This window comes from Salminus brasiliensis, chromosome 11 (genome assembly GCF_030463535.1).
Source record: "Salminus brasiliensis chromosome 11, fSalBra1.hap2, whole genome shotgun sequence".
Taxonomy (NCBI): Eukaryota; Metazoa; Chordata; class Actinopteri; order Characiformes; family Bryconidae; genus Salminus; species Salminus brasiliensis.
The window spans coordinates 20,029,841-20,174,019 of NC_132888.1; the positions used below are offsets into that span (position 1 = coordinate 20,029,841).

At 41.7% G+C, this 144,179-nt stretch overlaps 5 protein-coding genes across 16 annotated transcripts; all 5 read right to left on the bottom strand.

Annotated features, from left to right (window-relative positions):
* Positions 1-10,012: 10,012 nt before the first annotated feature.
* On the bottom strand, positions 10,013-58,293 carry arhgef12a (Rho guanine nucleotide exchange factor (GEF) 12a). 3 transcript variants are annotated; one of them, XM_072692121.1, is made up of 41 exons: positions 56,923-58,293; positions 39,943-39,963; positions 39,343-39,434; positions 35,104-35,157; positions 33,603-33,701; positions 32,778-32,827; positions 32,536-32,593; positions 32,237-32,436; positions 32,029-32,106; positions 30,537-30,647; positions 29,915-29,995; positions 29,442-29,570; positions 29,259-29,357; positions 28,154-28,264; positions 27,791-27,889; positions 26,890-26,932; positions 26,356-26,461; positions 26,112-26,249; positions 25,017-25,049; positions 24,307-24,421; positions 24,084-24,186; positions 22,284-22,499; positions 21,245-21,380; positions 20,902-20,937; positions 20,558-20,700; positions 19,037-19,183; positions 18,859-18,944; positions 18,324-18,449; positions 17,383-17,497; positions 15,308-15,408; positions 14,797-14,874; positions 14,562-14,637; positions 14,236-14,403; positions 14,060-14,147; positions 13,164-13,241; positions 13,001-13,071; positions 12,717-12,902; positions 12,252-12,452; positions 11,349-11,569; positions 11,117-11,192; positions 10,013-10,907 (listed from the first exon to the last, which is right to left on the bottom strand). In XM_072692121.1, the coding sequence occupies exons 1-41, from the start codon at positions 56,952-56,954 to the stop codon at positions 10,897-10,899; spliced, it is 4,212 nt and encodes a 1,403-aa protein (XP_072548222.1). In that variant the 5' UTR covers positions 56,955-58,293; the 3' UTR covers positions 10,013-10,896. The 3 variants fall into 3 exon arrangements, with proteins under 3 accessions (XP_072548222.1, XP_072548223.1, XP_072548224.1); XM_072692122.1 differs by lacking the exon at positions 39,943-39,963 and having other exon boundaries at positions 56,923-58,292; XM_072692123.1 differs by lacking the exon at positions 35,104-35,157 and having other exon boundaries at positions 56,923-58,292.
* A 1,864-nt stretch (positions 58,294-60,157) lies between these two features.
* On the bottom strand, positions 60,158-64,543 carry tlcd5a (TLC domain containing 5a). 2 transcript variants are annotated; one of them, XM_072692125.1, is made up of 3 exons: positions 64,344-64,543; positions 62,244-62,453; positions 60,158-61,163 (listed from the first exon to the last, which is right to left on the bottom strand). In XM_072692125.1, the coding sequence occupies exons 2-3, from the start codon at positions 62,437-62,439 to the stop codon at positions 60,631-60,633; spliced, it is 729 nt and encodes a 242-aa protein (XP_072548226.1). In that variant the 5' UTR covers positions 62,440-62,453; positions 64,344-64,543; the 3' UTR covers positions 60,158-60,630. The 2 variants fall into 2 exon arrangements, with proteins under 2 accessions (XP_072548226.1, XP_072548227.1); XM_072692126.1 differs by lacking the exon at positions 64,344-64,543 and adding an exon at positions 62,540-64,276.
* A 1,083-nt stretch (positions 64,544-65,626) lies between these two features.
* oafa (OAF homolog a (Drosophila)) lies at positions 65,627-88,689 on the bottom strand. Its single transcript, XM_072692128.1, has 4 exons — positions 87,920-88,689; positions 69,547-69,681; positions 68,759-68,939; positions 65,627-67,389 (listed from the first exon to the last, which is right to left on the bottom strand). The coding sequence occupies exons 1-4, from the start codon at positions 88,124-88,126 to the stop codon at positions 67,115-67,117; spliced, it is 798 nt and encodes a 265-aa protein (XP_072548229.1). The 5' UTR covers positions 88,127-88,689; the 3' UTR covers positions 65,627-67,114.
* A 21,055-nt stretch (positions 88,690-109,744) lies between these two features.
* pde9ac (phosphodiesterase 9ac) lies at positions 109,745-123,095 on the bottom strand. 9 transcript variants are annotated; one of them, XR_011980582.1, is made up of 21 exons: positions 122,770-123,095; positions 122,160-122,314; positions 119,210-119,280; positions 118,651-118,728; positions 118,405-118,527; positions 118,269-118,323; positions 118,087-118,157; positions 117,861-117,948; positions 117,613-117,694; positions 117,439-117,513; positions 117,232-117,318; positions 114,860-114,964; positions 114,630-114,712; positions 113,778-113,934; positions 112,562-112,675; positions 112,264-112,368; positions 112,047-112,175; positions 111,685-111,780; positions 111,246-111,323; positions 110,786-110,817; positions 110,594-110,657 (listed from the first exon to the last, which is right to left on the bottom strand). XR_011980582.1 is itself a non-coding variant. In XM_072691179.1 (20 exons), exons 2-19 carry the CDS (start codon positions 122,226-122,228, stop codon positions 111,273-111,275), a joined length of 1,560 nt encoding a protein of 519 aa, XP_072547280.1. In that variant the 5' UTR covers positions 122,229-122,314; positions 122,770-123,095; the 3' UTR covers positions 109,745-110,657; positions 111,246-111,272. The 9 variants fall into 9 exon arrangements, 8 of the variants coding, with proteins under 8 accessions (XP_072547280.1, XP_072547277.1, XP_072547281.1 ...); XM_072691179.1 differs by lacking the exon at positions 110,786-110,817 and having other exon boundaries at positions 109,745-110,657; positions 118,484-118,527; XM_072691176.1 differs by lacking the exon at positions 110,786-110,817 and having other exon boundaries at positions 109,745-110,657.
* Positions 123,096-130,636: 7,541 nt separating this feature from the next.
* Positions 130,637-141,142, bottom strand: hepacama (hepatic and glial cell adhesion molecule a). Its single transcript, XM_072691181.1, has 7 exons — positions 140,878-141,142; positions 138,721-139,059; positions 136,589-136,870; positions 133,922-134,015; positions 132,892-132,956; positions 132,678-132,754; positions 130,637-132,578 (listed from the first exon to the last, which is right to left on the bottom strand). The coding sequence occupies exons 1-7, from the start codon at positions 140,960-140,962 to the stop codon at positions 132,255-132,257; spliced, it is 1,266 nt and encodes a 421-aa protein (XP_072547282.1). The 5' UTR covers positions 140,963-141,142; the 3' UTR covers positions 130,637-132,254.
* Positions 141,143-144,179: the final 3,037 nt, after the last annotated feature.

The window sequence follows — 144,179 nt, forward strand, 5'->3', positions numbered from 1 at the left end:
CGAGAGAGAGAGAGTGAGTGTGTGTGTGTGAGGGAGAGAGAGAGAGAGAGAGAGAGAGAGAGAGAGAGAGAGAGTGAGTGTGTGTGTGTGAGGGAGGGAGAGAGAGAGAGAGTGAGTGTGTGTGAGGGAGAGAGAGAGAGAGAGAGAGAGTGTGTGAGTGTGTGTGAGGGAGGGAGGGAGAGAGAGTGTGTGAGTGTGTGTGAGGGAGGGAGGGAGGGAGAGAGAGAGGGGGGGAGGGAGAGAGAGCTAACCCAGCACTTTGTGTATACGGCTGCACCACCACCACAGGTGTGTAACCGCCATAGTCTGAAGCGTTTTCTTTTTCTGAGTGTGTGTGTGAGTGTGTGTGTGTGTTAATCGTGGCAAACGTAGCTAATATGCTAATACGAGCCACGAGACACTGTGTGAGTCACACACACACACAAGGCGCCTTCAGCTTTTGCCCCCAGAGAGCCCTGAACAAATTTGCCAAGTTCACCCTGCCTGCACCTGAATTGAGAGATAAGGAGGGAATGATAATTTGGGTGGAGAAATCCCAAAGGTCATTATTAAGACAGCCCAGGTCTTCCTGTGGCCTCAACAAATATGAAGGACAGGAAGGGGTCTGAGTGTTCAGAATGCCCTTAGGTATCATCTCAGGGAAATAAAATGGTACCACACACAGACACACCAATTTTCTCCAGGCCATTTTGTCTTCTTAATATTTCATGGTTGCACTGAATAAATATATTGATGAGATGAGAAACATGACGGGAATGTGATAACGCCCACCTTGTCCCTCACCTGTATGAAGCCCTGCTTACCCTCTGCTTTTCCATTAGCTTCTGCGCCCCGTGACAGAATGCTGGCCATAACAGCTCAAATCTACTGAAACACTGCAGCTTCATACAGAGGCTGTACCTAATTGGAACGAGCGAGCGAGCTATATCTCAAGTACCACAACTCCGGTCAGTGAATCGTTAATGAAAGCGTCCAGCATTCATCTGGCTCTGCTCGTAACGACTCGTTTTTAAATTTTAATGCACAGGCTAAAGCCCATATAGCCGAACACGTCCCAGGCTATTGGATATAGTGTGTCAGCACCCCTGAGAAATAGCCCATGAATCAGCAAGACTGCAGCGCTGCTAGGTGAGGACAAAATATGTCCACAGGCAAGAAGGCACGGATTTGGATTCGGGCTCCTAAACGCACCACAAAGATCAGGACAGAGGCTACTGGCCTACACCCACAAAGAGTTAATCTGCAGGGTATTAAGTTGTCCTGAAGTCCACAAAAGTAGTCTTAAGGGAACGGGTCAGGGCTTCCAGAGGCCTCACAGGCTATCTTCACCATTCGTAATCCGAATCTTCCTGACATTTGGTTGCCGAGAGTCAAATTTCGCTACTGGATAATAAGGGGGATAGATGTCAAGCTCTGTGACCTTTCTCTCCAACACATACCAATCATACGTCTTGTCATTACAATGGATTGGAGAACGCAGCACCCTTTCGGAAACGTGGGTGGACAGAGAAAACAGCACCACGCGACCCATGAGTGATATTCCAGGATCTAATATGCCAGTTGAGCGCTTGTCCACATCCCTCATGGGCCTGTCCAATTAATCAATAGACATGAGGAAATAGCCAGACCATTCAATGACCTGTTAGATGGAGAAAATATGTATTTCACCTCCCGCTCACAGCCAGGGCTTTTGAAATCGCATGACGTACTCCTGAATAAGTATTCATAAATTGCAACTCCAGCATTACTGGGTTTAGCCTCGCGCTCGTCTCGTCGTGCATTTGGAGGTCTATGGAAATTGACTATAGCAGATGAGGAATAATGAATGTAACGTCCCGTCCATAACGAGGGCTAGTTTAATAAGCTTGCTTAGTCCAATAATGCTGTCCCACACTTCCTTTGAAGAAGTGCTTATTCACTTCTGATACGGCCCAGGGTGCAAACAAGACAGCCCGTGCTGAATATTAACTCGAGGATGTTAACGCCTTCCTTTATGTCAAGGCAACAGGGTTGTCCTATATTGTACTGATTCGCAGTAAGTAGCAGGTTATCTGCTGGAATTTGCATTGCGAGATCAGATTGATCACTTGACTGTCTTGTTATTGTTCTATACATGCCACAGATGCTGCAATGGACCGGTGACCTGTCCAGAGGGCATTCCTGACCAGGAAGAAGCAGGTAAGCTGAATGAATGAACCAATAAGGCTCACAAATGTGTTCTGCTGGAGGTCGGACAAGTTGAACGGTGCACAGACGGGTCAGCTCATGGACAGGGATAACGTGTGGCGGCAATGAGGCCTTTAAGGTGGTGCTTAACGTACGCAGAGTGATGAGGCCTGTGCGTCTGATGATGAATTCTCTCCTGCCTGGTTTATCATTGCGCGAGCGGAGATGTTCCCCTCCTTATCCAAAACACAGCTGTTGCATTGAGGGCTCGAGCAGCTCTGTGACATTTGCTTCATCAATAAAGTCAAACAGACTATTCACTGCCCTATTTCACTTTTACATTACTGAGATTTATGAACGTAGCCATGAGCTCGGTAGCTAGGGAGCTGATTTGTTTGCAGATTGGTTGTCCTTTTGAGAGGGCATGGAGGTAGGCATGTGTTTATGTGTGTGTATGTGTGTGTATGACAGGGCTAAAAACAGTTGCACTTCGTTATCACAGAACAGAAACTACAAACCAGCATGCAATAGGTGACATTAATAGAGAGCAGTGTGTGGCTGCACTGATGCAAGGCTATTGATTGAAAGTGCTCTTAAAGCAACAGCGCGTTCGAACTGCAGGGCCTTAGCAAGAAACTGAACCGCATTACAATATTCCACCGGCGGCCGAGCAGGCGTGACAGACACAAATGGGTCCGCCTTGAAAAATAGATCAGACAGAGGAGGAAGCCGTCATATCTGTGAAACAGATCTCTTCAACACCAAAATACCAGGCAGAGACGGCCTTGTCAGGAAATCACTTTTTAAATTGCACTCTGAGGGCCTGATCACAGAACAGCACTCGCCAAAGAGGCATTGTGGCTCAGCTAATATTGGAAGGAAGAGGAGAGGCTTGTCTGTCGCTGGCGCTTTCCATACCGAGCATGGATCATACAGGGGAAGAGGGAGAGAAAGAGGAGGGCAGAGTGCATCACAGCTGACTGAGCCAACACAGCCTCCACAGACTGTCATATTAACATGGAGCCAGGAACACACACCTGAGGGGCCATGTGTTGCATGAGCTTCTGTCAGTTCACAGCAGACACTCCAACACAGCCATGCTGCGGTCCCTGTGCATGCCTCAAACACTCAAACACACACACACACACCTACACCCTGACAACCCATGTAGACCAAGTGATTTACAACACTCAGTCACGCCTGGTTCAACAGCTCCAGTATTCCAGTGAACCTGAGCATGCCCGGATAAGGACAGGGCTGGTAAATATTCATTAGCTATGAATCAGAAAGCACTGGCCACTCTCTGGAGCCTCAATGCACTGCTGTGTTGCTGCGTTTCAGGATTTTTTTTTTTTTTTTCCCCCTCCTACCAGAGCTAGAAGTATAGATCGCTGTCCTCCTGTAGACAGACAGCTGCCTAATGGCTCTGGCACACTCCCAGACATCAGCCACAGAAAGCCTTGTGTTTTTGATGCCGCGAAAACCAAGGCCGTTTTCATTTCAACAGCCCAGCCAGTCATGCACGAGTTTCAAACAGTGTCACAATTAGACCATGTTGATGGTATAAATGACTCTCGCTTGTGAATGGACTTAAGTAAAAAACCCCACTGTAGAAGCGAACAGCGGCAGGCATGTTTTTATATGTGACCAATAGGCTACCAAAGAAGGTGTCTTCATAGGACAGTCCTACAGAGGAACCGCCCCACCTCGGTTGCGGCCTAGGCCTGTATATTTAAACAGATCTGTACCTTCCTGGTCAGGGCTGTGTTTAGTCCAGAGCCTAACCAGAATCACTGGACGCAAGGCCAGAATGTCCCCTGGACAGGACGCCAGTCCATTGTAAGGTAAGGTCTGTATATAGTACACTTTTTCTGTCCAGCAGGCTCTTCTATACTTGGTAGGTGCTGTTCTCCTTTTTGGGACCCTGTTGGGATGAATGAAATGACGCTCTAAAAAGAAAGAACTGTGAGAACAGCAAAGCAGTCCGGGTGCTGTCGCCTACAGTACCGAAATTCCATTTAAGGCCAACGAGGAATGGCTAACTCAATACAAATGACTGATGTGAAACTAGCAGGAAAGAAGCTCACCTTATTACATGAGCATAAGTATTACCTTCAGGAGTACTTTATTGAACTACATGTAACTGAACACTCTGAACAATTCCCCACCCACCTCCGCTCACTCCATTTCTGAAAGCCTCATTTGAGCACGTCCTGGTGTCCGTCCGTGGTAAGTGCAGCTTCCCCTCGTCCTCCCTTGGTTTGCTCAAGGTCTACCCGAGTGTCAATCAAAGGCCCTGACTTTATTAGGGGCTAACCAGAGTAAACAGGCACTTTTCCCTCTCTCGAGGATTGAATTCGCGCTGAGAGCGTTTGCAATCAGGCAACTGCATCTTGCGCTTTAGCCAGTTGAGCCATCAATTTGTCCCCTCTTAAAGAGACTGAGATGAAAGCTCCTTCAGGGTCAGCCATTACCTAATAAGACCTTTTTGGATAAGCGAGGCACAACGCTATCACTCATCCACGAGGAAGAGAAGCATTTCGGCTGTAAGCGATAAGAACCCCATGGCATTTAATAGGCAGGAGCACACAAACATTTCTGGCAGGTTTGTGATTTCCTTTCTTACAGCAAGTGTGGAACTGGGCCTATATGAGGAGACAAGAATCGATCTGTTCTTCTCCAGCAGAAAAGCTCTATTGTTAACGTTACTGTGCCTCGTATGAAAAGGAGAGGCATAAGTATCCCAAAGCTTGGCAAAGTAAGTCTTTTCTTGGGTAGCACAAGACTGCTGACCTGTACAGGGGAGGGGAGAGAGGGGGATTCACACTGGCAAACCCGGGCTTCTGTCAAATGCCTTATTGAGACAGGAAGGCTAGAAGGCCGACTGGGTTCAAGGGCTTGGCCCGTTGAGGTTACCGGAAAAAGCATTCTACAGCAGCAAAGTCATTCTAATTCCTGTCAGGTTCTTGTTGTTAGCCACCTCTTCCTCTGGCTTTGGAAAATACTGTCCTGGGAGAATTCGGTCCTCTTGTTGGCATTAGCATAGGGATGTATTGATTCGAGCTCCATGCCCCTGCTTCAGGTGGATTAAACCACCTGATCTTTGGGGTGGCCTGCAAACCATTCACAGCACCCTAATGAGGAAAACCTCGGCACACTGCCTTCCCACCGCTCACCAGGAGACTATCTGAATGCATATTGAGGAGCAGGAAACGATTTGATTACGATTGGGCATCCCTCAACCTCACCAGTGTTGGAGCATGATTTTTGGAATGGTGCTTCAGTGGGACTTTGGAATACTCCGTCCAAGGGTCCAAGGTGATCTGAGTCCAGGCAACAGGACACCACATTGATTTCTCCGACTGTTCAGAGATGCCTGCAACTAGGCAGTGTCCATGCAGGAGGTCTTCTTTTTGGCGCCATTCTCTCACAGCGGAGCAGGGGTCAGCCCTCACCACTGCTCACGAGAGCGAGGTGCCGGTTAACCGCAGAATAGCTAAAACCTCAAGCCCCTGCCTCGCTCTCTCCCAGCAGCTCAATAAGAACGCCAATGTCATTGGCACCCTGCAGGAGACAGAAGTGCAAAAACGTACGGGGCTGCATTCATGCAAGGCTGAGCCCAGCACAGCCATCCCTGCGGACAGGACGCCATGACATCAACACAATGAGAATGGGCAGAAGGAAACAGGGAGGCTGAGAAGAGCTTCATCCCTGCTCCATTCTGTGGTTAGAGCAGATCGATGCTACTGCTGTTAAACTCGCAACAGCCAAAGATCCTTATCAAAACACTGCATCTGCACATGGCAGCTTAGCAGACGTTTAGTGTATCGCTTATATACAAATGGCAGTTGCATGTTAGTTAACCATGCTTCTCATGGTTATGTCAAACCTCCATGCAGTTGCCTTTTTACAATCGTGGGAATATGGTATGATGAGCAGACTGTACAGCCCCGATAATTCTTCACAATTATTTTTCATATTTGTTGACAAGACAAGCATATTCACCATTAGTATTGGACATAGAATAGACATAGATAGAATTTGGCCTCCACCTTTAACCTATCCGTGCAGTGAACACACACACATACACACTAGTAATCAAACACAAACAGTGACAGTAACAGGTGCCCCGAGCGGTGGGCAGCCATGGCTGCGGTGTGCAGAAAGCAAGGAAGATGAAGGGCCTTGCTCAAGGGCCCAACAGTGGCAGCTTGCAGAGCCCAGGTATCAAACAATGCAAAACCGACCAGTTGTGGTCAAAATGTCATGATTACTGGACCAATAGAAATGCTCCAAAATGACCTGACAGTTATGAATGCTGCTTCCCTCTCCTGTAAAGATGACATTTTGGAGATGTGTACATGACAGCAGCGACATGCCAACATGCAAGGCTGCCAGAGATACTAGGACTTTATGTTCCTCCTGTAAACATAAATCTCAAATATGTCAAAATTCCATATAGAGAAGTATCTGAGGCTGTGTCCAGACTGCGGGCAAATCAGATCAGTTTCTCGATGACCGTCGATGTTCTCGATGTTCTTTGCAAGTGATCAGATCGGATTCGCATGTCGGGACATCACAAATCTAGGGTTGCTGTGGTAACAACGTAGGCGCTAATGAGCAGCTTTCCTACGCCGAAGCAGGAAAGATGGGGGTCGCTCTGGATTTGACGCAAACGACACATTGAAATCCGATTTCGGCGCTCAGACAGAGACGCATCTGTACAAGTCTGATTGTAATCGCATTCCAGACCACCTCCAAATGTGGTTTAGATGCGATTTGCAAAAATCGGATTTCATGTGGTTTCTGGCTGTCCAGACTATCAAAAATCAATCGGGATTTAATCTAGATTTGCCAAATATCGGATTTGGGCTGGCAGTCTGAACACAGTCTGAGTGATGGCCTTTAAATGATTCCTTATTAAGAGAAGGTTAAGTATCACACGACTGCAGCCAAGTGATGATCCAGGAGAAGATGAAGAGAGAGAGAGAGGAAAAAAAAGTTCCACTCAAGCAAGTGAACATCCACAGAGGTTAATTACTCAGAGGGACGTTAACAGGGACACGCTCTTACATGGCATGCTGTTTACGCTCTTACATGGCATCATTCTATTACAGCAGGGTAATAGAATCAATGATAAAGCAGGCAGCTATAGAAAACAGGAGAGACAAAAAGACAGCAATTAAAAACAATTAAAGGCAAAACTAACCCTGACAATATGAGCACATTATCCTAATAGTAAATGCACAATGGAATTAAAACATATGTAGCCACAGGCCATGGAAATTCAGGTGCTTTCAATTCTGTGGCAAGCAACTTCTTCCTCAATAACAGGAATGCCGTTTCGACTTGATCCGTGTTTGCACTCAATACAGCGCAAGGAATTCTGGAAGATCCAAGATACCAGTACTAAGCTGCTGCAACAGGTTCTCTCCCGCCTGTATGATTTACCCACAACTGAATGCATGACTTATCTGATGTTGTCGTGAATGGTGGTGCTTAGGGTGACTCCATATTGCATTATTGTTGCTCCTATTTGAAAGCTGCCAGAGATAAAGCCAAAGAGCTCCTTCATTTGCACCTTGGAGGACGCTGCTGTTCACGGGTGTGGGTATCATCGACCTTAAATGCAAATGGAGACGTGAGGTGGTGAGTGGATCTCGGTGAGTGATTGGAAGGGTGGAGTAATGAATGAATAACTTCCAGAGTGGGCTGCAGAGTGTGCTTTGTTCTCCCCCTCCCTTTCCTCCTCACACACACATGCACCAATACTCAATCGATACACCATACTCTATGATAAACATCTTAGCCTGCATGCATTCAATGCGATGTCTGGAGTCAAATGGGCAAAAGACATAAGTAGGAAGACGAAGAATCTGGAATTATGAGAGTGCGGCTTTTGTCCTGCCGCTGGTAATGGCCTGGAGTAGCACAGGAGAACAGTCGGTGGCTTGAAAGCATTCAGGAAACATTAGCTCGGCTTCAGGGGGAAAACTGAAGCTCAAATTAGGAGCAAACACGAAAGCCTCACTGGTAAACATGGCATTCGATGACTCAAGGTTTGCACAAAGCCCCCGCAGAAGCAGAACAGAAGACTGATGCTCACACACATGCACACACAGCAGAATAGAAGACTGATGAACACACACACAGTAGCAGCAGCAGTCGCACCTCCTTGCTTCCAAAGCAGCAGCTCATGAGCATTTCTCCCCCCAAAAAGTCTGTTTTTCAGGCAAGGATTAAGCGCAAGACAAGAGTTACTCAAGTGTAAACTTTAGGACATTCCAAGACTGAGCCTTAGTGCACAGAATCGATTTCCCAAGCAGATGAGAGTCTGCGCGAGAGAGGGAGTGCGAGCACACACAAGAAAGAGAGCATGAGCGTGTGAGCATACGCTGTATTTGACAAAAGTATTGAGACACATGCTCATTCTTTGTTTCTTCTGAAACCAATAGCACTGAAGGCAAAGTTTATCCTGCTTTTGTTGAAGTGACTATCTTTGGTTTTGCTGTGAAGATTTGATTGCATTCAGCGACAAGAGCGTTAGAGAGAGTCAGTACGTCGGATGATCATCACCCCACCTTATCTCCATCTCTTCTCAATTGGATGGATTAGATGGCGCACCATCATTCCAGAGAACACAGTTCCACTGCTCCACAGCTCAATGCTGGGTACCAGTAGATCTCCATGTTGATCTTCAGAGTGTCCTATTCTTTTGGCAATACTTCTCTGTGTACATGCATATCTGCACATCTGCGTCACCTACAGGTGCAACTTAAAGAAGCTGAAAGCATTTATTAGAAGGGGTGTCCACAAACATTTGGACATTTAGTGCACCTCAGAGAAAGAGACAGCTTTAGCAACAAGCACAGCAAAGCCTAGGTCTAGGTGACCTGCTGGGGGACAGAACGAGAAGTGGCACTGCAGTGCTCTTCCCACCTTCCAGCTTCAATTAGATAATTGACGGGCGCATGGGGGGAATGCAACAAGCCACTATCGCTACCTTTCCGCTTGTCCCCGCTTAATTGCAACATGTCTCGGAAAGAAGCAGCAAGAAGCACTTGAGTCATGGGAGCCACAGAGATGCAGAGATTACCTAGCTCCTTACTTTCTTATCTGAGAGAGCGAGAGAGAGTACAAGGAAGAGAGGAAGGAAGGCCTTCTCTAAAACTGCTTAAGACAACTCTGGCAGAAGCTTAAAGAGAATATTACTGATGAATTCCGTGACAAGGTTTTTGAGGAGGGAGCTCGCTTTTGAACACCAGAAGCACAGCGTAGCAGTAATGAACCACTGTAACTCCCAGGGAAAACAAAGCTTGTACCGTATTTCCCGAACATGCTTCTATGAATGCTTTTGATAAGGCGAGCTGGGAGGGTGGTGGGGTGGTGGAAACCAGCTAAACCAAAAACATCGATGTCATTGCAGCCTTCAGGGTATACTGGTAGTCTCTTGGCAGAAAGCAGGAGCTGGCTGCCCCCTACTGGCCTGCTGGAGAACACAAACTGACAAAGTGGATTATGCATTGTAGGATCCTTTCCATACTACACTTGTGCTTAAAACACACGCAAATGAAGGCACTAGCCAACTGCTTTGAGACGCTTCTTCAAAAACTTTCAAAAAAAAAAAAAATAAAAAAGTTCCTCATATGCTGAAGTAACAAACGGTGCCCTAAAATAGGACAGCAAGCTGCAAATTTCCCTATGGTCTGTGCTGGCTGGCATTTATAGGGCACAGGTTTGTGTTCTTTTGATGATGACGACAAGTATGGTGTCTTGCAAGACCGGACACAATAGCTTTGATCAGTAGGGAAAAAAAGGCATGATTACCACCGCTGATTACACGAGATGTGTGTCACTGCATCTTTATTTCCACGTTTTGCATCACTAGCCCATGGTTATGTATTCTGCTTGTCCAGCAGTTATCAGACTTGGCTGTGCATTGGGAGTGTTCGAGGTCCATGCTCTCTTCATCTTCCCAGCTGGAGCTCTGGCTCTACTCTTGAGGAGAGGAGTCCAGTGTAGTTCTGTGTGCAGAGGAGCCAGCTGGCAGGAAGAGGACGGGATTGCGGCTGTGGATTTGCTGATTTACGAAGCAGCAGCAGCACACAATGTAGGCAGTGGAACCAGGATGAAACCCAAAGTCCTTGGTCCTGGCGGAGTCCTGACATGCTCGAGCCGTTTAGTTTTACTGAGAGGTGCGACAGCCTAAGAGCTTGGCCCAAAACAAGCATGCAAGCAACTTTGGAGGGAAATAAAATAAATACATCCAAGACTTAAAAACCAAAAAGAATTATTACAGCATTACTTAAAAAAAAAAAAAACACTTTTCTGTCTTCTTTTCTTGTGTTATACATATATTTTATATATATAAATATATATATATATATATATATTTATATGTACTTGTATATTTTGCCATCACTCTCTCTTTGCTGGGCTGCTGGAAAGGGCAGGACTAGACAGTCTGTTCGGGCTGAACTAATGACATGCTGCAGGGACAAGAAAGGCTGAGAGAGGGCTTGTCTTGTCCATCTTTCCCGATAGTGTTGTGCAGAGGGGCGCAAATGCCTTCCTCTTTCACTTTATCACAGTCTCTCTTTTCATAATCTCGTTCTCTCTGTCTGGCAGAGGCGCCGAGAGGTTAGCAGGACAGGCTGGAGGCGGAGTGGAGCACAGCATAGGCTGGTGAAGTGCCCTCAGTTTGACTGGAGACAGGGAATGTCCACAGCGCTACTTCTTATCTGGTTGGAGTAAGAGAAGAATGCAGGGAACAGAGAAATCACAAGAAATCACATGAGAAATCACAAAAAGTGTTTGTGCTTATGTTTTTATAATGCTGTTATGCAGACTGTACAGTTCACGTGAGTATTAAAGCACATTAAACTATTACATTTGACTATTCTGGCATGTTCACATGTGCTTGCTCATGCTAAAAATGACATGACTTCACCTTTACTCTCCCCAGTGTCTCCGGACAACCCTGTTTGCCTTTGCCTTAACAGGCTGTAATACCGGCTCTCCACCTCCTGAAACAGAGTTAATAACCTTGTCAACACTCAATTTTCTTTCAGCTTATGCAGAGTTTCCTGTGTGTGTGTGTGTGTGTGTGTGTGTGTGTGTGTGTGTGTGTGTGTGTGTGTGTGTGTGTGTGTGTGTGTGTGTGTGTGTGTGTACAGACAGACCTTGAGGTGGTTGAGGTTGGCCTGCAGGGCACGCAGGTGTGTTAGGACCTGTCGACTGAGACGACATGTGCTCTCCACAGAGGCAGAGGAGAACCTGAGGCTGATTCCCGAGTCAGCAGCACAGCTTTGGGACAAACCTAGCTCCATTCCCCCAACATGTACATCATCATCAGTACTGCTCTCCCTGGATCCACCGTAGCCCTCCAGCACCAGATAACCAGCTGTTTCACAGACACACAGACATAAGCATGTGGACAGACACTGCACAACTGAAACAACTGGCAATTGCAGTTGTGGCTCATCAACCAACAATTTTTTAAAGGTTTTAAAATGTCTTTATTTTTGCACTGGAGCTATGAGCCTTACATAGCTAACATGGTACATGTTTTTACTTCATCAAATAACCGTATTGAGTTATAAGGTCATCTCACATGGACAGTATGCAACACTTTTATATTACTTCATAATTAAGATAAAAAATAAGTGCTAATATTAAAAATCCTTTTCTATTTTTTTTAACAATGGGTATTCTTAAAAAAATGTGTTCTTAAATATTGTCTTAACCTTAAAATCTCCCACACTGGTCTTAGAGTTCAGGATATAAACATCTAATATCTTTAAAACATCTAAAAGTTTAAATAGCTGAATTATTGTCTAATTTCACCGTTTCCTCTATTTTTAAATGCTTAGTTTGATTCTGTTTTTCTCCATTTTGCTCAGCTTTAGATGCAGCATAAAAGGCATCGTTGCCACTGGTGTACATAAGAAAACAATGAGGACTCTTATGAACTTCTAAGAGTTCGGGATATTTGGAATCTTTTTTTGAAAACTCTCCCGAGTCCAGCTCCGAACCGCCAAAGCAGGTTCTTTAGACTACTGGAAGTTTCAGTAGCAGGCGCTTACCACAGTCTTCGGAACCCTCATAGAAGCCTGTGTCGCCTAAAGCAGCATCCTGCGCCCTGCAGGCTGAACGGCCAGAGCTGTGCTCCACTGGCGTGCGCAGAGACGTTGTCCTGAGAAGACGTCCACCAGGTGGCCTCCCCAGCCTCTCTCCGTCGTCGTGTGCCATCAGCTGGGTCAACAGCACCTGCTTCAGTGCAGCCACTGACAGGGCAGATCAGAACACACAAACATGAAGGATTCTTACATCTTCAAAACAAGTCCCTACAAGGCACTTTGCTATTCTCATACTTCCCTGAAGCACTCCACATCTCTGGTGCTTTGTTCTAGATCCCTCTGGAGCTGTGCTTGCATTGTCTCAACAGCATTTTGTTGTGCACATGGTGTAGTATTTTGCATTATTTATAAAAATGTGTGTGTGGGCGGGCATGCACACAGATTTTATTTATTTATTTTAATGCTACTCACAGGTTTTCAGGGCCTCCTCAGCTCTACAGGAAGAGGATAGAGAGTATGCATCTCGTCCATCCAGCAGCTCAGGATCCAGATAAGAGCTTTCATCACGGCCCCCGTCCTGACCCTGCTCTTCTTCCTCGGGGTTGGAGGCGGGGCCGCAGCTGTGGAGGCTAGCAGACGTCCTGCCACGGCCTTTATCTGAAAACACAGAGCACAGGGCCAGAGGCTTAGAGATGGGCTGAGAGGAGCCAGGGTCAGTACCATCAGCATATATACAAAAAAAAGGTTGCCGTTACCGGAGCCGCCAGCAGAAACCCGCTCTGGCCCTTTACTGGGTTTCCCAGCTTCCATGCTTTCTCTTTCCCCACTTTAAACAAAAAAAAAGGTTAGTTGTCCGAGTTATTCAATATGACAGGTTTGCAGTGAGCAAGGTAGAAGGTAAGTGAGAGGTAAATATACCTGGACTGAGGCAGGGGGATGATGCCGCGGGGTTTGGCCTTCATAACTTCTGCTCGCTGAGTGATCTGCCTCTGCCACCTGAGGGAGAGAGAAGAAGGTATACTAACAAGAGCAGAGATAGTTATGCAGCTTGATTTTGTAGCATAATGGTGTAACAGCACTGTTTAAACCGGTGGTCAGCTGATAGGATGCCTGCAAGCTTCCTTCAGGTTTGTTCAACGGCAGCTGTGAAACCAGCCGTGACTTTCAATGTGGCTTAGGAGCTTCTCACCACCTTCCTCAATCTGAGGAATCTCTTTTCAGCTAAGAAACTGTGTGATGTTTCTGTCTAGTGCTGATTTGTTTGTTCAAGTGTATCTATTGAGGCAAACTGTCCTCAGGTTTAAAAAAAATGCTGTATATCAAAATTATTGTCCATGTTATAATTGCATTATACATTATGACAGGTAGAGACAGCATGAGTGCGATACAGCACAAAAGTGAAAGACAGTATGAAAAAGACAGAACAAGAGAGGCAAGAGAGACTAAACAAGAGGAACAAAACGAGTGAGAGAGACAAAGAATGAGAGTGCAGAAGAGAACAAGAGCGAGACACAGAACGAGGGACAGAACGAGAGCGACAAAGACTGAACACAAGAGACAAAACGAGAGCCCAAGAGAGAATTAGAGTGAGAACAAGAGAGTGACAGAAATAGAATACGAGTGCAAGAAAGAGCAAAAGAGAACGCAAGAACGAAAGCAAGATACAGAATGAGAGAGAATGCAAGAGCGAAAGAATGAGACAAAATGAGATAAAACGAGTGTAAGAGCCAGAACAAGAGAGCCAGCAGAGAGAAGCAAGCAAGCAATGAGGGGGACAAGCACTGAATTGAGGAACCAGCAGTGGCAGCACTTACGTTCTCTGTTCAGACACTGTCTGGGCCATCAGCTCATAGATCTGGGCTCCGTTGTCCGACATGGAGAGCACAAAGAAGGACCTGTTGTCTGTTTGTGGAAAGACAGCATGTTAACTGGTGTCTGCCATTTCTCACTTGATGTATTAAATGTGTGTGGGGTGGAGGTGTTTGCTCACCTGTAGCTACAGAGCGCACCAGCACGGTGCTGAGCTTAATAACAGGGCTGAAGATGTGCTGGGTGTCAACAGTGCCTGCCCGGTTCTTACTGTGGCATTTTAGAATCAGTCTCTCATCCTGCTTCTGCAACAGCACCAATATGTCCTCCAGGAGCAAAGTGTATAACTCTATACACACACACACACACACACACACACACACACACACACACACACACACACACACACACACACACACACACACACACACGTCCCAGATCATCGCAGAGCCCTTACTGTACATCAGAAAGAATAGTTTGTACACTAAGCATTCATTAGTGTCCTACCAACAGTCTTGTCTTTGTTCAACTTCCAGTTTAATGGACCTTCATGGATCAACTTCCTCTTGGTCAGATCCAGATTCTGAAAAGCAAAAGAGATCAGATTCAATTAGGGTACATTAGGTGATGTGAACAATTCTGAAAGGAAGCATGTACACGACATAACATAGTATGAAATTAAGCTGCAGCATATTATATACATTTCAGCTATCATCTTAGCTTGAGGAGTAACATTACTGACCTTAAACTCTGAGATGAGTGGATTCTCACTCTGCTTCAGGGAGGAGAGGTCCAGGCGACGCTGGTAGTCTTCCAGCCGCTGAATTATATATAACACACAAACAAAAGATTTTACCGGAGACAACAAGCACATTCATTGCAATGGAAATGTGTCACTACATCACCTAAAAAATAAACACCCCCTCTAAAGAATGCATTCCGCTACTTAAATTTACAGATGCGCAAATGCACACACGCACAGCTTGTCAAGGCCCTGTAGAGAAGTATTGTCAATAGAACAGATGTATACACACACAGACACATACAGACACATACAGACACATACAGACACATACAGACACACACCTGCACAAAGGAATGTTCTGGACTGGCTTAGCAGAGGAGAATGATGTCTGCTATGGCTAGAAACGGCATTAGAGTCACAATTGAGGGTTAACATGAGGTTACGAAGTGCCTTTAGGTTTTTGGTGGATAAGGGGAGACTGGCAGCTCAATCAGGCCAAAGTACTCACCTGCTTATTTTCAGACTCCTTCACTGCCTGGTTAACGTGGTTAAGAATCTTCCGACAGCAATCAGCCGCTCTCCTCACCTTGTCTTTCTCCTCAGCGTCATCTGCAGGCAATCGGGTGGGCAACCGGTCAGCACGTACACACACACACACACACACACACACACACACACACACACACACACACACACACACACACACACACACACACACACACACACTAAATATGGTATCCAAGAAAAAACAGGCCAGCCAAACTGCTCATATTTCCCTAGTGCATGAACAGACTGCTACAACAGAGTCCATTCCTGGGCTAAGACAAATAAGAGGGCATTAGTGCCTCTTAATTGCAGGTTATTTTTATACTCATTGTAGTTCTTTCAGAATGTCAAGTGGGCCAACATTTAAGTGACAGAATTTAAATGCTCTGTAACGCTCTTCCCAATTGTGTATTAGGCCCTTTCAAAAAAATTCTGAATTGCTAATCCCCGTTTAAGCAGAGTCCCACTGTATTTAGTTAGCAGTTGGCTAACAGCCAGTGCTGGTCCCATGAAAATGCCTTCAGTATTGAGAGCTGGGGTGGAAGTGGCTGAGCCTGTGTGGGCGCCCGTTCGGGCCGAAACGGGACGGGAGCGTCCTCTGGCAGCCCTTGCTGAGTCTGCCACAGCGGGGAACGTGGGCAAGAACAGCACAGCAGCAGGCCAGAGGAAGGACAGAGCCATCGGTGACGCTGATCTCACCACGTCACACCATCGGCAGACCACTCAGACGTGCACAGGACATTAGACTGATCCTGTAGTTGTAGATGCTCTACAGCAACAGCAAGCACTTGGTGGAATCACTAACAACGTGTGAGGGTGTACTACCACCATCAGTGCACATCTGAGTTAGAACAAGTGTGAGAGTAGGGGTGTTAGCAGGCTCACACTGAAAAATGAAATCAGCCCTGGACTTTTGTCTAGACCAGTCCACTACTATATGCCACATAGGTGGTGGTAGGTGTAGTGTTGTGAACAGGGACTGCCACGGATTTTGGGCCCCATGAAAAGATATTACACTGGGTCCCAGAAGTCTAACAATTACGTCAAAATACTTCATTAATATACAATAGCTTAGTCGTTAGACACATGTCAATAAATGTGCAGAAAATGTCGGTCACACAAATGACTGACTCACTGTGTAAATCGCACACAGGTTTGCACATCCGTATGTCTTGTTCTAGTATCTGGTAACACATTAACAGTATTTCAGTGAAGTAGCAGTCTTAAAGCTCTGAAAACACTTGGGTAAATATCTTGATGTGACAATGCAGTACTTACAGTGAGTAGATTTACTGTTGACATTTTGCATCAAGTAGACTTAACAGGTCACTTTCATAATGTTAAACCTAACCCAGCCTTACCCAAACCCAACATTAACCCTGGCCCTGATCCTAATCCTAAACTCAACCCAGAACCTAACCCTAATTATAATCCTGGCCATAATCCTGGCCCTAACACTCAACCCAAACCTTATCCTAACACTAACCACAACCCCGATCCCTTGCTCTCAACCTAATCCAGTGAAGCTCCAGTTCCAGACTGGCATCACCAGCTTGTTAAGGATGTTGAGATGGTCTGTATTAGACCTGTCAGGTGATCAGGGATTTCTCAGGCAAACATCTACAGATCTGAACTTGAAAACTCCTACTGAATTCAGCTGTGCATTTACTTTATTTGAAGTCTTCAGTAAATTTCTCTTGATGAATGTTCTGTTGCTGCTACCTCACAAATATGTTGTTGATGTTACTGAGAGTCTTAGAAATGTTTATTTCAGCTACCTAAAAATGGAATATTGCAAATAAAAATGTCACCTAGTATCTTATTTTTTTTATAATTTTTTTATGTATAAACACAAAAACACACACACACACACACACACACACACTCCCTAACATGTCTTGGTTGCCAAATAAGTGCTTTAAATAACTATGAAATGAACATCAATATAAGCGCGTAACCTTGTGTATGTCTATGCAATAGATAATCAGATGAGAATAGTAGTAAGAATGCATGTGTATGTGAGACAGCTACAAGTACCAGTGTACTTGGCGATGTTCTCCAGTAGTAGTGGGTACTTGGTGAGCCTCTGCATCTCGGCTGGAATGATGTCCTTCAGCTGCAGCCTCCGACACAACCGATTACTCTCCGCCTCCTGCGGACAGAACACACACAATGGCCCAAATGGGCCACTCAGGACAGTGCATGCTAATGGATGACAGAACCCCACGTTGAGCCACGTCACACCTCCTGCTCTGCAGAGCGCCTCTGGCATCTCATATCAAAACTTGAACATGCTTTTTGTCCTTCACTCAAGGAGGACTTCTGAAAATACGTCTCAGCGATGTCTTTGCATTTGGGTAGTTGGCAAACGATCAAAGCAGCACCAGAGGTTATATTCTCAAAGACTTTAGGAAAATAAGGGTCCCCTGTTTCGGTGGCTAAATGTCCTGGTTAGTAAGGCGCCTCTGAGTGCTTACATTGGTAAAATGCTTAGAACTATGAAACAGTCACTTGAGATGTCATTGTGTCCTGCACAGATTAACGCTGTGCTTTTCTCTATAAAAATAAATTGTGATTTTTGGAAAGCAACTCATTCTGGATGTAGAACACGACAGATGGTATAGTGCTCGGTCTACTGGCCAGCATCAGATTCATGGAGTCAAAACTAATAAACTGAAAGAGAAGAATGCATCTTCTGCACCCCGCAGAGAAGAATGGAATTTGTTCTATATCCACCAAATAAAGAACATTAGAAACAGCTGAAGAGAGTACAGAAGAAATGTTTCCTATACTCAGTCATGGTCAAAACAGTGTAGGTGGTTTCAGTTTGACATATAAAAGAGCTCCATGCTGTCCATATGTACCCTTAGCTTCAACATCGTAACGCGACCGGATTCTTCCACTCCACTGGCTTGTTTATTACAGCATACCAAGCTGGAACTGGAATCAGATTTAGGGTCGGACAGACTTCTCCTCACCTGCATGAAGGTGGTGAAACGCTGGTCCTTCTTTTGCCGGCTCTTAATTAGCTCCAGAGCGAAGGGCTGGTTGCTGCAGAAGGTGCCCACAGCTCGCTTCATCTTCTCCTCCTCTCCTCCGCTGAACTAGAATGGTATAATGTGGAATAAAAAAAGACTAAATAAGTTCCACACCATCCTGTGACTTATTAGGTGCGTTTTGAACGTCCAAGTTGCGAAACTGCAGAGATCTAATGAAATAATGTCAGATCTGTACAGTGGAATGTGTACAAGCTAGCAATCTTGATCCTAAATGTGTCCAACACATGCCTAAAACATAGATAAATAATAACTGCATGTATTCATGTCATTTCTCAATGAAATATATCCAAAAACTGTTTCTTAGAATAATTCATACACCCATCCAGTTGACAGAGCTCATGCAACCCAGTTCACCCTGCTCCCCTCTCCTCCAGAATATGGAGAGCTGGGACAGTTACCACTCACTCATGTACTGCATCAAAAACTGCCAAACACTCGTCAAAATGCCACTTACCCAAGACAGCAAATCATCTCCAATTTGGTCAACGACTGACGACTCGTTCTTCTTGCGTATCGCTGCCATCTGCTCTGATATTGTCACTGCAATTTAGTACAACAGATTCAATGGAATGATTAGTCTCAATGGGTATAGACTACAGCCATGTGGGTAGGAGTGCAACAAGCATGCATACCGTGGAGCTGGATGATCTCCTCCAGGTTGGTGAAGATGTTTTTGATGTCAGCAGGGGGCAGTATATTGTCTCGGGACAGTTTCTGGTAGAAGACGTTATCCAGGACTTTCAGCATGCGTACATGCGCACGCTCGGTGTAGAACAGCTCTGCAGAGATCGATTTATAATATAAGCAAACACATTTCTTCCCATTCTGAAAGTCTAGTACTTTTACAAAACTTATATGCCAAAGAAACTTAACTTTAATTTGGAGTGTTCTGCCAGTATACAGTAATGTACCAAATAATACCAAATAAGAAAAACACACCCAACATCTTGAACCCTAAGTGCAGATTTTTATTAATCTTAAAACATTAGAATAAAAATTGAATATTAATAATAATAAAATAAATAATTATATTATATAATAATAACTTTTTATTTAGCAAATGCAAATGCTAAAGTAATAAAACAATGCTTGCCCACCCTCTGCTACAGTACCAGGCTCTATTCTTTAGTATAGACTTTCCACTAGATTAGATTCTGGAACACTGCTATTGCACAGGCCAATGCCTGGGGGATCGTCATACCGATTTAGCCAATGCTTTGCACGGATCAGGTTGACCTAAGCTTTATATTGTTGCTGTTCAGCAAAAATCTTGTAACTAACTTTTTTTTTGCTGTTGACTTTTTGACCTCATTTACACCTGGTCACTTCAGGTATCAGTATCTGGATCCCATCACAATAAGATTTTCGCCACATGCATTTACACTTGGAAGTCAAATGTGTCTCTAGTTAGTCACGACTAAAATCTGGCTGCTGTGGGAGACCGAATATGCAAATTCCCTTGTTTCGCAGCAATTACTGTTGGTGTTGGAGTTGTACTGGGAGGGGTTTCGTTCTTCCAGTGCGTCTGCACTATTAACATGCGGATGAAATGCGTCTCAGATCACCTCTTGAAGTGATTTGAGGAATTTGAAATCTGGTTTAAATGAGTCTTGGGTGTGTTTACACCTGCATTTTTAAGTGTCTCTGCCTTATCAAGATATGCTAATACTCAAGATAAATGAAGTGACCAGAAGTAAACAAGGTACTTAAATGTGACCATTCTTTACATTGTGCCAAAATTTCAAGGAGAACAGACCAACAGAAATGGAATATTAAAAGTTAAGAAGGTTTTTGCATGACAGTTACAATATGCAGCTCCTTCATAGCACCCCAGCCCTTTTCTGTGGTGATTGTACAAGCGGTGTGTGCATTTAACAACCCGCGTCAGCAGCAATGGGTACGACTTAACGCAGCCGAATTCACTAACAATCAGAGAGACCAGTAGGAGAATTTAATATATGCATTAGCTTCATGCAAAATGCCAACTAATCACTTCCGATTCACTGAGAGGGTAAATTATTTAAAACAATGAAGTAAAACTAATTAGTCATGATGAAGCCTGAATAAAAAGTAACTTTCAGAACGTTTTCAGTGTCTTTTCAGTGTTTTCTGCACAAATTGTCATGTCTTAATTTTCTGTTGTGAGAAGCTACCGTTAATGACTTCCTGTCTCTTGATCTCGTGAGGAGTCAGTCCAGCCAGAACCTCACGCCCCACCAGCTGCTGCCAGTTCGGAGGATCCACATCAGAGTACACGCCACCACCGCCATCGTCCTCACTCAGCACCTCCTCCAGCCTGAGAGAGAAGAGCGAAGAAAGAAAGCAGAAGGAGATGGGACATTAGAGAAGATAAAAGAGGGACGCAGCATGAGAGAAGATGATGAATCACAGACCATGAACTAATGATTTGTTTATTGAGTATTGGACAGGCTCGGTGTTGGCGGGTGGAAGATGAAACACTGAAATAGAGAAGAAAAGAGCAGGCAACAGCCAGTACCTCCTGCTCAGCTTAGGCGTGCCCACATCCAGGAGTCTAGAAAAAAAACAGTACAGATCTATTCATTCCTCTCACACAGTCAGTTTCAAATTCCAAATTCTCCCTCTTACACGCACACACGCACACACACACACACACACACACGCACACACACACACACACACACACACACACACACACACACACACACACAGGTTTCTGCAGTTTAAACAAACAACGAAGAATCAATTTTAGTGCAGCACAGGCTGGTGCAAATTCATAGTGGCATTAAATTAACATCAGACATGAGTGAGCAAAGACTTGACTGCTGAGCTGGAGCAGAGCAAGGATCCTGGTGATGTACCTGTCTCCATCTCTCTCCTCTTCCAGTTGTTCCAGGGTGTAGGGTTGGTAATCACAGGGAGGGTAAGAGCCATCTAGTCCCTCTCCAGTCGGCACACCTTCACTGTGTCGTGGGACCACGGAGGATGGGCTTCCACCTGGAGAAAACACACACACACGCACGCGCACACACACACAAAACTGCTTAGGACACTCATTCAAAGAGTGACCAGCTGCTTACACACTTGGATGTAGAACAGTAGCTCCCAACCTTGGTCCTGGAGTATCTCTGCTCTGCTCAAACACATGCAATCCATCTAATCAGCTTATTAACAAAACCTTCCTGAGTTGAAGTGGACATGTTACAGAATAGAAAACACAATAGTTTGCAATAAACGAGCAGGTGTCCACATAGTGCACCACGCATTTTAAGCTCATGATGTTATAAAGCTGTGGTTCTCAATCTTCTTATTTTGAGAATGGCTTTTCCATAAAATCCCCCTGGCCAAAGAGGTCTCTTTCCAGGCCAGTTAAACAAGTGTCTGCATGAATGAAAGAAGCGTGAGAAGATACGGTCTTCAGTAAGTGCAGATTGCTGCAGTGTGAAATATTATCCATACGGCTTGTTTCACTACCTTACATGTGTAGAAATGCTACATGATTTTTAGCTCACTACGCTACTGCACGTCTGTAGCTGGCTTGTCAGAAAAAGTCTTGCAATATTTGGATGCCTGCAAATATTCCTATTTACCTAAACACTTAAAGAACTGGCCTGAATGAGCCACTGCAGTGGTAGTCTCAAAAATTTAAGCCCTAGCAGAGAGTGAAACAATTCCAAAACATGTCATCAAATTGTTAGATTCATGCTTTACCTATTTTAGCCTGCTAGCACCAGTCTGAAGACTGATACATGGACCTGATCTTAACAGATCTTATGAGAGTAAGTAAACAAAACGATGCCGAGCAGTGGGTCTGCTTGAACATCAGTGCCTACAATCTATAGGTAAAGGTGATGAACTGGGATGATTATGGTGATTTGCATTAAGAGGTACAGTACTTACCATAGTCTGGGTCTCTTAAAGCAGTGTCTGAGGATGGGCTGTAGAGGGTGCTGCACGGAGATGCAGCATTGAAAGCAGGGTTCTGGGTGAGGTCTGATCCCTCACTTGACTGGCTGCCCCGCAAGCGCACGCCATCTACTGGCTCGCACGTACCAATCACCGGCTGGGACAGCTGCTTCTGCGGCCTCTGCTTGTTACCATCTACAGAGCGACCAGCTTCTCACACACACACACACACACACACACACACACACACACACACACACACACACTAATTATTGTAAATAATTTTTACCTTTTGTAAAACATATTTTACTGCCCGTTTAATACAGTCCATATATAGAAACTAAGCTTTAAAGGCTGGGTAAGAGGGTACCTGATTTTATTTAAGTGAAAATGTTTTTTTTATGATTGTATGGGCGATTTTTTATGTCATTTTTTATTGTAAGGTAAACAGGCAAACTGTCCCGTGGTGTGACCGTAATAAGTGAACTGTCATTTGACATTTCTAAAATTAATTAGTAACACCTGGAACTGTTTATAAATACCATTGGCATCATATACATTTATTTAACCAATATATAAATTCACAAGACTTGTAATGAAAATGCCATCCTGTGACCTGACATGGACGATAAGGTTTCATCAGGTACTTTTGTCAAACAAGAATCAGGAAGTCCCTCAGCTATACGGCTGAGAGGCTGAATGTCACACAACAGGACTTTTAATTAATAAGAAATTTACATTTGTCAGTTTTGTCCTGCTGTGTGACAGTTGTGTTACTAGTCATATGCCTGTTTTTAAAACGTAGACTACATAATACATTTACCCCCTGTTTTTGTATATGAAATACCAGTGATACCAGATTTTAAGAATGACTTTTAATGCCCTGAAAAAGAAGACTGCATAGAATACTGTCGAAGTGACATTATTGGGGCAATTTCAGAATTGTATTGTTTTAAAGTCAATGTTACTTGTCCAAACACATGTCCACCACCTGTCCAAAGTGTCAGTTAAAAATGTTAAAAATGTCCTTAAAATGTTTAAAACGTTCAAACATTGTGTCCAAAATGACCTCTGGTTTAGTTTATCTTGTGTTTATGGCCACACTTATAATGCAGGGGGAAAAAAAAGGAATGCCTACAAAAATGTTACATTAATTAATATGTCGCTGACAAAGGTGATTTATGCAAAGTAACTGTATTGTTCTAAAGCCACAATCAATTTTTACTAATTATATTTCTACAGAAACTCATCTTGTCCTGTGGTGTGACGTCCTATAATGTGGTGTGACATCACTTCATTCAACTAATTAGCTAAGGTATTTAACTAAAAAAAACCTTATTTTTATCAGAATGTTTTTATTTTATGAGACAGTTTCACAAGTGTGAGCAATAGGAAAAAGCTACAAGTAAAGATGGAACTGAAAAACTATGTTGCATTTTATTTTTATATTTTAACATGATTTATGATACGATGATTTATGGTACAATTTATGGTGGAAAAAGAAAAATATCTGGCAAACACTAGCAGTCCTTATGAATATTAGTAGTGTGTTTAAACCCCCAGTACGCAAAAACAGCCTGTTTGAAATTTCCCATTTCTCTTATGTCACAGGAACCAATGCATTGTACATGTATTCATGTCCATCATACTGCAGTTTAGCCCCGCCCCATCACATTGTACTTTTTATTGTTTTGAGGGATTATTCAATGAGACACAATACAAGAGAGTCATTCCCAACAGTCCTCAGGTGCTTTACAGGTGCTGTAATGTCAGAATGACAGCTGTCATGCTTACCGGATGGTGCATCAACTCGGCTGGGCCAGCGTGGAGGTCCCAGGATGGCGAAACGGGGCTTCTTCACCTTCTCTTCTCCCTCCTTTTCTGGCTTGCTGATCTTCTGCACAGATTTCAGCAAGGGGAAAATAGTGACACCTCAGGTGATTGCTATGAAACCAAAGACTAACTCAAAAGACATCCTCAAGCACAGAGCAAGTAGAGAAGAGGAAAAAAGTTCTACCTTTATCTTGGGGAGGAAATTGATGCGAACACGTTTGGACTCCAGATTGCGCTGCTCCTTGCTCCTCACTCCCAGTTGCTTCATGTAGGTTAATATCACATACTGTACTGTGGTGCTGGAAAGATTCAAAGAAGCCCTTTTCAAAACACATTCTCATCTCTACGTCTTCTTACTACACAACCAGAATCAGAGGCCCAGCCTAGCAAAGCAAACCCAGCTGAATCTGTAGCATGCTGATGTAGAGTATCCTCATTTAGCTTGCGTACTCCACTAGCTTCAAGCCTGTTGAGTATTGCAGACTCCATGTGGCCACCTCCTTCTGTTCCACAGCCCTCCCATCTTACTGTGCCTTCTGCCATATGTCACAATCTCACTCTCTGCTCTTCTCTCTTGCCCTGCACGTGTCCTGTACATTCATAAATCATATGGACTATGGTGGAGCCAGATGGCATCTTAAATATGTTTGCCTAGATTGTTCTAAATGAGGAGGCAGACATGCATGAAGACAGGGGCTCTCAGAGAGCTGCTCAGCAAGTAGTGTTTTGCTTACTCTTTTTGCCTTTTTGACCCAAGCTAAAATGTAAACAAACACCTCTGATTTGCTTAGCTTTTACATTTACATTATTTGCTGCTTAGATACTTCTAAAGTATTATTCTAAAAGAATGAGTGGCACTTTGTGCAGGAGATGTTAGAGATATGTTATTCTCACCACTTTTCCTCCTCTGTGGCTAGCGAAGTCAACCTGTTGCAGAATAAAGACATTTAAATGAAGAGCAATCTTTAGGGCCAAGCAATATAGCAGATATATTAGTCATTGTCATATATTAGCCATTTTTATATCATTATGATATTTCAAGAAGATTTAATGATAAGTCATTTAAACAAGCCATTTCCTGCTACACGGCTACACAAGACAAAACCTTAGTCTAGGTCTTACACTAGGCCTCAACCGATATAACAGTTGGCTCTCATTTTGGCTGATATTAAACAAAGCCAGAACTTAAAACCACTAAAAAGCTAGGACCTTACCCCTGGTACTCCACATTTTTAATAATAGTCAATGTACGTAGAGTTTAAAAGGTGTGACAGCTGAGAATTAACAATCCTAGTAAAGCATAAAATCAACAAAACCACTAGAGAATAAAACTCAAATCTAAAATTAAAATGATATTAGCTAATATTACCAATCATTAAAATGATTTTTCAGCCTATAAACTGTTTCAAGCACAACTTTAGATGGCCACGGCACATCTGGAAGCTTCCTTTTAACAAAGCAAGCAGTGTTCTCCAGTTTACTTTAAATACATACAGTACTGTACAAAGGTTTTAGGCACCTGCAGAAATTCTCAGTGAAACATCATTATTACAGTAAATACAAAAAACATCAATGCAAAATAGGCCTCATGTCTCAGCATTCATTTAAACATTCTCAAAGCTCCCCTAATGGAAGTCTAGTATTATTTGGTGAGCTGGTGATAGAAAAAATAAAAAAATAAATAAAAAATCCTGGCACTGAATGGGTTGTTCATTAATCCAACTCAAAGGAGATGAAATACTTTCTTCAAAATGATAAATTTTTGGCACTTTTTACTGTATTAATGTTGACCTGCATCTGTTCTAATGCGATTTTTTTAGTAAGTAAAGTAAAAACACTTAATTCCAAAACCAAATGCTTTTAAATAACATGGGTAGGTGATTCTGAAGTACTGTACGTTATCTGTGATATCATCTTTATCGTGATACCACATTCTCATTTCACCCATCCAAAGCCTGTGTCTACTATAGTGGTAAAAGTGGCTCTTACAGGACATCATCTATCTTGGAGAGGATGTTCTCAGCGCAGGATCTTTCCCTCTCCAGGGCAGGGCTGTCTCTAACCTGCTCCATGTCCAGATGAGCCAGTTCCCCATCAGCTAGGGTCAGCCCCATACTGCGCTTCTGTCTGCATGACCACACACACACACACGCACGCACAATTTGAAGTGCTTTCATAGTTAAAGGAGTAATATAGGTAAGTGGTAAGTGAGTAGCAATGTCAGCACTCTCACCTGAAGTCCTCCAGAATCCTCTGGACCTCAGGAAGAAGCGTGTCCTGCATTGTCTGAACATACTGTCTGTGCAAGTCCTCAGGAATTAACTCTGGCCTCCGCCGCTCTACGGACAGCATGCAAGCACAGAGTCACACATGTAGAGTACTTGCAGCATTTGGTCTCTCTTTTGCCAGCACGTCCAACTCACGTGGCATACAGAGAGCAGTCTGAGCGAGTAAGCACTTCATAGGCTAACATGGTAATTATGTGGACAGAAAGCCCCCAACACAATTACGACTCCTCCACTGAGTACTGAGAAATGATTATTTGGGCTGCAGTTTTAAGAAATACACACACATTCAAACATTCAAATTCATAGCAGGAAAAGCTGCAGGGCAGGGAACAATCTCTCGCCGGGAAGAGATGCTTGAAGAGCACATTACAAATAAACAGCACACGACTCGAAAACAACTAATTACAACCTCAGTTTACATTGTTAATTATTTCCAGCACTTTTTTAAAATGAGATTTCAAGTCTGAATGCACACTTACCCAGTTCAGAGGAGATGGATTCAGGCACAGCTACTTTTAAGTTCTGTCGAATGAGAAGTAATTGCAAGATTAACAAGAGAAAAGGGTTCATATAAAATTATTCATAAGCATTGTGACTGTAATGTGATGAACTGCCTACAGAGGCAAGCATATTATGTTCATTCATTAGTCAAACATGGAAGAGCAATCACAAAATAAGTGTACATGGACGCAGATCTAGTTAAACAAATCACTGACTAGCAATAAACTTACAATGTGCTTTTAATTAGCTCTACATACAGGTTTAAGCAGAATGCTAGAGCAGTTGTAGACAAATGCCACCCCCCACAACATCCCCCCTCCCAAACCACTAGATAGATCCCTCTATCTATTAAATATTATTAGCACGCTCGGAGGAAAACATGAACTGATAATTCAAGTGTCTTCTAACAGTCGGCCTCAACAATGCTGAGTTATGGGGGAGAGGGAGGGCCATCCTACCCACCCTGAGAGATAGAGAGATAGATAGAGAGATAGAGAGATGGATGGATAGATGAATAACCTGCACCCCCCCGATGGGATCAATGAGCATAAAGGATTTTTGGACCCAACAGAACTCAGAACAACAGAACTCCTGGAAGTCCTGGAAGACTGCAAAGTCTGGTAGTTGCACAAACCTGCTTCAATTCATTAGTTAATTACCAGGCAAAGTTTGTGTGTTTGAGTAGGGTGATTATTAATTACTTAAGATTAGGAAACAAATAAGGTTTGTAAGTGAGCACACACGTACATGAGCACACACTCCACCTAGTCCGAAATCTATGTGATGCGGGGACTGATCTCTGCTTAGACAGGTAATGGCATACAGACTGTGAAGACGAGAACATCTATGAGCAGAGAGGTGAAAACAAGCTTTACTCACAGCCCCCCGGTCAATGAAAAAGGTAAGAAAGTCCAAAAAGATGCGGCGAGTTTCTTTGGAGTTGGTTTGCTTGTAGAGGTCAGCGTAAAGATAGCAAAGCTGGAAGAGAGAGTTTTAAATGAGGCACAAATAGAAACAAATACTTGTAAATGCTCCTTCGTTCCTCTACAGTATTAATAAGAAATGTAAGTGAAATGTTAATGTTATTCACAACACATTAAATATCTAGTAGAGCACGAAACCCAGCAATCTGCACGTTAACTTCTTTCCTGTGCGGCCTGTTAATTTTTTGCCACTTTCGTTAATTTTCGTTGCCACTGTTTGTCAAACTGTCCCTTTAAGGCAAGATGATGCAGTTCTTACCACGGGAGCAGGGTCGAACTGAGAGATCACATGGTGTAAGAAGGTTGCGAGGTGGGCGGGCCGTGACTTAAGCTGTTCTATACTCTGAAAGCAGCTACACTGGCCGTTCACCTGAAACCAGAGACAGAAATGCATGCAGTACCAATTTAGACATTTATGAGACACAGATGATGTTTAAAACAGATGTGTTTATAACCTCCTAGATTATTGTATTGAGAATGTAGTTATTTCTTTCTGCAGTAAAAATCAATAAAATGCAGATATTGTAGAACAATAGGCAAGCCTCACCAAAATCTTTCGACATCTAAGAAATGAGTCACCCCCCCCCAAAAAAAAACCACAATGACACTACAATTATACTACAATATTGTTTGATAAATGTGAAGATTTAAAGCACCTGCATTTACAAAATTCCCTCAAATGTATCACTATATTAACTTTTATTCAACATATGACAAACTGCAATACAGTAAATTCAGTATAACAGGACCAACCATGCAATGTAATTATAATTGCAGTTAGTCAGTGTCCTTTAAGTGTAAACAGTATCCATGATACACCATTCAGAAAAGCATATTGTGGGTAATATCGTCTTACTGGTTATATCTATAGTCATACTGTTACCGTCTTTCGTATCGTATCGTATTTTAATTCTACTTAAGCTTAGAAACTAAAATTCTACCAAGCAAAGCTACACAATTTTTGAATTTTAATTTACTTCATAGATAGAAGAAAAACGTTCAACCAGAGCTCTCTGGCTAGCCAAGCCTAACTAAATAGCTAGATGTTGTTATATATATATATATATATATATATATATATATATATATATATATATATATATATATTTTTTTTTTTTTGTCATTTGAGATTAAGAACAACAGCAGCATTTCATCAAACCTAAATCTGCTGCTCATGTTTTATTGTCAGTGCTTGTAATTTAATTAATGTATTATTCAAGCTAAGCTAATGAATACTTTTAGTTGAGTATTCATTAACATCAATTTTGTTAATTTTTCTTGTAATCAATTAATGACGTCTTTGTCCCTGTAACCTTTTTTGTTTGTTTTACCATGCAATCATTTAATAATTCAAAGCACTATACCTGTTCCTGATCTGAGTCAAAGTAGTCATCCTCAGCTCCAATGATTTGAGAGGTCAGGCGATAGGAAGGTGTCCCCACAGTGGAATGGAGGTGGGAGTCCTGTGAAGGGGACAGAGTTATGAGCATGCCAGACTATGAGCAACTCTGCGAGTGGGAGAATCAGAGTGAACTGTAGTGTCTGACCAGGTCAGAGGTGTCCTCTGTCTCAGGGGAAGGGCAGGAGTTGAGGCTGTCGCGGGGCGTGCTCTTTGGACTGCTCGAGTCTCTTCGACAAAGGCTCTCAGGAGAGGCCGGGTGGTAGCTTCTAAGGACCTGTGAACCAACAATAACAATGCATAGGCATACCAGCAGTATAATTACACTTCAAACAACTAAACAAAAGCAATGACTCATATTTCCAGTCTTGGGTACCCAATATTGTGCATGTTTTGCTGTTTTCTCTGTTCTAATTCAACTCTATAAGTAGCAAACAACCTGTTCTTACGTTGAGTCAGATGGTCAGAGTAGGAAAAGCCAACATCTGCATAACTTGGGAGTGGGAAATAATGATCGAAGAATGAACTTCTACAGTACATGGACTGTAGAAATAAATGGACGATGACCTTTTCCCAGTAACTAAGCATTATAAACATCGTCCAGCATAGCGTGGCACTTACAGAGTTCCAGAACCCATCAGAATTGGCCTGGTCAACATCCAACACACCACCATCCTCACTGTCCCCTGTATGTAGACCATCCTGGAAAGCACATTTACAGTGAGTTTGTAGACAATATCTTATGGAAATGGAAAATACAACACTAAGTATTTGTCCAGAATTAACGTAACATGATCTCTATATACTGATCTTATGGACAGGCAGTACAGATGACCCTGCAGATACAGTGTAGATCTGTCCTGGGATCTCACAGGAAAATACAACAAAAGTTCTGATTATCTACTTTGAAGTGAAATTTGAAGGCTGCTGAGGGCTCATACAACTGTAAAGTAATTTATGCATAAATACACTCACGGTCACGCTGCACTGCAGTTACTGGCACAAACTGAGGTGCAATACGTTTGAACACACGGTGTTACTTTTTATTTTTAATAAATTATTAAATAACAAATGAATAAATCATTTGAAACATCTCTCTTTGACTTATATTACACTTTGTATGAGGATCTGAAACCATTCAGTGTGGCAAATATGCAAAAATGAAGTAAAACAGGAAGCAGACAAAAGCTTTTTTAGAGCACTGTATGTAATCATCTGAGAATTGTGGAGAATTTTGTAGTACCTTTGTGGCCCTGCTGAGCTGGTCTTGCAAAAGTGGAATGTGTTTTTTGGCTTCCTGGATGTCCCTCAGTAGTTTGGGTGTTGGGTTCCTGCTGTATTCCTCTTTCATCTCCTATAGAAATGTCAGACGAAAAAAAAAAAAAAAGTATTAGGACAAATACCTTTAAATATTATTGTATTAAATGTACATTATGTACTTTTTACATGTATGTAAAAAAAATCTATATTCATAAAATATTTATGGGGCTTTTAAATAATATAAATAGTTTTCACAGCTATAATCATTCATCTGCAAAGTCTATATAATACTTATAATTATTAATATACATTATGTAGACCATCCTGAAAGCACATTTACAGTTACAGTAGACAAAATCTACAAAGTATGCAGAAAAACCTTGATATGTGAAATGGTATATTAAATGAAATGGCATATACAACACCAAGTATTTAAATAAGCACTGTTTGCTTATTTTGTAAACATGCATCTGCAGTATATTGTCCATCATCTCCTGAAATGATAGAAAATATACTAACGTTACAACAACATCCATACCGTATTCACACCGAATCTGATACTGGCGCTTAACCACAGTATTGTATCAGCAATAGAGAACACTGATAGCATGAAGCAGTTATTGACGTGAACAACATGTTGGCGTTTTGGGATTATTTCATGCTTAAAAAAACACCCACTGCAAAATCTGCAGCTCCAGTATTTCAAGGGGTGACTGACCTAAATGCCTGTTTAATGACTGCTGTACAAACCAGATTGAAGAGTGCATCTTGCCTGGTTGACAACAGGAGTTAAAAGCCACTCATCAAAGCTTAGTACTTTTATGCAGAGACAAGCATCTAAATGTTGTAGAAAAATGCTGTACAGACACTTTTTGTTTATAAATTGTAGCAATTTTGCATGAAATGGTGAAGAAAAAAAAAAAAATCAATCTGGTTCTGGACTCAAACTTCCAGTCATTTATAACCACATTTTATCCATACATAATTCCTATTTATTTACTGAATAACTACATGTGCCTTTACCTTTACACATACCACATTTAAATTAAGAAAATAAACGATGTAGTCATTCCGCCTTATTCTGCACTATGTAGAAGTGTCAAACAAATAAAATCAACATCATCGTGCATCATCAACTTTTGTGTAAGACTATATTAAAATCACCTAAGAAGCCCAATAAACACTTTGTGTGAATGTCAATAGCATAACCCTTCATTAACACGTTCTCTGTGGACTCACAGGGAGCTTAGCAAAAGACGGCCTGTCTCTGATCTACAGCACTGTAGCTACCAGTTAGCTCACAACAGGAAAAGCCTCATTCTTACATCTAGAGCTAATACTTTGAGCTGTGTGGTTACATACAACTCTTTGACTTCAGGCAGCACACGGAATACAAACACACCAATGCTTCGGAACTGTTTAAAGTTTCAACTTAACCTTGGTTAAGTTTCAGCGGCCACTGGCGGCACACTCACCTGTAACTCCAGACGCTCTTTGATCAGCATCCTCTGCAAGGTGTCTATTTTTAGGTTGTGGGCAATGTGGTTCTCCTCCTGAAAGACCCGGAATAGCATTCAGGGTTAGGCCAAAGACACAAAAGGTGTCCGGGAGGAGCAGATGATTGAGGTAAAGCAGTGATCATCAGAGGAGGAAAAGAAAGCGAAAGTAACATGGGGCTCCTACCCATGTTGCAAGCGGCGAGGAGGCACGTTTTGAAGCGTTGTACTCTCGGCTGCCCGTGCTGTGCCTTGGAGAGTGAGGGGATGTGACTGAGGATGCACCATGATCCTCTAGAGGCCCCAAGTTCAAATTAACCTCAGAGAGAGGGATCTGGGGTAGCCCAGGAGGCCGGCCCAATACCGTGAGGGCCACATAGGAGCCCGCTACAGGAATGAAAGAATGGGTCAGTGCATTTGGCTAGGTTGTTGGAAAGTAATGCAAGAAGATGCAGAGCCATGTCTACATTTCAGTCAAAAACTCACATTTGATTAACTTCACCACTTCAACATGATTTGAATGAGTCACCAGGGTTCCATTCACCTAAGCGAGACAAAACAAATCTATCAAAATACCTTCAAACGCAAAACACGATCATGTGAAGATTCAAAAGCTGCGTGTCGTTATGCACAGATGTGGCCAGCAGGTGGCAGCTGTAATGGACACAGTTCAGTGAAGTTACAGAACTGGAGAAACAGTGCTCACTCACATAAGGTTATAGGCTTACCTTAATGATCCTGTCTCCAGTCTGAACCCCAGCACGCATAGCAGCGCCATCTACAGAGAGAGGAGACGCACATAAAAGTGAGTGCCACATATTTCATGATTACATTAGTTTCGAGAAATGCCAGCAAGGCCCTGGACTTCAAAGAGATGGAAAGGGACAGCGTGTTCTATTCGATTCCCACAGAGGGGTTGAGAGCAGGAGCGGCTAAAAGCTCCACCCTGCAAAGACCGCTGATTATGGGATAACACTGAGAACAACATTACAGGGAGAAGCATTAGAGTGTGTTATTAAAGAGACACACGCATACACACAATAATTCCTGCCCTCTGCCGCTTCAGAAACACCACACTTTGTCAAACACAAATCATGCTGATGCCTGTAGATCAGCACCTGTAACATAACAGGAAATAAAACGTAGCGCAGCACCCTCCCGCACCCTCCCCACACCCTCCCCAAAGCAGCACCAGAATGCATGGAACAACAATCGATGCTGTGCTGTGTTACATAAAGGGAAAGTCTATGTATTGAATGGAGTTGGGAAAAACGTGTAAACACTGGGTGTCATGGATCACAGCGGCTGAAAATCTTCCTCTGAGCTCAAGCGCTTCTCTTTCGCTTCCCCTGCGCTGAGACTCCTCTAATTGGCAGTGCTCACAACACATCAGCCCCTGTGCCGACCTGCTGCCAAGCCACATCAGCGTCCTGCCCCAGTACTGCTTGCCTGCCCGCCTGCTGCAGTGCTTAGGGTACAGTGCAGTCCACAGCCGCAAGAGACGGAGGGGGGGTTGGGATAAGGAGGGATAAAACGAAAAAAAGACCACTCACCCTCTTTCACGAGCTGCACAAACACAGGGTTGTCCCCGCTCACGGTTAACCCAAAGCCGTTCTCATCTTTCTGAATGATCACGCATCTTTGGACCAGTCCTGAGAATGAGAAAGATTGAGAAAAAGAAAAGAGAGGAGTGGGAGAGAGAAAACCAGCCAGTGAGTTAGTCCGTAACAAACGAATGTGTTACAGTGGCTGAGGATTGAACCGGATACTGAGACAGGCTGATGGCAGACGACTGCATACGCTAACAGCAATGAAACACAGTCTTTCAAAAGCTATTTTCAAAGCTTTACTGCAGCAAACAGAACCCAGGCCAATAGCTAATTATGAAAGCAACAGTAACAGGAGGCGTTTCACAACTGAAATGAACTGAATCAATAACAGCACTGATTTAATGGGTGTACATAAATTTACAGACACAAACATAAAATTAGTGGCACGTACAGAAACGCAGTGACCGAAGCATAACATGAAAACATAGATTTTCTACATTTAAAACCAATTACCAACTTGAGCCTCATCAAGAACTGCATAACAGAAACTAGAGCCTGCCTGAACACAAACTTTTTTTTTTTTGGAGATATATTTAAAAAAAAAAAAAGGTCTCAGAATTATGCCCTACATGACAATTCTATTTAAACACCCCTCTGTCCTGCGCATTTTAGTGGGGGCACAGAGCACAGATGAAATACTAGTGTCTTATATATTCTGCGATTTCCAGGTTAATTATTGGTTTGAGACTCTAAGAAAAGAAAAAAAAAAAATGGTATTTTGATATTTTGGTATGGTTAGATGATATTCTGTACATATCAAGTAAATGCAACATCAGTGAGGAGTCATATTGTTCTCAGAGAAACATACATTCAATTCTAGCCACCCATGTGTCTGCGGAAAACATGCTAAGGTATATCAACTCAAGAGGTGAGGCAGAAAATCAGCAACAATGCATGCACCCTGCTTCATTAGGCTTGCTTAGAGAAAGGATACTGTTTTGAATTTACAATGATTCAAAGCACTGAAAGAAAAATCCACTGTTTCTGTGGGCTATTCATGAAGAGAAAAAGAAACAGAAGTAATCACTGCAATTTGGCAGTTTGACACTTTGGAAGGGAATCTGAGGATCTGACACCAAATCACTCTGTATCAGGACGCAGATGGGGATGTAACTAGGCTGCGTCCCAAGACGGATTTAGAAAATATTCTGTTAGGTCTCATAACTTAGCTTTTCAAGCTAGTGTTGAAATAATGAAAGCTGGAAAGAAGATGCAGCATTTGTCATGTGAGGAAAAAAAAAATCTCTTCTTTTTTTCCCTTAAAAAGCACAGTAGAACTTGGCCACCATGGGGAAGAGTGTTGAATAAAGGTTAATTGGTAGTACAGAGCAAAGTGAATGCATGGGCCTGGCGATTAGTGGAAAGCTTGAGAGAGGGAGAAAGAGGAGGGCGGGGGGGCAGAACACACAGGAACACCAGCCCAGCAGAAGCAGGAGGACCTTACCACAGGACTCGGGGGTTCCATCGGCCACTGCACATCCACTCTTCTGTAGCAGCACTTCGGAGCAACACAACACAACCCAGACACACAAACGGCACACAAGACAAAGACAAATGATGAGATGACAATGGGAAAAGAATATGAAAATGAGATTGGGAAAAATTAAGGATTATGTGAATGAAAAGGAGTATGGCCCCTTAAAACCTCTCAGTCCTTCAGTCACATTAGTTTAAAAGGTGAAAATTTACATCCCACCTGACAAAACAATGAAGAATCTAATTAATACACACGGTTTTGCACTTTCATACTTTAAAGGCAAAGGTCCAAAACCATTGTAAAAAATAGTAGAGTGAGTAACAAGCCAGACACTTTGTAGAGCTTTGCATCTAAACATACAGTTGCAACCAAAATCCCCTTTTCAAATTACATTCATTAGCAAAATGGACAAACTTTCAGCTGTTTCCAGTAAACCAATCAAACGAGCAATTTAAACAGCTCAACACAACTAATATAAGTGTTTTCACCAAGTTCTCTGGTCTCAGAATTATTCAACCCCTTCATGGCAAGCATCTTCAGTACTTAGTAGTACTATACCCTTCTGCAGATAGGAGCTGCCGCAAACTTGATGCCAGCCAGACACCAGTTTCTGGCAGCATTCCTGCCCATGTCTTAGCCTATTCCTCATGGTCTCCAGTTCTCCAGAATCTTCTTCTAAAACCAAGCCTTGGTGGACTTTAAGGTATGCTTTAAATCATGGTCCTGTTGGAAGGTCCAATGATGCCAAAGCTTCATGGAAGATCCATTGATGCCCAATCTATCTTGAATCCATTCAAGCTGCAGGTTTCCAGTGCCACTGGAGGCAAATCTGCCATAGAGCATCACCAAGCAATCACCATTCTTTACTAACGGCAGGGTGCTCTTTTTCAAGCTCGAAAATTCTTGACTTATGACTCTTCTACTGCATTTCAATGACAGTGTGATGGATGATTAAAAGGCAGCACATTTTAGTCACTAAAAAGATTTCTTAGATGGTCCTGACTCATATGCAGTTCCCAGTAGTTACGGATTTAAAAGGTTTGACAGCACAGACTTATTCATACATGAACCAACTGTTGTGTTATCAATAAAATGCTCAAGCTACACACACCTATAGATTGAACTGTGTGAATGTGGCACAGGGTTCTGTGTGATGACATTTTGTCAGTATGTTTAGACGGACTTTGCATTAGACGTTATCATTAGCATAATTAACATATTGGCAGTGAGAGTGAGTAAAAGAACAGTGGGCCACATATGAGTGGGCCCAAATCACAGACCAATGTGTGATAGAAAAGTTAAGCTGTTGGTCTAAATGCAGGAATTTCCTGTGTGTTTTTATGGCCATGTAAAGGACAGCAAGGTAATGCAGAATTAATTATACATTTCCTTTCCCTTTTTTCCACCAAGGTAGACACATGGCAGAAATTTCTCCACTTAAAGATGACACAAGTTGGAAATTACATCTCACATTAAACAGTTCTTAATTAGTGCCTTTATTAATTAGTCAACAGTCTCAAATCTGCCACCCACCCACTCTTGGACAGACGTTCTTATCTTGAATACTAATTCAGCCACACTCATCAGGAATTAATAAGAACAAAATGAGGGCACATTCGAAAGCAGACACACACACACCCAGAGGTTTAGGTTCATGCATCAGAAGAAGAGGAAAGTCCAGCCAGCAAGAAGATTAAAAAGTTACTTTGCACAAACAATCTATTCTGATCTGCACACCCTTTGGTGGCAACAGACTGGAGGATTCGTAGCCTCTTCTTAACCATAATAGCTAATCACTAGTGAAAGGCTATAGTTAACTTCCCCTTCAGATCATTTAAACCCTGTATGTAGGCCTATATTTCCTCACTATTATTATTCACATCACTTTCAAAGGCCCTAAAATAGAGCCCAGTGGCACACCACAAGCTACGGCACACTAAATGTCTATACTATAGTTTTACTAGCATGAACCTAGGGTTTAAGGGGTTAACGTTCACCTGAACAAACCATGGTACACACTTCTAGAGGACTGCACAAACTAAAACCTTATCATAAAACATATTAAAACGTCTGTGGCTTTTGACATAAGGATGAAAGTCAAAAAAAAAAAAAAAAAAAAAAAAACAGTCTCATTAGTGGCAAGTTCTTCTCACAATTACAAATTACGCAATTATAAATATTCTTTCCCCCCTCATTTTCAGCTAAGAAGCTTGCAAAAATGCACTGCAATGTGAAATCATGATGCTTGTAGAGGCCATTTAACACGGTGGCAGCACTGCGATGTTTTAAGTGCAGTATTACATAATAAATTAGACTTTCAGGATTTAATAGTTGAAGTAGGCTGTTTCAAGCAGTTATTGCTTTCATTACTGCTTCAGGAGTATTGCAAGATGAGACATTTTCCAAACACGAAATGGCTTTTGCTCAATCACAAGCAAATTGAAAGAGGAGTATAAATGATGCCCTCATGGATACGCCAGTTACTGACAACTCAGTCATGAAAAGACATGAAAAAACAGCTGGTCTTCCCCCTTTTCGCCCACATTTTCTCAAGAACTAGCTGTTTTTGACCGTTCTGCACATGGAAGCTTTTGTTTCATATTATTCAACCCCACACAATGTAAATAATATCTTCAACACTGATCTGTACATTCAAACCCACCATAACCACGCTATGAAAGGCCATGCACAAAACTTTCTTTTTTGCTTCCCAGAGGCCGATGAAGAAAAAAATGGGGGAAAAAAAAAAAAGTTTCCCCATCTGTGATAATGTCTGTTCACTGCCAAAACATGGTCAGGAACATATGCATAGTTTATGGTCAGCAAGTCTGAATCATAGGATTGTTCAAGCCAATTGGATAAGCACAAGCTCATGTGTGTGCCTTGCACAGAGGAAAAGTGCTGCCATTATAGGAGACGAGTGTCAATGCGTGAAGCACAGCGCGGCCCAGTTCCCTCAGAAACCACACATCCGGAAAAAGATAGACGGGCCAAAGAGAGAATCAAGGACAAAAAAAGAAAAAAAACGACAACATTCATTTGCACATACTTGTGTTTGAGCATCTGTTTGTATGTATACTAAATAACATTAGAATCTTAAAATACAAATAAACATAAATACAGAAACGATACTAACTATGGATGGAAAATACACTTTAAACAGTATTTTGTAGGTATATGATAAATTATTAAATAATAAGTATATTTAAAACTGATTTGATTTAAACTAGATATTGTAAAAGTAGAATTGTTCTTTAGATTTTGTAACTAAATAATAAAAGTGCCAGTGTGTACCTCTAAAATAGCGAAGTTTGACAAATTAGATTCTGGATTTAACATTCTCACTGGAATCTTTGTGGCATCCTGTGGTTTGCATGTTTCACACAGACAAATAAATATGGTTTAGGAGTATGGTGTGACCTACTGTAGACTATAAAAACTAAAATAAACTTATAAAATAAGCTTATAAAATAAACTGAGGAAGCAAATACACTGAGAGTTGGCATGTATTGACCAAGGTAAAATTGGTGAAACTGGTGATGTTGGGCTCGGAGTGGCTTAGCAGTCTAATGCCCTACCACTTTGGCCCCAGGCTGCGAGTTCACAACACCATCAGCGTCCGGAGCCTAAAAGAGCACAACTGGCCGTGGCCTGGCTCTCACCGGGTAGGTGGATAGCCTTGGCTGGGACCAAGCATCTGTTGGCTGGAACGCTGGAGCTGAGGACCTGGCAATGCCACGAACAATAATTGGAAAAGAGGTGGTAGCTGGATTTGCATGTATCAGAAAAGACCCTCCTAGTGTTGGGAGCATTGCTAGGTGGAGTTTAGATGGGGTGGGCTAATCGGGAAACGTTTGACAAAAACGTCAATAAATGAATATTAAAAAAAGCAATCTAGAAACTATAAAACAAACCGTATTTTTGAGCAATACTGTAGCACTTGTGAAAGGTTACACTGGTTAATATGGGAGCACATTGTTTGCAGCACAGCAAAGCACTACATGTGACGTCGTTACCACATCCTAGCATCTCCTCCTAACCAAGCCACATTACTTGGCTGATCCACTTGGTAAACAAAAAAGCATGTCCATCTGACTTTTCACCAAACTATTCCTTAAAAAAACCCCATGAAAATCCAATTGTCTCAAATGGATAAATGGACAAACGTTTCCTTACACACAAACAAAAAGCATCAACTGTATTTACCTGTAGTGTCAAACGTAGAGTCATGAACAGCAGGCTTGTCACTTTTGGGCCTCTTGTCAGGGGGATGGTCTTTGCTGAGGATGCTACTGGTTCTGCAAACACAGACAAGGAGAGGGGGCTTTTATTCAATTGGCAGACCAAAACACAAAAATACATAACCAACAAAGCCTAGGCCAAAGAGAGGAAAAGACGACACCCACCCAAAGCAGCCAAACTCTGAAAACTAAACCGAGCCTGCACAGTGAGCAGGGACAGGAGGTGTGTGTGGCAAACATAACACTACCACAATGTCCATCCCAGCCCAACTCTACACTGCTCTGCCTTGAGCCTCAGCCTGTTTCCAAAGGTCTGTCCTAACCTTTCCCGTGCTCAGCAGGTTGTGTAAGAGCCCTCTGTTCTCTGGGCAGTCAGAGATGGGCTACACTGCAAAAGAGGCCCTTTGTGGGTCTTGCTCACTGTGCCTGACTGAGGGCCACTGTATGACGTGTGCTCACCAGAAGCCTGCCATGTGCTCTACCTGGAATGCTGTTCTTCAGACAAGTCACTTATCTACTGAAAAAAAAACTGGCTTAAGGCTTTTGTTAACAACAACTGGCTTACCTGTTTGCTTTTTTGGAAAATCTGCAAAAAGAAAAAAAAGGGAAGTTACAACGGAGGTTCCATGAATACATAAACTGTAAATGTAAAGCCCAGCTTTAGGTCTAATCCCCCCAGCTGTCTGGCTAACTACTCCAATGTAGTCCCTAATGTGTGTAACACAGACTGTGTTATTCATATAAAGCTTGATAAGCCTTAGGCGGTCACAGCACACTGTGCAGATCCATAGCCGTAACTCTTGGAGAGAAGGTAGGGGGTCCTGTTTTTATGGGGGTATTAGTTCATACTGTTTTTTTCTTTACAATAATGCTTCAAGTTGCCAAGCAACAAGGCGACATGAGTGCTAATCAACGATTTCTGGGTTATTTTGCTGTTCAGATGTTCAGTTAATGCTGCATATCTGCATAACTACACAACTAGCTAACCTGCTGTTATGCCATGATCACTGTGATTCTTAAAATCACAGCAACTGTGCAAAAGCAAACTATCTCCTCCATCTGTCACATTCTAGATTTTATTGATTAGCATAAAAAAAAAAGCATACACTTCCCAGAGGGCCCAACACTGTTCTTCACGCCTTCTCTCAAACTACAAATATGGACACTGCTCTTACTATGAAGACTTGAGCTGGGACAATCCTAGAAACCCAGAAAAACAAAGATATAGTGACAGTTAAAAAGCCTAATGGCCTCTTAATTGACCAGGCCATGCAGTCATCTATTATCAAGTCATCCTCAAATCCTCACAACTTTTCTTCCCTTACACACGTAACTCATCATGACATGTCATTAAGCACAGTCTGCTCTGTGGACTCGGAATAAAAACTACACTTCAGCAAGACTAGAAAATATTTCCAAGGAACATCATTACTTCGAAACTGACAATTTAAATAATGAACTCATTAAAACCAAATTAAAGCAACTGTAAAAAACACGAACTACTAACTAAAAAAACAGAAAACAAAAAAAGCGCACTCCTTAAAAACAATAGTGCCGCTTTAGCCAGTGAGTGAGAGCCTGTCCCAGACAGCGTTCTAGCCGGCATCTGAGCTCTTGCTGGTGACACAGAATCCCTTTGAGAGCGGTCAGAAGGAACTGAATGGGCCGTTTATGAGCGTGCTTGTAATAAGTTCCATGGTGTGCTCCCCTTAAGCCTGCAGCTACAGAGCACAAATGGAAAAGTAAGCACAAGCAAGATGCGTAGCTAATAATCATACCTTCTAAGTCTGTTATTCTCTTCCTCGGAATCATATGTGGTGACGCAGCGCATTTAAGGGAATAGCTCTATTTCGGCACTTGGAATTTACTGAGGAACCCCAGGAAAAATTGTCAAGGAACAACCGTGCTTTTCTATTAAAAGTTAGTACTTTCTGATGCTGGACTGTTGTATCTCTTAAAATGCTCAGTTCCTTTGCACTCTTGTACGGTCAAAACGTAACCATTACTAAAGTACTAACGTCCAACCAATACTGGTCTTTTGCCAGAGGTGCTATGGGCAAGAGACACTGAAACAGCATACCGCAATGTTTCCCAGCTCAGTGCTTGAAGCCCACCCTTTTACTTGAAGTTGATTTAGTTTAAAGTTCTCCTTTGCTTTTAGTTGTAGCTACATGAGTGTGCAAAACATAGGACCTGCATAGGGAACTGCATTCAACCACTTCACAATTTTTCTTCTTTAGATTCATGTGAACCCCATCTCAAACATGAAGTTAAGGCAATAGCAGAGGCATGTTTTAACCAATGACTGTACAACAGTGAGTCAAATGAGCCAAAGCACTGTTGGTCTTTCCAAAACAGTGCTGATCCACCGTGGCATGGTCTCTACAGGACTTCTGCAGGTGCACGGTGGAATCTACCTGGCACCAAGAAGTTAGCAGCAGATCCTTTGAAAGTCTGCAAGTTGAGATACAGAGTCGCTGCAGATTAGATCTGCACAAATGCTCAACCCACTCATTTGACTACAATAATCTAGCCTGTGCCAAAGCTGTTCACAAGTCTTCACATCTGACCATTTCTCCTGCATCCAACATTGGGATTGGGATTACTGTCTAATAACAGTACAATAACACTGGGCAGTGGTGGCTCAGCGGTTAGAGCGCCGGGATATCGATAACAGGGTTGTGGGTTTGATTCCCGGGCTCGGCAAGCTGCCACTATTGGGCCCTTGAGCTTTACCCTCTCTGCTCCCCGGGCGCTGGAGTTGGCTGCCCACAGCTCTGGGTGTGTGTGTGTACTCACTGCCCCTAACACATGTGTGTGTGTGAGTGTGTGTTCACTACCAGATGGGTTAAATGCGGAGGACACATTTCGCTGTACACTGTACAGTGACAAATACGTGCACCTTTACCTTTTGACATTATATGGCCTCAGCATCGTCCTCGTAGTGTGCGTATGTGCAATAGTGACATCGCAGGATGTGCAAGGTCATTTAAGTATTCAATTAAATGCTAAATTAATTTTCCCTGCTTCACACAAAATGAGATTATATTTGCCCAAAGTCAATTATTTCTTTGAAATTTTGAATACACTGATCTATTGCAAAAAATTGTAATATCAGTTTATTCCAACATCATGCTGCCCTACTGTCACATTCAGACCTTGACATCGCCGTGGTTACAAGACACCACTCAGATCTGACAGTTGTCATATTTTAGTTTATCTGTGCATAACATGCACTATACAGACAAAAGTATTGAGACATACCTCAATCAATAAATTCAGGTGTTTTATTCGGTCCCATTGTCACAGATGTAGAATACCAATCCACCTAGTCATTCAGTCTGCCTTTCCAAACATTAGTGAATGAATGGGTCGTTCCAGCGTGGATTTAGAACTGGAAGTCAAAAAAAAGCTCCTACAGGTTTATTATACAGGTGTCCCAAAACTTTTGTCTATATAGCGTACATACCGGAGGTCTTCAAATGCGGAATTGAAGCCTGGTCCTGAGTTTTGTAATTACTGGTAGGTGCGATTTATTAGCATTATGTGAACAGAGTCCCCCATGGAAAGGGACTTGTAAGAAAATAAATAAATGATGACGATCTTTATTTATAAAGCCACACAAACATAAGCAGAAAAAAAGCAGAATATTGCACTGTGGCTACAGCACTGTAATAATACAGTTTTGTGGGGCCTCTAGTGATCCCACCTGTAACTGATCCATCCATTGACTTGGCAGTCAGCAAACACTGAAGCACTACCAGGACCCCTCAATCTCAGGACAGATTTTGTACAAAATGCACTGAAATCACAGTAAATGGTAACCCAGTCTGGTACAGAACAAGTTAGGCCTATAGTTCTTCCAGGCACTGCTGTGGAAAATGTACCAAACTGGACGAGTACACAGTACTAAACACCAGCTCCATTTTCCAGAGAATGTGTGTATGCGCTCTCAGTTTTCTGACGTAGGCTTGTGCAGACGGTAGGTTGGGGGGTGGTCTGCAGGGCAGAGGAAGTGTGGAAAAGGGAGTACCCTGGAGGGGTGGTTCCACCACTCAATTGAAGTTTTGTGCAACTGTGGAAAAAAGTGGCCAAGACCAAGTCAAAACAGCCTGGAAGACGGCTGCACTGAGCACTAAGCTCACGACACTGTATGAGAAACGTTCTACAGGCAAAGGAGGAGGGGAACGGACCTAAACGGTTCAATGCAGTTACTCTAGCTGAGCCATCTCACTTCTACGACCAACATACAAGGCCTCACCAATAATATGAACGGCACCCAATAGTATGGCCTAAAATGGCAAATGTTTGCATTATGTGCAGCTCTGTAGAACTTTCCCAACTTTAGTACAGATTCCTGAAAAATACGGTAGGATTTGGTGGTGGTGTATGAAGGGTACGGTACTGCCTTCAGGGGACTGATTACAAACTAATCAAGAAGAAAGACCTTAACAATAGGGATGTGTGTATAGGTAAAAAACCTGGCAATACAACATCTCATTACAGGGGTTGCAATTCCATGTGCTGTGATACATTACGATACTGTAAGTAAATCGAAATACTCAAATTTATTAAAATATTTTTGGGAACATTGTAATAGCATATGAAACACAATCATCACATCTGAGGAGTAAAAAGTACTTTTTATGCAGTCGGGGAGATCTGAAGACATCGCTTCTATCTAGTGGTTGGGGTTTAAACAACACAAAATGAACCACTGTCTGCCACCAATCTTTACATGTAAACTATTTATTAAAAATCAATAAAGTGTTTAAGAATCGATACAGTATATCAAAACATAGCATTGCGATACTCAAGTGTATCAATATCTTCTTACACCCCTAGACAACAACCTGCATGTAGTTTAAGCCGACATCTTGATTCTGAAACAAGTATATGGATTAGCTCACTGAGGCTGATATTAAATCTTAGATATTAAAATTTGGAACTTCATTAAAAAGAGCGAGAGAGAGCGAGAGAGAGCAAGCGAGAGAGAGAAGACACGAAAGACGAGAGAAACGTGAAAGAGACCTGACTCATGGTGGTGTATGCAAATAATGCTCCACTCTGGCCGGGCCAGCAGACCTCTGTTCCAAATCATGACCTCACCACTTTCCTCCAACCTCACTGCTTACCCTTACAGCTAACAAGGGTCTGTGCATCCATCACAGCAAGAGCTGGACACTAGAAGAGACACAAAAACGAAGATGCTCGCATGGACCCGTGTGTCCAACACAGCAGACATTTAAATGTGTAGCCCGGTGGCCTTACATGATCTGATGAACTGATCATTAACCGAGAGAGACCTCATCTGGCCTCAATGTGCGCACCATTCTAAACGGAAACGCTCGAAAACAGCTGTTCCTCTCAGCGTGGCTTCCACTGACGGGCAGGAGAAAACCAGCCACTTAGGCCAAATTGGTTTCCTTTCACCAACGTTTGCAAATCTGTCAGAGCACAGCTGCTGTGCCAATACACTTAGCTTAACCACTGCTCACAGTAATGAGAAACGACTGCATTAGGACAGGACCAAAGAAGTCCCCTAGATAAAAAGTGTTAAGGGTGGGTAAATTTGAATAACCGATTACTTACATTTGCCAATCCATAACCGACAGCTGTCGATCAGGACTAATGACAAGTAATGGTAGACTAGACTTCTTTAGAAATAAAAAGAAAATACAGAGGACCATGGACAGGCCTAACCAGTTCCCTTATTTGCTCAGCTGTTAGCAGCCTTATATAGACAAAAACAAAGCAAACGCTGGTGGTTTTATTTCTGTGTTGAGTTCTCCGTAGGCGGTGATGTGCATGTCCTCTAGTGTTGCAAAATCATGCAAAAATCATGGGGAAAGGCTGTCTCAGAAAACTACAGACTCCAAGCATCAACACCACCACATACTCCTGAATTGACTGCTGTGTTTTAGTGCAGCTTTAAATAGGCCTCGAACCGCTTTCACTAGTGTGCTGGGCGTATGTACGTTTTGTGGGGGTGGGGAGCATAAATATATCGGGCCAAGACTGTTACAGAAGAGAGTTTGAGGTCTGAACACAGCAAGTGTGTGAATAGTTAGTCAGCTGATACAATACCAAAGAATACATTCAATTCCAATGTAATTCTATTAAATATATATTCTGTACTTTGCACCATGGTGCATGTGGTGCGATGCTGCGCCGTGTGGCACGTCCAATATGCAATAGCCATAAAACCCAGTAACCGAGGTATGCTTTGCAGAACTGGATCTGTAAAATCATCTGTTAGTACTACTGTGGTGACTAGCATTTCAAAAGACTGAATATTGGCTCCTGTGATGGTGAGATTTTGATTAATCTCACCTCTTTCTGCAAATCTCAGTCTCAAATTTCACCCAGCTCTAGGTTCTATACGCTACCTGTCTGTTTTATTAGCAGGCTTTCTTCCCTGCATTCGGCCTCATCATCCTCACAGACTGCTACTGAAAACACTAACTCAAATTTCAAACCATTTATTAAAACCCACTTCTGCTATGCTTTAACTGATTGTCATTAAAAGATTAGCACTGTAAGCTGATTATGGCTTAGCCATAGTTTGACTCAGTTTTGGAAGGAAATGCACTGTTGAGACGGAGGCATGCACACCACTGCCTATAAAACCAGAACGCAATTACACATCACCTTATAATAATTACAATCTAGTGCTGAGTAGTATGAGGATTCATTCAGTAAACCGTTTCAATTTTACATACAGTCACAAACAGCTAATACGACAGTACGCTAGCACAGAAATGCTCCCGAAGGCCCCCAGGCTGTTTTAATGGCCGCATGATTTAAACTAAAGCCCCTCGCTTCTGGGCAGCCTAGGGAGCAGTTGGGGGTTAGGTGCCTTGCTCAAGGGCACTTCAGTCATGTCCTGTCGGTTCAGGGCTCGAGCTACTTTCTAACCGCTTCTTTAACCTTCAGGCCACCGCACCGTACCCACAGCAGCAGTGCCTTACATACAAAACATTATAAAAATGAAGAGGAGAGTGATTTGTATTCAACATAACACATACAAAATGTACTGCACTAAGACCAATTAAACACGACTTATGTGCACTTATGTGTGTTTACATTTTTCAAACACTTGAACCTAAATCTACTTCCAAGAAAAGCTTATATGAGAGAAAGTTATTAGAAAAACACACATGTGGTATTGTGTTAAATTATGGACTGTGATTTATGTTCTAAAGTAAAACATAAGACTGATGAGCACAGTTATATTATATTATCTTCAGTTATACTGAATATTATCTGTACTATAACTAGATTTTTGATTATTTATTCTACTTGCTTTATTTCTTCTTCCAACTTGGAGAAATGCACACTGGAAAAAGAAAGGGGAAAAAAAAGACCCTGGGGAAGAGTATAATGAGGCTGGATCATCTCTAGCTATGAGTAATGGTGTTCCCTCAACTGCAGCGAGAAGAGCCTTGAATAGCCTTTATGGTCCTAAAGGCACCAACTGGCACCACCAGGAGCCTACATTTGGTCCCAGCATCAGCTGTTAAAACACATTAAACAGTGATGACTGACTAACAACAACATCCACCAAGATCAGAGTGAGCGTGTAAGTGCGTGTGTGTGTGTGTGTGTGTGTAGGCAAGCCATGGTGGGAGCAGTGGTGGCGAGGGAGAGAGGAAAAGAGAAGGAGAAAGAAAAGGTCGTTGAATGGGGATGTGTCAGTTGGGGTTATGTCAGATATGGAAAGAGGAGTGAGGCCACTAGCCTGAGCAGACCCTCCCTCCCAATGACATCACAGAGTGGTTTAGGGGGAAAGAGAGCGCAGGGCCACAGCCAGAGCCTGAGGAGATTTTCCCTTTCTGCTCCAATAAGCCCAATCCCCACTCTTCACAAGGCTTGGGGATGTACATTTCTTTACGCTAGATTGTCCGCTTTAGTTTTTCAAAACCCAAACAAAGAAGAGGTGGCAAAGTTGAGAGGAAGTTGGGTTTAAAAATCCCTTCTTCGTCACTTTGCTACAGTCAAAGGGGCTTCCTGTGCCCTCTCCACATAATTTAACTTTTTTTTTACATGTTCGTTTGGAGAAAAAGAAAAATGCAAACTCTCATTAAAAGGACACCTCTCCAACTGTTAAGCGATTGTGTTGCAGCCAGTGGCAAGTGGAACAAACTTGTAGAGGGGAAATAATGTACAGAATGAAATCCCTGCAAATTCTGGAAGTAAACATCATCGTTACACCATCTGTACAAAATCTGAAGGCAAAAAGAGGATGGCTACAGCAAAATAATGACCCTAAACACACTTAACAATCCACAATAGACTGCCTTAACAGGTGCAAGCTGATGTTACTGCCATGGCCTTTACAGCTCCCTGACCTAAACATCATAGAACATCTGCAGATATATGTATTACAAGTATTTGGCAAGGAAGAATGCACAGACACCACATATAATATAATATAATAATTATATTAAATTATATAAAATAATTATATAAATTATATAAATTTATATAATTATATAAAATGCTTGTTTAGATTTCTCATGACCGCTCTCTGGTCTAACAAATGATGCTAGTGCTGTCTGACTGGATCCTGATTTCTCTAGAAATGGTAAACAATCAAAAAGTGGCCCTTTGTATGGGGGAGGAGTGATTTTTGGGGAGAAAATGGGTCCAACAGCGAGCTAGTTACTTTTTTCAGGTCCTCAGAACAGCCACTAGACTACTTTTTGAAGGATAAAAAAATAAAAAAAACAACAAAGAACACTGCGCCTTGCTAGTCGTGCTTTCATTCAGTAATCGTCTTAGGCCTCTGATTGTATTATCTGCTTAATTTAAGTGGCTTATAGGTGCCCCTTTAATTCAACACCATTTAACAGGAGACAGCAAAACAGTAGCTAGGAGCACCTACTCACTCATTAATGCAATTATCTAATCAGCCAATCATGCAGATGAGGGCCAGCAGTTTCAGGTGATGTTCACATCATCCACCAGAATGGGGAAAAAAATTGATCTCAGTTACTGAGTGTGGCCCAATTGTTGCTGCCAGACTGGCTGGGTTGAGTATTTCTACAACTGCTGGGAGTTTCAGCACAGCAATCCTGCAACCCCTAATATTACTTGGAAAAACATCAATACGACATCTGACAATGTGAATGACAAAGGTGCAGTGGTCACAGGGCACAACACCGGTCATGGCTGTGGTTGGTCTGAAGCCTACCCGGAATCATTGGGCACAAGGCAAGAATAGCCCCTGGTCAGGGCACCAATCATGGCAAGGTACCAAACACACGGGCATATTAGCACAGCCAAATTACCTACAAGGTGTGTTCTTGGAAGTGGGAGAACCTGCGCAGACACAGAAAGAACACACCAAGCTTCTCACAGACAGTGATGTAAGTGAGATTTGAACCCACAACCCCAGGCCCCGAAAAGACCAATGAGCACACAGAACATCCTAGCGAAGGAGCTTCTGCATGTACAAACTACTACTACTGATTCCCCTACTACTTTCAACATACACAGTCTCTGGCCTGTTTCTTACTCTTGCGTTTTGGTAGCAGAACCTTTAAGAAGAGGTTTATAGCTATTGTAGTGCACAGAGTAAAAAATAAAAAAAAATCAATAACATCAATCAATATTAAAACATGATCTCTGAAAGATGCTTACTTGTTTCAAGTCTTGCTTGCTCAGACATGACAGTTGGTTCTTCTCTGCCTGCCTTAAACTTAATGTTCATTAGGAATTCACAAACTAGCCTAGAGCTGCCTTTCCGCCACTTTCTGAACTGGTTGGACTGACGAATGGAAGCCACTTGATCAAAGCTCATGGTCAGTATTCAAAGTGAACAAATCAAAGGAGCGGAGAAATCAACCAACGTCCCAGACGACAAAAGTCAGTTTTTGAGCGAGCAATTGCGCCTGCATAGGAAGTGTTGAGCTCATGGGACCGTGGTTTGTGAAGGTGGTGCAGATGCAAATACTCCCTTGCAAGGGTGGTTTTCTGCTCTGCTCCAATCACGCACACACCCTCTGGTTTTTATTGGGGTTTTATGTTCAGGGGTTTTGAGACTAATTATACAGCATATAGAACACTGCTATTTACAATCATGGTGCATTCTTGACTCCCAAAAGACAGACAAGGTGTTTGTTTTTGCGGCGATGAGTACCTCATGTCCTCTCCACTTTTAAGTATATGAGTCAAACCAGGGAATGGCGCCAAAAAGTTGTCAGTTTTTTTTTTTACAATGTAGCCACAACCAGATCTTTTATCATTTGATCATAGTCATCACAACTCCAACTGGGTATTGCTGAAGATCGCTGATCATCGCTATTAAGCCGAAATCTGCGTCTGTGTATTGAATATCCTGCTATAAACTTGTGTCTATGGTGGAAACTGCTGAAAGAACATAAAGTCCTTCTCAAAATGACTCTAAATGCATTTCTTTTTTTCTTTCAGTTCACAGTTAACCGATTCTATTTTTATTATCTGAACTGTCACTGACTAAAAATCCATCACAGGGTCTGCATTTTTAAAGGGCCAAAACGGAAACATATTGTGGCCAGAGGCCCTAAGCAACAGGACACATCTACCCCTGGGGTGGAGTATATTAGTAAGAAAGGAATAGCATGGAGCAGTAAAGACTTATTAGAGAATTATAGACGCATCCCACTACAGGATAATCCAAGTCATAGCGCAAGATCACCCTGATATTCGAAAACATTTGCAATAGTCAGGAGGAGGAAATCCTTCCTCAAAATCAGCCCAATTATCCTGTAGTGTTGGTCAGGCATTAGCAGACTGTAAAAAAAGTAGTCACTGAATAACATCATTCCAAAAAGAGAAACAAGCGACATCTAATACAGACAGCGAAGAGATATGTATTTAGGGTTGGGCAACATAACAATATTTATAATTACACCACAAACATTTAGCATTATTATTTATTTAGTATTAATTATGTTAGTACGGTATGATTTCCTCCCGATTTCTCAAAACAAAAACATTGGTCCGAGTCAGGCATGTGCTTCTTTAGCCAGACCGTATTTCAATTTTTAAACTAAAACTGCAACGGTTACTCCACATTGCTGCTACATTATTCCGTTCTGTGGAAGGATTTTGTGTTTATAAATGGAAGTTAGTCATATTGTTATCACAACAATTTGTCTGTGCCAAAACAAATGAGGATCTGGATGGGCTTCAGTGGATTAAGAGACATTTTAAGGCATTTACAGAGATGATATTGGCAATGTCAATACATTAGTATAGCATTTCCTGAAATATCTCGTCAGTGGTTCTTTTTTTTTGACAAAGCAAACTACCATAATATATATTGTTGCATATAGCGTATCCTGAAAATTAAAGTCTTTTGAAGTATTTTGATATTACAGCTGTTTATTGCTCACCCCTACCTTGATCATTACTCTCCGTATTTATATTTATACTTATAAAGCCCAGAATTGGACTGGGATTAAAATAGACAAAAAACAGATCCCAATCCATTCATATCATAACCAGTGGTGAGGTAGTGCCTATTCATAGTAAGCACATACAATTTCTTTACAATAATAAATAATTACAGAGCTGTCTATCAATATACCAATAGTTGGGTCGGATCGAGGTCAGATCACATTCTCGTCACAACCCAACCGCTCCAGAGTTTGTTTGGATCTTGGTGCGGTTGTTTTTTAATAGCAAACAAAAATCAAAATAGAGTCACAGGTAGAAAGTGTGTGTGTGTGTGTGTGTGTGTGTGTGTGTGTGTGTGTGTGTGTGTGTGTTAATTAGAAACTTGACTAACAAATGAATAGATAATATGCTATCTTTGCTAATTTGCGAGCTTAAATACTGTCAGTGCTACTAAAAGAAGCATCGTTTCGGATCTGAAAGAGTCGACTGACCAATCTGGCTAACTGAATTGAATTGAAGCCTAGCTATTACTAGCTATGCAAATGAGTAGCAGCTGTCCACAGTATTTAGGATCTCAATCAAATCAAATTGAATTCCAATCATTCTGATGGGCAATTTTTTTTTCAGTCAGTAGTCAGTTTAAATATCAGTACCCAACTGCCATGCAAGTTAGTTGGTGATGCATGCAAAGAGCCACACAGGCTCATTTTCTAATCATGCCCAGTCAAAATGGTAGCTTTCCTGGCAGTTTTTTTTTTGTGGCATTGCGGAAATCTGCATGACTGGATTTTTCGCATACCGAAACGAGTTACTCAGGTCAAAGCTTGTTCTCGTACTGGTTCTCCAAAACCAAAATTCTGCTCACATTTATAAAAAAAATAAAAAAAAATAAAAAAGAAACAAGGAGCAAATGCACATGTTCTGCTCAGACTGAAAAACAGGCTTACCACACTGACCATTTTGAATGCACAGGCCAGGCAGGAGCAAAAGTAGTCGGAGGAGCCTCTGCACGCTGTTTCTGCAGGCCAGGGCAACACCTACAATTACAAAGGGTGCTTTGACAAGGCAGATGACTCACCTGCTGCTAGGCTTACACGTTCATATTTACAACTGTCAACTTCTGGTTACTAGGTGTGTGGAGAGGATTTCGGGAGCTCTTTTTCACCCAAACTGCAGGTGTGGTTTTTCAGAAGGGAGATGAGGTTGGGGGGGAATGAAATAGTATTCTTGTGACTCAGAGAAAGAAAGAGGCTAAGATAGACATAAAGAGAGAGACAAAGATTAGAGGGATGGTCTATGAATGCCAAAGCAGCAGCAGGGTGCGAGGCCGGCCCACCCCGGCACTTCATTTACACTCCAGTGAGAGCATCTGTCAGTCGTATGGCCACCGTGGTCCTCTTGTAGCAACGCAATAAAAGCAATAAAAGCCTCATTTACTTAAAATCAACATGCAAATGAGGGCTGCACAATATCTCATTTGTTAATTGTTGCTGCAATTTCAGCCTTTGTGATTCTGATATGGCAAAAGTCTCACAAATTAACTCTAAACCCAATTTAGTCATATCCCAATTCTACCCTGCTGCATCACACACAATAATAGCAAGTCTGGAGTGTGAAGACTAGCACAGGCTTCCTCTTCGTGTGACACACCAACACATCTTTAAAAAAAAAAAAAAAAAAGCTTCTAATGAAAAGCTACTGGACAGCTCAACATATTTGAGGGACAATGGAGGGGAAGGGCCAATTCCACTAATCCTAAAAATGCAACATTGGCTAGCATCATGCTAGGTGACTAGGAGGGAGAAAGAAGACCACCCTAGCCACACAGAGAGATCTAGGCCAATTATGCACTCTAGGACCCCCGGCAGTGGCATCGTTGGTGATCGATCTCATGGCCTACTGATGATAGGGCCAACACTTAGATGAATGCACCACTTGGGGGGTATATTAAGACTTTTTTTTTGTATCTACAGATACAATAAATGATTACAGTCAGTAGGATATTAGAACAAGGGTTTTTATTTAAGAGGAAATAGATGAGACACACCTGTACATTGCCGTATCCTCTTAAAATGCGATGTATATTATATAAGACGCTCATTACTCTAAACCTTAGACTGAGGTCCTTGATTAGTTCTCCATCATATACCATCATTTTCCAGAAGCTCAAAAACATCAAAACAGTGCCTTCATCACAATTCACAGCCCGATTAGTATTACAGTGAATCCTCAGCACGACTTGCTTTTACCCATATTAACAGCATCCTTCTTCCTTCACCTGCTTTTTCACCTCCACATAACATTCAATGCTTGCTTCTGGCAAGCTTAGAAGCTTAGCAGTCTGCGATAAAGTCTCTTTTATAATCAGAGTGCTCTGATTAACATGCTGGCAGTGGACCTGCCAGGCAGTCTCAGTCCAGCTCTAAATATATAGACCTAGCTATTATACATAGACTATATAGCAAATTGGTATATGTCCCATGCGCCACTGTACAGTGCCTCACTTCACAGGTCTTTAAATCAGCCAACAGTTCTTTGTTGTCTGTGGATCTCATGTCTTATGTTGTATAAGAGCATCTGCTAAATGCCTTAAATGTAAATGTAAATGTCAGCACTGCACAAAAGAGGAGATGAGGAGAGGAGAGGGAAAGCCCACACCACAACACAAACACACATGGTTAGTTATCAATGACAATCTGCCCTTCCCCTTTGCTCTACATAAGGTTGCATACTCAAGCCCTCAAGTCCTTCTGTCCTTCCACCATTATTCATACAATGTCCATTTGATCTTTCCAGACCATTCGCGAGATCCACAAAACATCTCACTAACATGTCAAGTTCCAACCAACTTCAAACAGCCCTCAGGAAGGCCACCCTCAGGTTTTCCACTGTCAAACATAACAGACCTATATGGCTCTTCCCATTCCAAAAACATGTCAGAAACATTGGGCAGGCAGCCATTAAACAGCTATTCTCAAAAATGCAACAGAAAGACATTCCAGACACTGACTGGTCTGGGTGCAACGCTGGTCACTCTTCAGAACCCCCCCCCCTTCCTGGCAGTCACTGAAGCCCTTTACACCATGACCTCTGTCCTCAACTTGCTTGATCTTTTGGCCGCCTTCAAGACTGTGAATCACCAGATGGTGGTTGCTTCACTGTCTCACATGAGTATAAAGACCTGAGCTCCATCTTGGTTTGCTTCAAATCCTGAGGGATGGTCCAAATAACTGAGTAAGGGTCAACCCGCTCATCCCAGAACCTGACAAGTTTTCCCTCAGGGATCAAGGGCTTGTCTCGTTAGGCAAAAAGTCTCCAGCAAATTTTAGATTCAACCTTAGAGCCCTGGATCCTACTCTACATTTTGTGTCACTGAGGCAGTCAACATCTTGTATTGGCATGCATTTAATTTCCAGATAGTATGTTGAAATACTCTATATTTACACTTTACACTAAAATATGTCAGCAGAATGACTAGATAAGGTCTGGCTTTACTAGAGATAGACCAAACTGTGTTTTTTTTTAGGGTCGATATTTTTACTGAGCGCTGATCACCTCTCAACGCGATCAGCCAATCACCAATACCAATCAAGGGCAGGGATGGATGCTATATTAAGCTTTCCAGGCAAACTTGGTAATGCACCATGATGCAGGGATTCTGTAATGGTCCTGCGTCGTCTTTCAAGATGAAGTGTACTTTACTTTTTGGAACCAACCACATTTAAAACACTGTGGAACTCACAGATTGGAAACACTGAAAAGGGCTGCTTGTCCAGCAGTGAAAACGTGCCTTTAGCTTTTCAACTGTTGCTGCTGTACTTTTGGTTGTGGTTAAATGTGGTCTGCACTGTTTGTTGTTTTGTGTGGTTAGTGTTTTTTTAAGCTGTGTTCTGATACTCATTGTGTTGAAGGTCTATGAATATTTTGGCCAAAAATCTGCAGATATAGACACATAGCCAATCGACTTTTCCATCATTAATCAACACATACAGATTTTTCATTTTACTGTAACCGACAAGGTATGACTCTGTCAATGAATGATGGGGTTTCCACAACACAGTATAAATTGCAAAAGGCTATTTTAACCACAGGGAGTGAATTAAACCAAAATCAAAATATATGAATGCAGGTTAGATAAAGGCACCATAGAAATGAAACCTGCTTTGTGAGACAGGCTCCAGATCTTGGTCCATAGCTTTTGTCCATATAGGCCTTCACAGACTCACTTAATACTTTCTTTGCAGCCCTGAAACCGAATTATAGTCATTTCCATATGCAACTGTTTTAAAGCTAAATTGCAGCTATAAACAGCAAACAGGAGTTTACCAACCCACTGTGACCGAATAAAGATCCCCGTCACAGCAGTATCCGTCCTGATTGCGACCACAAAAACCTCCTTCATAACTGGACTTCTTTCATATGATGCGCCTCCCCACTTGGCTGACCAATGTCCAAAATTATCTGCTATGATCTGCAATTGCAATTCCTATGTTCTCAGCAGCGAGCAAGGTATGATTCAGGCACGCTGCTTGTATCTGTAAGCCTTCCTACTTTTCTATTTTTCCCCCCATGTGAAAAGATCTTGTGTATGCATGACTCACGAGCCAGCGGCACAATACTGCATGCTGCTTAATTTGTCAAACTGTCGTTAGCTGCCAAATGACTTGTAGTCTGAATGTAGCTGCATTTCCGCTTCTTGTTTTGTTGTGCTGAATATTCCTTAATGCTGGACTTACAGGGCATTGCAGATCATTGAACCTTTAATCAGCTTAAGCAAAGTCTATGATTATAACTCATTCTGAGAAGTGTAATGAGTACATAGTGACCAAGACATCAATTTGAAGATCTGGCCTTTATATAGCATTCAGTTGTTCATGTAGTTCTCTCCAGGCTACTTGTTGCGCTTTAGACTACTTTTATAACTAAGCAGATGTTTTCAGCTAAATTCAGCCATATGCACACTGAAACAAACACATGATCATAACAATAACAAGCTGGCAAGAGTCCTGTCGAGCATTTACGCTGTTAAATTCGGGTCCAGTCTGCTCTTGTATTTCAGATATGATGCAAAGGCATGCAAATGCACTGCATTAGTCTAATGAAAGACAACACAACTAAATCTCAATTACAGCTATTCTCAATGTGGCCTATTTAAAAGTTAACCAACTTGCACTTTACCAACTGACTTATGTGCTGCAGAGGCCATCGATTTTAAGAGCTTATAAAAACGGTCAGGAACTGTCCCTGCAAAAACAAAAACAAGCCATGTATAATATTTCATCCGTCCGTTTATTTCCTTATTTGCTTCTTTCCAGTCAGGGTTGCGGTGGGTCTGCAGCCTACACGGAATCATTGGGCGTAGGGCAAGAACACCCCCTGAACAGAGCACCACCAGTCCACCACAGGTTACCATAGGCACTCACACCTAGGGCCAATTTAACATAGCCAGTCATAGTTTCTTTTTTTTGGTGGTGGGAGTAAGTAAACCAAGTATAAAGCTATTAGATCACCCCAAAATTTCCAACAGTGTTAATGAGGCTTGCCGAAACTCCTCCACTTGGCTCAAGCAAGTCGTTTGCACTTTCTTGCCTTTCAATCATGCTGATCATGGACGTTTTAAAAGGAGCCTGTTGTGAAGGACAGCCTTTATTCCACAGACCTTCTGTCACCACATTTATAATTTGCACTTTCAAAAATAAACCTGTCAACTATGCCGATTTGACACGGTGATCACTGCTGAAACTAAAGAAAACAGTCCAAACACCAGTATGGGCAGGTTATTTTTACACGTTTTCCACAGGAAGAAATGCATGCCACTCTGAATATTACCCAAATACACTTAACGTGGTTTGCATGGCTCTGTCGATCACATTTTGACAGCAGAAGAGTGAGCCCCGACTGCACAGCTCTGTGATGAACCGCGGTGCACCAACGTCCAACCTAGTGTCCTGCCTAGTGTCCATAAATCAAAACCAACTGAGGACGAGCTGCCCAGACCCTGCAGCAGCAGCAGCAGCAGTAACAGCAGCAGCAGCAGCTGCAGGAAAACAACAGCCACGAGCACGCAAACGTGCAGAGTGAAGTGCAGGGATTTCTCAATGGAGTAGTCCTACTTCAAATGTACTCACTTATTAAGTTGTAAATGGTGAATCAGACTTACCTCTCCGGCACTGGTGGCTGTGTGTCGCTCATTGGGCTTCTGTTTTCAGCTTTTATGCGATTTACATCCAACTGGCATTTTTGTAAATACTACATACAGGGGCTGAGCATCAGGCTTCCAGCATCAGCGCGAACTACTCGCCTCCAACAAGGCAGCCGAGACTGTTTACACCTTCCTAACTAACAGATCAACAACAAGCAAAACCTGAGAAGCCTAACGACAAAAGAAATGAGCAATCTGAAGACCCGGCTAGCTAGCTATCTAACACGATTCAAACATTTTCCACAAGCCCTGGGTGAACAGTTAGCTAGCTGACTAGAGAAACCTCACTAACCCCAGACCGGACCGAAAAGCAGCAACGTAGATAGCTAGCGAGATCTCCCCAACAGCCGAGGCTAACTGCAAAATACCCCTAATTCATATGAAACTTTGGAAAATGGGGGGAATTCTCCATAACGGTGAAAAAAAAAAACACTCTTGGCGAGATAATTACGAGTACTGTTAATCGACGAATCGGAGAAAGTGGTCAACTATTCGACTGTTTAACCGATGTTGAACTACTGAGATGAGCCGTCAGCCGAATTTTCCACTAATATGCAGTTCGCCTTACAGTTATCTATCTAGTTCACACACACGATGAACTGCCGACGGGGAAAAACTTAGCTAGCTAATCCAGTGAGCTTAAAATCCTTTCTCGAAATTAAATTGCTCCCTCAAGCGAGCAGTGTCCCACCAGTCAAAGTAGCCGTACTGTTCACTGTAAGTTAGCTACGAGGCCTAACCGACAACCGGGCGACGCTGGCTAACGACGCTGAGGCTAAAGCTAGCTAGCTAACTCTGGCTAGCATCCTCACTCGCTAAACACACTCACTGTCGGGAGCTGTTGTCCTAGCTAACAGAATAAAGCGAGTGTAAAAAAAAAAAAAAGAAAAAAAAAAGAAGCTACTTCCAGAGTGTAACAGTCCACGAGAGAAACGTTAAAGAGGGTATCCATGCATTCACACGCGTTAGCCCGTTAGTCGTTAGTCAGACAGCAGTTTTTTTCCTCCAGTTTTAGAGCTAGAGAAGTCCCGGCTGATGCCACCGCAGATTTTCCGTCAAGCGGAGCCAAAACTCGGTTCAGGGGAAACAGAGCGAAAGAGCCGCAACACAAGCGAAAAAGTAGATCGCTAGCGTTTATGCTCTGAGACGGGTCCGTAGAAAAGGCGCATCCAGGCGCTCTTGGGTTTTCCAGTTAGCTAGGCTGTTTGTTGTGGGGTCCATAAAGTCCAGAGCGCTGTGAGCTCTCCGCCCGTGTCCCTCCAGTCCGCTCTGAGGTGAGTCTATAGCGGAATGCGCTTCAGCTTAGCCACAGGCATTCACCCAGCAGACCTACTGCTGGAGCATCAGCTCACCACGCCGAGCCAGATCCGACTAAAGTCACATTACGATGAAAATGAGAGAGCAGAAATGCAACACACAGCAGATCCAGACTAACCGTGAGGATTAAATCTGAGATCTTAGGTTTAATAACAGTTAATAGCTCAAATCAGTCCGCTGTTTGCCTACGTGTATTAAGCTACCAGTGTATCCAATCAATACGATCCCTGTCCCTGAACACTATTCACTATAATATTTTTTCCACGTTGTTGTTTATGTGTTTGGAGAGATATACATTAATAAACTGCTCTCAAACTTGGAGTGAAAGAAAATGTCCCTATGCTAAATGTGCGGTTAGTGAATATCTGTGCGAGGTTGCCATCTAATGGACGTCCCACAATACTACACCTTGTCAGTAGTCAGTAGTAGTGAGTGTTGTAGGGCGAAGTGAGAGAAGCCCAGGCAGAGGTAGTTTCACAGCAGTCCTACAGGGAAATCAGCACTCAGTTCTGTTGACCTGCTGTGCAACTACACCCAGGATCTCGGAGCTGAAGCCTCTATTCCTTTTCATTTCTTTCTGGGATCTCTGTGGGCCACAATAAAACGCTAAAACTTGAAAAGAATGAGACACCCGAGCAGCAGGAAAGCGGTACGGGGTCTGAATGAACATGAACTGACAGAAACCAAGCTCATAAAACTAGATTTCTTTTTTTTTTTTTTAATAAAGAAAACCTGGAATGGTTGCACATCTTAAATGTGTCCCACTTCCCAGCAGTTGCAAGCCTGTAGGGTTTTGCTAAGTGGCTGCTCTGGTGCTGTTATGGCAGTCACTTTAGTATGTAAGGTGGGTGCTATAGTTTTTTACATCCTAAGGTGTTCTTGGTTGTTGCTGGGATACCCATTATATTCACCACGGATAGAGTTTGGCATTCACCTTTAACCCATCCGTGCAGTGAACACACAGACATACACACTAGTGATCAGACATCCACAGTGACAGTGAACACACATGCCCGGAGCGGTGGGCAGCCATGGCTGCGACGCCTGGGGAGCAGAGAGGGTGAAGGGCCATACTCAAGGGCCCAACAGTGGTAGCTTGCCGAGCCCGGGTATGGAACCCACAACTGTGCCATGTGATGGGTTGGATGTTACTAGAGTATTTACCTTATGGTGGTATAAGAATGATGATCTTTGAACGCCATTCATGCCTATGGAAAACAGCACAATCAGACAGAAGAATCTAGAGTTGGAACAGTGTTGATATCTCGAAAACTGCAAGACATAAAAGCTGTCATGATAATTTTTTACTTTGAGTAGCCTATAGTGAGTGAGAGAGTGAATGAAATGAGATACTGTCTAATTCAGAACAGCAAGCTAAATATCTGTATATCATTCAGCCTTTCATGACCCAAGCGAAGAACCTTACTGACTGGATTATCTTTCACAATGTAATACTGGTGAAGGCATTTTGCTTTTTCATTTTTAATAATAAAAAACCCTTCTAAACACTTTTATTAGCAATATATTTATATTATATATATACTTATTATTATATTATTGAAATGATATGTAGATTTCCTTTTTTATAATCATAAAAACCCTTCTAAACACTTTTATTGGCTTTATTAGTAATATATTTGTATAATATATAATATTATTGAAATAATAATATAGCCCAATAAAGATTATTGGGCTGATATCAGCAGACAATACTGGATCTGATATCAGAGTGGGGGGAAGAAAAAAGCTTGAATCCAAACCTGTAACAAATTCAGTCAGAAACAGTGCACACGCACTCACACTGTGGGATGTGATGTTATTAGGTGTGGGTTTCTTGCTGTGGGGTAGTCAAGTAATTGGATACCTTAAGCATTAAAACAGTTCATTTTAAAGGCCAGTTTTATTTTTTAAACTATAGATTGTATAAAAAATTGTTGAATGTCAAAATGGTTGCAGCTCTAGTCAAGCCCCCACCACACCCCAAATGAACACATAATGGCTTGGTCACTTATGCATTTATTAGCATTTTTAAAAATTAGTTAAGTTATCTGTTTTAAAAAAATGCAACACATTGTGTGATGACCTCAGAGTATTGCACAAGTTAAAAAAAAGATCTATCAAAAACATTTCAGTGTGGCTTAATAACAAAATTAAGCAACACAAGAACTATGTATTTACCACAGATAAAAGCCAGTGTGTGGCACAGATGTATACATAGTCATAAAAATCACTGTTAATCAGGTTAGATGGAATCATGTCTGAGAACAAGTAAACATTTAACAGAGATGTACTCGCTGGTAGTCCAGTTTGAGAGACTAGAGACCGTCCCTTAAGACACAGAGGACCCTCTTAGTCCCTCTTAATCTCTTGGCCATTGACATCGGCCTGCACCCGCCGGCTCTTCCAGCGCTGGTACTTCACGCTGCTCTTATGGTAGGCGAAACGGCCGATGTCGGCCACAAATAACCACGACAGGACGTACATGGCCACCCCACCGCACTTGATGACAAACTTTGGCCTGGGTGAGATCAGCTCGCAGTACAGCATGGCTCCGCCCACAAACACCCGCATGAACACGAACAAGAGCACGAAGAGGACGTCCACCAGGTCACCCAGAAAGGTGTCGTAGCGGCCCGAGTGCTTCAGGAACCAGCGCGTCTGCAGCAGGGGGTTGGTGATCTCACTGCCAAAGATGACGGCGCACGCCTCGATGCCGGACTCACCCAGCCACAGGGTAAGCAGCATACCCAGGATGCTCATGGTATGGTGGGCAAGCATCACCAGACCTTCCGTCTGGAAGTATACGCACCAGCCCATGTCGAAGATGAAGTAGCCCAGACTGAGCACCATAGCTGACATTTGAAGGGTGGTGTTTTTCGTACCTAAAAACGAGGCGGAGAAAGATACTTCAGAATGATGAATGATTCAATTATAATAATAGATTATTAGAAATACACTGTGACTTATGAGTGCCCTACTTTAATAAAATTAAACCAATATCAGTTATCAACTTTAACAAAAAGGCCTAACTATCATATATAGATATAAAAAAGGGGACATTCAGAGTGGTCTGACAGAAAGCAGATGTTAGAAGCATTTAAAGCCTTTAAAATCTACAGACGATTTTTGCACTAAATGGTTAGAAACACTGGGAGACATTGTTTTTTTAATTCTCTGGGCATTACCCAGAGAAAACCTACATTCCTAGATTGATCACTTTTCCACAATACAATTCTAGAAAATGCTGCAAGTTCAATGGTGATTTTGGATTTGAAATAAAGTAGCTATATTTATATAGTAGACATAGCGACCCCTGGATCTTGTCACCACTACACACATTTTTAAAAACTTAAGAAAATCCCCTAATATTATGCATAGCATGTTAAATATTCTAAAATACCTTACTGCACAGAACAGGAAGCCATAAATATTTACAAAGGCTTATTCTCACATGCATCAGTTACCCTAAAGTCTGTGTCTATCTAATTTAATATAATTTTATCAATGAGAGTGTTGGGACAACTGAGGTTTGCTGGAATAAGCTTTTAGTAAATGTTTGAGTAGGTTTACGTCAGCTGTCAAAAAAGTTGTTTAAGTAGGTGTTACCAATGTTGCCAAAAAAAGCATAGACATGGGTGTGTCTAGCAGGCTCAGTTTCTTATTGTAAGAGAGACCAGCAGGAGAATTTACAATATGCACTATGACACATCAAAACAATATATTTTTTTATTATTTTGACTTTAACTGAATCAGACATTCCTAAATTTGTCCAGTCTGTTTACCATCTTCAGACTTAACTGGTAGACCTGGGCCACATAGACAGCTCTATCACCTACCGCACAGTTAGGGTTAGATATGAGTAAGTGGAGCGATACAATTGTTGAAACAGGGTTGGGCCGCCTCTGGCTAAAGTATAAAACATTGAGATATGATTGTTTACACAACTAAATTTTTTTTTTTACCTGGGTAGGTGAAAGGCCAAGGTCCATCTATGTAGCCTATGTAGGCGGTTATGCAAATGGCCAAGATACCGTGGAACAGTGTGACCAGCCGACAGTTCCATTCATAACCACAAGAGCCATTTGTGTAGCAGAGCAGAGCATAAAGAGCAATCCATCCGGCTAAGCAAGCACCCAATCCAAGAACCAACGGTGACATCCTTGAGCTGTGGGCTGAAAGTGTGAAAACCACATGTTTAATGGTCCAAACATCCAAATATAATACATGTGCTAAATGAAAGATTTCTGAGAATACTCACTTTAAACCCTCAAAGCTTTTGGTAATCACACAAATCCTGCTGCTTTAAGAAAAGAACGCTCTCCCCTTTGCTTCTCTAGCACTGCTGAAACCACTCCCATGTGTGCAGGAACACAACAGTGTTGCACATCACACATTGAGAAACTATTAAAACCTGGCTCTCTTCAGCCAGTGTCAAAACTAGACCAAAGGGATCTGTGGATCTGTGGCAGGGTCATCATAGACAGTAGTGATCTTACATGCCAAGTGCAATGTCCTGCTTTCCTGTAAACCATTTTAGTAATACATTATATGCAGAGCCCCTAAAGTATTAAGATTTTAAAAAATCTAGACGTCCCTTTATTTGAATAAATTGTTCTTTCAATTTAATAAACCATTCCCTCCAATTTAACAATCCATTCTCTCGATTTACTTAATTTTCCCTCATTTTAATAATCTGTTCTCTTAATTTAATAAATTGTTTCCACAATGTAATAAATCGTTCCATCAATTAACAATCTGTTCACTCAATGTAACAATTCGTTCTTCCAATTTAATAAATCGTTCTTTTAATACATCGTTCCCTCGACTTAACAATTTGTTCTCTCAATTGAATTAATTGTTTCCTCAATTTAATAAATAGTTTCCTCAATTTAATAAATCGTTCCATCAGTTTAATTAATCGTTCCATCAATTTAATTAATCGTTCCATCAAATAAACAATCTGTTCCCTCAACTTAACAATCTGTTCTCTCAATTTAATAAATAGTTTCCTCAATTTAATAAATCATTCCATCAATTTAATAAATCGTTCCATCAATTTAATAAATCGTTCCATCAATTTAATTAATCGTTCCATCAAATAAACAATCTGTTCCCTCGACTTAACAATCTGTTCTCTCAATTTAATAAATTGTTCTCTAAATTTAACAATCCTTTCTCCCTAATTAAAAATCCGTTCCCAAAATCTTAACAATCCATTCCCTCAATAATTTGTTCCCTTAATTTAAGAGTCCATTCTCCCGATCACAATCTGTTTTCTTAATTTAATAATCCATCCGCTCATTTAATCACCCCCTCGGTTTAACAATCCGTTCCCTCTGTTTAATCATTTGTTTCCTCAGTTTAATAAATGGCTCATTTAAGCATGCTATTATTTGACCCTGGTACTGTAGGAGCTCTGTAGTTACAGGTTAGTACAGTGACAGTACTCTAGTTGTGGCTGCACAGCAGGAGGCATCTCGTGTGATATTCTGTGTGAGGGGACATGTCTCCTGAAGATTCTCAGCCGGATTTCACAATAAGTGATCACTCCATCAAATATGTGCAGATGCATTTCTGCACAAGCGCAAGTGCAACACATTCAACAGGCTGTTCAGAACAACAAGGGAGGAGCAGGTCAAGTACCAGAGTACAAGAGCACACTGTCTCCAGTCTGCCTACACTATGTCTCACACACACACACACACACACACACACACAGTATACTCTAGCTTCATGCAGGCCTGTATAGTTATGTACTCACTTTTAGCTGCTGTGTACAGAATGAACATGTCAAATACCCAAAGACACTGAGCTAACTGCTATAGCTAGCTAAACACCACATGTATACATGCTTAGCTGCTCCTTCCACATTCTCCACTATCTGTCAGTTAGCTAGCTTTACCGGTTTAGCTGATCTCTATGGCTCATTATGGTCTATATTATGATATATTACAGTCTATAATAACTAAAGAAATGACTGCTACGACTAGAAACCCAACGTCAAAAAACGACCCTCAAACAACCAGCAGCTAAATAAGCGCACTGTAAGAAAGGAAACCCACCCTTGACAGCATGAGCAGGGGCTTCAGTGAGCTGGCGGTGGTCGTGCAACTCTCAGCGTTCTCCCCCACAGCCTGCAGCCCGGCCACAGCTCCGCCATCACTGGAGACAGCGCGGAACTCCACAGGCGAACAAAAGCCACATTGGCCTTCTCCTCCTACATCTGCGGCTCAACCAGGAGCACAACGAAACACACACAGAGGAGAGCCGGGATGATGGACTCATCCTGAGGTCACTGCGACCTCTAGTGGTCTGGACCGGCGAGAGACAGGATGGAGCTCCAACCACAGCACTCTCTGTGAACATCAGGGCTGAGGACCCTTAGCCATGAATAATAATAATAATAATAATAATAATAATAATAATAATAATAATCAGGATTATTGGATTTTATGCACTAAAGAGATATAAAATTATATAAACAGCGAGAAAAGCAATGTTAGACTGGGAGTCCAAGGCCAGGTGGGTCTTGTGTAAGTTTCCAGCATGACCCCGTCTGGTCAACTAGAATGACCAGTGACCAGCATGGCCACGCAGGTAAAGTGGCATGAAGAAGCTCAAGGTCGACCTGCTTGACCAGAATAGTCAACCATAATGACCAGCATGATGGACCAGTATGATCAACCAGTCCATCAAGCTATGCAGGACAAGAGCTAAACTGGTTAAGCTTATCAGAATAGGGTGTGTTTTCAGCCTGGATGACCAGCTTTTCAACCACCCGGACCCTCAAATACTAGCTTAGGCTATATGAAGCCAGCTATTGGACAGCTAAACGGTTTTCGGGGGTTTGTTTGAGGATGGTGTTATTGTATGTAAAGATGAAATTTTTTTATATACAGATATAAAAACCTTGTTTTTGTGAATTTTTAAATATAAAAATGACTTACAAAATAAAAGCGGTTTGTGAAGGGATGGTAGAAGCAGGGCTTTTCACTTATGAAAAATGTACTTAGAGCGATGTATAAAAACAGCTGTAGATCATCACTGTCCAATGAAAAACATCCATCTTCAAAATTAGGACTTAACAGGAGAGGGCAAAAATGGTCTTATCTCAATGTAAGATAAGAGTTTATTCCAGGTCATGTCGAGCATTTCTATTGGTCTGTTCATCCGAATTCCTCACACTGTGCACAGAGCAGCTACGGGGTTCAAACCATAGAGAACTAAAAATGGACATACATTTCATTTTCATTGGACAGCAGCGATATAATCTAGCCCCAGGATTTTATTGTTTATGATTCATTTGAAGCATGATGTTAGGCTTTCATGTGGAATATAAATTTTATTTCAAATTATTACTTCACATTCATATTCGTATCCAACATTTTCATAGAAAAATATTTTTGACACTTTATTCCCATGTTTACTCAGAAATAAAAATATCAGTAAACACTGGAGCATTAAGGCACTTCAGACGGTTTAAGGTCAGTATTCCTCGACTGGGCAGGCTGCTTTCATCGCTGCCTTGTTTTGTGTGACGAATTAAATAGATTTAAGTGATTCCGACATTTTAGTACCGTAGACCACTATTCTAACACTACACCCAGGGCACAAGGTCAAGAAATGATAAATTCCTGGGAAATTAATGCAAAACCCGTCCTGGTATGAGCATAAGAGATCTTTTAAGGACGTTGGAAACTGTTGATCACACAATTTAAGGCTCAGTAAGTAAAGATCCCCTTTCTGATGTTGGTTTTGAGTATTGGGACAGAGACTAGATAACCAGGAGATGGCAGTGTTGTGCACCAAATCACACCGCAGACAGTCTGTTATAACTGGTACACTGTACTATCGCCACTCCTTTTGCATTCCACCTTAAATGGGCCAGAGTTACATTATATGTGGTCTCTAGCATCATTTAAGGTGGAACAGAAAGTTAGAATCAGAAGCCAACATCAGCTTCATCTGCAGGCATAACTTTGGTTTGCTTGAAAACATGCTTAGTACTAAGTCCCTGCTGGAAAAGAAACTACTTCCATCTGTGATCTCATGTGAAAAGGGAAAAATCAGGACAAAATACTGACAAAACGTCCTTAAAAACTGATCAAAAGGTCAGACAGACAACACACCTTCTGTGACTGTGGTGACAAATTCCCCTCCCTCATTCAGCGTGATGGACAGACACATACAGTCAGTTTAATCGCATGCAAACAGTAAAATCATGATGCAGCTGTTTCAGCTGGCACCAAAACATCAGCAACAAAAATCATATGTCTGACCTCCACAGCATCCACGAAATGTTAAGAGTCCGCTCTCTAGAGGCATCCGATTTCAATTTCACATGGCAATGAAATATTCAAACAAAAAGGAAGGAAGAAACAGGCTTCTTTCCAAACATGTGCATTAGTTTCTTCAATAATTTCCCCACAGCACAACAATAAATAATACCAGGTTCAGAAAAGGAAACTAGCTCGGCTACCTGACTAGCTTGTTGCATCATTACTGACCGATTCACAGTTAGCTCTTTCCAGTCTGTTCGGATCTACTGAAGGTTTTGTGTTGGTTGGTGCTGTACATGCTCATCCCCGTTCTACTGCGGAGAAAGGCCACCAGCACGAATGGCACCGTTTGCACAGGAGACAAAGCCACTCCTCATCTTATCTGGAGCACGAGGGCTCAGCCTGGAGAAGCCACACATAATCTTGGTGGCTCCATCTTAATCAGCTTAGGGCCTGATCATAAATTAAAATAAGATCATCTTGTGGAAAAGAAATGCTTGAAAAAAGGGGGAAAAAAAGGCATAGTTCCAGCTGTAGAAGTAGCACCCGTCGTGCTAGGTCTCCTCTTCCCACAGGCAGAGGTGTTTGTGAGGGGTGTAGTAGGTGAAGTTGTAGCCCTTGCTGCAGCTTTTGATGCCGCACTTGTAGGGGGTGCCGCGGCCCGTGGCGTCCCGGCTGCGGCAGTATTTGAGCAGGCAGGGGTACCACTCCAGTCGCAGGCTGTAGCTGCAGGAGCATGGCTGCCACAGGTCCTTCACCAAACGACAGCTCTGCAGGTCGGGAGCCTCTGCGCCCTGAGGCAGGATCTCAAACATGGAGCCCTCCGCACCTGCACACAGAGACAGCACACGTAAAAACACAGACAACCCAGACAGATATTCTCAATTTTAAGCACAACTAAGCTGATAAAAAATGTATTGCACACAATTTTACACAAAGGAAATTTTATAAACTACAGCTGACGGGCCTCAGCAATTGCACACCAGCTGCTCTCCTTAATATAGCTAGCTAAATGAATAGATGGACAGATAGATCCTTCTAGAATTGGGATACTTTTCACATCTCCCAGATTTAATGAATCAGGGTTGAATAATAATACTAATTAATTTTTAAGCATTAATCCCTCAACACGTTATACATTTTATATATAAATATTTATTTATATATATATTATTTATTTACTTATTTAATTATTGACTGTTTACACCACCAACTTAAGTTAATATGAAATAATTAAGCCTAATTATGTTTTGTGCTCTTTATGAAGTCAATTGTATAGAATATCTAAGTTCTGTTGAATGTGTAATATTATATATAATGAATTAATTACAATGTCTGTGTTGTTTTGAATCTGATGGCCAGAATTCAAGAAACCTACTAGTTCTGTTTCCATTTATACAACTGTTGTGTGCTATTTGCTATTGAGGCTAATTGGTAGGGTATCAAGTAGAGATGTCCAGGTAGGGGCATATTTTAATAGATCAGACTTCAGTTATTTTAAACATGATCCAATTCCAATTTTTTTCTTACTTCATTCTAGCAGAGCGCCCTCTGGTGTCCTTTGGGCTCCATTAAAGCACATTATTATGTCTGCAGTGTGGAACTATTTTACAGTGGAACATGAAACGCTAGTGAAGTATCTGTGGTACTAGTGTTTTGATTGCATTTAAAATGTTTTTCCTCCAGACTTTTGTCTATTTACTGAGATTTTAGCTAATTATCATTATTCTAAACCAATCCATTCACTGTACGTGGCAATCGATAAAGAGATTATTGTATTCTATTATATCCATGAGGAAAAAAAAAAACATCACACATGAAGTGCTTTTACTGCAGTGTTTTAGCAACTGGGAGCTGAATAATCAGGGAGGTCAAACAGACTAAACTATAAAGCTATATCAGGTTTAGGGGATTGCGTACTACCACTACCACTTCACTGGAGAGCAAATCTTTTTTGAAAGTTTCTCATTTAATATGAACCCCATGCACTGCGTATAAAATAACTCTATAAAACCAGTCAGCCATATTCATGAACACTTGTGAGCTTGTGCATTTGCTATATGTAGTAATGACTGTAATACAGACTCCAGGGAACGGAAATGACTGGGCCTGAACTATACTTAAGACATAAATGGCAGTAGGTTGGTGCTGTATTAGAGTGTGCTGGTTTAGGCAGGGTGTAATTAGAGGGTGCTTGCCTGTGTCCAGCCAGTGGCGCACATCGGCCTCGCGTGTGTACACGGCCTCGCGGGCCACGCTGCACATGTTGTGAAGGTGGGCACTCAGCTGCCACGCCCGCGTCAGGTTCACCGCCACGTTCATGCTCAGCGTCTCAGTCGCCCGCTTCTCCTCCGCCGCCCGGATGGTGTGTGGATTTTTCTGCATTCAGATCCAATGAAATGCTGTTCATTTAGTCACTGCAATCAAACTATCAAATTCACACTAGATTATTTGCTGTTCATCAGAAGAGCCATTTTTGGTGTCTAAAGCTTTGCTTCTGTAGCTGGGTACTGCAGATACGAGACTCATGTAGCCAACAGGTAATGGAACCGTACAACAATTAATTATCATCATGTCAAGCTGCATTGCTAAAAAAAAAAAAAAATTTATTAAAAAAAAAAATAATAATAATAAAAAAATAAAAAAATAAAAAAATAAATAAAAAAATAAAAAAAATCACACAAATGCCTAAAAGTGCATCAAGTTAGAAAGTAACCTCAAAGAGACACTGTTATCTATGAACATGGACAAAAGTACAGACACATTTTCTCTCAGGCTGCCATATTTTAGATGTGCATCCATTTGTATAAATAGCAACACGTCATGAAGTGCCGGAAACCACAAAAATTTGGGCTTTCAGTTAGCATGAGATTAGCAATGGCTTCCATTCATTCCATTCATTAAGCGGCCACCCATCAACAAATCTGTGCTTTTGGCCTCTCTGATCTTCTCTGTTCACTGGAGGGCCCTTGAAAAGGGGACTGACCTGCCGAAGTCTGGCCATAGATTCGCTGGGGATGATCTCATTGTGGTTGAGGCGAGTGATGAAGCACAGGGCCTGGTACTGACTCTGTCCTCTCTCCAACTCGCCCAGGATCAAGGCCCGGAAAATCTTCACATCCTACAAAACGACAGAGGAAGACAGTTTTCCATCATATTTCCCACCAGTACTGTCAAACTATCTGGCAACCAGAGCGGTAGAAGAACAGTAAGGACATCAACTCATCCAAAAAAGTGAAGATTTAGTAGTGAAGACTAGGCCCGTTCATTTAAATATATTTATTAATTTAGATATATTGTCCCAGAAATATTTAGTCATTTTAAGAGCATTTTATGCTGCTGATGAATATAAGATAAAACTGTAATTACACCCCTTTAAAGAGCAATATACTTTCAGTTGTTAAGAGTATCCAGACATTGGAATTGGAACATAAAAGGGTTAAATAACCTCCATAAATAAAAAATATAAAATAACCAAGTAAACACATCAGGCAATATTGAGGCCAGCAAAAATGACTCATGAGGTCATGTCCATATATTGTGCGATATGTCGATGATTTAAGTATTGTGACAGGCTTAGTAAAGACCTCACCAAAAGGATGAATATGGGATTTCTGCCTCTGTGAGCTTCATGAGGAGCCATCTGGGATTTTTGTTAGAGCTGTGTACTGGCAAGAACCTGGTGATACGGTACGCATCACGATACAGGGGTTATGATTTAATATATTGCCATGCTGCAAGCATGATTTTATGATTAATTTTTGATCACAGACTGTCCATTTTACTGTTGTAGAATAAAAAAAAAAAATACACAAAATCAACCACTGTCTGTCTCCAATATTTGCATGTAAGCCATTACCCCAACTAATTCATTTCAAGCATTTAGGCACAAGCCTCAAAGACAATTTTTTAAATTAATTAAAATCATCAATTCAAACCTTTGGTGGACTGGTCCTGTACTAAAGAACTTCGGTATGCTGTTCTGTATACAACATGCATGGCCTCATGGCTAGTAGTTCTTGGCAAAGTGTGAGGCCACTGGTGGCCTCGTTTTGGACTCCTCCGGCAATTAAAATTCCAGCTCTGCCTTTAACTAAAAAGGCTGCAGTCAGATCGTGAATTAAAGATTTTGTAGCACTCCGAGTCAGAACAATGGAGAGACACTGTATATTTGACATTACTGGGTTGCCACCAGCAACGGGACCGGAACCCTGGCAGTGCTCCCACTTCTAAAAAGAGTTGCATGCGAGGGCACGATGAGAAGCCCCGGAGACGAGATTGAGACCACAGACCTGTACCCGTTCATCAGTCACTCGCAGTTGGGCTCCGCATGTTGTTAGGAAACACATACTCTCTTTCTCAGACACACACACACACACACACACACACACACACACACACACACACACACACACACACACACACACACACACACACACACACACACACACACACACACACTCTCCAGGGTTTCAAACACAAGCCCTGCAGAAGGAGCTCAGCTTCAAGGGCCGCTGCTCTTCCTGGACGATCAAAACAAACAGAGACAAACGGTCTTTGTTTGCTCTGGAACGCTCTCATCTCCAACTTTCCATCTGGTTTCAAGAACTGGTCAGTGTCAGAGCAAGAACAGCATGGCAGACGTCTCACTTTAGCTCCAGCACATGGGTCACCAAGCTCACTTGGCTCACTGCAGCTCACTCAGCAGCAGCTCTCCTGTTCCATTCAAATGATGTGGATGAAAAACAGGCCAAATGTGTGACAATTGTGAAATTACAAAAAAAAAAAAATGTGCATCAAAAATGGGGACATATTCTAACTAAATAAAAAATACATTTGTACACTTGGATAAGGTGGATAACATTTGCATATTGAGGGAGGAAAAATGTGAAAAATGGTGATGGAATAAAATTTAAATAAGATTATTTGCAAATAAGTCATGTAGTAGAGGGTGTTTGGCATTATGGCCAATCAGAATGATTTACATGCAATGGAAACATGGCTACCGACTCAACTGAGCATTTACAGCTTTTTCCTGTAAGAGATTAGTAAAAAGAATGTCTATAATAATAATAATAATAATAATAATAATAATAAGAGTGCATCCAACAGAGCACACAAATAGTACATAAATACCAATAAACATGGTATTCAGACAGACAGAGAAAGCAGGAAGTCACACTGCAAACCGTCTTTTAACAAGTTCTTTAAATGTTTATGATGTTTACAATACAAAAATTCACAAATCCCAGGCAAACTAACCACGGTGTGTAGAGAGGACATTAAGGCAGATGTTTAATATTCTGATCAGGGCTGCAGGATAGACAATATGTGAATGCCTTACTTCATCCAAACATCTGGGACTGATCAGGATGCTCATAGCATGAAATAAAGCATTCAGTGATTGTCCAAATGGCTCATTTGTATATTGCAGATTGCAGCAATATTAGTATTGCTCAGGCCAAAGTCATGGCTAGGATTACAGAATGATGTATTGAGCAGCAATGATGAATGATAATGAGGATGTCTCAGTCATTACTAAACAAACAGCAACCAGGAGACTTTCCTCAATTTGCTTAAACACCTCCACACATCAGATTACCATCATTCTCTTGTACACCAAGGCACATTCATGGCCTGAGGTATGTATATTTACACTATAATGGATGCCTCTTATTTGTGTTGGGATCCCAAAAATAGGGGAAAAAATCCAGTGCACTCCGAATACGAGGCACTGAATACCCACACTGCACTATGGTGTATGGGTTTGTCATGACATTTATTTTATGCAACACGTTAATGTGCACGCCATCGCAAATTGATGTGCCAACCCACGTAACAAACCTGTTTACTTCACCATGATTTGTGTTCTCTGTTCTGTGGCGTAAAGTGCCCCTGATTTACCCCTAAAGGAAAGAGTGATTAGGACATCATTTCAAACACAGCGCAAATCTACTCTGCACTGGACGTCACTGAACACCAGCGTGCTGTGCTCTGTTCATGTACTCTAGTCCGTATTCAGTGCAGTTCTACACCAGACAGTAGATTCTGTTGTACATTACATGAAGATATCCAGCAACTATTAATTAACTATTTTAAATAACGTCAAGCTGAACAATGTCAGATAATATTCAGCTAATAATGATAATATTATTTAATTATTAATTAATATGTCAGCTACAATATTTGCCTGAGTGGTTTGATTTTTCATGTCTAATCACTGTCCACTTGTGGGCTTAGAAAAGTGGCAAAAGTATGGTGCAATGTCTTGTGCAGCTCCACCAAAGTTAAATGGTGCAGTAGCAGCATTCGGACCTGGAGTGGCAATGACAAAATGCCAAACTCCCAAGTCAATGTACCACCACAACGGTTCTGAAGCTGCTCATTTCAGGTAAAACTGCTACTTAATGGTGCTTTGAAAATAAAGGACAAGTCATAATGGCAACTATTTTGGCTGTACAGACAGCTAAAAGTTATACTAGCTGTTTAAACAAGCATCAACACAAGACATCTGTCAAAAACCACATCCCTGCCTTTAATCCGCACTGCACGCCTCTCACTGATCATGTTTGGAGGGGGGTGCAGCCTTGTAAAGGCTTGGGGGAGGCTGACCTGTAGGATTCCCGGGCCAGGCGATGGCGAACAGTCAGCGGAACACAACAGGGGAGTGAAGCCAGCTGTTATTTCAGAAAGACCTCCCAGTCAGCAGGGGCAATGGCGGCAGGGGAGGGGGAGGACGAGCGCTGCAGGACCAAATAATTACAGGGAAGCATTGGCTGTGCAGTAGTGGAACCTCCTCGCTGACAGCTAGGGAGAAACCCAGGAGCAGGCCGAGGGCATGCAACGGGTAATACGCCCCCATGCTCAGTGACATTACATGGGCCTGCCTTTCTACCCGCTAACATACTGCAGTTTCACCAGCGCCGACACGGATTAAGCTCTTATCACAGGATTCATCTTTGATTCCCATTATGCAAAATGCCTTATCTTCATTGCTTGGCAATTTCCTCCCTCCTTATCTACAGTGTGTATCCTCTTTTCGGTGTGTGGGGATGTGTGGGCATGCGGTCACAGCTCATGCAGCCTCCTGGGCTCCTCCTTCAATCCTCTAGTTGACCCTTCTCCATGTAGGAACACGTCTGAGCCAGGACAGTGAATAAACACCGCAGCCTGGTAGGTCACACACGGACCATAGTAAATACTGCCTCTGCACCCTCAGATCCTCCTGCGCAAAGCAGCTCTAGCAAAAACAGAAGGGCTGGCCATGAGACTAAACACAAATTGTGATGCACAGGCTGATTATTTTGACAGGATTTGCTGGATGGGTGTCATCTCTGAAAACAAAGCAAACATCAAGGGTCTGCTCCTCTGCCTGGTGCCTGTGGAGTGTTTGTTTGGAATCTGCCAGTGTCTGTCAACACAGTGCCAGCTCCCACTAGAACTTGGCACATCTCAACCACCCAGCTTCAAATGCTCCTTACCACACACACACACACACACACACACACACACACACACACACACACACACACACACACACACACACACACACACACACCAGAAATAACACTGTCATCTATTATCAAGTACAAAGAGGCACAGAGCAGCGGTGCAAAGCCTAACTATAAGGAGTCGCGATCTTATTGGTGAAATTTCAAAATCTTGACCAACAGGATTATAAAAAGCATTTAAATCACATTTGCAATTTAGCAAGTAGATCATTTGATACTTCCAAGTGCTTTAATATGACTCTGCTGCCAAGGACACGTTGTTAAGCATGTGTCTGGAAAGGCAGAGACAGTGTGGCTGTACTGTTAGAGCGAGTTGATATGAACTATTCTATGATGTTGGCACATCATGCACTGTAGAGAAAAGATCACGTTAGTATTCAGCACTGTACTAGTTAGTCCCGTTAGCTCCTCTTCAGAGGAAGCCTTGGTTTATCCATTTGACAGGTCAACATACCAAACACCTACGGTTAGTTACAACAACATTTTAGCCTTTGAAACAGACCATTTGGAATTGGAAACTCCTGTGTTCAATACAGAATGTAACCCCCCACCCCAATGCATTAGGTTGAATGAAATTTGCAAACATTTTGTCCAACCATGCAACAGCTGTGATGAATAGGTATAGAATTTGTGGGTGAGCATGATATGCAAAATTACACCTGTACGTTTAATAGTGTGAATAAAGTTGTCCACAGGTCAGAATTAGAATCAATCAATTAATCAATCTCATCCTATTTAGCGGATGTTTATGCTCTAGCTGACTAGAGGCTAAATGCAATGGCTACTTCAGGATAATACGGGGGCCGAGGTAAGCTTGTCGGTGGAGTGAACCAGAGCTTGGAATAGAGAGTCACACATCACAGGGAAGCAATGAAGCTAAACAAACAGCTGATACACAAGACCGGGGAGCACAACCAAACAGCTACATGTGAGACAGCACAAGGTTCGCATTGCGGCTTGTGTATGCCAAAAGAACAGTATTAGCAGCCAAAAAAGTGGCTAAAAGCCAAACCTAGGGTGACCAGAGAAGGACGAGAGGTCAATTGGCTACAACCTCTGTAGCTAACTAAGGACAAATGTGCTGCAAGGACGTAGAGGAAACGGCTCTCTATTCCTAGGCAGAATAACAGGGTTGTAAATAGGCTTGTACATATCTTGGCATTTTTTTAACCAAATCAAAAGTCATTACATCAAAAAAAACTTTTTGCTAAATAAATTCTGAAAACCCTCCTGGAGAATCTGTGTGTACGGCTGGGACAAAGTTTTCAACTTTCATCAGTATAATCAGTAAATCAAGCCAGAATACTGTATCAGTCAAGATCAGGCCAATCAGTATAGCGACGGTGAGCAGGATGGAGGCAGTGGAACTCCAGCATCGCAGAGAACCACCAGACAACAAAGCGAGCAGAGGTACGCCTGGTGCTTTTGTGCCACGCTGTGCTGTCTCGCTGCACAACGCACGCTGCCTCCGCAGTAGTGATGTGGGCTGATAAGGCTGCAAATGGAGTGAGAAGTGGAGCAATGTGTGTGGATCATTTCCTGTCGGCTGTGAGCACTTCCCCTGCGTCTGGGGGACTGGCGGCTGGCCCGAGCAAAGTCTGGCCTCTGCTCTAAAGGTCCGGCGCACAGAATTCTGGCCCCTAGACCCTATCCCACTCGCTCCACACACCACAGCAAAGCCCCGAGAAGCATTCACCCTGCACAGCCTCGGCACATTTCTCAGACTCTAATGAGCCAACACATACTGAGCAGTTTCACAGTTCTCACAGTCCAGCCAAGTCTAGTGCTGAAAAGTAGCTTTTACAATGGCTGCACTTAACAGGGCCGGGCGATTAATGGTGCGTTAGCCGTAGCTTTGGAATCTGTGGTTAGCTAATAGTGGATAACTACCATTACCAAGGGATTCTATAACAGTCCATATAGTAAGATATTACAATATCTCACATATTTCATGGTCAAGCTAGTTCACCAAGCTAGTGTTCCAAACATATCGTCTCTGTCAAGAAAGACATTGTATCTGTATCCTCCGGCCTTATAATTTATCCCAAGTAATATTTGCTGGAGCATTTCTATTGGTCCACATTATTTGACACAATGTAAAGGACAACTTTCACATTCAAACCAAGACAAAATGTTAAAAACAGCAAAAAGTAATATACATTATGTGTGTTGTGCCACAGCAACAATACAGTGTTCTGCAAAGTTTAGGGCATCCATAGGCATCCCTAATTGCAATAAAGTCTTTACATTGGTGATTACCTGGTGACTACTGCCACGATGACCTCAGCAATTTTGTGGATTATGAACTTGAGGTGTGTTCATTTCATTTAATTCACCTTCAGAAGCTCCAGGAACTTCTGTCTTGTGCTTGTGCAAGTATTTACCACCTATGTATGTAAACTGATTATCAGCAGGTTATTAACTGTGCTTTAGCATATGGCTTAGCCATTAAAAGTTTCCATTTAAGACCTTGCGAGACACACAGGCATGCAATGTCATTGTCTGAGTTTCTTTCATTTTTCCTCCCAGAAATTCCCCCCCACAAGCAGTCGCCATTAGAACCCAAGTGGAATCAAAAAATGTGCTTTCTACTGCTCATATTAAATAGCAAAATACTACAGAGCCCTGCCACCCAATGGGCTGTAAAGTTACATTGGTGACCCCCCACCCCCCACCCTTCCGTCTCTCCGGATGTGGAAAACAACAAATTGCTTTAGAACCTCACAGTCAGCCTTAAACACACACCAAAACCTCTGCCACTGGGATGGAATCCCAGACAAATGACCATCTAAGACAGGAGTGTGAAATCCGGCCCTGTAGGGCTACAGTTGAGTGATTTGTCTTGCTCAAACACACCTGATTCAACTGCGCAGTAAGTTCCAGTAAGTTACTAGGTGTGTTTGAGCAGGGATATCAACGAACCAGCTGTCAAACAACAACAAACTCCAGAAAAGCATCCATTCCAAAAGACCTTCAGGCACCTTGCTAGTTGATAATCATGGTTATCAACACTGTAACTGTAATCTTTTAATTGCCATCTCAAATGGATATCTAAATATGTAAACAAATAGTCATAATTGGAGCTCATTACTCATTAGCTTGGAATTTCAAGATTAAACCTTCAAGGTTTATAGTCATGCATATTTAGAATACAGGACAATTAATAATACCATTAACTCATACCAGCAGGCTCTCACTAATAAATATATGTTTGTAAATACAAATGATAAAGTAAAGGCATAGGATTTGAAGGGTCGAGGCTGAGCAGCTCGGCAGTCAGCTAACAAGCTACTTCTTAAGTAAATCCAGTTACAACAGTAAACTCTGCTGTAGATTGACATACAGCCAAGTTCATGAAATCATTTTTAAAAGCAGCACTGGCGACAGACTTCCCCAAGGGGGTGCATTTCCAGGCTGTCAGCTGTGCTTCTCCAGGGTGCCGCTTTCCACAGCTGGGTGACCAATAAAGTCACCATTGCACTAGAGTAGGTCATGGTAAAATCAGCTGTTCTGTAACAGTTTTGGAATTTAGAAATTGGCCTGTTTTCCAGCCCACAGATTTATTTTTCAATGAAGAGCCAACAGTGTTTGAGGTCATGGAGGTAGGTCACCTCCAGGTCCTGAACTTATTTTTATTGGTTGACCAATAAAGAGAGTCCGTGAACAAAGAGAACATGGCATGTTTACCAGTCGTTTGTTGCATACAGCTAGCCTGAGAAGTGATATAGCGTCCTACCACAACATGTACAGCCCTGTTAAGATGTGCCTATTTTGCTTAGCGCAAGACAAATATCAGATACTAGTGTCTCTGCCTTCCTTGTGGTGGAGTTCGCATAACCATAACCATGCCTCTACCCCCCCCCCCCCCCTCCCAACCTTCCACCCTAAGTCTCGCTCACCACTTCTGTGGGCAACAGCAGCTGAAGTGTGCTGGGTGTGCTTTTCGGAGTGTGAACACCTCGCTCCGTTGACACAGAGCCCTCCTTATCGTGGACAATGCAGCTTTCTGCCAAAGGTCTCCAGAGAGCCCGCTGCACTTCCTGTTTTCCAGGCTCCCCATAGAGCAGGTCTGTTTGATGGGGCCTGCTCAGTTCTTCATTCAGGAGTGAACCACAGGCCCGTAATGAAATGAAGCTTGTCGGGTTCGAGCACTGAGCTCCACTGCTGAGTCAGAATACAGGTATGCTTGATCAGGCTGTTGACTTTCGCCTTACCGTTTAATTTACCCAGCGGAGCTCTGATCATGGAGGAATTCCTGCTCTGCGAGAGCACAAAGATGATCTGACCATTGCAAAGCACTTTACCATACATGCTGAGAGTGGCCTGAAACCTAAGTGCGGCGTGTAGCCAAGCGCTAATGCAAACAAACTGCAAGCCGAGCAAACACGCCGCAGAGCGGAGCAGTGTGGGGACAGAAGTGTTTATGGTTAAGGCGGCTTCACGCTCACAACGAAATTAGGAAAACAGCATTGTCCAGCGTTTCCTCTCTCAACAGTGGAGGGGGACTATGGCACGTACTTTGGCGCTAAAGGTATTTGCACTGGCAGCCTGAGCAGCTCAGTGAAAAGGCACAGGTGCATAGCAGTCTTCTAACCTCTCGCTGTAAAGACCAGTAAACCAAGACAAAAGGGTGAGGGGTGGAGAAGGGGGAGCTGGCGACAAACGCACCAGTTCAGGCTAATTACACCAGGAATGTAAAAAGCCTTCACACCTGGACCACTCAGCCTGGAGCTTCAGTGTTTAAGCATAAACTTCCACAATGATGCTCTGGAAAAGTATCCCACCATTGGTGATTAAAACACTGAAGTGTGTGAGTGTGTGCGGTACTGCGGTAGCTATTTACTTCTAGTGTTTGTTGGCTACAGTGCCCAACAAAAGAAGCAAGGGGGGTTGAGGAGACAGCAGAGGTTCCTACTGGACAAACCTCAACCAAGAAATTTGCCTTTGTAGCCCTGGGACAATAAATTATAATCAAATAAAGAGATAATTTGTATGGTATGTCAATTTATTGTTAAAAGTAGAGAGAAAACAGTTTAGCTTATCCACAAAAAGGGTGTCCAATGCCAGAAGCAACTGTGAGACATGCCATCTGTGCAGAAAAGTTTACCACCAAAAATTGTAATACTACCAATTTGCAAGCACATCTCAGGATACATCATCCAGCTCATCAGATTACTTACCATAACTATCGTACTTGTTCATTTTTGTCCCATGGGGGTCTCGAGCTGAATTTTGGCAGATTTTGCACAACTACACTGACAGAAATATATGTTTTTTGCTTCTAAGTAAAACATGAACTTCAGCAAGTGGAAATTTACTGCTCAGTTTGGCCAGCTCAGCGCACAAGCACACTTTTATTGGTGATGCCATTTCAAAAAAAGTACCAGCATAAAAGAGGCTGCAATCACTCTTTATTGATCTAAGTAAAATGTCACGTAACCGACATGGCTCCTCTCTCAGCAGGTACTACATATCTGAATTTGCATCATGATCTCGTTATCGTAATAATCCGCAAAGCCTACCACTTTGTGGAATACAGCTAGAGAACAAGCTAGCTTCATTAAGAGGTGGGATTTTCAATTTCAGTCCTTACCCATGTGCTTTACTGAAATACGCCAGACACCGACACCAGGACGGTGATTGCGACCGCTTCTCTAAATACAACGGAAAACACAAGAGCAAATATTGAGAAAGGTACTTGGCTGACCAAAGGTCATGTTTAATGACTGGTCTCACAGAGGCCATCCATCCTCCGGCCTGCGCTTTGAACCGTGTGATCTTTTGCCTCTACTTGTGTGGCTGAAAAGAACGTCAGTGCTAGATGCTGGAACCATGTTTGCACACTACCAGCTGGCTGTTTGTGCTCCCAACTCAACGGAACATTGACCGTTCTGCTTTGCTACGACCTCTCCTCCTCCAAACAGCCCGAAAAACGAGTGCGGCAGCCAGCAGCACTGCGCAACGTGGCACAGCTAATTAACTCTCCCTACCCCCATCTCAAGGCCAGCAAAACACTGCGTCTGCTTCAGTTCAGCACACACATTCACACCATTTACTGATGTTCGTGAAGCATGTTTCATAATACCCAATCACTCACACACACACACACACACAGACAAACAATATCTCAACACTGCTTATCAAGCCAAAATCTACTACACAAGAAAGAGATTTTGGAGCGTGGGAGAAGCACAGATAGGAGGTCCTCAAACTCCAGGGACAACACACTGTTTTTGCTAACTATGTGGGAAACATGTTTCAGTTCTACAAAGACATTGCTTCTTAGGAAATCAGCCTCACTCCAAATTCTGGGTCACCAACCAGGAAGTTCACATGAAAATTCCAGTGTTGAGCAAGGAATCAGATTGATCAGAGGTTTGTGTGGCGTGTGAGGACAGTTTACCCTGAAGGTGAAACGAAACTGTTTGGAAAAAACAGAGGATAACAACGATGCAGATCAGTGTACGCTGCTGGCCAGAAGTTAGTTATAGTAGGAGATTGAGAACTAGATGTAGGATATGATGTTGTTCGAGAGAGAAACCAAAAGGATTCAAGTGTACATATGCAAATCTGCGACTTTGAAGACTTAGTTAAGTTATCCTCAGTCAAAACTCACAATACATCAATCAGCAACCATGAACAATACTCTGGTAGGGCCATGACTCTTAAACTATCAGCACTGATTATTAGTCAGTTTGCCAACTAATATATTCAATATCCTTATCATTACCCAAGGAACACTGCATATTTCATTACAAAGAGCATGGAGAATTAGATCTAGAGCAAATGTTGTATATAAAAAAAAAAGTAATAAAAAAAATCCCCTTCAGCCCACCCCTGGTAAAAGAGCAGAGCCTGATGGACATTCTCAATTATATGCCATTACATTCTATGTCACACTGTTATTGTTCAGTTGACTCAAGTCACTCAAGTCAATTCATTCAATTCACTGTGAAATGACTCCATCTTATTTATAGTTATTAATAATCAATAGTGCCAGCCCTATATTCTAGCACGGTCACTGCTGGAATGTGTTATGGAGCAGCTGATTGGGAGTCCGTCCACTGAAACACGTCCGCCTTTCCCGTCTGTGGGAACTGGGATTCTTTTTATTATCTGCGGGCTTCAAAAGGCCAACATCTGCTTGACACTGGCCTGAACAAAGACATCAGCTTGTGGCCAAGAGGCCGCTGGAGAGTCCTGTGGGACTGCCTGCAGCCTACACAATGGAAAAGAAAGGAACTTTGCACAAAACTGATAATCAAAGGGTCCAGAGGTAGACACATTGACCCAGTTTACACCTGGTCTCTTCATGTGACTAGTACCTGGACTGTATCCTGATAGGATTTCAGGCACAGGCATTTACACTTGGTAGTGAAATGCATCTCTGAAATCCGACAAAATATGCAAATTCGATCATTGCATTGCAATTATGTCTGGTGCTTTAATGTGGCTAAAATGCGTCTCAGACCATCTCCTGAAGTTTAATTGTGTTTTTTGTGTGGTTTGGCCTTATCCAGATATAATCCTGATTTTTATATATATTATATATATTATATTAAAGGTTCTTTACACTCACACATCTCACTTACAAGTGGTTCTTCTAAGGCGGAGGCTCATAGAACCATTCAACGTTCTAGAAATACTCAAAACACCAACGATAAAAGTCTCATAAAAGTGTATTGTGACAGTTTCTCACAATAACTCTTTGTACATCCTCTTAGCCAGCCAAGTTCACCACCGACTGTAGTACCTATTACAAGATATCGCTTACAAGTTTCTTTTCATGTCACTTTCGCTTCAGAATGCCTTTGAAAACAACACAGGGAAGGGCCAAATCAGCCTCATCAAGCCTTTTTAAACAGCCCTCTGAGTCACTGCTGTGGCACTGACTGGGGGGGGAAGGAGCAACTGCCAGTGCCTGCAGCTAAAGCCACACCGTTCCCATGTGACGCTGCACAAACAAGTCGGATTGCCCAAGTGCAGGTGCACGCACCTGGATGGCACCTAGGAGCAAAGCTAGCTGTCCGAGAAAAGATGACACTGGCAAAGAAAAGCCATGACAAGTTCCTGCAAGTGACATAGCAGGCAGACTGGGAGTACTCCAATCCAGACAGGGAACATCAACCACTCATGCGCTAAACATGTTTGTGTAGGGGTTTACTCTGATGAATGTGACGGTTGCGCCATGGCCCGCGTTTCCTGTTCCCAAACAAGAGCGGGACTATGGAACGGAGCCCATGAAGAGATGCTTACACATGAGCCTTCACGAATAAAATCCCCCCCCTCTCGCTACACGGTCAATGGTGAAACAATAGTGAAGCACAGTTGTACCATGTGCCAAACAGCTACAACTGGGCGCATCTGCAGTCGCAGGAAGTAGACAATTATGGCCGTAGTTTGCACAGTATCACACTGATTCAGTCAATTAACTTCATACAGGTCCATAGGTGCGCTGAAAGGGTACTTTAGAGCCACGGTTTCTCATCCTTTCCACCTTGATCTTTGTCCACCTGTGTGTAACTTAAACCACGATGATCCACAAGAAAATAAATAAATGAATAAATAAAACTTTGAGAACTCTAGTAACTTATTTCATAGGTTAAACCAGACATCAGGCTTTAAACAACAGGGTTTTGGATTAGCGTAATCACCTCTGCCCTGGGCAAATCCATAGTTAATGTCCTGACTGTGTTTTTCATAAAGGAACAAGCCATCTCTAGTTATCTAGCGGCCTCTCATGCGTTTCCACAAGCGGGCTGTCTCAAACTGCAGATATTTGAATAGCCGTCTCCCGCAACAGGCCTTTATTTATACATCTCCATGACTTGCGTAGTTAACAGTTTGAAAATCCTTGTTTTTCTACCATTTTTAACTCATGTTTCAATGACAAAATAACATTATTGGCCCACTAGATGGTGCTTTGCGGGCCTACTGTCGTGTTTTAGAGTGATGCCATAGCAAAATTATTGTAGGTTCCCTTTAGAACCCTTCAACAGATGGTTCTTCAGAGGAAAGAAAAAAGGGGTTTCAAAAAGGGGTTTTTAAACCTAATCTCTCCCCCACATCCCTAGCATACCGCAGACAAATATTTTCCTGACAGTTCCCTGTACCTAGTAAAGGAACATTAAAAACTCAAAGCTCGCTTGTAATAGACGTCAATGGGCAGGTGCTAAAGTAGCTCCTATGGCTTGGCTGTACTTTCCTAAATTATTCTGAGAGGTAATGGACTGTATGCTATACAGCACATTTACACATACACAGTTATATCACAATATTATGACCACCTCCGGGACATCAAAAATGTATTTTCACAGGGTTTGCTGCATGTAAAAATAAGCGAGCACACCAGTCGGTTGTAGCAGAGTGCAAAACGATCCTCATGGGTAAAGGACATGATCTGACTGATGTCCAAAAGGGCAAGATAATAGGGTACCGGGCAAAGCGTGGTAGTATCTTGAAAACCGCTAACTTTGTGAGATGTTCTAGAGCCACCGTAGTGAAGATCTACCGAAAATGGACTTCTCACACATGCAGTACCTCCCAACAGCATAACAGTGGTGCTACATGGGTCATTATTGCTAGAGGGAAAATGTGGTGCGGAGCAATCTGCGTGCCACTGTGGAGCAGTTAACCTCTATAATGAGCACCTTCATAGTGTCATTTGAGCCTAGAGTGGTTATTCCCACTATAAGGTAAATGGTCATTCATTTCTGTATTTATACTGTATTTATTGCCTTCTCAACCAACAGCTGTTTAGCGCTGTCCATTATGACTGAATTTATAAGGAGTGTCTTAGCCTGGACTGCTTTCAGAATGAGGCACAATACAGGTCCCACCAATGAGAACAGAGCACATGTACAGACAGTATATCTGTTCTAAAGGCAGGTTACGTTAGGTTAAGGATAGAGAGGTTGGATATTGACTATTTTGATTCACATACCCACATACCCTCCTAAAGTGTCACCACTGACACTTTGAGTGTGAAGAACCTTGGGGGAGGCATGATTTTTTTTTCTTCCATTTTTTAACCATCCATTCAAAAGATCCTTCTGTGGCACTTCTCCAAAAAAACCTTTTGCCTTGTGTTATTTGTAAGAGTGTAATAACTGGATAAAACTCCCCTGCAAGTGCACACTGGCACTCGGAATTGCAGTCAAGATGATGCAAGAGGGCTCACACGTCTTGTAGAAAGCATGTGCAGCCCCTCGGTCTTCCAAACTAGCAGCATCGACATGTCAACAAGAAAAGGCTTACAAGTTTTGGGAATTGGGGAACTGGAAACAGCTAAAGTGGAAGAAAGAACAAAAAAAGTTAGAGGGAAAAAAAAGCACAAAGTAGCTTCAAAATAAATAAAACAATAATCCAATGTTCAATTCATAGCTCCAAATGGCCAAGTTTCCAGCACCATGGCCAAGGTTACTGGGAGATACTGTATGCGGTTTCAGTGAGAAAAGAAGGGATGGGACGCTGCCAAACGGGTCAAGGATATCCCAATGGGGAGATGCACAAAAGGCCAACCACTATGTTCTTCTCCTTAGACAGCAGTGGGTGTGAGGCAAAATAAATCAATTCACATTCATCACCACTTACTGTGTGGGCTATTTTTTTCCCCTTCATAACTGCCTTCTCTTTGAAGGCAGCCTAGATATTAAAACAGCCGAAGGGTAGAGAAAGAGAGAAGGCGAGGGAAAGAAACGCTATACAGCTAGAGATAGAGATAAAAGGCTTGATTTTAGACAATGCTAGCGTGAGCTTTCACACTCCCGCCTTTACAGCACGGCACATCCTTGTAATTGCGTGTGATCATTGCCCCCTTTCCCATACACTTCTCCTTTGTTTTGATGGTTCCCAATTACCTCACACATCCAGGAGCAGTGTTAGTGCAGGCCTACAGCAGGCAGCTGCTTGGCATGACCCCCCACATATCAACAATTAAAAGCATAACAGGCTGTTATGTGAGCAGTGAGAAAATAACTACCTGCCAACACCGCAGGATATTAACAAAGCATCAGATAGCGATTATATACTGATAAATACTGAGAATTATGACAGGCCACAGATAGAGGCTCAAAAGAAAGCACTCACTGAATATATCTGAGACTGATTAAGATACTCCACCACACATTTATTATATAAAAAAAAAGACAGCTGTACAGGCTGTGAACCTTTGTTCGAAGAAAACATGTTCAGTTCAATGACCATTTGGAGCCAGTTTTACAGACCCAGATTAAGAGTAAGCCTGAAGTAAAACAATGTTGGTGATTCATTATTTTTTTAGCCAGGTCAGGTCAGGTCAGGCCAGGATGCTGACCATTGGTGTTCAGAGAATAATAAAGTGCTTATCATATCTCCATAGTACTGTTTAATATTGAGAACTGCGATACTGCATTGGGTAATTGGGTTATCTAAATCAAATTCTAGTATTGTGAAAACCCTGGTGTCAACACTGCATATGGGAAAACTACAGACAGGTTTCCCAGACAGGGGGTTCAGAGTAGTAGTCTAGACTACAAAGAAAAATAAAGTCCAGGACTAGACTCAATCCCTGTTCCAGAAAACTACCCCCATAAACGTGCAGCCTAACATCTGTGAACTCTTCCAGGCCCACCGGTTTTTAAACCCATCTAACTGGAACAGAAGTTGAAGGCCCCATTTAACATAGATAGGACTGGTTTCTTGAATTTGCTCCAATCCCACTTGGTCCTCAGCCAAAACCAGACCCCCCAAACCCCCCCCAAAGCCATAACTGAATTCTCGCACTCTGTCTCAGGATGAACATTTCCTAATCTTGTAAAGATGATTCATGAAGTAGGATCATGCCAACTGAAGCCCATAATGCTCTTCCTCTGGTTAATGACTACCCAACTGGACAAAGTCCTCAAGAGATTCCAATCCTGCCAACTAAAAGCTCTGCTCAATAATGCTGCTGTGTGCCACCGATCATCCCATTATACCTCAACTGCATCAAATCACAGGATCGGACTGATTTCATAAGTAGTGATAGGATTACTTCAGCTCACACAGCTGAAACACTGGGAATGAAGGGGCTCGTTCTCTCACAGAAGGGTTGGATCACAATTCTGCCACTTTTGACTGACAGTGAGTGACGGATTAAACGCATAACATGCGATCAAATCCAGGGAGGTTTCCACGTTCCAAGTTCACACAAAAATCACCAGCTAAAGTGGTGACCTGGGCCATATAAGTACACACTGTATACACACTGTCTGCATGAAAGCCTGTCTCCTGGCACCAAAGTAAAAGCGTTTGCAGAGCAGCAAACAATAAATCCAGGAAGGCAGCTGGAAGTCATAGTTAATTCAACTTTCCATAAATCCTCGAGATACTGCGCGACGCAGATGAGAAACACATGTGCGAAGAATGGAGACAGGCCTCAGAGTGGAACTGATAAAAAAAAAAAAAAAAAAAGAAGAAGAGGAAAGCAAGAGTCAAATCCCTGCCATGTGCAATCAAAGCTCCGGCCTAGACAGCGTCAGTGTAACCATCTGAAAGTGCTGATGGAGTGAGTTAGGTTTCTAGGAACGCAAGAAATCACATACTGTGAATCACATACAATTAAGAATCGTCCCTCGGTTTTGAGGTCTAGGCTTTGAAGTGGTAGGAGAGGACGACAGGACGGCATGCTTGATTTTGTATCTTCAACAGCTTCAAAAGAGCTGTTAAACCAAGTAGTCGGTTCTTGACAGCACTTAAACTTTTTTTTTTCTCCAACCGTGGCAGTTAATTTCATCATGTCACTATATCGATGATACCATTTAACTGGCTTCAAATCTGTGTAGACCCTTTACAAAACAGTTATTCAGTAAAAGGCCTCTTTTCTTTAGATGGTTCCCCTACACTACTGTAGATGCTTATTTAACAAACCTTGAAAATTGTTCTATATATCCACATATACACATATATACATATAACAGTGCAAGAACCTTATAGAATTAGATATAGATCATTTAAAACATTTGATATCAGTTGATTCCAGCTCTGATGATTTCAAATTGGAGACCAACAGATGGGTCAATCCATACTGATGACCACAGTGTGATCACTGACCACTGACCAAAAGTTTTTAAGGGCCTAAAACCTTCATGCTAATCGATTACAACGGCAATATTATTTTATGGTTTCATAATATTTATCATTAACTTACAGTTTAAGCTAAACAGTGGTTTACTCGCAGACATGGCTGTTAATTCTGTCATTTTCAACTCAAGCAACAGGTACTGGTTTGGTTGAGATACACTGTTCCACGGTCTTTCATATATAAATACACAGGGCCGGCCTGTGCTGAGGCATATAGTTAAACTGGGGGCTAGTCACACTGGGTTCCCCAAGGTACAAATCTTCACGATCAACATCGTGCAACTGCAAATATATTATATTATAATATATACAATATATACAGAGTAGAAACCAGCTGAATAACTGGATTTAAGTAATTCTACAAATAGCGAGAATATCCAGTCAACTACAATAGTGCCCTCTCCAAGACACAGTTGTGGGTAGTAAATGATTACATAGACAAAGCATACACTGAATGGACCACGATGGCCTGTTAAAACCTTCCAACTATGACCGAATATGAAGTAATCCATGGGACGTGCTCAAATCACAGCCTGGCTCTGCACTCTGCCACTGAAACCTAATACCATTTCCACACAGCCATGTGTGTGTGGGAGAAAAAAAGGACTGTATTTACACTAGAGGTTGTGGCTCGAGCAGCCTAACTGCAGTCAAACTGACCACATATGATTTACCCACGTGTAGACCCGAATCCAGAATGAACTGTCCGGTGACTCTGGTCACCTTGTGTCCCTTTCTCGTCCTTACCTGCTTGAAATCAGCCACAAAGGTTATGAGAGTGCCATCAGCCTGCTTAAACTCCAGTGTGACAGAGTCCTGCTCACTGTCCGCCTCCAGCACCTCTTCTGTAATGTGTCCATCAGCCAAGCGGACCCGCACCTTCAGTTCTGAGCAGTGTGTGAGGGTGAGGAGGCAACAGAGCAGCAGTAGAGGAGGTCCAGGTGACACCAACATACCAGACCACAAGCTTCAATAGCAGAAGGTCGCACAGAAAACACACATAATCCTCCTGAGGGTGGTGGTGGTGGTGGTGGTGGTGCTAGTTTGGCTCGGTTCGGTTCATTCCACTCAGGTTCCTGACTCAAACACACTGCTGGAGGCTCTCACAACTTCTTCGTCCATGTTCTCGAGGCTGAGGGCGAAAGGTGTGAACTCGCAGTCATGCTGTAAACAACAACAGCAGCAGCAGCAGCAGCAGCAGCAGCGAGGAGAAGAGCTGGAGCTGCTGGGAGTTGAGTGCAGGGGTCACTCGCAGCGGTGTGAGAGGAGTCCTCGCTGAGATTGGAGTAGTGCTGAGCGGCTGCGGCTGCGGCTGCGGCTGCTGCTGCTGGAGGCTCGTAGTAAGACACAACGCTCACTTCCATTCAGCATGCTGAGGTTCTCACACACACACACCCACCCACCCCCGCACGCACACGCACACGCACACACACACACACAACACCTCGGCTTTACTTTCTGTTTTTCTCTCCCTCCTTCACTTCTTTAGTCTCCCTGAGCGCTCACCGAGATCCGTCACTTCCTTCATGATCCAAAGTGCAGCTCGGCGCTCACTCCGGCCTCCAAAGTTTTAGTGGCATGGCAGCGCTGGAGGCTCTTAAAGGCACAGCGACCTCCAAACACACAGGCTGACAACTCCAGCAGTGCCGCCAGAGTTTCTACAGCCCCTCATTCAGTTAATCAGTCAGTCCACAGTCCACAAATAATACCATTCAGGTAAAATATGCAAATGGTGTTTATGATATTTTGAATGAAATATTTTGTTACTTACATTTATAATAATTCATTACTATTGTACTAAACTATTTATAATAAAAGATAATAATTAGAAATGATTACAAATCACAATACTATTAGAATATGAGTGATGCTAAAATATTAATAAAGAAATGACACATTGTAGTAGTAGTAGTAAGTAAGTAAGAAATAAATAAATAAATAAATAAATAAAATATATCATCAATAGCTTGGGCACCTCAAATTTAAATTACACATTTATCTGATTTTTAAGTAAAGAAAACTCGGAATAAACGAAAATGCACTCAAATATATATATATATATATATATATATATATATATATATATATATATATATATATATATATATATATACACACACACACACATACACACACACACACACATATATATATATATATAAAATTAAACATTTTTCATATAATCTTTATTTTTTCAGCACATAAACATCTAAAACATCAATGTTGTTGGTTTTATTTGGACAATATCTGTATCTGAAGCTGTGCCCTATTCCCTATCCCCTACATGTAAAAGTGTAGATCACTATACCGAACGCTATTTTAGGGAACAGAATTTGACATGGTAGTGATTCTTCCTCTTTAAACCAAACAACGCAATGAATCATGGATATTCCACGCCTGCTAGGTAGATCCATCATGATCCATCGTTTCTACACTTCTTATTGTGGTGCATTGTGGGACTGTTACAGAGCACTGAATATTCTACACTACGTTCTTGTACACCACTACAAAATGACAGAACCCCAAAGTGGTGCACCAGTTTCAGACACAGCTCTTGATTATCAAATTGGGCCTGAGGCACGTCACCAACTGTAATTAGGAACTGTCAGCTGAATCATGATAAGTACTCTGGCTTAGCCAACTTTTACAGACATTCACTAAACATGAACTCCTCTAAACAACCGTCTAAAGATCTGAAAACAAAAGCAATCAAAAAAGAGCTATAAGAAGACAGCCAAGTGTTTTCAGCTTGCGGTTTCTATAGGGAAGACTGTTATTAGGAAATGCAGGTTCAGAGAAACTGTAGTGGTCAAGAATACATCTGGAAGACCAAGAGAACTCGGAGAGAACTGCTTGTGTAAGACAGACAAATCAAACCACCATATGACTGCTAAGAAGCTGCGTTAAAGTTTAGTTGAGTGAACAGTGCACTGTACTTGCACTGTACTTGCACAAACAATAAGAAGGAAACCTTACATGCAATCTAAAAGTTATCATGCCAAGGGTGCCCATACTTTTGCATAAGACTGTGATAAATGTTTTGTACATGCCAGATTGTATGTGGTTCTAAAATGCAACTGTGCATTAATGGTGCAGAAGTGTGTACAGGGTTCGGCAACTTATTTTCACAAATTTTAAAAATAATTTTTTAAATCATATTTCTAAATATGTGTAATCTGTTATTTAATATACTTAACAATACATTATATAAAATCAAATTGTTTATATATAATAATACTTATATTATATTTTAAATTGCATTTTCATGACAATAATTTTTAAAGGTAATTGTATTATATATATATATATATATATATATATTTACTTATTATTTATTATATACATTATTTATTTTTTATTTAACAATTTATTATGAAATGATATCTTTCAAAAAACACATATTTAAGGGGAAATAATTTAATTATATAATAGTATGAATGAACAAATAAACAACAAATCATAAACAAACAAACTTTTTCTTTTACATATTCATTTTCAGAGACCTTCTGTTTCAAATCTTTAGGACTCTTTTTTAAAGAGTATTTCCAATATTTCCAACATGTTTAGTTATAAAGTAATAAAATCAGAAAGACGTAGTTTTAACCTGTCTCCCCCCAGGAGGATGTCTGACAGTACAGAGGCGGGAGGAAGTGCCACACACTGAGAGAGCAACATCTGGAGATGTTTAGGGTGATCAAAGTGGCCCATTAAATTGTGCATTACATTGCTATGGGAAGATGCATAGCAGCTCCTGTTCCCAGGTGAGGAGCTTCTCACTGGGTGGCCCAGATAGCAAAGCCCACCGCAGAGAGAGGCCTCAGCACTGGAACTGAGTGGAGGAGGAGGAGGTGGAGGAGGAGGAGAAGGAGTCAAGAGCAAACACACTGAACTTCAGCAAACAGTGTCAGAAGGCCTGGCACTGGTCAATACGGTGATAAATTGGAGGGGAGAAACGCTGTTGCTGTTGTGGTGTGTGAACCCAAAGTACTTCCAGCTGTGGTGCCAGGCCCTCCGTTTTGTTGTTATATATATATATCATTTGCATGTGATTTTTACAACTATACGTGCAGCTGTGATTGTCAGGTGACTGTAGTTGTTTTCTACAATGCTACACATAAATTTCCTGAGAGTTCCTGAACGTCCATAATATGGAAAGGTACAGTCATTAAGAAAGGTACTGCCCATTGCCCATTGGCATAGTGTTTGTTGTTAAGGTTCTCTAATCACACAAATTTCTTTTGAGACTGAAACACTATGATCATTTTTTTAAATGCAGATATATGTTTATGTAGCCATAAATATTGTTTGCTTGTAAACATTTAGTCTCATCTATCTTTTTAACCTCATATGACAACACCCAACATCCCCTAAAACCCATATGAATGTCTGTATACGTGTTTGTAATGCTAAATAACCATCCATATACTGCAGAAAAGTCAATAAATATTACTCATATTAAGTTTTATTAATATTACTCATGACACAGTGTTTTCTGAGTTAACTCAGCTCAGTCAGAAGTTGTAAGGTTGTAAGATATATCAGTTAGGTCAAAATCACATTTTTCTATTTGCTGCTGTATTACATTTATACTGATGCGATATGAATTGGGTATCAAAGCTCCTACTCTCAGTACTCTCAGTGTAAAGTCCCTTTGGTCTTCCTGCCGTCGGATTAGTCACAGTTCATGATTAACTAGACGTTTAAGAAATCCAGGAATAAGACAACACACTCACACACGCATTTACGTCCAAACATGTAGAGAACACTGTCTGCCATTGGACCAGTGTTGCCTGGAGCAGTCTCTTTTCTGCAACAGCACAATGCCTAAACCACTAAAACGCTTCCCCGGTCATAAAAGGGCTGAGTTATTGGTCTGCGGTGGGACAAAGAGTGGCTGTCCGACACCTGCTGTGCACTGGGTGGAAAATCAGCCCTCTGCTGGAGTGGCTTAGCACAACCGCCTCAACGCATTTTCTATTTCCCAATCTGCTCTGTTATTTTTATTACATCTCAGCTCATATTTCTTAATACAGTTCAGACAGTGTTATGTGTACTCCACTCTGTTCTGCTTGGAGTAGTTCACTAAACCCACTTTCACCAAGTGTTATCGTCTTCCTTGGCATCAATAGTGCTAACACTAAACGTTATTTGTAAGACCAGATTATCATATGTGATTGACGTTATTATGAACAAGCATTGATTAAACATTGACCACGAGGCTAAAGTACGCTCAGTTATTTTTGCTCAGCTGTGTTGTTGCATCATTTGCTGAAAGAGTCAACACTGTCCAATGACCTGAAAACTCTTTTCATTAAACTGGGACCATGAAGAGGCCCTTGAAGTGGGGTATTTACTGTGGGGTATTTTTAATTGTGTATGTTGTTGCCTCAGATTCAAACCTGAAATGCAGCTTTGCGATTTGTAAGGTACAGTTGCAGTTCACGTTATTCAACCCCCCATTGCAATTAGGTTTATTAGCAAGTTTAGGATGCAAACATTTGCAAAACAGATGGCAAATCAAGGGCTTCATTAGTTGCATCAGGGTGTGCTTGAGATAAAACACATGAAGTACCCTGTCTGGCTAGGGTACAAGGACAAGCATACAGAAAAAGCAAAGGCACTGAATGTTCCTAGAGATCCAGCTGGAAGCACCGTTCACAAATTCAAAGACAAAGGCACACTGGCTACACTACCTGGATGTGGTAGAACGAGGAAGCTATCACCGGCTGCCAGGCACTGAGGCTTCAGTTTGCACAGTAAGGCATATACTGAGCAGCATCTGTCAAGGGGTGGGACATATTTGGCAGCATGTGAACTGTCAGTTCTGGAAGGTGATATGTTGAACGATGGTTAGGCAAAAGAATCTGAACCAGTTTGACAAGAACTAAATTGGGATGGCTAGAGCAGGCTGGTTTTCTGGGATTTTCCCGGTATGCAGGATCATTAGCACCTAAGGCTCATTGATGCGATCTATAGAGTCCCCACTTCACGACTTACAGGACACTCAGGGTCCTGCTTCTAACATCCTGCTGTCAGATACCACAGGACACCTTAAGAGGTCTCGTGGAGAATGGTCAGAACTGTTGTGACGGCACCTATTAATAGGGGGACCTATTCATTATTAGTCAGGTGGTATTAATGTTATGGCTGATCGGTGTACATGACACAGGGCATGGTAAAATTTTAACTTTCTTGAACATCGTAAACACTTAACAAGCTATTTTCCTTAGCAGCTAACTGTTTGATTCCTTATGCTTCCCTGAAACACTGGAAGGCTTTGAATATCAAAGAATTGGCTGACTTTCTCCACTTTAGCCTTATAGTCAACGCTTAATTCCAAATCCTGTGCATTGGATTACGGAGCATTATGGAGGTGTTTAACAACTGTCAGGAACAATTTTCACAAATGCATAATATTCCTTAATGGTATTATAGACATTTTAGCTTTTAGTTGAAGTTAATTTTTAAAAATCCCCATTTTTAGTAAAAAATGGCTGGTAGTCTCAAAAACACTAAGACAGAACATTGAGATCATCCTGGCTGTGAAGAATGCTGTTGTGTATTATGAGATTTTTTTTTACTGGTAGTGGATGCGTGTAAATGTGTAATGGTAAGTAAATGGTGTGTTTTTTTCCCTCAATGCACAGTGTAAAGACGTAAATACATTGAGCAGGACGTGCACTGACGGGCCCTGTAACTGTTTCTACTCCATTATTATCAGCAGCAGCCTCACCACCCTGTGTGTTTTCTTCTCCATTCAGAGATTAACATCAGTTTGTATGTAATAAGGGCTTGTAGAGACTCAGCTCCTACAAAAAAGGAGACAAACACTCAAACCTCTTCATAAAGACTCTGCGTGTTTTTTCTCCCCAGCCGCCTTGGAATTGGCACAATCATTTTAAGAACTCTGTAAGTGCTAGTGCAGGTTCTTTCGCTTGTGGATGATTCTCATAGAGAAATGTATGCTATGCTATGTAGCTCCAGTGCAAATCAAAAGAAGCAAACTTTGAACACCAAACATTGTACATTAATGTGTAGGTAGCCCTTGTGCCACCAAAGCTCTTACCCTCAAGACATGAATTCCACAAGACCTCTGAAGGCATCCTGTGGTATCTGGCACCAAGAATAAGTAGTCCTGTAAGTTGTGAGGTGGGGCCTCCATGGATTCCAGCAATAAGCCTCGGGTGCACATGACCCTGTTGCTGGTTCATTGGTTTGCCCTTCCTTGGGCCATTTTTGGTCAGTACTGACCACTGCATTCCAGGAACACCCTACAAGACCTACCATTGTGGAGATGGTTTGACCCAGTCATCTAGCCATCACAGTCTGGCCCTTGTCAAAGTTGCTCAGATTCTTACGCGCACTCAGTTTTTCAACTGCAAGAATGGGCAATTCTAGCCATCAGCAGCCAGGCCCTGAGGGAGCACAATTAGCCTTTCTCTATCCAGGGTGGGTTGCTGGCCGATGTTGTCTAGCAGAACCAGGTACACGGCGCTCTCCTCCACTCTCAACTTGGTTACATTGCATTGGTGGCAGTTCAGAAAAAGAGGCGCTGCCTGGCTGTGCCGGTGATGGAGGGGGCGTGTGGAGGAGGCGGCCTTCACTCTTCCAGTGTCAGGAACATTGCATGTGATAGTGGGAGAATATGTATGGGTTGTGTAATTGCCGATCCAAATTGGGGAGAAATAGGTAAAAAAATCTGAAATATAATATATAATAAAAATATAATAAAAAAAAAATACAGTAATCCTTTTTTCCATCTTTTGTTTTTTAAGGGAGTCTTTGCAGTTAATCTGGCACTACACTTTAATGGGCCTAATGCAACATTCCTGTGTTTAAGGAATGTGTAAGAATGCCCCCTTACACAGAGGATTTATAGCGCAATGAGCTTTTGTCCCAGTTGAGTGAGACTTGAGATTGACCTATGGTCTGAATGCTAAGACTTTAAAGGCGCTTACATTTCCCAAACATTTCACAGACTAAAATCCGTGCATCATGGTGGGTCCAAACATATAGGACGCACTGATTTATAACTTAAAGGGAAAACTTAGTGAGTCAGGATTTCTCTTGGAGCAGACAGGAGCCAATGGTCATGATGTTGACATTTTACCTCTTCTCCATGCATGTATTTGCCAAAATCTTTGCAAAGCTATCGTAGAGCAATGTCTCAAACATCAGAAAGTGTTTGTAGAATCACTCCATGAAACGGTTTCCTGAGAGGCAGTATTTAGAAGGCATTATCCACTTCAGATGATTGGCTCCTATCATCCCCACTGTAAGCAAATCTGACCACTCTGAATGACTTTGTTTACATTGTAAGTGTTTGTGTTTTGATAAATCTGTGGAATTCCTCTATAGGAATAACTCTGAGGACTGAATAATAGGCTTTAGGTTATAATAAGGCTGATATTTTAAGCGGTTGATTTTGAAAAAGCCAATGTGGCCCAAAAACATCAGCATCATTTCTCTGGAAGACTACCCCTAATATATTTTTATTGTTAGATCAGCACTGTTTACACTAGTGGTAGGAACTCCAGCCACATTTGGACCTCAAACTATGGTGATCAGTGGGCCGTCGCCCGGAATAGGACATGCGTGGGGTTGACAAATCAGGTTCTCAGTGTCTCATGCAATTTTCCATTGACTCAGTTGCGCAGAATCACTGAGTCAGGAAGAGAACTGGCTGAAATTGGACAGTCATTCCTCCATGCGGTGCTGAGTGATTTAGATTAGACTTTATGAGTCTTCTTCCTCCAAACTGTGCACTCTGTGGGTGAGAGCTTTAATCACTCTTCCAGAGAGGAAAAAGAGAGATGTGAGAGCAGGAGTGTAGTGTTTATATAAAAAAGTCTTCTTGCATCTGGACTTATGCTATTTCCAAGTAGAGGAAATATCTGGGGCTGGAGCTCCAGTGCTGTGAGGCTGCTCCGGCGCGGAGGAGGAATATCCTCTTACATATGTGTTTCTGTCTGTGTGCTTCAGCCCTAGGAGCACAGGCACAAATGGAGGACAGGAGTTTGGAGCAGACTAAACAGAAGAGCATTAGAAGGGCCATCTACGGGTCAGGCTCCTGGGCCTGTATTTATCCGGCATCTCAGGTCTCATCAGTTCATGTAACTCTACAATGTGATATAAAAGGCCTTAATCTGAACCCAGATCAAGATTCCTACCCTGAGATAGTTGATAAAAATGAGTTATGGTTACCTTCAATGAGTGAGCGCAAAACAAGACTCAGGGAGTTACACAAAGTCTGCTGTCGCCTCAGTCAGTCAGCACCATTAGAAGCACATCTGCGTCGCACATGTACAATGCATCACATTCCCCATTGTATCTAACCGTAACAACTGCATTAGACCTCGCATGCCTTCGAAACGGAGCAGTGGAACACTACACCTACCCCGCTCGTGGTGGATTCTGATTCTGATGGGGGGGGGGCAAAAGGCTTCAAGAGAGGAATCGTGAATGCCTCGAGTCTCCTGCAACAAAACGAATGGGGTTGAAAGCATCCGTCGATTAGCTTTCTAGCCCTCTCCCTGCTTCTTGTTTGCCCACCGACTCCAGCAAGCAGCTTCCAGATAGGACTGTTCCAACAAAGCCACAGTTCCACCTCAAAGTGTGTGTTTGAAGGGAGAAAGCAGCTTGAAAGGTTGGCGTGCTAATTGGACTCATCTGCTGCTCAGAGATGCCTACGCTGTCTCCAGACGGACTCCCGAATTCTTCCCTCCATGGAAATTCCCATTGTGGAGGGAAGAATAGAAGGCATTTTAGATTACAAAAATAAACAAACATGTTTGGGCCTATCCTGACAAGGCGCTACCCCCCCCTCCCCCCCCACACACACACTCCTACACATGCATGCAAACATACACAAGCAGCTCTCATGTCAACCCTTACATGAAAGATGAAAGAAAGCTCAAGTAGACACACAGCTAGCAGACGTATCATTTATCTCCCTATCATGCAGGGTCAGAGTGTTCGGAACGTAATGGCTGGAGCCCCCCACTCGTCTACTCTGTCTTTACAGTGCCACGCGAGAGACTGCGTATCTCTGTAATTACAGAACCGGAGTCAGGCTTTCGTAGGACTTGCGCTGCACACATCTGGAGGGGCCTTGATCCATCTGTCTCAAAACGATTACATCTACTGACAGGAGACTTGAGAGTGAGAGCTCCCCTGGGGGAGCCGAGTGTGTGCTCATCGTCGGCACAGTTGCATATAAAGCTCTTGCCGCAGCCATAAATTTGCCATTTTCTATCCATGCAGCTTTGGAAAATGTAGGCCTTACTGTCATACAGCTGTGCAATTAGTATGTTCAAATAGTATGTTCCTGCAAACAAGCCAACCAAATCTTAAAGTGTTAGTCAACACCGTGACTTATAACACTAGCTGATTTCAGTGTTATAGCTATTTTATGAATGCAACTATATAAAAATGTCTGCATAATTAAATTTGTACGATGATAAAGTTGTTCAGAATGGTTTACAATGACGATAGGCACCAAGATTGATACTTATAACAGCTATGAGAAACATGTTGCCTTACTTAACCATCAGTGACCATCATCTTTACAATGCATGATTTAATAAAATCTAGGGGATAGACTAGGGCCCTGCCCAGGGGGTATTCCTGACTTGCGCCCAAAGATTCTGTGTAGGCTCTGGACCCACGACAACCCTGAAGATGTGGATAAGAAGATGAATTATTTGAAATCATGTTTTTAGGCCAAAATAGAAATCAGGTGATGTACTCATATCTTATTTTCAAGTAAGATCCCTCTATGACAGTACTTTTCGCACCATTGAACTCTTTGGACGCCTGTTTCCAGTCATCCCCACTGTCAATATTTCTAATTCTGATTCTGACTGAAAAGTTCCTCTAGAAAACTTTTTACTTCAAACCATGAATGTTGAATTTGAATACATGCCTAATTAAGTTTGAAGAACCATTAATTGACACAATTGATAACGAATAGGCAAATGAAGCAGTGGGTTCCTGTGGTCTTCTTACAAGTGAGCATGTTCTTAGGCACGATGAGAAGCAGATGTTTAATGTTTTAATCAAGATTAAAGGAAGTCATTCACATCACTGCACTGGCCACAGCTGAGAACAGGCACCTCTTCAGGAGCTTTTAAAGAACTATAAATATCCAGATCTTGAATGAACCCTGTCTCAATTTCTGCACCTGCTGTCCTGCAGTCCTCATCTGAATGTATCCACAAGGACCACTAGGCCATAGGGTGACCTGTTTAATATTTTGGGGTCTGAAGTGATGCCTACTGGTCAATCTGTGGCGAGGACCACAGTGATACAGACTGACCGGCACCTCTTTGTGACCTATAATTCCTGATAGAATTCCTGAGAAAAAGATACGTAGGGTTTTAAAATGAATTTTTTTCTTAATTTCACTTACAATCTCCAGCAGATATGAAATATGAAATATGAAATATTGTAAATACTCCTTACCAAATATTGAAATATGACATGTACTTGTTTATTAACAGCACCATTGCACTGTGCAATAGTCTCCTAATTTCAGAGTAATATTGTAATGACTTGTAATGACTGTAATGACAGCAGTCTACTGTAGATATCTTACATCTGACAAAGGTTACAAGGCCTAAAGGTTATGGAAGTGGGCTTGGGACTGAAAGGTTGCTGGTTAGATCCTCTGGGCCAGCAGGAAGTGAAGAAATAGCAATTTCTCCTCCCTCAACATTTTTGGCTGAGGAGCCCTAGAACAAGGCACCTGACCCCAAACTGCTCCCTGGGTGCTGAGGTGGCTGCCTACTGCTCTGGGTATGTGTGCTCACTGCCACTATTACCACTTACTGCTACATTTACATTACATTAACATTTAAGGCATTTAGCAGATGCTCTTATCCAGAGTGACTTACAAAGGTGCTTTGCTATTTACTCAAGGATAACCTCAGCTAATTTAAAAAGGCTAAAAAATCAAAGATATCTTTACAGATGGGTTAAATGCAGAGGCTAAATTCCATTGCACTGGTTTACATTGGCTATAAAAAGATGGTCTTAATCCCTTCTAATCACTTCTTTTCACTTAATCAACAACACACGTCATTTAATCAGAGACACCTATTCAACGACACCAAGCACACCTGAGACAGTATGGCCATTACATGCTGATCTTTTAAGCTACCAGTAGATTGGTGTCAGTTTTAACATAATACCAGTCACTAATATCTTGATTAAAATAAAAAAAAACATTACATTGACATTGGGATGAAACATTTCAACAATAAATCTCATGTGAAATTATCTGGAAATAAAAAGAACAATTCTGATAGCAGGAAGCTAATTTCATGAAGCCATCTTGCTGGCTGCCCACATTCTCACCACAAATGACGGGTTCTCCAGGGGTTATTTGGGACCAGACCAAGATCACCTCTCCTCACGCTTCTTGGTGCAGTCGTTTGGTCCACATCCGAGTGTGATTGCTGTATTCACCTCTGCCCAAACTAATTGCAACAAGGGTGAAAATGAACCAGTGTCTGATTTAACTGGACTAAAAATGTGCAGGTGTGAAAAAGCCCTTAGAGTCCTACAGAGAGAACGTGACGAGGAGGACGCCGGCTACAATCATGATGTTGTGTTTCGTTTCGGTTTTAGTATTCTACTTGATGCAATAAATGGAAGAAAAAGACCACAGAAGAATAAATATGCTGGACCTGTGCAGTGACTGCAGTGTAGGGGTGTATGTCCAAGCAAACGCTGTGATTTGCTGAGTTCATCAGTAATTAAAGTCAAACCTAATGACACTGAAGTGGATTAGGTGCAACATTTCCTTAATTGCTGCTGGTCTTCTCTGTTCCTCCTGTTCCTCTCCCTATTCCTTTGTCTCCTCTGCGTTTTTTCAGGGTATCAATGGAGGAATAGGAAAAGAGTGGCAGGTCAGAAACTGTAGCAGAACAGCAGTTTCTGGACACAGCCCACAAAGTTCAGATCACTTTCTCAGTATGCTTGGCAAATAACAGTTCATTTTACAGTACATTTATATTTATGGCATTTAGCTGATGCTCTTATCCAGAGTGACTTACATGGTTACTTATATTACAGAGGTGGGCCAATGCAGTGTTAGGAGTCTTGCCCAAGGTCTCCAACATGGTACAATAACTCACTGGCAGCTAGTGATTTTACCTGTTGCGCCACACCAACCACATTTGGACTTAATTGACAAGACGCTTGACCCAAAGCTCCCAGAATGCATCATTTCACTGTATTTAGTGAATACAGTAGATTACAGCTGGACATCTGCTGAAAATGTGCACACACTGTTGTACACTACAGTATGGGAACTGAAAAGGTTCCTGGGACTACAGGAAAGGAACTGAAACTCACCCTAAAACGTTCCTGAAAACATTCCTGTGGTGGAAAAGCACCTCACATTAGCTGAACGAAGTGAACGACACATTAAAGAGAGAGAGGCCCTGTAGACACACACCACAGTGGCCATCTGCTACTGATGTACGGATGAAGCGCTGCATTTAATTAAGCTGCGTGGAAAATGTTACAAGAGAGTGCTTTCACCCACTCTATGCGGCAGTAATCCTGGCAAATCCACCCCTGGAGACATAAACAGCACCATACGGTTTGACAATTTTCGCAAACAAAACCCGACGTGCTCTTTCCATGCTCGTATTATTTCAGTGTGCACGTAATTACACCTTTTTGCGAGCCTCTTTGTTTGTATTTTATATGACTTCTTCCACTGTTTTTTATGGGTGCAGCAAAGAACAAATTTAGGGTGGAAAAAGCGGCAGAACAAAAGCCCTGTAATACTTATCCGTACAGTGTCCGGTCAGACGTGCGTGTTTTTGTGTGTGTGGTGAGCACAGATAACTACAGATAACCTGCAGGCTGTGGGAGATGACCTGAGCCAGAGAGTCTGGCTTTTTCCCATTAGATTACATTAGCAATATCCTCTGAGGGAGAAACTCAGCCTCACTTGGCCTGTAGCCTCACTGTCCCGGCAATGTTCTGCTGCTGATTTGCCGCCAAATCTCAGTGGAGATGTTTGGAGAAGATTAACGTGAAGTAAACACATCTGTCTGGCCCTCTTTATTGTTTTTTCTTTTATTTTTTGTGGGGAGGGATTTTTTTAGAGTAGAGTTGAAGAACCACCAATTAAAGTGACTGTGGTGCTGGAGTTGTAAAACAGCAGCAACAAAACCTAGCAAATGAGAAATCCTGTCTTGTGGTATGCAGTGAAATTCTCCTTTTCATCTCCTTTCTCACATATTTCACAGACATGAAATCTCATCTGTGCTAATATAAAGCAAGAATAACTCAAAGAGGCCCTAGAATCTCAAACTTTCTTTTTCTTGGCATAGTTGAGTTCAGTACATGGAACTGACATACCACTGACCTTCTTCAAAATAAAATCTGGCATGACCACAACAGGGCTGGAAAACAGGCCAATTCCACACTTCCCCACACTGTCTTTAATCTTATTTATGTTGAAATTATTTACCTTCTTATATACGGTGAAATGGTAAAATGCGATGGTGACTTTGCGAGAATATGGTGTTGATACTAGAGAGCAGTACATCACCTCCAGACTGCTAATTATGAACCAGTACTTGTGACTGCAGGGAGCAAACAGAGATCTGTGCTAGGCTTAAAACTAAGCTGAAGTTTCTTTAATGTCTGCTCTTTCAAACACAAACTGGACTACTTCAGCTAACTACCAAACTGGAGATAAACACATCAGAAGAGAAAGTGCTGGCTTATTTTCTTTTCCGGTAAGACTAGAGAAAGCCAAATCTGGGAAGCAAGGGGTTGATAGGATAAAAGTTAACCCAGCTATAATCTCTTAAGCTTGCTAACACACAATGGGTGGACAGCAACACTGTCTGGTAAGAAGTATTTACAGTGTTTTTGTTACAGTGTTAAAACTATGCTACAGTATTTGTCTCCTGTGGACTATTGCAGTGATGTGCCACCAAAAGCAGAGCTTTGAATTTTTTCCGATGAGCACATTGTAAAAGGAGAATATGCATGTTTTCATTATAAGGCAAAGTAAATAGGCTTGTAACATCACTTCTGAGCTCAACGCTAGAAGGGTGAGGAGCGTAACAAGTCTCCTCCAAAACATGCAAAGTCAGCCACTGCCTCTTTTCAAACTGTTGGGCAGTCAACACGCTCTGCACCAGCTAATGGATGCCTGTTCTGGCCAATATCGCTTAAGAGTGATAAGGGAAGAGAGCGAGAGCGCCATCCAACCACCCAGAGAGAGCATAGCCCATTGTGCTCACTCTGACTCTGGCTGCTGATGGTGAAGTGGCATGGTTTGGACCCCATTTGGCACCTTTAACAGACTGATTTTAAGTGCATTTGAATGGATGTAGTGTTTAATATCAACAACAATTTTACATCCTTCCCTAACTAAAATGCCTTCATATAAGTACAAACAATGGACAGTCGAAGAAGGGCAGAAACCTATAAGAGTCAAACTGAAATTGGAAAGACAAGCCAATTCTCTGGGGATATTTATGGCCGAAATGTAAACTTTCCACTCCTAAATCAGGACAGGGACAAGCTTGCTCTGCATGTGGGATGTTATTAAATGTGGACTGAGGATATTTTGAAAGTGCACAGGATAGGATCCAGCCTGTGGACGGGACAGCACAGTTGGACGTGTGTCTTCTTAGGGCTGTCTTCCTGTCTGGGAAGTGCAAGATCCTCCTGTCATATAAAAAAAAGTCCTTTTTCGAAGGGATTGCGGTTTGTCTGCAGCTGAAGAATGCCCCCCAAGCAGACACTTCATACCTCACAGGGAGACGCCTTTGACTTACACTGGCTGTATAAGCTTATAAATCCCCTTCCAGTCTGAATGAAGCAGACGACCTTGTCTGCAACGTAGATGCACAAGGCCTACAAATTCCTGCTGGAAATAAGCTTTTGTCTGGGATCTTTACAAGAAGATTACCTCTTTCAATGCAAACACAACACGAAGAACATTACTCCCTCAAAAAAGACTGTGTTCAGGCACTTCCAGTCAGATATATAGCAGAGCAGTCTCTTGGTCTCCTGGTTCTGGAGAACCACTGAACTGCACATTTTAGTGTTTTCCCAGTTCAAAACCATAGGTGTAGTTTCCATTCCTTTTTAGAAGGCTTGAAAACGTTATTGGTATTTGATATTTAATAATATGTGATCCTCATTCTAGACACATTTCCCTTTATTTGTCAGGCTCTGCTAGTTAATTTATGGTTCCAAACTTTTGAATGATACTGTAAGTTAATTCTAGGTGTGAGTATGGAGAGAAACTGGTCCAGTAGCTTTTCCACAAGGATGCAGTTTGGCATGGAGGGCTGAAAAACAAGCCCAGTTTCCTCAGTGTGGTTAACCACAGAACCATTCAGGTGAGATGACGTAATGGTGAATCCACTCACCGACTGTTTCTGCACTGTTTCTTCCATCATTTTTATACCACATCGTCCTTCATTACTTCATTACATGACATAAGTCAAGTTCACTTACACAGTCACCAAATAATTAAATGCTGTGTAACCCATCATGCAATGGATGACAAACCCTCAATGACAACCCCAGAACAGGTAGCACAAGCTTAGATGCTAACGACTCAAATCTAAAGGGGGGTGAAGAAGAGCAGCTGGTGCTGGAGTGACAGAAAGTCAAAATCCAGTTCTGTGGTGTTTGGGTCTGTAGCAAGTAAAGGTGAGTAAGGTGAGTAAAAACACCCTAAATGTGTTAGAACGACAAATAAATCATAATATATGAACATAATATTAATATTAATAACATATTTATAATATAATAAATTAACTGTTTTTGGCCTTTGAAATAGGCCATTTTATATAAATGAGTACTTTGTTTAGACCCACATTACATAAATCATTTAACATAAATTACATTAATCAATTTTGTCCTGCGTTGGTAAATGTTAGCATATCAAATTTAATTGAAAGACTGTTAAGTGGGGTGAAACTGCTACTCTACGCTCAACCCTCCTCCTTCATCCGTTCTTGGGACCGGCAAAGTGCCGTTAAAAGAGACTCTTTGGCAGAGTGACTTAGATTTCTTTTATTCTTTCTTTTTTTCTTTTATTTTTAGTGTTGAGGTGAGTAAGGGACTGAGGCTGTGTAAGTTAGTTAAATGCAGTGATTTAATTTTAGTGTTGAGGTGAGTGAGAGACTGAGGCTGTGTAAGTTAGTTAAATGCAGTGATTTATTTTTAGTGTTGAGGTGAGTGAGAGACTGAGACTGTGTAAGTTAGTTAAATGCAGTGATTTAATTTTAGTGTTGAGGTGAGTAAGGGACTGAGACTGTGTAAGTTATTTTCATAATTCATAACTTTGGGCATGCGCAGTTCATTTACAGTGTGGATGTGGAGCGCTGAGGGTCTGACTGTGAGACTGAGCACTGTGAGTGTTGTGGGACGGGTCTCATGGCAGCACCTGCTGCTGAGGACAGTAACTAAAGAACATGTGTGTTCACCTCAGAGTCTCCAAAAGTCTCCAAAAGTCTCCAATAACACCAGAAAAATCACTAGATTTGTCACTAATCGCTTAAAAAAATGATATTGGATCTAGCAGAAATTAGCATTATTGTAGAGAAGGATTTCTTCCTGATGAAAAGAAAAACGAGTGGAGTCCGTTGTGACAATGGAACTTTTTGCATTTTTCAGATATAGATAGATATAGATATTTTTCTATTTTTACACCACTAACAGAAAATAGTCTTAAAATCTTCTTTTCAACTTTAAAAGGGACTGTCTCAACATCCACTGATTTACAGAAGCTGATATTAAGTATGGAAGAGTTCTGAAGAAGTGGAGTTCCCGTCAAAACCCGACAGTGAAGTTGAGCAACTTGTACTATGTGTCACATGGAGTAAGAGCACTTGAGAAGTGAGAGAGGAAGTATTTTAGAGATTATTTGTCCTAAGAAAAGGAAATGAGAGAAGAGTCATTGACCTGGACTTATGAGTCATCCAGCTGTGGGGAGCACAGCAGCTCAGCTCTTTTCTAAAGCTGAGGTCCAGTCCAGCCCACACACCATCCCACCGACCCCCAGCTCTCGTCTGCACTAATAAAACATTCTCAGTGGAGAAGCAGACTGGAGAAGTTCTCAGCGTTTAAACAATGACAGTATCAGAACAGGAAATAGGGAAGGGATTGGAAGAGCTTTGAAGTTTACGAGTGCTGGAGTGTGGAGGGTAGTTCTAACTGTTCTGCCAATAGCATTAATCACAGCACAAACAATATTTTTTAATCAGTAAAGTACTGTTTATATGTTCCCCTGCAAAATTTGAGATCCCTTCAAAGAGGCTGCGTCAATGGAAAAGCTGCAATTAGATGGAGGGAATCTGTAACTAATGAGAATAAAGGAAAGAGAAACATGGCCACCTCTTTTGGGCTCAACCAATCCTAGTCCTAATTTTACTCTACAGTTTGCACAACAGCAGCCGCAGTGACACAAAGCAGATCTAATCTGTTATGATTAACATTCCAGTAAACTTATCTCCACCACACTTTCCCTGGCAAACATGGTTTAAAGTAGAGCGTTGGCCAGATAAGATAAGTCTTCAGCAGAAGTTTTACAGGGTCAGATTACCAAGGGGCCCAGCTCCCTCTCTCCCACACCCACACACACACATGTTTAGACCTTCTGAAAGACATGTTCAGGCTAATTGGCCTTTTTGTTCACCTGATGAGCAACTGCTACACGACCAGAACGTCTTCGATGTCTGATGACCATGAGTGTCACAATTACTCTTGAACAGTTACACATGTACAGATATAAGCAATCATTTTCTTTTTTTTAAGAGCTGGTGATGATGATGGATGCAAAAAGTTGTTTTTGTTGTTCTTATTTATTACATCTCTGGTTTTATGCAGAAAAAAAAAACACTAGAAAAACTCTTCTTGTGTGTTGCCTAAATGATTTCCAATTCCCGACAGTCACCAGGCTGTTGCTACATGGTCACTGGGGTAGCAACTGGGATGGTTGCTACGGACTTGTGAAGTGGTTGCTATGGCGTTGCTACGTTTAGCTTGTTTTTGCGGTTTCCAGCGGTCACTAGGCAGTTGCTTTTGTATGCTGGGTGGTTGCTATGGTGTTGCACAGTGGTTCCGGTGGTACCTCATGTGGCTGTTTGGGTTACTAGTCTATTTCTATCATCATGAAACAAGAAGGGCATGCAAACATTTGTACCCTATTCATTTCTATGGAACATAATTCTGTATACAATTGTTGTATACAAGCCTGAATCACGCAGTACTACCAAACAGCCTAGAGCTGGAACTGTGCCACTATCTGGAAAACGTGCCGGAAAAATGAAATAAATGAGAATTAAAAAAATGGATTACAATATAGCAAATATGCAAAGAAATGCATGATCTGCCAATAACAAAATGATTCAGCTGTCATTGTGGATCCCTCTTTTCTGGCTTTGTTACTCTTCCCTTAAGATTGACACTGACAGGTGACAAATAAGAAACATAACCAGTTCAGATGCTTCCAGACAGGTGTACTGCATGATAAAATCGGGCTACTAACATCCTATCAGGAGCTATGGCGTGTATAAAAATGCTGAACAGGCCCAGTTCACCTCAAATTTGTCTCACCTCAAAGGAAAAAATCTCTCATAAATGTCTCTGAAGATTGTTGATTATTGTGGAACAGGTGGCAGAAATCTCAGTCGCAAAGACTATTCAACAGGCTGTCGTTTCAATAGGAACCTCTTCATTTAGCTCTGTGTGAAAGACACCAGTTAATAGTGCTGTGGTTGAAAGCACACATTCAGTGAGTGTGAAGGTGGTTCATTAGTGTGATATGTGACCGACACACATTTAAGGGTTCAGCCAGTGGTGAAAAACCATAGTCGCTGATCTATAGAGATGTAATAGACAATGATCTGGTCAGATGAATAATCTTCTCAACTAGTGGGCGAGCGCATGTGTGTCCACCAGGACAACAGTACTTTGGCCTATATTGGAGGGCAGTGATCTCCAAACTTGGCCTATAAGCCCATTGCACTGCACATTTGATTATTTTCCCTGCTCTCAGTGGATGTGTCAAAGCAGGGGAAGCACAAAAATGTGCAGCTCAGTAGGCCTCCAGGACCACAGTTGGGGGCGTTTTGCTGGCATGGTTTGCGTCCAGATGTCTCCTTGGAGAGGAAGGTCACCACAAGTCAATGCAAAGTTATTTCTACTGGTCATCTTTCTCTTTATCATAAGGATGAAACACTTCAGTGCCCCCATTCACAGGCCACAAGAATGGTCACTGAATCCCAGCCTTGATCACCAGATCTCAATCTAAGAGCATCAAAGCTGAGGAAATATCTATGGAAAGGTGCATTGCAGCTATTTGGGTGCATCAACACCAACACCATATTCTGTTTTTCTTTTAACTTCCCACTTGTTCGTATGTAAATGACCTCTGAAATAAGGACCTCTGACAAGGTCTGAAACACCCCATAAAACTTGATAGGAGGTCTGAAAGATTATAGGCTCAGTAAGGGGATATACTGGATGTGAATGCCATTGTTTTTGTGGCATCCCAGAAACAGTCAATGCAAAAGGGATGTTTTTGCAGCTTAGTTTTTAATACCTGGGCTGTAAGGGGTTGGAGAGTGAATGGTATGTTTTGAAAGCTTGTTTACATGCCCCTTTTTAAACCCTTAATGCAGAAAGGCTTATTACACACTAAGGTGTAGTGCTCAGTAACTACAGGGACTTCTGTAGAAACTGGTGGAGCTATTCTTTGGTAATAGACCTTTGTAATAGCACTTTCGGCCTGTTTGCGGCATTTAGGTATTTTAAGGGGTTAAATAGCAAGTAAAATTGCTTTAACATGATAATAGACAATAAATACATTTTAAAAAAATGTGCTCACATAACTTTGAATAGGATGTGAGGTGCAGGTGTTTTCCCAAATGCTGCTGGAGTAATATTGCCACCCTGTGGAACACCCACTGTAAGTTTTCACTTTGTCAGCCCGTGCTGAAAGATTTTTTTTATTCCTACCAAATTAGCAAGTAATCATTTTCCATTATCAAGTGTATCAAAATTGTAATCCTGCTGTTTGCTCTTTAAACTTCTGCTTCTCTCCATCACGCTCTTTGTATGTGAATTTGGCATGCTGTACCGCAAGATAGGCAAATGATAGTTGAGATATTTCATATTCTCATCACCTTTTCCCCTCAAGTACTTATTATTTGGCATCTGAGCATTCCTTCTGGTGGATGTAAATACATCTTGCACGCAACTAAAGACCTTGAGTGGGGCAGATTGTAATTATACCCCAGCTGTGATCCAACTGATGTTTGCATTTCTCTGAGTGACACAATAGGTTCACAAGCAGTTTATCAGATATCACCCCTAACCCGAGTAATGGCACCTCTGGTACTGTTTGGCTTGCAGACCGCCCAAATGAAGTCAGTAAAACATCTTTCATTGCAGCACTCACAGCGCTCATTTCGCTAATTGGTACCCTGCAAGTGCCACACGTCTGGAAAAGAAGTCAGGCCTCAACAGGTAGCTCCTAAAGGTAGCAGGCTAAAGAACACAGCCTGGAGCTACGAGAGCGTTTTAATGTGTTCGTCACAAATGACAACGTGCAAGAAATCTGAGAACACAAAACATGCTGCCTGTCATCCACTGGTGCCTGGTACACAGCATGAAACCTAGAACCTGTAGCATTATCTCTCTGCCCTACACAATTTAAGTTTTGCCTAATTCCTAAAGATAAAGGTGGCAAAAAGATGTTTGCTCTATACTGGTCCTAGTGATCTGATGTCTCTACACATTTGATCCAGGTCATGAAGACCTTCAGGAGTATGTTAATGTTGGGGTAGATGTGGTAGATGCCAATGGCGAGGACTCGGCACCCTTGCAAAAGAAGAACCACGTGCAGCTCCCTAAAGAAACTTTTAAAAAGTTTGAAATCCAATAGTTTTACACCAGTTAATGGTTTTTTCAACTTTGATCCGAGGAGCCATTTAGGAAGCTTTGTTTGCACTGAAGCAGGGTTCCACAAAGTTTTTCTTGAGCAACTCATTTTAGTCAACCGTTGAATTAGTACAGTGTATTTGAATTTTAGACATAGGACTCCTGGTGCAGATCACCAAGATGGTACAGAAGTCCCAGTTGGTAACACTCTCCACAATGCACCATGTCACACCAGAATCCTCTGAATGACTTGGTTCACATCTCAGCGATTGAACCATTTACATTACATTACATTTATGGCATTTAGCTGACGCTCTTATCCAGAGCGACTTACAAGGTTACTCGTATTACAGAGGAGGGCCAATGTAGTGTTAGAAGTCTTGCCCAAGGACTTGCCCTGGTGTAGCGCAGCATAGCCGCCCAGACTGGGAATCGAACCCCAGTCTCCCACATGGTGTGGTAGCTCACTGGCAGGTAGTGGTGTTATCTGTCGCTCCACACCAACCACAACCGAACAGAGAATTTGAAAAAGTGGTGCAATTCCCCTCTAAAGACTGCAGATAAGCAGCTCCCGATGGAAAATTTTACATTCATAAGCAAATATATGAACCAAACCACATCCTGGGGGGAAAATTCATTCTGAAGACTTTATTGCGCTACCCTGAGGAATCAAAATGACAATCAGTTACAGTGACCATAGCAAATATGACAAATATGAAACCCTGTGATTGTTATAATCCTTGTAATCGCAAAAATAAACTCCAATGAAAATGAAATATGATCAAATGAAAAAGTAAATGCCTTTTGAGTTCTTTTTTTTTCTAACTCATCAATCATTCAAAACACACTGCAACTGACGTTGTGCTGTAGACAGCATTAAAATAAATCTAAAATACAGAAGGTAGTAGAGGCAGGAATCCAGATCTATTTGTCAAGTGTCATTACACTTCCCCATGGTTTACAGGAACAGGGTGTTCTCTAATGGAATGTATCCAACAACAAACTGAATGTTTGACAGGTGTGGGTGGGATCATATCGGGAAAGTAATCTTTCACTTTTCATATGGATCTAGAAGCATTCTGAAATGCCTCCCATCTGACCCCAATGGTCACGTTAATCTGCAGTCACTACATTATGTATAAAAACTGTTAAGGTAAACTCTAACTAACAGACTTCCCCATGCACAACACATAAGGCGCCATGGATGGACTGTCTGCTTGAGGAAGAACACAGCACAAACTAAAAAACAGGGAAGAAAAACCCATGCTGGTGTATATGCCCACAATACCCAAGAAGGCCACATCGAAGACACAACAAACAGAGATGATCAGTCCAATCTATTGCCTAGCAGTCTATCAGCTTGCAGCTATTGGGAAGAACCTTGTCTCGGTTCCAAAAGCCCAAGCATTTCAGACTCAGCCTCTTTGGATTTAGCAGATGGAGCAGCCATCTTCAACAACACCTTGACTTCGAAGTGGACCTTCTCAGCAAAGCCTCAGACCGGAGCTCTGTTATCGCTGCGGAAACGGGTCAGAAAGCAAGATCCCTGGGACAGAAATAAGAGCAGGTCTCAGTGAAACAACTTTTGGCATCTGGTCAAAGACTCTGACCACTCACACAGTGGCTTATAGGCAATCCTGAGAAAAAAAGCAAGCATGCTTGGTGAACGTTCACCTGTTAGTGAAGCAACAGCACACAAGTGTATCCTGCTAGTTCACAGCACACGGAGAAAAGAGTAAATGCATTAATGAATATAAAAGTCATCACTTTGTGACAAAGGTGCCAAACAGAGCTAAAAATGGTTCTTTGCAGCAAAGCTATAGCAGAACCAGTTTTGATGTTTCACATTTTTTCAATTAAAAGCCATTTAGGAGCCTTTTTAGGTTTCGCCAGGTTAGCAAGACTAGTGCTGCTAATAATTAGCAAGACATTTAGCAAGACAAAGCCTTGACAATGGTCATTTAGATATTTTCTTCTGGATTTGTTTTCTGGACACATTTATGTACTGTCACAAAGTGAAGCGAAAGGATCGTTCTACAGCATATATGCATATTTTAGGTGCTAATCTTGGAAACTAAGCTAGAAGTAAAGCAAAAGGCACTCAGCACACTAAAGCCAGTAGGCCTCTACTTACACGGTAGCGCTCAGCTTTCCGCAAAACTTATTTCTTCTTCCCTCCTAATGACATATTTTCAGTTTTTTTCTTCTGTGCCTCATTAGAACAAAAGACACACCTTTATGTTAGCAGGAGGTGAACAAAATGTCATAAGGATGCTAAATTGCACTTACTGGTGAGGTCCAACTCACAAATTCATGGCCTTACAAACAAAGGTCAAGAGACAAGAATGGCATAATACTGTACCTTACCCAGTCAGAGAGGAGCTAACGTTACAAAATACTTTCTGTAAGCTATATTAGGAGGTTGCTAATGCCAGTAGAGCGGCTGATTATTCCGTACCTGGAAAGAACTGTATTAGCCTAAAATCATGTGAACCATTTATTGTACATTTAAGACTGGAAGTGCTGAGTAGATGGATGGTGGATATTAAAGGAGGTAGCAGAGGAGGGTCTACCTCGGTCATGGCATCATCAATCTGCTTGAGCTCCTCATAGTGATCTCGTGAGTCCCGCAGAGGCTGTACCATGATTTCCTCAATCTGCGGGAAGAGCTGGACATACACACATTTACGTATGAGATCAGTACCTGACTCTATTAATCTATTACTATTACAGTGCAGCTGGTTGAGATACAGTCTAATAAAGTCTATTAATGCTAAGTCTGCAGAAATACGTAATACGGAAATACTGCCCAGAATTTATTGGTGCTCAGCAGCACCAATAAACCAAACATCCCCATTATCCACCTTCCCACTTCTAGCTTGCTGATGCTATGATTGAGTTAGGAAGGACACATCTCTGAGGCGCTGATCCATACCTTCATGACTGTCTCAAACATGGGAATGAGGACGAACTTAATGAAGCCAATCTGAGCAGTGGGCTTGGTCACTTTGTCCCTGTCCATAAAGGGAGCGACAGGAAGGCCCTCTGACTTCTCTCGGTCGCTCTGGGCACAAACACACAGGACTGATTTTATCAACACTGGATCAATCTATCAAACCACAGCAGGGTGCATTAGGGCACAATGTGCTGACCTGCATGAAGTACTCCTCCAGCAGACAGTCAACCCATGGCTCGGCCACTTCCGTGGGCCTGACCTCGTTGGAAATGTCACAGCACTTGATCAGGACCATCTTCAGCTGCATACACACAGCAGGGGAAGACACAAAGAGGGCTTTCATGGACTGGTCAACAGATCTGTACCTTTCATCATTCAGCGAGCTCAGTTGCACTGGGTACCAGCTCCATGCTGACAGAAAGGCCAAAGCGGCTCTAATCCCACTGTGTTATTTTCAACACTCATATTTGACCTGCAGCGCTGGGAGTACGTACGCAAGTCACATGCTCCTCATTGGTGAAGTCAAAGTTGTCCACTTTGTGCTTGAAGGAGTCCAGGATCTCTCCATGTCTGGCCATGTCAGTGGCCAAAATCAGCGTGATGATCGCCTGCAGGCAAAGGGTTGCATTAGAAATGTATCTGTTCCTCTGTTGTAAACCAAAGGCCAACAGTAGTTGCACAGACATTTAAGAGTTTGCCATACTTTAGTTTTCCGGTGGAAAGGCCTTCTAGGCTTTCAGAAAAGGCCTAATGATTTCCAGGGATTTCAAATATATGGTTGTTATTTTGACTTATTATTTGAACTGTATGTTTTACACAGATACTTTGATTACTATGTTTTGGTTAAATGGTTAAATCTTGAAAATCCCAATCCCAATGGAATTTGTTCAGTATAAACTAGCTCCCCAATTGGTTAGTCTTAGAACTGGAATGATGTCCCAATGCTGCGTTCATGGCAAGTGGGAGCTTGGTATTTTCCAACTTTCCAATCTTCTACTTCCCATCTAAAAGCGTTCATGCAACTTCAAATGGTTGAGGTCAGAAAGAGTCTCTCACAGTAAGATAAGACTTGTTTAACTGCTGTGTGAGTTTAGAAAACTCTTAAAAGCATTTACAGTTGTACACTCATCATGGGCACGAGTAGCATGGCAATATTGGGTTTTCAGTGATTTGACAGGAATGTGACTTCTGTTTTTCTGGGATAGAATGAGTAACAACATACCTCTTCGACCCCTTAAAAAGCCTGCTGATGGGCCAAAAATGTTATTACAAACTTCTGTTACCAAAGAATAGCCCCACCAAGTACCTGTAATTGCTTAGCAATACATCTTAGTGTGTAATGAGCCTTTCTGCGTTAAGGGGTTATTGGAAGAAAACAAAAATTTGGTGCATTCATATATACAGGGTAAGAATATTTACATACAGCACACAACCACTGTGTATGTATATTGTTAACCCTCTTTATTTAATTGGGACCCTGCGTTGACCCTGTTTGATTTGTATTAGAGATGTGCATTGTAGACTCATTCTGCACCAGAAAAAAACAATTCATCTTCCATATGAATTATATCAATATCACAAACAAAATGGTATTAGATACATACACACAAACTCAAAAAAAAAATTAAGCATTTTCTATGCATTAAATGAATATTAGTGGTTGACAGAGGGTAGAAATGCTCCGCTGCACTGCTCCACTTGTAGACTAACCTGACGGATCTGTTTAAAAGTTTCAGAATCCACGTTGGCAAAGATGTTGCACTCGGGCAGAGCAAGGATTTGGAAAGCGACAGCACAGTGGTGGTTCTCTAGAGGGGAGATGTCATTATAGCGCACTGCCAGCTCTGTGCGGGCATTGATCTGGTACCTGGCAAAAACAACATGAATGACAATTTACTATAGTATTACCCTTTTGCATTATTTTACTAATTAAAGTAATGTATGCACTACAATACTGTATACGGTCACTGTGATGCAAAAACCTTGTACATCCAAAATATTAAAGCAACATTATGTAGCATTTGTACCTTACAATAGCAGCCTCAAAATCATTGTGACGCTCCACTGACTGTAACAGGGATGTCTCTATCGTTGCTAGTCTATGCTTAACATACCAGAAACTGCATCAGGACAACATTCATGAGAACTGCATAACACTCAAGATATAAGATATATGTAAAATCCTGTAATATTACTCCACCGCCTCAGTTCACATGCTTCTTTCAATGTCAGTGGCGGTTCTGTATCTCCCAGCTTGTCCAGAAATGTCTGTGTAGAGTGTGTCCTTTAAACGTGGCTCAAAGCACAAATTATACTTCTTAACTGTAGGGGGAGCCCATGAGCAAATAATACCAATTCTCACATTAGGCTGCTTTAACTTTACAGGAGAAAAAAAACCCTTCATAACTTTCAGTTGAAGTCGTGGCATTTTTTGTCACAAAAAAAGGCCAAAATTGAGATACAAGGTTTTTGCATGACAGTGACGTTATACATACACATACAGCCTGACTGGGTACAGTCAGACTTGTACATTTGCAATGAACTGGTTGATCTGACACTTACGTGTTATTATATCCTGGGTGGTCCAAGTCGTGACATACTGCTGCAGTCATTAAAATACCTAAGTCGGTCAGAGTGAGCTTTTCCTGTGGACCAAATGCATCCACACACACACACACAAACACAAACACACACACACACACACACACACACACACACACACACACACAGTGTTTCTGCATGTTTTTGTCACAGGGCCACCATTCCTGCATTATGTATGCCAGAGTTCTCACCTGAAGGTTGCAGAGGTGGATCATGCCATACATCATCTGACTCACACAGAAGCAATGGCGGAAGTTGTGGAAGGGGTTGCTACGGTAATTCTCCTGAATAGCAAGCTGAAAATAAATACGGTAATGATGGGTTTTGTACAAGGCCCGTAAATTTGTACTCATCAGACCGACCACAGAGGAAATGTTGAAGGCTATGTTCATGCTAGATCATTCTGCTGCTTTATGTGCATGAAATTATACTCCTACACTACGCATACTTTACTAATGAATGCAGAACTAACTGTAATTTTAGAAGGGCCCAGAAAAGCATGCTGCCTTTATGAACCACTGTTGGTTCAATGGCCCTGATTTTCACTCCATCCCAACTCTAAACACGTTGAGCAAAACTGTCTGGGGTTCTATACGAATGTAAGTGTTTGTCCTTTACATCATACATCAGTTTTTAACGTTAAAAAGGTTCCTCCCAGGAACGCATCATTCATTTAATTAATTTTATTAAATTGAATGATTCTCTTAAGATCCGTCCACCCAACATTCGGACATAATATTTAGATTGTTGACTGTTGACCATGCTCTGAGGTGGAACTGGAGGGTGGAGCCCCCTGTTGTTGTGGTGAGTGATGGAAGAAAGGGAGGAGACGGGGTGGAGGTTGATGCGATGTTTGTTTAAAATAAAGTTGGACTGAAAAGCAGGGTTATATAAGGGGCTTGAGGGCCTGGAGGAAGAGTTTGGTATGTAATCCTTCTCCCAAAAAACAGTTATGTTATGTCATTTTTCACTAGCCCTCTGAACAGCTACGCAATTGGTGGGCTGTTAAAATCTGTTAACAACACTTCTCACTCTTTCAGCTAATGAATGCATTCGCATTGCCGAAAAGCAGCACAGTTCATATTGCTTTTAAATCTCATCGCCTAGTGACTGCCTAGTGACCGATTCGTAGCTACTTCCCATAGGACTCCATGCAAATATGCACAGGCAGCAGTGGATGAAATGCCTAGTGTGAACATAGCCAACACCTTAAACCCTAAGGGCCTACATGTTGGCACACACTTCAGATTTCACGCTCATAACAACATACATTCACATTACTTAATAGTTCTTAGCAGACACTTAATATATAAAGAAGCAACAGTAAATATTTTGTCAAGGCACAAATCTTTTACTGAATTCGTACTGGTTCTCACTGTTGCTGATTGGCTCAACTTTATTTGCTCTCCTCATTAGTTTTCCACCGGCAGTCCAATGTAAAATGATAAAGTAACTGGATTACAGAGTTTATCTAACTCACATTTTACTGTATCTCAGTTAGCCAACATTATTATTATTACATATTGCGTTGAGCTTAAAAGCATTAGTAAATGAGCTGCAGCTGAAATCTTTTGTAAGAATGTGAATCTGTGTCCCTTTCCTTCAGTTCCAGTTTACAGTTAATTCCCATTTGCAGGTTAGGACTCCTGACAAGCAGGCAGTTAAACAGTTGAGCCACTCTAGAGCTGTGAAGCCATGTGAATTTTTGCGTCCAAGAAAGAACATAAAGGTACATTCACCTAGAACTGTGTTTTTGTGTAGTGTAATAGCTGCCAAGTGGCACAATAGTCTAACTTCCTGTTTATCAAGTGTAAAGGAGTCATATGTTCTGCCTGGGGACATCTTGTGATTGAGATGGACAGATTGAGGGTATATGTGTGTGGGGGGCACAGACTTAAAATCTAAAATATTCAATATTAAAGCAATTTCAGCTGCAGCTCATTTACTAATGTTTTAACCTCTTGACACAGAAAGTTTTTTTACACACTAAAATGTGTTACTCAGTAACTACAGGGACTTCTCTACAAACTAGTGGGCTATTCTTTGGTAATAGAAGGGTATAATAACCATAGGCTGTTTAAGGGGTTAAGGTGTGAGTTGGGAGAACTTCTGACTAAACTTTTTGGAGTCAACTCCAACAATACTCTGTAATCAGTTACTGGCTCATTTTAAGTTGTCCTGACTTTATTGTTTTAAAGTGATATGTCATATACTGTGAGATACAACATTAGTTTTTATCTGGACACTACAGACCCTGAAACATCGTTAGTCACTATTTTTGTCTCTTCATATCGTCGCTGTCCAATAAAAAACAGGTATCTCCAAAATGTTCATAACTTTGAATGGAAGTTAATGTAAAATAAGAGTTTATTCCAAGTAATGTTGAGCATTGCTATTGGTTCAAACGATGGAGAAAGCTAAAAGCAGACAAAAATGGAGATACGCATTTTTCATTGGACAGCAGAGGGATTCTAAAAACTGCCAACTCACTAAATGTAAATAATACAAACAATGAATAACTGAATAATAAGGGGTCAAAATTTAGTTAAAATCATACTCTTACCAGCCAGCGTTTGAGAGTAATAGGGTTCATGTTGAACTCCTTTACCAGGCCTAAGTCATGGTACATGTACTCCAAGCAGCTGAGCATCTGAAGCACACAGAAAAATCCCGAATTGCTGGGCACCAATGCATGGCAAACATAGTGCATACTAGTGACTCAGAAATCATAGCGAATCTAAATATTTACATTCCTCTGAGGCAAACTCACCTCATTGTGCTCCCAGTGCCAGACATCAAACGTGGGTTTCTTCAGAGCTTCAATCGTCTCCTGAGAGAGTGTGTACTGAGAAGAAGAAAAAAAAAATGGGCATGAGGACGGAGGATTTGTTTTTCTTTCAGCACTTTTGATTCATTCAGAACATTGTGTTGAAGCTCAAAGCACCTTTGGATAGCTGGGAACATCCCGTCTAGGGGTTAGTTTCTTTCCATCATCCGAGAAGTTGTACTTACACGGGCAGTTCACTCTGAAAAGAGAGCGGTAGAGATAGTCATTGAGATAATGTACGTTTGAATTGAAGCTTCAGTTGACTTGTGAGGACCATTCCAGGTAGGTTATCGGGCCTATCTGTCAGGCTTGGGTTCATTTGAAGGAATTCCAGATGTTGTTATGATCAGTGTTCGCCTGCTTACCTTCCTCCTCCTCTGGAGGTCATTTCATCTCTCAGCTTCTTCAGGTCGTTCTTGCACTTCTCAATCTCCACAACCTTGAGGCCCTCCACTGGGAAGCAAACCCAACAAAGCGACACCAGATCAGCATCAACAACAACTATCTGTGGGAAACTAACACCACTGACAATATAGATGCACAGAGGCTTTAGTAAAACCCTCAGACATCAAATATGCTCAGAATCCATACACTCCACTCTCTTCTCCAGCATAGCCAGCCTGTTGGTCACTTCAGTTTTCAGTTCATTGATCCTGAAGGCCCTTGAAAAGAGAAAGGCTTTTTTAGACAGGCAGCCTACAGTAACAGCAACAGCGGTGAAACAAGCCCGCGCTCTGGAGAGCTCTCGATGGGAAAATAAACACTGCAGTTACCTGCTGAACTGCTCTGCCACCTGCGATAACACGTTCTGAAACATGTCTTCTTTCTCTGCGGAGGGAAGCAAACAGGCTGTAAATCACAGCCGGGGCTTTAACTCGCCTCCGAACACAAGTGTGAGGAAACAGTCACCCGAGGCAATAAATGTCGTCGGTACAGGTTGAAAAGAGAACTGTAACACTGTCGGAAAGTGGGATGTGTTGCGCGTTACCTCCAAGCTGACCAGTGGACAGAGGAACCACTTTGTATAGAGAACTATAAGAAGGAAATGTGGTCAAAAGAAACAAGAAAATCAGTCGTCACAAAACAACTGAAGCACATATTTAAAAAAGTAAATAACTACAGCACGGTCAAATAATAAAGTAGTAATATAGTTACCTGGGAGAGTTGGTGGGCATAGTGGGATCGATGGACACCAGGGCTCCCTCAGGGTCCACCAGCATGACAGCTGTGTTCCTGTGAAGAGACATAGATGGAACGTGGGGAGAATGTGGGAGATTTGCTTGGCTTTTGATGCCAATCTAAGCCTCAGCTCTCATTTACAAACCAACTGGTCATTTTAATTGAAAAACCTACTATGAAGGTCCACTTTTTGGGTATTTTAAAAAAGCAGTGATACTGTTGTGTTGGGAGGGGACGATCACTCAAATAATACCTATTTAGCAACATTACAGTGGTCATAAACTGACCAATGATGAATGGTGTGACAAATTGTGCAGTCAGTACCTGGACACATATATGTGACTTACATAGTGAAATGCTCGCACTGTAGTTACTATATAGGTGACCTATATAAAAGCTTGTAAAGAGTCCACAAACTACAAGAACAGGTTTCTAATGTTTCTAATGAAATGAACAGAGTGTGTCTTAGAAGAACAGCAGGGGTTTGAGAGTTTAGATGGATTTAGGTGGTGGATATTAATGCAAAGCTACTAACCTGGGGATATTTGAAGAGGAACACAGCAAGTCTTTAATGTCACATGGACTGCAGTGCCGGCTGAACAACACCTACAAAGAGATAGTTCAGCATTTATTTCTTTTTAGTTGCATTGCTCGTCATGTGGAGAAACGGTTTGAACCCCATTATACATTTCACAGAAATATCGCTGAAACAAAGAGATATTGTGTAAAATATGTCAATGTGCACGATGTCAACGTTAGATCAATACCAATACTGTTTCTGTAAGTGCAACCAAATACATTTTATAGACAAAAGTATCGGGACAGCGGTTCATTCGTTGTTTCTTCTGAAATCTAGGGTATGAAAAAGAGTTTATCCTGCTTTTGTTGCAGTAACTGTCTCTACTGTCCAGGGAAGAAGGCTTTCTTGGACGATCATCACCCCACTTCACCCCTAACTCCCTATCTCATCCCAGAAGTATTGGATGGAGCTCCATTATTCCAGAGAACACAGTTCCAGCATACACCATTCCCCTCTAGGCCACACCTGGCATTAGGCATGGTGCCAATTGGTTCATGTTTATCTTCTTCTCTACAGGGACTAGACAAGCTGTGTGCACATGGGCGTGGCTGAATTCATTCATTAGAAGAGGTGTTCACAAACATTTGGACATATAGTGTATTTGTATATGTCATGCTTTTTTTTTCCATTATTTGGCATCCAACCAAACTGCAGACAATCAGAAGTCTTGTGAGACAGCAATAGTAACAATAGAGTTGCTCAACATATTATAACACCAAGCCAATAAGTATACATATATAAATGCATGTATATTTCATATATACAAATAGACTTGTGAAGCTGATACGCAGTGAAGGCCTGCTAATGAGATGAAGATAAACAGCCTGTTTCAATTTCATTAGGGCCTCTCTGGGTTAGCTGGAACGTGGGGTAATGGTGTACAGGTGTAAGAGACAGCTCACTCAGCCCTAGCATGTCTATTTTAGAGTGGACACATGTCACCTCCAGCACACACTTGGCTCTGGTTGTTGTGGTTTCACAATCAAGCAGAGACATGTCTATTATTATTGTTACCATAACAAAGCATTGTACCTCTGTCTCTGGAAAAGCACATTCATATGCTGTAAAATATGTTTAAAACATACGTAAACTGCCTGTGTTAACATTTACGCTGAAGATTCTATGAGTAACAGAACAGTTATTGGTGTTACATTTTATTAACCGATTATTATATAGTCATTAAATCACCATGTTATCTATATCTTAACTATCAATGCATGGAAATTTCTGTGATTTAGCATAGTAAGTATACACTAGGGTGTTTCCAGTAGTAATGATAAATACCTTGTGTACTATACATTCTCATATTTTGGGTTTTATTTGGCAAAAAAAGTTAGCTAGCATTCCCCACAGCCCGTGTTGCAACAGCCAGAGTGGGAGCTCGGTATGTAATATTACAGCAGTGTAAATGGTCCCCTCCCTTCAGCCTAGTCACTTACTGCTTTTCAGCCCTTTCCTTTGGGAAATGCATCTAAGAAGAGCTGACAATGGAGGCCTGAACTGAGTGTGCTAATAGCAGGTGTCACTGCAGCCCATTATGCCACTGACACCTGTGAGACAGGCCGTCGTCAGCTTTATTTTTAATCTCAGCTCGCTGCTATTCTTGCACATGCCCTTCACAGCTTTCTTCCCTCCCAAAGGACTGTTTGCTTGCTTGGTGACCTATATATTAGAAATCAATTATGTTTAAGCCTTTTAACAATCCCTTAAAGGGCCAGGATCTGCCAGAAGTTTAAATGCCTGTTGAACACTTCTATACCTTGAGAGTATGTCATCTAGTTTGCATTGTAGTCACTGAAGTTGCTAAATGAGAAACCTTAGGATGTAATAAGGTTGGGATTTTAAGGAAGTAAAAAGGGTTTTATCTGTGTGTGCTTGATTAAATGCAGCATTAGAAATGCTAAGTACTAGAATGACAAAATATATCCATAATAATGTTAATGATGTACACTTACTAACTGGAACAACTAGTGCATACCGTCACAGAAAAACCTTGTATCACTTGTATTGACATTTTTACCTTTTTCTGTTCTTTACATTGGGTCAATTTAATGATGAATGGACCAATAGAAAAGCTGGTTTTTACATTGAAGTCCATTGAAAGCTAAGAATCTTTCATTTTGCATTTTAGCTGTTTTTTTTTTATTTATTTATCCTTTAGATCAAGCTATACTGGTGGTGCAGCAAAACCAACTGATGTTTCTCCTCCACTGATGAACATGAGCAGAACCTCAAGACAACAGAAGAGCATCAGGAGACCACACTGCCAAACTGTTTAACAAATGGACCACCTTCTCACATGGACCATTTTTACCATATTAAGACTTACTGATAATTATAATCATGAATAATTATAAAATCTCAGTAACAATTATGACCCTAATATGTAAAGTATCTAGTTATGTAAGTGTTTAAGCTGTTTAAAGCTTATTTCTGTTTTACCTGTCTATAAAACGTTAGGAGTTTAGTTGGTACACTGTTAAAAGTATAAAAACTTTTGGAGGTTCTTCAACTGAGAACTGTGGAGGAACCTCTTACAGTAACCTTTTTCTTCTAAAAACCTTTTCTTGAAGGTTCCTCAAAGCACCCCAACCCCTTAAACAGTATAAGGACCTCCAAAAGTGTTATTATAAACTTCTATTTACAAAGAATAGCACCACCTGTTTCTACTGAAGTTACTGAATAATACGCCTTAGTGTATAATAAGCCCTTCTGCGTTAAGAGGTTAAAAGGTTCCTCCAAACCTCTAGTTCAAAAAGTTCCTCAAGGATCTTATACTTTTAACAGTGTGCATTTGAGATGTAGAAGATGGCCAAGTGATTCTGTGATTCAGTCTTTAAGACTGAACATGCTGGTTTCAGTAATATGTGAGCCATAACCTACAGAGAAATATACAACAACACACCTTCTGCACTTTGCCATCCACGTCCAGGTATATGGTTTTGGGGGAATATGATGAGGACCCTGAGCCCATTCTGGCAGTGTCGCCTCACCAAGCTGACAGGAGGAACAGTGAGAGCTCCTGTCCCACTTTGGAAAAAGCCTTCTTCAAGATCTGATCTGGTAAGAAATCACAGAGGAAATCACTGGATGTAAACAAGATAAGATCAAGAAGTTCATGGGGTAATAAATGAGATGCTGATCACACAAAATTCAAAGTTGAAATCATGGATTGAACCCTTCTGAGATTCAAATGTCACTGGAGTGTCTGACACAGTGAACTGTTTGCTGTCATTCATTGATACAAGACTGAGCTTTGCCTCTAAATGTTACCTAAAAATATGGAAACATAGGCAACAACCACCAACCATTTCTACACATGTTGCTCAGTTGATGCTGTCCTTCATGCTGCAGCACACACCGTTAATGCTCTTACCTCTACAATAACTCACAAACTAAAGCACCTACTACATCTAAACAATATCCTATAATGCTAAACGTGTATTACATTCCACATCTCTTCATCTCTGTACTCATTTGCAGCTGCTTTTAATAAAAGATCCATCTTCACTTACCTGAACTGTACGAGCTGTGCCGTTCTCTCGTGTCCTGTGCAGGCGCCCCTCAGCTTCGCAGGTGCTGAGCATGGAGCCTAATAGACTGAGTGAGAGGGGGGACCTGGGGGTATTGAAGGACTCTGAATGCAATTGCCGCTGCACGCCGGTTGCCAGGGGACTGTTACTAAGGACGAGAACGTGGGCTGTCTCGTCAGTTGCAGTTGCAGCTACTTGTTATGTATTTAAATGGGACTGATATTTACCACAGATTGAGTTTGGGGAAAGTGCTGTATGTAGAGTGTGCACAGGATTATTTTGCCTGGTTGGAATGAACTGTGAGCGTGAACTAGGGGTCAGATCTAGGGGCAGTATATATATATATATATATATATATATATATATATATATATATATATATATATATATATATATATATATATATATATATGGGAAGTTGTGGGTTCAATACCTGGGTCTGCCAAGCTGCCACTGACGGGATCTTTAGCAAGGCCTTTAACTCTGCTTCTGGGGAAGTGTAGCATGACTGACCATGTGCTCAGATATATTCAAATGTAGTTGTACTGTACAGTGTATAGTGCAGCAAAATATAATGTCAATAAAAGTACTTCACTAACTGAATGTTTTTGTTCTGTGCACCTTCTCAGGTTTAACCGTTTCTAAGCAAATGAGAATCTGAATGGAAAAAGAAAAATGAAATGTCCAGAGCCATAGAGAATTCTAATTGATTGAAGAAACTGTTCATCAACTGTTCTCTTCCAACACCTGGTCTGATGAATCAGTGCTTAATGGTGTTAAATCAGGTGAGCCGGTGATGCAATTAAACAAATCTACTCTGAAAGCATCCAGACACAATCTGGAAACTTCATCAAATTAGCTCAGAAGAGACCAATTGCTGTGATATGGTGTTTCTACAAGCACAAACTCTTATTGATGAGAAAGATGGTTTTAAACTTTTGCACAGTACTGTATACTCTATATCTTAGAAGCTTTTAATGTTAACTAAGAAAATAAACAATAATCATGCTTGAAAATGTGCAGAAGTATATTCTCAGTAGAGCACATGTTCCACAAATCTATTTCAGTTTATTTAAATGTATTAAACACTGTTATTTTTTATACACATGTACATCTCTATCCAGTCTGCTGCATGTGATATACAACTACTCCTCTGCATTACAACTACAATGCACAGTCATACATACTGCATATGCCGTTTCCATCATTTCTGTGCATCGTTATGCATAATTTCCATTTGCTTAATGTACAATAGAGCAGAGTAAACTGGCTTGTGCTCTATTCCCAATACAGCTTCTGTCCAGACACTGAGCAACAGGTGTTCTCGTCAGGTCTCTTAGAAGTGGAGAGACCAGAAACCTTCTGCAATCACAGCAGCCCTGGTTTCCTTGAAGCATATTTTGAAATCATTAGAAATCAGGCCAAGGCACCCCTTACTCATACTCTTTGCAAAGTCACACCCACCCCTAGTGAATGAATGGAGCTGTTGGCACACATGGTCGGGTCATTAACAGCCCTTATGTGGACGATATTGGAGTGTCAGCAGCAGAGGCAAGAGCGAGCCTGCTCACAAGCCCTTCTCTAATTAACCTCCTCCCTGAGGGAACACACACTCTTCCCACACCTCCATTCACCAAGCCTGATGCACTACTGCTTACACCAGCCAGGAAGGGTACATGGCTAAATTGGCCAACTATCCAAGAAAGGTCCAATACAGGCCAATACAGGTTGTTATTGTGTCTTTGTTTCTATCTATAGATTGTATTGAGTGGAATGGATTGTTTGGTAGTCCTTATTTACATATTCTAATATAGTGCCTGTTTTGTAACACATAAAAAATCCAATAAAGAGTTATATAAAATATAAAATAAATGTATAAATAAGTAATACATTGAAATAAATTATTAAACAAATAAATAACTAAAAGCCCTTAAACTCTAGGCTTATTATTTAGTTATTAATCATAAAATACATATACAAATGTCCTTCAATCTACAACAGTTTAGCTCTGTTCATTTGTGCTGAGGTTTTAAGCAATGTTTCAGCCTGGGCTGGTTTTTGAGCCAGGCACAATGCTGGTCAGCCAATTACAACAGAGGCAATTTTCCTAGTGTTTGCCAGTACACCGGCCTTAAAGGCACAGTAACAATAACAGCCTGATTATTTCTGTGAGAACGGTCACGTAGTAATGAATTTGACACAATTATGACCCTCTGTACCTTATATGTGAATAGATGAGAGGTGCTAAACTACTGTAAGTGAATAGGCAGATCTATGGAAATGCATTTGTTGTCAGGACATCACAAAAGCAATGGATGAATAATGGAATAGGTTGCATTTGCAGCTTAATTTGTATCTATGTATGGTCTTAACAAAGGAGTGGACACTGTGTTTTGGAAATTTCACACATTTAATGTTCACATACTACACAAAGTAGTAGGCTTTGTGTCTTGATGCGGCGAGTGCACCAAGCAGCAGACACAAAATTAGTAGATGGGCAATGCTTACGCAATCCAGCAGATTAGTCAGTCACACCTTGGGTAATCAAGGATGCGAGTGGCTGCAATTAATCAGGGACAAAGGCAAGGCGTCCAGTCACATTTCAATAACAATAAAGTGTTCAGCTGGGGATCTGAGAGAAAGGTATTATGCTGATAATGAGACTGGGGGGCTTTATGGAGACTGGGCCAACATGACCGCGTGTCTGGCTAAGATGAGGCCAGGAATATGGAAGACTCCTCTCATGGGTTTCCTTTTATCTTCTCATGTCCCTGCTCAGTTTTCTCTAATGTTTTATCTTCATGGAGGTTGAAAGCCTTGCCTGAAAATTTCTTCTTTTGTTTCTCAATGAACAGTAGCTCATCGATGGGTACAGCTTTCTGCTCCTGAGCTCTGTGATCTTGATGATAAAGAAAAGAAAGGTGTGCCATGAGGTTGATCCAGCCAGTTAGGGTCAAACTCATCTTCAGATCTATCTCAGCTAGCACAGCTAGCACAGTCTGAATTGCAACATAGAAGCATAGAAGTTGGACTAAATAGGTCTAAAAATATCCAGCTGTTTTTCCTGATGTTACAAGAGGTCAATTTAGTGCTATTTAAAGACCATTAGAACCTTTTTTAAGAAACATCTTTAGTGGACTGGGTCACATCAACAGGTTACGTACCTGACGCGACTTAATTTAGCTCTATATTTATGACAGAACACGCAAACACAGTTTGATTAAAGTAGCTCCTCTGACCTGCTTCCACGAGCACTGATTAGAGCCATTCTGCATAATCACCACTCTAAAATACCACTCAGAGCCTTGAAAAAGCATTCAGGGAGCTTAACTGCCCTTCAATATGAAGAGGTTCAGTGCAGTTTTAACCCTCATGTGATGGTAAGCAAATTATTTTAATGAAAAGATTTAGTTTGCAAAGACCTTTGACTTTGAAGCTGACTTTGGAGACCCCATAAAGGGGAATCAAATCAGGTGGCAGGTCTGAAGACTTCAGTGACTTTGACAAATACCAAATTGTTATGGCCAATGCAAGAAGGGGACTTCCGGTCAGTACTCCTGACTGACAGTGGTCAAATGAAGGACAAACGAAGTGGCAACAGGATGTTGGGCACCCAAGGCTCATTGATGTGTAAGGTCAACAAAGGTTATCCTGCAGTTGAACCGACAGAAGGACTACTATGGCACAAGTCAGACAAATCAGAAGTCACAAGTTTTAAGGACATTACAGCACACTGGATGCTTCACTCCCCCCTGAGGATTGAGCTATATAGCTGCAGACTGGTCAGAGTGTCCACGCTTACCTCTGCCCACCATCAAAAACACTGACAGTGGATATGCAAGAGCCGATACTGGAGTTTGGAGCAATGGAAGAAAGCAGTCCCCATAATGCTGTTTTACACTGCCTGACTCTAATTGTCAATACAACAACAACAACAACAACAATAATAATATTATTATTATTTATTTCATCTTATTTCATATTTCATATTTCACATTATTATTATTTATAGTCATCATACTAAAAATAATTGTATGACTGCAATTAACGGTTTAATGGACAGATACACTAAAACATGGAGGAGCAGCCAAAAAGAAGACATTAAACCGTTAATTGCAGTCATACAATTATTTTTAGTATGATGACTCAGTTCTTTCTTAGTCAGCTTTCTGACAACCATTGTCAAATTATGATCTAAAAAACCTGTAATCAAATGATATTAATTCTTTCTGTCCTGTTTGTAAAAACAAGGTCAATCAAGATTTCACCTTTCCTTGCTATTCTTGTAGATCTATCCATCAATTGTTCGTAATTAATCCTCTTAGGAGGATATCTGTTTGTGCAGGTAACTATTACTGTGCAGAATTATTAGGCAACAAATATATACCCATCTCACTTGTTTATTTTCACCAGGTAAACCAATATAACACACAATTTAGAAATAAAAATTTCTGACAAATCAGTGACCAATATAGCCACCTTTCTTTACGACGGCACTCAAAAGCCTTCCATCCATAGATTCTGTCAGTTGCTTGATCTGTTTACGATCAACATTGCGTGCAGCAGACACCACAGCCTCCCAGACACTGTTCAGAGAGGTGTACTGTTTTCCCTCCCTGTAGAGCTCACATTTCATGAGGGACCACAGGTTCTCTATGGGGTTCAGATCAGTTGAACAAGGGGGCCATGTCATCATTTTTTCTTCTTTTAGACCCTTACTGGCCAGCCATGCTGTGGAGTATTTGGATGCATGTGATGGAGCATTGTCCTGTATGAAAATCATGTTTTTCTTGAACGATACCAACTTCTTTCTGTACCACAGCTTGAAGAAGGTGTCTTTCAGAAACTGGCAGTAGGTCTGGGAGTTGAGCTTCACTCCATCCTCAACCCGAAAAGGTCCCACAAGTTCATTTTTGATGATATCAGCCCATACCTCCATACCAGTACCCCACCTCCACGTTGCTGGCATCTGAGTCGGAGTGGAGCTCTCTGCCCTTTACTGATCCAGCCTCGGGCTCATCCATTTGGCCCATCAAGAGTCACTCGCATTTCATCAGTCCATAAAACCTTTGAAAAATCAGTCTTAAGATATTTCTTGGCCCAGTCCTGATGTTTTATCTGATGTTTCTTGTTCAAAGGTGGTCGTTTTTCAGCCTTCTTTACCTTGGCCATGTCCCTGAGTATCGCACACCTTGTGCTTTTTGATACTCCAGTAACGTTACAGCTCTGAAATATGGCAAAACTGGTGGCAAATGGCATCTTGGCAGCTTCACGCTTGATTTTCCTCAATTCATGGGCAGTTATTTTGGGCTTTTTTTATCACGTTTCTTGTGACCCTGTTGGCTATTTGCCATGAAACGCTTGATTGTTTGGTGATCACGCTTCAAAAGTTTGGCAATTTCAAGACTGCTGCATCCCTCTGCAAGACATCTCACAATCTTTGATTTTTCAGAGTCCGTCAAATCTCTCTTCTGACCCATTTTGCCAAAGGAAAGGAAGTTGCCTAATAATTAAGCACACCTTATATAGGGTGTTGATGTCATTAGACCACACCCCTTCTCATTACAGAGATGCACATCACCTGATTTACTTGATTGGTAGTTGGCTTTCAAGCCTATAGAGCTTGGAGTAGGACCACATGTATAAAAAGGATGATGTGATCAAAATACTCATTTGCCTAATAATTCTGCACATGGTGTAAATAGAACGCTTTGGATATTTAAGTGTCCATCCAAAAATGCCTTTAGGCTTAAGTGTACAATTAAGTACAGTTCCCTAGAGAAAATACTGAAAAGGTGCCCTTTAGTGGGGTATCCCACAGGGTTTATAAGAGTATGCAAAGGGATAAAAAGTCATCCAAGTGGTTGATAACTCACACAGGAGAACACGTCTGATTACTGCTGGGTCACAAAGTGGAATTTCAGAGAGTGTATCATCTGTTCTCCATAAAAATGTGCCTTATTGAAAAAAAACAACACAGGAAAAGCAGAACAGTATGAGGACTGTGAGGAACAGGACAAGACATCTCTGAAAAGGCCTTTTCCTTATAAGTAAGTAAGCCTATAGACACAGTTCATAATCAGTCCCCACATATACTTAGTTATCTCCAAATAATTAGATATCAAATCTTTTCTCAGACTGAGTGTACAGGTACCATACAATGCATTCATTCAGAATTATACACACCCATTCACAAACCGGTTTGGCCCTAGGATTAAACAAACTGTCCATTTATGGCCGGCTCATGAACAATGACGATTACTCTGTTCTAAAGGTCTGGTGTCCAAAGAGACACCAAGATGGCTCACACTGAATCAACATGTCTAGCCTCAGCATAAGCATAGTCATAACTTTTGTAATAATTCCTGCCAATGCATGTCTTTATCGGATAGTGCAGCTATTCTGTCAGATAGCTGATTGGTCTCTGGAATGCTGATAGACTAGGGTTCGCTTTTAGCTTAGTGTGGATTCATCTGTTTTCTATGTGCCTTCCCTGGTGTGCAGCATCAGGCAAAGCCACGGCCAGGAGGTCCTGTTCGCATAACAGCCTGGGGTTGCATGTTTTGTAGTATCTAGTATCTGTTCCTGAAGTACATCATGGGAAAGACTGTTTCTTACAAAAGTTTAAAAAAGCAGCATATTTCAGGAAGTGGTCACTTTGTCTTTTACTTCTGCCACTGTGGACTAGGGTGAGAACACTGCTGCATGCAAATGTTGGGGTGTAAATATGAATAAATTTATGGTTTATGGTTGACAAGAGGGTTTCAGGTCTACAGTATGTCAGTTCCATGTACCATTCTCACATTATTCAACTATACTAAGGTAAATACAGTTTCCCAGTCTAAGACACCTTTGTCCCAGACAGCTGGCATGCTACAATGTCGATCTCTCTCTTCTTCTGACCCTGTAGAGAGCTCATGGAAAACTCACAAAGGGCAAAACAGAACTCTTATGAGATCATATAAATAGTCAATAAGCTACTTTGCTGTTATTCAAATGAACTCCTTTTCTGATGCCCTTCATAGCAATGTTTTTTTCGTCATTGTCATATTTTGTTTATGAAGATGCTAAACAAAAATGTTTATTATTAAGTTTTTAAGAGTTCTTTTCCAATTTGGTCTATGTACATTTGGGCAATTACAGTTTCGCATAAGAATATAACAACTTTGTATCAGAATTGAGACAACAACATAACTTGGACCTAACAGCCCATCATCCTATTAAGCTATAGCAGCTACTCGTTACCACCCCTGCTCCCATTTGTGTTACCACCCTATAATACATACTGAAAATATGAGCTCCATAATCTGAAAAGGCGAAGTAGCCTGGTTGGGCCTGAAGGTTTGCAGTGTTGGTTTGGTAAGATTGCTAGCACTGCTCCCAACTGTCGCTGACACTGATCAGCATGTTGCTAAGTCTTTATCTGAGTCTATCTAATCTAAGTCTCATAAGGTTAACAGTCAGAGTTTGATTTACTAAGTTAAAGTGCTACAGGTACCATAAAATATAGAGACATAGAGTGATGTCAGTACCAGTTTAGCAGACACAGATCAACTGTTTGCAAATACGATACTGACCTCTAGTGGTCTCGAGGAGCAAATGGCTAGACATTGTTTCTTGGATGACCTGAAGGGAGTGCTTCCATTTCCAGTGCTGGACCGGCCCTGCTCTGGTGTGTTATTGTCCCAGCTGCAGCATTAAGATGGTACACCCATTTTTTTTATTGTATTTATTTTACTAATAATGTTTGTTTATGTACCAAAATGACAAACTTCCATCTATTCCTTTTAAATGTTTAGTTTGATAGTATTCATTAGAATGTAATTTCCTCTTTATATGAATACATAAAAGTTCAAAAGACTGGGCTAATAAAAAAAAAGGTTTAGTACAAAAATAATAAGTATAAAAAGACTTTGAATTCCAAGTGGAACATCTAGAATGGAGAGTGAAGGGCAGTTTGCAGTTTACAAGATGTACATTAAATTCTCTTATTTATAGAAGGACAGTAAGGAAAATGTCATTATAATATATAGCCCTTTGAGAACCCATGTTCTAGAGAATAGCCCAGCCTGGGATAGTAATGTAGTAGTGCAGTGGGTTTATGAAATAAAATCATACAATATATGTTGTTTTAACCACAGACGTCCCAAACATAACCAACTCCACTCTGTATTCCATAATTATTTAATTATTCATTTCCATTGTATTGCTCATTGTATTGCTCATTGTATTGCTTCTACCTTTACAAATTCCAACCAAAAAAATGTCACTGGGATTTTAAGGCATCCAGGTGGTCACTGTGGATAAAACATGAAAAGATCATAGTAATATAGACAGATATTACAACATATTTACATAAGTCTATGTACAAACATCCTTATAGTAAATGGTATATTGTTATATCTATATTATAAAACAGCTTTTGAACACAAGTGTTAAACATGACATAGACAACACGAGTGAACTAAAGGGCAAATTAGCATGTAATCCATATACGAAGTCAGATAATACTGGAATTACTGCTGGACCCCACATCTCATAATCCTACAGCACTACAGAAAAACAGACAAAATAATGGAAACACTAATAAGAATTCCTTTTCTTTTTGAGCGTCTACAGATGCCCATGTTTGACCCATTTCTGCCGTAAATATGGACCAAGCTTCAGGAATGTCTTTACTGTCACCCTGAACTGTTGAGTGCAGGCCGTGTGGGCTGAAGAAATTCTTTGACATTCTCAGAAGAAGAACCCAGAGAGAAAAGAGTAAAAGGTGACTCACCAGACAGTTTTGCCTTATTCCAACCCTGAGTCTAAGTTTGTACTCATGGCAGGTGGTTTTCTTTAACACTGGATTTGGTCCCAAGAGGGATTGTGACCAAACTGGCATTGCGGTCAGAAATACCAGCTGTATGAAGCTGATTATTAAGTTCTTAAGCCTCAGTCAGCGAGAGTGGAATGTTCACCAGCAATGATCGGGCCACTGTTCTTTACGTGTTTCAACTGACGTTGGCAAAATGCTCAATTCCCACCTCCCTTAGCTCCCGCTATTATGTCAAAGTCAAAGTTTCAGTGAAGGCTACTTTGGGCTGTCTGGTACAGTAATATTACCTGGTTTTACACAAGCTGTGCAGCATTACACATTGTAGTTCTCGTGAGGGTTGTCCTGCCCTCCTCACAAGTTACGTAGTGTAGCTAGCAGTGTGCCGAGCCCTCAGAAGCAACAATATAGGCACTGTTCTCCTCATTACAGGTCAGCAAAGCATCACTATGATTTTGAGGCTGTTATTAAAAGGTAAATGCTATTTAATGTTGCATTGAGAAAGTTGGCTTTTTATTGGCCTTCATTTGGTATTTCCATTATTTCGTCTGTAATCTGTTAAATGTGACTTGCATGTGAAATGAGCAAAATCTCATTACTACTAATGACACCATTACACCATTTCTCTCTCTCTGTGTGTGCTTGCTGATTATATATGACTATGACTGGGCATCTCCTGTGCAATGGACAGTTCTTCAGGGTGTGACGGGGTGGGGCTGGCAGCATGTGACCGGGGTTTCCGTGTTAAGCTTTGCAGGTGTGTTGGAGAGGATGGGGGTGGGGTGGGGGTGGGCGAATGAGGTGAGGTGGGGGGAGAAGGGACAGGGGTGCTGGGATATCTTCTCCCTGAGTGGATGTAAGCATCTGGAGAGTGGACAGGAGAGGGAAAAGTGCCGGCATAGTATGATGGGCCGAAAGTATTTAAAGGGTGAATGTAGCTACATGGAGCTTCATCTTCTCCTTGTGGGAACTCCTGGAAATAGTTGAGGAAAGAACAGATCACAGTTAACCAAACTGAAGTGAATGTTACTTGTATTACTTGTATTTTATAGTTAGGTTTACACTTGCTTACCGTTTCCTTCAGAACGTACAAACCACCTGGTTTTCTGCGGGTGTGATAATTTCTTCCTGGCACAATGTCAACTGCAACTGGGAGGTATGGATATATGTTAAGGCTGTTTATGTTTATCATTTTAGTCATCTTCAACATCAAACACAGTCTATGTGAATTCAGAGATATATGTATAATACATTAGAAATCTTTGATTGGTGTAGAAAGTGATTACCTTCATGATTGCCATCAATCTCCTCTTCATTTTGTCTGCTTTGTCTGGCAGGCTGTTGGCTCTTTCTACAGAATCACATTAACAGGTCAGCTTGCCTTTAAAGTAACCTTTGTCATGATGTATTTTTACAGACTGAAACAGGTTATTTTGGTACTGTGTCTTTAACACTGAGGCAGTAGAATGAAAAGGCTTGGGCATCCCTGGTGAAATGGCGACCGAATGAGATGTGATATAGATAAATGACCTCAGTTCTGACTGACTGCCCTGACTGGTAGTGTTTCTTTTAAAAATCAACCCAGGCTGAAAAACACTCCTTGTAACTTCATTGTGAAGGGGCGGGGCTAAACCTATAGGTTGTGATGATACGGCTTTTAATTGTGCAGGTCCTATAAAGACAAGGTCTGGAAAAGTTTGTGTTTGTGAGGTTCTATCATTAATTTATTATTTTTTTAAATATTATTCTTCTACCTAATTATGGAAAACAGGAAACAATGTCATTCTTGCTAGATCTCACAAAATTGCATTATTTTGATTGAGCTTATTTTGCATTATTGTGCATTTTTTGCAATTATGTCTTAAGATGCATGTTTTTAAAACTTCTCTTATTACCTGTATGATAACTTTTTGTTCCTATTATTGTATTTTGTGTTACACTGCAAAAGTCTTTGGCATTTGTCTAAAATATGTGGTTGCTTACTTAAATTTTTATCTTATGCGAGACTGGTTAGGCATTTGATGTGATGCATTCATAAAAAAAAAAAAAACGAAAAACAAATAACAAATAAAACAATCTCTTCAGATACACAAGTCTGCTCTCACTGCTGACCTATAGAAGATATCTATATATATGATTTTCCTCAAAGCTAACTCATTCCTGAACTTACTTAAAAGTGTCATTTTGTACAATACTTGCCTACAGAACATTCAAAAGCACTAGCCTGATTGTAACCAGAGTAATATGACCCAGCCAGTTCAACTGCTATTCTTCTTTACAGCCATCAAAGAGAAGAAGTGAAGAGAGCAGGGTTACTTTTTGGAGGGCTTCCAGCAGGCACACACGGTCACCAGGGTTATGAGCAAGAAAATGCCACCGGTGGAAAGGATGATATAGAGAGAACTGCGTCCTGCAGAAAAAGAAAGAAAAGCAGGGGGTCTGTTGTCATGGAGCTATTCTCTTGCCCTGCAAACATGTGCCACACACACACACACACACACACACACATCACTCTCTAGGTACACTCAGTGCTAGTGAAAAATCATATCACCTCTACTGAACGTTTAACAATGTGCTCTGAAGAGCCAGACTACAGTATGGAGGAGGTCTACATCAAGCAGGACACAATCGTCTGCTTTGGTTGCCAGGTTTCCTGAGAGCTGGAATAAATGGGGCACCTGGGGCCTTTGTAAAGGTTAAAGTGTGCAGACTGAATGTTGAACCCCACTGGGCTTAGTGCTGGTTCTGAACTGTGTGGCAGCGCCGCGGGGAGTGGAAAGGTTCACTCAGCCAAACTCCACTGGGGCTAAACTCTGTTAGACCCTCTTTGAAAGCTTCTATAACATACTACATAGCTAAGAGCAGACTCCAAATAAAGACAGGATTTTCTTCACCACCTCCCAATGATCTTTTTTAATTGATATACAATACTGTAAGTACTGTACAATGTTTCCTAATCCAGTATTCTGGTCTGATTGCATGCTTTCCTGCTTTAACATCTGCTATAATCTCAAGAAGACTTATCTATGAGATAATACTACAACTTAGGATGCCACGATTTGTGAAATGATGCTTTATCAAACAATTGCTTTAAAGCAGCATTATGCAACAACTGGCATGTATTGCGTAGTGTAATTCATACACTTTGAGCTGCAACTTAAGGACATTTTTGGGCAAGTTGAGAGATACAGATCCAACATCTGAAAGTGAAATTAGCATGTGGACTATGGAGATTCATATTACAGCATGTTACACAAATCATGTAATGCTCTCATGAGCATTGTATTTTTTTATTTCAAAGTAAAAATTCTACTTAAGGTTGCTTTAATGCCAGTCTAAATCTGTCGTTATTAGTTTTGACATTGAGTTGTTAGTGTTTGTACTGGGTGTTTGTACAGTCATTGCCAAAAATAGACATCCCACAAAAAAAATCTAATTTACAATTTCTCCACACAGGACTCTAGAAATTCACTGGACAAAATTATTGGCACCCCACAACTTTTGGTAGCACACTCTGTGGAAACAATAGCTGAACTCAATCACTTCCTGTATGAGTTTCTTACCCCTCACTAATAGAACATGGGACCACACTTCTTTTGCTAACTTTTCCAGTTCTCTCTGATTGAAAGGGTGCCTTCATTCCACAGGTGTTCTATAGGATGTAGATTTTACCAGTACTTTGTCCTTAACCATTTCTAGGTGATTATTGAAGTATGTTTTAGGTCATTGTCCTGCTGCAAGACCCATCTTACAGAGATCATCCAGTGTCAGAAGCAGCAAAACAACCCCAAAACATCTTTGAACCTCCATCATGTTTAATCATAGGGACTGTGAACTTTTCTTTGAAGGCCTCCTTTCATTTTCTGTAAATCATACAATGATGTGCTGTTACGGTGTGGTGTGGGGTTTGGACTCAAGTGCAGTTAAAGTTTGTTTTATTATGATCAAATGGAACTACTCCTGTTGTGGTGTGTGACTTTTGGGCTTGAACTCCCAACCCTGATAATGGAAGCCCAGTGTATTTCCACTGTGCCAGAAAACAGTGGGAAAACAAACAAAGGAAAAACCAGGAGTGATGTTTACTCAAACTAAAGACAGCAACTCAAATGCTCAAATGAAATTTCTCTTTTCTGTTAACAACTTAAACTTTTCTCTTTTCTGTTCACAATTTAAACTTTTCTCTTTTCTGTTCACAACTTAAACCCACTGTTACCATTCGCCCCTCTGCAAAGGTGCGACAGGGAATTGTGTTTGGCTGGGTGTATTTATACCGTGCCACACAGGTGGGTCTGGTCAGCGTTGATTACCGCTGGGAATTCTGGGGCTTGGAGTTCTTTGCTCCAACCCCACCAGCTTTCCTACTTTGCTGGCCGGGCACCCTGCTGGTGGCAGGCGGTACATGCTGCCTGCTCACATGTGCTTTACCAAAAAGCTCTACTTTAGTCCTTAGTCTCCCAGATGGTCTGTGGCTTCCCTGGGAACATTCTGGCTTGTTTATGTCTCAAAAGGGGGGTCCTCCTGGGTCTCCTACCATAGCATCCCAATACATTAAGATGGCAACAGAGCTGAAGCAATGTTCTTGGAGAATTGGTGCATTTTCTGAAGGACGTGCTGGGGTGCCAATATTTTTGGCCATGACTGTACATGAAAGTAAGACCAGCCTGTGTGACCAAACATTTAAAACCATTGTAGAAAAGGCAATTAAACCCATTTCAGCCATTTCTTACAGGGACTTCTTACTGGGACCATCTATTTCATGTGTTTTTGGTGTGAATTTTTAGTTTTAGTGGTGCTATTGCACTAAAAACACACAACTTACTGGTACTACACTAATTGAGCAAATTATTTACCCTAATGCTATTTGTTCTTAATGCTGTGATATATCTTGGCCCTTATCTAATTTCTTTCAAAATTTCTGCAGAACATCGATTTTTGCAAGAACATGCATTACTGAGCAGGTAAAGATGGAGTTATTGCACCTACTGTAGACAGTGAGTCTGACAGGGAAGCTCTTCATGCTGCTGATGGGGTTCTCCACCATGCAGCTATAGATGTCATCATCTGACATCACGACCCGCAAGATGGTCAGGACCTTCTGGTTGTGGGACAGGAGCAGGCGCGAGTCATTGGTCAGAGGCTTCCCGCCCTTCAGCCAGCTGTAGGTGGGCTTGGTGCCACTTTCGTGAGTGCAGTTTAGTGTGAAAAATTCAGTGAGCTCCAGCACTGAGGAAGCCACTAAATGCACAAATGGCCTGGACACGGGCACTGTCACAGTAAGACATTGTCTGTGAGTACAAAGCAATTTGTATGTACACAAAATATGTTATATACATATATATATATATATATATATATATATATATATAACAGTGTAAATTTATTCTTCCCTCAAAATAACTCAATATACAGCCATTAATGTCTAAACCATCGGCAACGAAAATGAGTACACCCCTTAGTGAAAGTTCCTGAAGTGTCAATATTTTGTGTGGCCACCATTATTTTCCAGAACTGCCTTAACTCTCCTGGGCATTTAGTTTACCAGAGCTTCACAGGTTGCCACTGGAATGCTTTTCCACTCCTCCATGACGACATCACGGAGCTGGCGGATATTCAAGACTTTGCGCTCCTCCACCTTCCACTTACGGATGCCCCAAAGATGTTCTACTGGATTTAGGTCTGGAGACATGCTTGGTCAGTCCATCATCTTTACCTTCAGCCTCTTCAATAAAGCAGTGGTCGTCTTAGAGGTGTGTTTGGGGTCATTTTCATGCTGGAACACTGCCCTGCGACCCAGTTTCCGGAGGGAGGGGATCATGCTCTGCTTATTTCACAGTACATATTGGAGTTCATGTGTCCCTCGATGAAATGTAACTCCCCAACACCTGCTGCACTCATGCAAACTCATGTTTTTGTTTGGCAGTGGTTTAGACATTAATGGCTGTATATTGAGTTATTTTGAGGGACGAAGATATTTACACTGTTATATAAGCTACACACAGTCTACTTGTCATTGTGTCAAAGTGTCATTTTGTCAGTGTTGTCCCATGAAAGGATATACTTAAATATCACCGTATATATACACCTTGTTCCGTGTATAAAATGTCATCAAGTGTATGTGCCAGTTACAATCAGATGTATACTGCTGTATTTCAGCAAATATAGCGGTATATGCTTTGTCACCAAAATGTTATTTTTGTTATTCATGTTCATGTGAATTTTAGCATTGGCCAAATGATTTGCAATATCTTCTGTAAACATTAGTCAAGACCCTTCACATGTTATTTAAAAGTAACAACAAAAAAATTTTAATTTCGAAAGACAGCATGGTGTTCTTAAGCTGATGGCAGGCAGCGTACAACTTACTGGCCTACTTTTAGTACCACAACAACAAAAGCTTTATCATAACAACAGTGTCTTTACTTTCTTGTACAGTTCTGCACAATTCAATTATTATTATTTAGAGTGGTTTGATGTGAAATGGTTCATGGAGAAGAAACTCAGCAAGAGGTAGTTGTTCACAGTGGTGATGAACCCAAAGACTTTAAAGCCTCTAAAAGCTTCATTATTGGCAGCTATTATATGGAATAGATATGAATATACTTACTGATGCTTGAAATGGTGTTTCATAACAGGCCTAGGCAAAATATTACCCCCCACAACATCATGCAAACCTTGTATCTGCACGTTTACAGCGGTCTCACTTTTTGAATATGTATCTGGCAGTTGTTCATTACATTGTGTCAAAATGTCCTAATGAATGGATCAATAGAAATACTGCAGATTTCTTTTTCTATAAAGTTTTCCCCTCTTTTGTAAGGTTGCCATTTTGACAATGCATTTTGACAAGGTTCTTGTGTGACAATGACGATATGTAGGTTCACTTTAAATAACAGCTATATTTGTGTAGCAGACATTTTATCATACGTTCTTTTGTCGTACGTTCTTTAACAATAAACCACTTTCTACTAAATCTTAAAATCTTTTTAAGCAAACTAATCCTGGAACTGCTGTTTCAGCAGACTGGGAAAATGAAGGATTATGACTACTAAACTGGAGTGTGAACCGATGTGCTTCATTGAAGATGTGATATAATGCCGCCAAGCAGGGATGCTTACCATCCACAGTGAGGTTGACGTGTTTCTCCCCAGTGAAAGTGTCATCGGTGATGGAGATCTCCACTTCGTAAGCCCCTTCGTCAGATAGCTGCAGGTAGTTGAGCAGCAAAGAGCCGTTCTCGTACAGCAGGATGCGTCCGCGGTACTCAGGCCGCAGGTTCCCAATGATGTCCGTGCCAATAGACTGCACCACAGTGACCGGCTTATCCCTCTTCAGCTGCCACTTGATAACAGGCCGGTCGGAGCTGGTGCTCGTGTAGCTGACGGAGAGCAAGGCTGAGCTGCCTAGTGTTCCTCGTATAATGGAGTAGGGACTTGTGATGTTCACTCCACTGACGGCTTAACACAAGAGAATCAAAGCAAAACACAACTTTTATGCTTATCCTTGAGGCAATCCTTGCAGTTTATGCACTGCTAGTGCTAGCAGACAGTGTATAAGCTACACCGCCTCAGTATACACATTTCAGACAGCAAACACACTTTGGCTAATCGACTACATTTGAAATAAGGGGCTGTTTTTGTCCATTTTTGCTAGGAACTGTAAGTCTAACAGGATTGCAGTGACAGTGGCCATCTGCATACAACTTTGCTTGGACTTTCTCCAGGCCCATTGAGCCGCTATTTCATTATACACTCACTGGTACATTTTTCTGATCATAATCAGTGATCAGTGCCTGACCACAGGACCACTGTTGGATGGACATGTTTAGGTGGTGGACAACCCTCAACCTGGCATTAACACTGCCACCATCCAAATAATATCTGGTCAGTGGGGGCCTTGTGGCCAGAAACCAACCCTAGATTAATTTCTACATTGTAATCACAAAGCGTTCTATGTAGTACTGAAAGTGGTTCTTTGACTTGTAACAATAGAGGAACCCTTATTTTAAAAAAGGGGTCCTTTAAAAAGAACCATGTACATGGTGTTACATCATGGAGAATAACCGCTTTCTCTTTCACATGCTTCTGGGACTTGACTTGACTGAAGAACCCTTGAAGAACGCCCTTTTTTAAGTGTGTAGTGGAGGGCTGACAAATCGTGCATGACAATGAACTTCAGCAGGGGTGGGGAACGCCAGTCCTGGAAGGCCAGAATCCTGCATAATTTAGTGATTGTCCTGCTCTAACACGCCTTATTCACCCCATCAGCTTTAGTGTCAGACCAGGCAACATCAAACTGGCTGTCAGTTTGTTACCCTTTAGCTACAATTTGTAACTGTACACCTACACCTATGTATATAGTGACACTATACTATACTGTAGATGGCCCTGATGAAGTGCTGAGTGAGTGGAAGTAGAAGACTAGTGTTTCTAATAAAGTGGCCAGTGAGAACAGCCGAGCGTAGCCGAGGCTTCTGCACGTTCCAGCAGATGGAAAGGCCATTCCGCTACTCTGTCATGGCAGGACTGTGTGGAGCGAGTCAGCGTGGCATGTCTCGATCGCCCTGGTAACAGTCCTCAGCCTTCACGGCCTGCCAAGATGAGCTAACAAAGGCCAGGATTGTGGGCCTACTCTCCTCCAATGAGGGGCAGCTGGGAGAAAGCCATGCTCTTGTGTGATTGGGGGGTGGTAGACAGTGGGGCCCACTGATTCTGCTAATCAACGCTCAGCACAATGACACAACGGTAGTGGTCAGAGCCAGGCTTCAGCTATATGTTTTTCTGCCCAAACATGCCTACTCTCGCCTCAAGCCTTCCTCCACACGACCGGCCTAGCACTAGACATTCACACCGTCCTTACCATCCGTCCTGAACTCAGCTCGGCCAACATCAGCCAACAATAGCAGACAAAACAGGCCCTTTATTAACTCACTAATCACTCGTTAGGCTTAAGCATCAAATCTAAACCAAAACTTATCCACAACCTTCTAAACAACAGCTCACAGCTTTCTAGTAAACCTTCCTTTAAAGTGGGAAATTCCAATTTATTCAGTTCGGCTACTTTCATACAATCTTTTAATGCTTTATCTAGAAGTTCAACCACCAACATTTGTTGAAATAACCAAAAAACTTAATAACTTACTAATTCCCACAGTTAAGCAATGCAAGCAGCATCACACAGCAACATCAGAAGTGTTCTCTTCTTCTTCCTTTGCTCTCTTTTCTATTCTCCTCCTGCTAAAGTATTGAGGATGTTTTTTGCTGCTCTTGACTTACCTGTCAGGAATAAGATGAGGAGGCAGAGTTTTTGGAAAAGTGAAGAAACGGCCGCCTCTTTGGAGGAAGGCTGCCTCTCCTTCATCTTGCGAGCAGCGCTGGGCTTCTCTCCCCCGCAATCAGCATGATTTGGCTACTCCAGGCACGTCGCTGAGAACACACAACGCTTCCTGCCAGACCGGACTGTGCCTGCTCTGAACCCCACTCTCAGGACCCCTGCCTGAGCAGCTGTGTGTGTGTGTGTGTGTGCCTAAGGTTCTGCACAGTGCTCATCTATTTTCAGGGGCGCCTTTATGTGTGTTTGTCTTCATCCAATGACGTGTATGTGAGTGTGTGTGTGTGTGTGTGTGTCCATGTTTGTGCTTTCTGTATAAGTCACTGAGCTGAGACTGGATGAGCTAGTGTGACACCACACTTGCTTCCTCATTCACTCTGCCACTGGACTGTCCACTGTTTTCACTGTTTTTCACGTTTCACATGAGAGAAATGAAGCACTGTCCTGTGTGTCAAAGCACACAGCCGTTCCTATCGACTGCAAATTCAACACACAGGCCTGGAATCTATTCTTACTGCAAAACTGAAGAACGAGTGTGAGCAAAGTGACGAAAAGGATCTGAGAAACTGAACTGTCCTCAATGAGGGTCTGCGGGGCAAGAACTTAGGCCCACTTTCACAAGATAAAAGCTACATGAAAGAAAGCTAGCTCTAGGGTGCTTAGGTTCACATGTGAGCTCCTCAGAACAAGAGCCTGGATGAATAGACCTGCTGTTAGTGAAAAACACTCCCCCCTCTCACCAATACCCTCCAACTCTGTCCCATCCTTCCTGCTTAGGACCTGCCCCCTAAGCACAGTGGACACGGTTTGATCTGCTGCTAACAAGCCATACTCTCCAATCCTCATGGGGGAAGCCCAAGAGAGAAGCTATTTGGGAGGATGACTACTGTAAAAAGCCTAAAAAAAAAAAACCTGGCTTTCGATTTATGCCTCGACTAATCTTCAGAAGGCCGATATTCCCACAGTTTGTAAAAGATTGTGTTTGTTAAAGAAAACCTAATATGGAAAACCAGTGTCTTCTCCCTTTTTTTCCCAGTCCACACAGTCCACATCTAGAAATAGGCTGCAAATAAGTCATATAAACATATATAGTCCGCAAAATTCCACATATACATAGACCCACCCATTCAGCCTGCTGCAGTTTGTCTCCGCCCCTTCATGCTGAAGTTATAAGGATCATTTCAGGCTGCTTTTTCAATGAGGCATAATACTGGACAACCAATCCGAACAGAGACCATTACTCCACTATATTCTTAAAGATTCATCTGATTCATTCTAAAGGAAAAAGAGACATTGGAAAATGATCCATTGTACAGAGATTGAAAAAAAAGATTTGGTTGATTTTCTGATTTCTAATAGTATCTTTCTGAAGATCTTGAACAGCTCTTTGCACTGTAAAAAACATAAATAAAATTATCAAGTGACTGCCAATTAGTGTAAATTCAGTGACGAAACAGTAGATTTACCTGAATTATTATGATTGAATACCTTCAATAAAGAGACGACACTAAACATTGCAGCAAAACTGTTAGTTTACAGATTGTTCATGAATTATTATGATTGAATACCTTCAATAAAGAGACGACACTAAACATTGCAGCAAAACTGTTAGTTTACAGATTGTTCATGAATTATTATGATTGGAAATGATGGTACATAAACCAACACAAATGTTATAATTGGGACCTTAGGATCAATAAATTACGAATGTAGGATATGTTCTTTAATGTTGTAATGAACAGGAACATATTGTTTAATATGATTAGCTATTAATCAGCGGTATAAACAGTACAGAGAAACTATATGAAACTAGTCTTTTGACCAAAAATATTCAGAGTGAAAATCAGAAAGTGCCTATATTGTAATCTCATGCAAATATAAAAGAGAATGCAGCATCTTAACTACCTTTAAACAAGCACTATCAGAACTGACCCAGCTCCTAACTACTAGGTTTGACTAGTAGATCAGACTAGAACACGTTACTGGGAGCTGGATCTGTCCCAGTTGTGACCAGACATTCATGCAGAATATGGGCCAGACATTGCCTGAGTTCAGGCCATATTAATACTGTTAACTGGGTTATAATTATATACTTTTGGATACTAATAGTAGAGATATGTGTGTTTGGGTGTGTACTGGTATTGTCTAAAAAGCAAGCAAGAAAGAGAAGCATAGTGGGCATCAAAGTGACTCCTTTCATAGTGTCACAGCTCCAGTGTTTTCTACCTAATTGAAGGTAAGTTGCATCATTTTTACACTTTTCTAGCACGACATGCGACATGCGGCCAACACTTGTTCCCACCGTCATCACATGAAGTCTGTCTGTGAGCTGATGTCACTGTGCTGCAACTCCAATTGTTATTGTTGTTTCTGACATTGCCCTGATGTTTAGTCTAAGAAACTAAGCCGTGTGTGTGTGTGTGTGTGTGTGTGTGTGTGTGTGTGTGATGGGGTAAGAGAGAGTTTGTTGCTATGCAATGGGAGCATGCAACTTGACCAATAATGGACTTTAGGCAGCTCAGTGAACAGAAGACTATGAAACAGTGGAACCAGAACTGCACAGGAGCCAAGTCCAAAACCAGCCTTTTCTGAGTGTACAGTCCATGCGTAGCTAAAGAGTCTCCCCTTTTCAGCTAATCAAGGCTTTATGTGAGGATCTGAGAGCTATCCAGATAGCCCCCACCCCCTAAAAACACATGACACACACACACACACACACACACACACACACACACACACAAGCTTTAGCTTTTGTACTGAGTATAAAAGTCTCCCTCTGTGGTTCTCATTTTGTGAAAATCTCAATCAAGTAAAATCACAGAAACACCAGGGAGGAAGGTCAGAAGAGTGTGAAAGGGGATCAGGGAGCACAATGCAGAATTTCATCTATTAAAAAAAAACCCATAGAACCAATGTTGGAAAGTAATGAAATATGAAAAACAAACAATGATACCACTTGAAAACCTTTGTCTTTGATTTTTTAACATTCCTATCTTAATTAAAAAACAATATATACAATATTTTAACAACACGTTATATAACTATATTTTATATTCTTTCAACAGCAAGGCTTTCCTTCTTGCACACCTCCCATGCAAATCAAACCTGTTTGGTCATCTTTCTCATAGTAGAAGCTGTATTTTGCTATTACCTTAGGAAAGAGCTACCTGTAGGTCCCGTGAGAAAATTGTATGATTGGTGGAGACTTCTTTGCACATTTTACGGTCTGCTCTTGAGTTTAACTTGC

Bases quoted from the DNA above. Each gene is read 5' to 3' on its own strand.
- hepacama (XM_072691181.1), bottom strand. From the start codon at position 140,962: ATGAAGGAGAGGCAGCCTTCCTCCAAAGAGGCGGCCGTTTCTTCACTT. The intron at 134,016-136,588 runs GTAGGTGCAATA...CTTTTTCTGCAG, and splicing joins TGTCAGACTCACTGTCTACA to GACGCAGTTCTCTCTATATC. The intron at 132,579-132,677 runs GTAAGCAAGTGT...AACTATTTCCAG, and splicing joins TGTACGTTCTGAAGGAAACG to GAGTTCCCACAAGGAGAAGA.
- arhgef12a (XM_072692121.1), bottom strand. From the start codon at position 56,954: ATGAGCGACACACAGCCACCAGTGCCGGAGAG. The intron at 32,828-33,602 runs GTGAGTGGTCTT...CTCTCTCTGTAG, and splicing joins TGTGCAGCTCGTGAAAGAGG to ATGGCGCTGCTATGCGTGCT. The intron at 20,701-20,901 runs GTACTGGCTGTT...CTTCTCTCTCAG, and splicing joins ACGCCTAAGCTGAGCAGGAG to GCTGGAGGAGGTGCTGAGTG.
- tlcd5a (XM_072692125.1), bottom strand. From the start codon at position 62,439: ATGTCACCGTTGGTTCTTGGATTGGGTGCTTGCTTAGCCGGATGGATT. The intron at 61,164-62,243 runs GTAAAAAAAAAA...CCTCGTTTTTAG, and splicing joins TTGGCCTTTCACCTACCCAG to GTACGAAAAACACCACCCTT.
- pde9ac (XM_072691172.1), bottom strand. The intron at 114,965-117,231 runs GTAAGAGTATGA...ATTTATTTTCAG, and splicing joins TTACTCTCAAACGCTGGCTG to CTTGCTATTCAGGAGAATTA. The intron at 112,676-113,777 runs GTTAGTCTACAA...CTTTGCCTGCAG, and splicing joins CTTTTAAACAGATCCGTCAG to GCGATCATCACGCTGATTTT.
- oafa (XM_072692128.1), bottom strand. From the start codon at position 88,126: ATGTTGGTGTCACCTGGACCTCCTCTACTGCTGCTCTGTTGCCTCCTC. The intron at 69,682-87,919 runs GTAAGGACGAGA...GTCGTTTTGTAG, and splicing joins TTGTGGCTGATTTCAAGCAG to GATGTGAAGATTTTCCGGGC. The intron at 67,390-68,758 runs GCAAGCACCCTC...CTCTGTGTGCAG, and splicing joins GCGCCACTGGCTGGACACAG to GTGCGGAGGGCTCCATGTTT.